The sequence below is a fragment of the Anopheles cruzii genome, chromosome 2 (assembly GCF_943734635.1).
Source record: "Anopheles cruzii chromosome 2, idAnoCruzAS_RS32_06, whole genome shotgun sequence".
Taxonomy (NCBI): domain Eukaryota; kingdom Metazoa; phylum Arthropoda; class Insecta; order Diptera; family Culicidae; genus Anopheles; species Anopheles cruzii.
This window is the reverse complement of record NC_069144.1, coordinates 10206423-10345771: the sequence shown is the minus strand read 5'-3', so window position 1 is coordinate 10345771 and position 139349 is coordinate 10206423. Positions and strand designations below refer to the sequence as shown.

Sequence of the window (139349 nt, the reverse complement as noted above, 5' to 3'; positions counted from 1 at the left end):
AGGATTAGCGAAGGGCGAAGGTCTATAGACACCACTGGACGAGTCCTTTAAACAAGAAGTCACTAAACGAGGTCGTTGGAAGGTTGGATCGACTTCTTATCGCAGAAAAAATGGAGGGTTCCACGAGGAAGGTTTATGTTTCGGCTTGCCATAAGAACCCGACGACCCGACGGCAGGCAGAAGAAAGGCTGTGTGCTGTGACAGCCGACGCCTAGGTGGCTTGTGTCACGTTTTATTAAACGTGAGATGCCCTACCGATGGGTTATCATTTTCTTGCTAACAATGCAACAAAATTGCTGGCTGCGCACATACATCGCTGTATTAATGTTGGTTTTATGTAGGGCTTCATGTATTCAAAATAGGTGTTTTTTTGGCCTGACTAAGCTCGACTTTTCTTTGCATATTAAACAATAATAAACCTTTTGCACGTAGCCGTGGGTTTCGATACGTTTTGTGAAGAAACTATTGCAACAATGAATGATCCCGCCATTCCTTGGAGCCAAGCAGTTCCTCCAGACAAAACAACAACTTTCGAAATTCACAAAAATAATTGCGTCAGAATTCTCGGAATCATCAGAGCATCGAGATCGAGGAGGGCAACAATCTCGGATCGGATCAGATCTCGCCCACCGGAAACCCCCGGGGGCGCATCGATTTCACGGCTCGTTTCCGAAACCCAACTTTCCACCCCGCATCTCCCATCATAACCTGTGACCGTGGCCGTAAGGAAAAGGCGCAACAGGTCGAGGCCCGACGAGAGCGAGATTGGAGCGGTAGCAATAATGTCTGCCGATGGGGTGGTTGCGTTCCGTTGATTTAATTAGCATCGGTTCATTAGGAGCAAAAACAATAGGTGCCGCCGCCGCCGCTTCCCTTTAACCTTTATCGGGCTCTGGCACTCGTGGCCGCCGGGGAAAGTGAAACCAGAGCCAGAGCGAACCCTTCGGAGTAGACCCCAAAACAGAAAAGTGGATGAGAGAATTTTGCGTAATTAGATTTCGGAGGGATTCGAAACGAGTTAAGTGTGGTGAGGTGTTTATGACCCTCGTGGCAGTACGGCCGAGCATCGACCATCATCACCGGCGGGGGGGGCTACCGATAAATAACGAAACCATAGTTTCACTTTCGAAGGTGCCCACCGAAGCGGGACGGGTAAGCAAACCTCCGCCCGGAGGGGGCCACGGAACATCGAGCCTTTGGTGCGCGATCGACGCGGTTCTTCGAAGATAGGGCCCGCGCACGGGCGTTAGGATGGGTTTTGAATGGTTTTTTTGTCCCCTAGCGGGACACAATATCGCGTATCGAGTGGAATCGAATTAAAACTGCGACGCGAGAGGGACGCCGGTTCCACCCGAAGGTTACGAATTATAAGCGATACCAAACTACGAACCAGCGTGCCGCGACCACTCTAATGGCTGCTTGCCCGGGTTGATGATGGTGTGTGCGTGTGTGTTGATAAATAATAATAGATGCACAATGCTACCGACACACGGTGGTGCTTTCTTCCGGGTTCCGGGTGTCCTCTTCCGCAACAAAACTGGTTTTCAACGTTTAAAATACGTTGAACGACGGCAAGAAAGAACTTTATTCGATTACGTAAAAGAAAGTTATGGCCGCCATCAGCGAGGCACTTTTATTGACCGAGACCCACAGAACAGCACGGCCGAAGAGGTGAAGTCTAGCGCCATGTCGTGTCAGAGTGGAGGAACCCGAGACAGACCCGAGACAGGCTTTCTTCGTGACGTGACTCTCGGGGCCGATCGCGTTTTAACTTTTTGCCTTACACGATTAATTACGGCCCGAGAGGGGGCCCAAGGATCCATCATCGTGGGGCACGGAAAGTAGTAATTGGTCCTTGGCATGCCACCCGAATCCCGGGGGTTGATGAACCCAGGACGGGTGGCTTCAATTGCCCGTACCATAACTCATCCACGAGTCGAGTCATTAAGCTAATTAATCGCAGCCAAGCGGTCTAAGGGCGAACGGCCAAAACAGTTTGGCGATGGCTCAAGGATCGATAAGGCGGGTTCAACATAAATTATTGAACGGACTCTGAATCAAGATTTGTAATGGGGAAAAACACAGACACACATTACACACGATCATAAATCGGGCCCGGAAGCGCACCGATCCCTGACGACCTTCGCGCGATCGCGACACAAGTCAACCGTGAACCAAGTTCAACCGTTGTTCTACTATTCGTGGCAATCCGCCATCCGAAAATGCGACGCAAGTTTCTTAACGGGGCCAACCGTTTGGTGGTTTGTGACGAGCGAATTTATGACCCTCGAAAACGTTGTGTCGAGCATGTGATCTATAAAACGAATTCAAACGCAACGATTTACACGGTGCGGTACGAATTTTCCGAGATTCGTATTGACGAGCAGCGCTCATCAGAGAATCCCCAACGGATCCTAATTGGTTGCGCAAAATAATGCGCCACGCCGGGCGCGCTAATGGAATGACGTCAAGAATCAAACGGAACGGGTAGAAAGGCAAATTATCACATCCACTTGCCACAAAACTAGAAAGCTTAAGATCAATAGAGGCGCCCCGGAGTCGGGCGGACAGGTGAATTCGAACGAACGCACTCACACGCCATCAATCATCAAGCAGAAGCGCGGCACCCGGGCGGCGAACGTGATGATCCGCGATTCGCATTTCGATTTTGCCCAGGTCATAATGGCCACGAGGAGCACTGGCCAGAAAGGTCCCGCCCGGTAAAGGCCAAACAGAAACCTAATGGTGCCTTAAAGCACCACCCCGTTTGGGGCGAAGCGGCCGGAAGAAAAGTCTCCGACTCTCCTTCTTCTTTTCCCGCTGGCCGCCGGAGGTTTTTCGTTCACGATTTTTTCACGCACTTTGATGCGCCACCAAATTGCGTTTTTTGCGCGCGCACGCCACTGATAAGGACATAAACGTGGCTAACACGCGGTACGGGTCCACCGTTCGGGCGTTTGTGGATCAATTTCGACTTTCGGCGAGTGAAAGGAGAAAAGCGTGACTTGGGACCCAGAAAATGAGGTCGTCTTTAGGGGGTGTTAGTCGGAAAAAACGGCGGAGGGGGGGGGGGGTAGAGATCGCACCCGGTCACGGTGGGAACTGGGTGAGAACTCGTGATACGGCACTGTGTTGGAGAAACTTTGAATCAACTGATCCGGTGCTTTGACTGGAACAGAGAACCGGGCCGTACTTGGGCCCAATCTCTGGACCAAACAGCGTGTCATCACCTTTCAAACAGTTGGTTACATTTGGTCAAAGTTTATCAGATACCTTGGGGGGAAAGGTTTCAAAGGGAATGTCTGGACAAAATTAATTTTTTGCAACTTTCCATAACATTGATAGAAAGAACTAATTAAGTTTACAGCCTTTTGGATGATCGTTGGGGATGTTGGACGCTTGCCAGCAAGAACCATCTCTAAAAGTAATTGTCCGAAATTCGAATGTCGAACATGGCTTTAAAGTAAAAACAACTATTTTTTAACTATAAATCTTCATCCACCATCGTTACAGAGAAATTTCCAAACACAGCAATTATTTCACGAAGTTAAAGCACCTATTCTGAATGATTTCGGTCTTTGGGGACCCTCAGGCCTTTCATCGTCATCCTAGTCCTCACGATTCTCTTGGAATCGTTTATACCGCACAAAACCGTTTCACCATAGACTTGTGACGAATTGTAGGTCTGAGTGTTTTACCAAGTTTAAAATCACATTTAATATTGACTAAATTGGATGCGTTTGAAAGAGGAAGAACGTACCATTAAAACTATGTTACGAATTAATAGATGGCTGGCTGCATTTACAATACACAGACCGAGTCGACCGATCTTACGCTATTTCGTTCACTTTCGATCGTCTTGCAGCAAACGGTGGCGCATTCGCCGGTGCATTGCAAAAGTGCACACCGGAGGGCGGCACCCCGGTTGGGAAAGCAAAAGAAACACACACATTACGTTTCACTAAATGATAGAGGAGTTAAGCGAAGTTCATTAGCTTGGCCACCAACTTTCTCCTCGCGAGCGCCGGCAACATGCGACCATTGCGGGGCCGCCGCCGCCGCCTCGGTTGACGACGCTCCATTACGCGCCCTGCAAATCCAATAGTCACTTCCGAATTGTTTCTGCAACTTCCTTCCTTCCTGCTGGCCCCTTCCTGCCTCAGCTCGTTTAGCGCATTTCCGTGGCCCTGCCTGACCGCCCTTCACTTCCAACCGGGCCACCCCGGTGGTAGCCACATTCTCCGGAACCGGACACCGAATGATCGTGTACGATCGCCGCTCGTGCTCATTTGTGATTTGTATTTTGCTCCGGTTTCCCAGTTGGCAGCGGTTTGCAGTCTATTTCAAAAAGGTTGTCCACACCTGATGGTCCAGCACCAATTGACCAACTAAATTAAGGTACATTGATTACAAACAGTACGAAAAAAACAAAAGCAAACCACTTCCATCGGAATGCATTTTGAGTGCATCATCCCGCACAATGAAGCGTCCCTGACCGGACCGGAACGGAGCCCCCCTCGGACCAAAGCTCGACATGTGCGAAGTGAAAGTTAGACCCTGGCCCATGAGTATCGGGAAAATCGGGTAGAAGTGAAATCGAAACTTCCGACGAACTCCACCGGGCAAAGAAATGGCTGGCCTCGGGGAGGCCATTTTCAAGGTCGATACCATAAATAAAATTCCAGGGGACGACGCACAGACGAGCACAGGCTCAAACGCCTACCGAATGCCAGCAACCCAACTACCCGTGGCATGCGCAGTACGCAGGCCCGGGCCCGGGGGCACCAGGTGCTGATGGTGCCATATCCCTCCTGACTTCCCCGGCCGGTCGGTATGTTCAATTGTAAAATGGAGAGCTTTCTTTCTACACCGTTTTATGGTTGGCCATCAGTTGATAACGTTAATAAACGTGTGAAAGAATCAATTGAGTTAATAAGCCAATCATTCACGGCTTGTAAAACAGTCCCTTTGCGCAGGGGAATAAACTGAATTCCATAAAGTTTGGTTGGAGAAATTAAAAATCATAGTTTTTCAACCAATTACTTCATGTTACGCCCTGACAGTAATAAAAAAACGAGTTTCTGTACTTGATGTCTGGGAGATTGCTGATTGAACCCAGTGCCCTGTAATTTGGTGATCGTTGCCACGATTACCCATTAACGCGCCCATCGCCGTTACGCAAACAGCAAATCGAGAGAGAGTATTTTTGTAGATATTATCAAACGGGGCTGAAGTACAGAGTGTGAACCGAGAGGGGCAAAAGCTTGTTACTATTTCGAATCAAATTCAAACAAACCGTGGCCGCAAATGGGGGCCGCAACCAAAAAGCAAAGATGTCTCTATTTCACAACATAAATCCATCCAATCCACGAACCGAACCGTAAAAATCCGTAGCAACACCCGGCTTACATCAGACCGGTCGCTGCCAAGATCTCTCTCTCTCATGTTTCGCATTTCTATGAGCAATCGTCCCGACCCAAGGCGTGTGCCGAAGAAATAATGGTGGACCTTCTTTTAACCAAACAACAACATTGTTGCACCATGCAGACAACGCATTACAACGCAATCCAGGTCTTGCTTTTAGCTGCTGCTGTCCGTTGAAGATCTCATCTTTCGGTTCCTGTCGGTACGGTCTCCATGTGAGGCCTGCCAAAAGGCTATTTCGGGAACATCCAGACAGGAAATGTTTCCCAAGGTGCGAGAACCCTTTGGGTTGAATAATGGATGCTTCCGTTGCGTAACTCGCGCACCAGAAGACATACCCAAAATTACACGTCGGGCGGATTGCGCCACCCAGAAAAAGGTGCGTCCGTTTACCCGAAACATCTCGCGTTTCCGATGTCCCATTAACCGAAATTGGTTCACCGCGAAACAACATTATTGTTTGCACTGTTCCTGTTCCTGTTCGGGGTGGCCGCATCGATTAATGCTCCGTTTTTATGGGTACTCCCCAGATTGGGATGTGGCCCCATTGCGAGTTGGAGCCTGTATAATGCAATGCATTAGTAATGGCACTCAGAAGTAGAAGTCTAAGAAGTAAAAAAAATAATGCTAAAAGGTTTTGAAAGCGAGCTTTTTTGTGGACACAGACCCGTACGCAGAAGAGCTCCGTATATTGACAATGTTTCCCACACAGCCCGACACCGCCGAAGCCGTAAAAGTTGTAAAACCAATAGATGGCACGCCGTAGGTCTACCAGACACGGGGTCTTGGGGGGCAATTTTTCAAAACTTTTCCGTCGACACCTTGCGCCTCCAAAAACAACGACCGCGAACCGGCGGGCCGGAGTCAAGCCGGTGAACAATTGCGAGCGAAATCGAGAAGCAAAAAAATCGATATTTGGCACTGGCAGCGTTGGCGAAAGCGTTGTCCCCTAGCAGAGCACCGAGTGGCCATGAGGCCGTGATGAAACCCCGCCATTGGCGCCATTGGGTCTGGTCACCATCGAAACCACATCCACGCCGCCGTGCAGGGCGAAGGATTCGTTCGTTTGGCAACAAAGTACCGGACCGGACCGCAACAGCACGCGGTCACTTCTGAGTTCGGTGAGTCTGCACCAATGCAACGAGCCATACTTTATCCTTATGACGGATATCCTTCGTTGGTCGGTACTTTGTGGGTCCCGGGGCCAGATACCGTTTAGTGATTGCGTAACGAAATTGATTGTAAACCTTTTAAGGGTCCATGAATCAGCTTCATTTCAGGATGGAACCAGAAGTGAAACATTATTCTTTCGAAAGTTGAGTTCTTCAGAAAGAATTCAAAGCCTTAGTTAATAGATTGAGATTCACGAAGCTGCTGCAATCGTTTGAGCGGTCGTTAGCTTATGGGCACGTTGCATCACCTGCTGAGGTTGGGATGATAAGGTCGACGGCACCTCCTCGTAAGACTCCGATTGAATTAAATGTAAATGGCCACCCCACGGAACCATCTTGCACCGCTGATGCTGCTGCAACACCAGTGCCATAAACGTGCACATAACGCAACCGTGATTTTCTCGACCCTTTGTGGCCGCGCTTGGCAAGTGCTTGGCAGAGGCAGCTTCTGTCATTCCCTAAAGTGCAACCAACCGTCACAAATGGCACCATCGCACTTCGTGTAAGCCGGCTGTGCCGTACGACGTGCCGTTACAGGCGAAACCGTATAAGCCCCGGTCGGAGCGGGGCCAGTCAAACCACCGTTTGGCATTTGTTTGGTGTGTTTTCTTCCGTTTTTTTTTTACGCGGAGCATGACTTTCGCCAGCTTCATGTTTTGCGCCGCCCGATGGCAATCGCCGCTTTGCGCTGTTTCACGCCAAACGTCACGATCAATGTGCCGTCAGCGATTGCGCGAGTCAACGATCTCCCCCGACCACACGTTGCTCGTTCATGTCTGGCTGACCCTTGTTGCCCCTCTGTCGGTATGCGATCGTTAAACAACAAGACTAAACAACGTGTTATTGAACAAAGTTCATCAAAAATTAATCTTTCCTTCCGGTGGGTAAAAATAGGAACCGACTGCCGACCCTGGTTGGTGAGAAGAACTAGGCGCCCCACACACGATCCAATGACCCATCAGCCCATTACTTCATCTCGCACAGCACAGCGGGTTCATCGACCACGCCACGCCACGCCAAGGGAGATCGCCGAAAGGGTCGCCGCGCAATCGAGAAAAGCCATCGGCTTGGAGCGATGGCCATGTGGTGGGGCCCATGCACATGTTCTTGGCCGCTGTGGGGCGCCCGTTTGCTGAATGGGTTCTCCGGCATTTGAATAGCGTAAGCGGAGGGAGTTCACGGGTTTCCCACCACGTCACGTGTAATAACACAATCCGTGACGGTCCGTCTGACGGAAACGCATTTGATTAACGAACCTCTCTCCCTCGGGGCCAGTTTGTAGTAGTTGGCAGCAGTTGTTTCGACAAAATATTTAAATTTGTTACGCATGCTTCACGCCAGCCGGGAGAAAGGTCAGCTGGTCAATACTCGGTGAGCGGGACAAAGCAGAAGAACTTACTCTACTTCCTGGACTCTTATTTTGCTGGTTAAATGATTTTCTTTGCATTATTTTAGGATATTCCAGTGTATGAAATAATGTAGTAGTGTACTTCAACAAACATTAGCCTGAAACGATGCCAAACTCTGTTATTCCGTACATTTTCCCCATGACAGCAATCGGAGCGATGCATTCGACGTTAGTAATTCCCCCGGGGGGGAGCTTACGTTTAGCTCAATTGCCACAAGTGATCATCTCCAATGCTGGTCGCCCGTAGCCGCTCAGGACCAGGATGAACATTAAGCACGAAAATCTCAAACACTTCCCTGTGGGCTGATGGCGGTGGTGCGGTAAGTAAGTGTTCCAACCTCTTCACTGGCTTCACGGGGTCATGCGTTCGGTGAAGGAGAACTCTCAATTGGCACTAATTGACTCGGCAATTGATTCGGCCGGGAAGTCGTCGTCGGGCTGATGGGAAAGAGGCCCGTCGCTACACGCTACTTGAGACGCGAGAACTGGAAAGATGGTGGTGGGCCAATTTCGAAGCTAAAAGAAACATGCACATCAGCTTGCTGGTGTCCGCAATGCAGCGGAATATGAAACCAAAGGCACAGGGCACGTACGAAGCGCGGACACACGTTATCTCATTATTTCGTATGCATTTAGCAAACCTCTTCATTCCGGTGAGACACCGTGACCTGGTCGCGGCATCACGAAAAAATGGAAATTTTAGTTATATCATATTGCACCACTCCAACTTGGTGCGCCTTGGACACCTCCTCTACAATATCATAATATAATGTTTAGCAAAATGTACGTGATTTTCACATCTCTGCGGCACTTACCGGCAAACAAGTCGGGCTCGAGTCCGGAGTCCAGGTCCAGTCCGCAGATTACGAAATAATCGGCGAACCGCGTAAACTGCTGCTGTACGCTGTCGTTCTGCCCGAGGCGACCCGTACTGGCCGCGGATGTTTCCGCCGACGACTCGGACGTTGTGCGTCCCTTCCTGTCCTGCCCTTCCGCCGCTGCACCCCCTCTGCCGTGGCCATTCGATTTATCGCTCATCACTGCCCTCGGGGGAATTCCAGATTGCGGCGGTGTGCCGTCGACACTTTTCGATTTTCAACTTCAACCGCAGGCCAACTGCGATGGCCCTTCTCAGGTCGCACCGAAATTCCAACGCCGCCTTGGAATGTTCGCCGATTCGCCCCACGAGTTAATTATGCGATCTTCTGCCACTCTTTATCTCTCTCTTTCTTTCTTTCTTTCTTTCTTACTCACTCGAGCACTGCACGCACACGCGGATTCGCATAAGTGGCTCTCGCTCTCCCTGTGTTTGGCAACCGATTACCCTTTGACCTGCAGCAGGAAGTGCTTTACTTTGCGCGTAAACATTAGCGACCTCCACTCCATCGTCCTGCGGCACATGCCCACTCCCGCAGTACGGAACACGAAAACACCAGACGGTCCCACGGTTTCGACGACGACGCGATCGAGAAATGGCGACGACGTGACCTTCTGGTGGACACCACGATCAAAACATTTGCTCCCACGGGGTGCACACGCTCTCTCTCTATCCTTCGCTCGCTTCCGCTTCTTCCTCGAAGGGTCGCGGACTCGCGTATGCGAAGTTGTTTGTGTTTCACAGCTGAGCGAAATGGTATTGCTCGTACGATGCGTTGTTTACATGCGAGATGCGCGCGCGCTGGCACACACACACTACACCACGAGGCTTGTGTTGGTCCTCAACAGGACATTGTGCACTACGCCGTGCTTGAAACGAAATTCTCTCCTGAGAGCTTTGCGTTGAGATTCCTGAACGAGGGGGGCTCGAGTAATCGATGGTAGATCTTTGCTGCCCTTCTCTGCCTCCTCTGCTTTCACTCACAGCATCCTGCGCGCTTCATCTTCGACCATTCGGTTGGCCTTCACCCTTGGCAACGGTGAGAGCAGCCGACGAAAAGGTCGAATGCGAATGAGAGGGAGAGCGAGTGAGATTGCGAGAGCCAGGAGCGTGAACAAACACGCGCACAACGCCACACACACACGCGCGCGTCGCGTGGGGGCTATCGCAGGGGCAAAAACGGGATTCGTAACCAATCTCTGATTGGTTAACTTTTTTTCCGACTCCTTCACTCAATTACTTCACATCTTATCTAATTATTTAATGCACCTCGCGCACTGCACTTGTATGGCCACCAAATTGATCCCGTACACTTGGGCTGAGATTTTTTGCGCTGCTTCTGTCCCGCCACACACCACAATTAGCACCACCAATTCTTGGGCCACAGTGGCACACGTAAAAAGCACATCGGCCAAACTCTGACCACACACTTTTTTCGCCTCCTCACAGAGTGGACACCCAGGGGTCGAACCCAACAAGAACAAGAACCAGCTAATGAAGCGATATCCCTGGTGCACTGTGCTTCGCAATCCTTTTTGTGTTTGCTTGAAGAAATATCAACGCAACAATCGCGAAAAGCCAATAGGGAGCCCTTCGCACACACCAGCACCGCGCAAACACAAAGCAAAGACTTCTTTCGAGACTTTGGCGTTTTCGATGTACCAACCAAACCGAAAACTGAGAAAGAGAGTGTTTTCGTCGTGTCTCTCCAAGAGAGGCCGAACGTTCCCGAACTAATTTCCCGAAGTTGGGCCGATCGTTCCCGAAAAATTGAACACCGACAGCGTTTATGGGGCATAGCTCAGTTCTTTCGTGTGACGTTGCAGCAGGCGCGTTGATAAATCAATCGTTTTCAACAAACCGAAACGAAAGATAAAGGTCGAATTGGTAATTTGTTATTTGTTTCAAAATTGTTTGATAGTAATGGCTCCATTTATGCCATAGCTTCATGCCCAGAAAATGAATTGGTTCGAGGAGAGAAGTAATGAGACTGCCTGTCCGAGTCCAGCATCTCCTAACTACACTGACGTTTACTTTGACTTTCGCCAATGTCAGATTTGTTTACACAGTTTTGTCCTTCTTCCTTCTAGTGCCTTTTTAAATTTTAATTCTTATTTATATCGTGTTTTAAGTTAGTCGTGAGTAACTTACCAGACGCATAATGAAGGTGTCCGATGTTCAATTTCGTTGCACTTCTTTCCATAGCTTCCCCAGATGTCAAAATACTCCGGAACAAACCTTGCGACTCTGGCACCGGCCGAGGTCAAACAGTGGATCGATTCGTACGACACGGTGCTAACCGACTGTGATGGGGTTATTTGGGTAGAAAACAATCCGCTGCCCGGTGCGACCGACGTAGTCAACCGGTTCATTGCCGATGGCAAAAAGCTTTTCTTCGTCACGAACAACTCCACCAAAACGCGACCAGAGTTTGTGGAGAAAGCGGTCCGACTGGGTTTCAACGTGACCATAGTAAGTGAATCTACTTTTTAGGATGAAGCACCCACATTGATCAATTTCGCCGACGATTCCCCCTCCAGGACAACATCATATCGACGGCGTACCTGGCCGCGCAGTATCTCAAGAATGTAAACTTCACGAAAACCGTCTACGTAATCGGCTCGACCGGAATCACGAAAGAACTCGATGCCGTTGGCATCCGGCATATCGGTGTTGGGCCGGACACGCTCACTGGTACGCTGGCGGACACAGTTTCCCAGTTCGTGCCCGACCCCAACGTTGGTGCCGTGATCGTGGGATTCGATGAGCATTTCAGTTTCGTGAAAATGATGAAAGCGGCCTCCTATTTGAACGATCCGGACGTACTGTACATCGCCACCAACACCGACGAACGGTTCCCGACCCCGAACCGTGTCATTCCCGGCACGGGTAGCATCGTGCAGGCCGTGACAACGTGCTCCGAGCGGCAACCGATCGTGATGGGTAAACCGAATGCCCATATTTGCGACATCATTCGCAAGGAGTACCACGTGGACCCGGCCCGGACGCTCATGATCGGCGATCGGTGCAACACCGACATACTGCTGGGGAAAAACTGCCACTTCCAGACGCTACTGGTCGAAACGGGAATCCACAACGCGGCGGATTTGGCCAAGTTTGCCAGCTCCGACGATCCTGCCACGAAAGCGCTCGTGCCGGATGTGTACCTTGCGAAGCTGGGTGATTTAATGGCTTATTTTTAGAAAATAAAAAACCCTTGCGGTAGAGGCAGCCTTGCATTCGCAAAGCGATACAACAATTGTATGACAATTGTGTACCAAGACAGGCCACCGACATGACTAGAGGAAAAGAATAAAATTTGAAGAACAATAATGCACTATCTTTTATCAGTTTGGTGACTGGCTTGAATCTTGCGTGGGATGCTTAAATGTCTGGAAGGTTACTTATCTTCTTTTACGTGCTGCGGCAATCGTTCGGATGGCAGATACCGACCAGATTTGAATCATTTTGTTTTTATTTGCACTACGCTGGCCGACAGACACATCCAATACCACTTTTTTACGGTTACTGACACTAGCTCGGCCACTTTAAATCTCTTTTAACTAACGGTAACGTTCTTGTTCCTGCTCGTGATACTAACAACTTGCCGCAGGCCCAGTGTGCCCCAGAAATTGACCCCTTAGTTCGCCCTGCTGCAGGTTGCAACCGGGACACCGGCCCACCGGTTGTGTTTCTTTTGTAAGCGTAGGCTGCACAGGACTAGTTCCATTCGCCCCTTCGTCGTAATTAAGCGCATCTGGTCCCAGGCGAATGCTAACCCCGACGATACCCGGTGTTCACGACGGTTCAGTTCAACCCCTACGGTTGGCTTCCTATTATTTAACATTGTTTCATCATGGTAATGGCTTTGGCACATGAAATGTTTAGCTAGTTTTACAATCACACTACGCTACGTAACGTTTGAAATGTGAGTTGAGCTTCTTCACGCTAAAATCTGCGACGTCGTTCGCTCGTCAAATTCCGTTTTCCATTTTATAGTACTACTACTGTTTACTATCGCTTCACTACTGCTACTATGCGATCGACAAATCTCTGTGACGGCCTGGCAGTCGGTGTGTGTGGTGATGCTTGGTGACTCCTCTAGCGATGCCCCTCCTATCCGGTCTTGTGGTGCTGCTGCGGCAGCCGCGCGCTGCGCGACAAGTACAGACACCAATAGAACACGTTGATGGCCAGGAACAGCAGTGGGAAGAAGATGCGCGAGGCACGATCGATTTTGGACACCGAGTTGAACCGTGGCTCCCGTTTCCTTCGCCGGCGGGTCCGGTGCACGTTCGGGGTCCCACCAGCCAGCGTCGTTGGTATCGTTGGATCGATGGTGATGTGCTGAGCACGGTGGTGCTGGGATGTAGTGGGCACCCCTCCACCACCACCACCACCACTGGTTCGCCGCCGGTGCTTACCACCGCTGAAGGAGGTGGTCGCCATTGTTGCCGTCGCCACTGATAGCGGTGGCGTGGCCATCAGCGATGACGAGGCGGGATCATCGTCCCCGGGGCTTCCCCCGAAACAGGACACATCCGTCCAGGACGGTTTGGGACTTTTGGGCACCGTCGGAAAGGAACAGACGGACAGTGGGATTACCTCGACGTAACGGGAATCGGCACCGGTGCCACTGATTGAGGTTATGGTCGAGCAGCGTTTGCCGTTCGGATTGCGTCCCGTCCTGGTGTCCCGGTCGCTATCCTCGTCGTCCGAGCTCGACGTCAGCTCCTCCACGCTGAAGTAGCACTCGCCCGAGCCGTACTTGGTGAAGTAGTGCACGATCGCGAACTGGATGATCGTCGCGAAGATGAACGCGAACGACAGGAACACGAAAAAGTCGAGCGCCGTCGGGTAAGGAACTTTCGGGAGGTCCGTGCGAGCCTCCAGCCCGAGGAACGTCATCGTCAGGACGGTGGTGATGCCGAGTGACACGCTGGGGGGAAACAGGGGGATCAAAATGTAGATGCAATGGTGGGTGGCGACGCCTCTTACCGATCGGCCGTCGCTTCGCGGTTCAACCAGAAGGACACCCAGGATAGGACGACGAGCAGCACGCACGGTCCGTACACTTGTATCAGGAAGTTGCCCATGTGCCGCTGCAGATGGAAGCTCACCAGCAGCATCGAGTATTCCGCTGGAAAGGACACCAAGGACATACCACAATCAACTTCCGCTCTTATCGCGGGCGCCTTCCGCCCGTATGCAAAGGACTCTCGCCGGGGGCCGGGCTATTAATCCTATAACAATATTTACCCCCTTATCACCCGAACTCCCCACTAAAGAACACGGCGGTGGTGGGAGAAAAACATGAATAAGAATATGTCTCCCGTCTGGTGAGCCAGGGGCCAGGGTCTTGCCAGGGCCATGGCAGGGCCAACGGGTTATTGCCTGTTACGTTACAACGGGGGAACCTTATTTGAATAGATGATTCCCTATTTATCAATGTATTAATATTCCGAACGTCAATACCGATGGGGAGCCGACGATAGGGCGCGGCAACAACAGCTCGGCAGACCCGGCAGGACCTGGGCTCCGGGTTTTTGATTACGAGCCGGGAACACAGCGCAGCACAGTGTGTGTGTTGTTGAGGTTAGGGCGACAACGATGGGGGCGCATTTGAATATCAAACGCGTCCGCGGACAAATAGGAACAGTAAATGCCAATTATGAAATTCAAAAAAGCAGAACCCACGCGATTTCGCAAGCGTTCCCACTGATGGTTTTGCAATCGAAGCCAAGTAAACACTATCTAAATGCAGGAGTTAACCACAAACTTCCCCATTCGAGAAACACATTGATCGGAAGAAGCCGCTACGTTTGACAACTTCATTCCCCCAGCTCATGAAATTGATGGCTATCCTCATTCCGATCGCGACGCCATGTGGAGGGATGTCCCAACAAGTGGCCATTGTGTGGGCAGCATTAGCAGCACACATCGCCTCAACAGGATGCACGTAACGGCTATCGAGACTTAAATGAACACGAAAAGCAAACATCCTGTTTGCGACACCAAAATTAAGCGGCAAAGCAAGAAACCGGGAGTCTTCGTCTTTCGAAGGGGCCGCCCTTCCTTCGAAGGATCGAATTTCTTAAAAAGCTTTCTCCGGTTCCGGCCCTGGGCGCGCGCGTGTGTGGGTTTTAATCTCTTCACACCCACTTTTTGGGAATTTGGCAGCTTAGAAGGAAAACACGCTGCCCGGGAGTAGGTTTATTTTGGCGCCGCTTCCGGGCCCCGCTAGCGCGGGTTGTAATTTCAGGTCTGTTTGCTCGCGAATTGATTCGAATTGTTGTCTCGGGTGCCGCATGCAGCGAAAGAATCGAGATTGAAAAGCGTGCCCGAAAATCGTGACGGTTGATGATTCTTGGAAGTCTTTATGGTGCGGCATGCCTTTGTCTGCCTGAGAAGCGTGGCCGGGGTTCGATAAGTGGTGTGATGGATTTCTCAAGTGTCTCAATATGGTCTTATTTAACAATATTTTTTCCTCGAAATCATGAACCATATAAATCACGGAATAAACAGTGCGTATTTAAGGAATCAGGATTTTAAGGAATTCCACAAACTGATCAATCCGTCGCCCCAGCGTACGGTCCAACGATTGGATTGGAAAGTCGACCGTCTGGTCTGGTCCACCGGCTAGAAGTGTGATTGTTGCCAACAACGGTTCGTTCCGTGGTGTGTCTGGCGTTCCGTCCAACCCAACGTCGAAACCGAAAATCAGATGTAATGAATAATCAACAGCAGCGCTGGCCACGAGGACGGGCTTCGTGGGTTGAAGAGATTTGAATCGTGCCTCAATCGGATATGGATCGGTGGACAAGTTCGGTGGGCTTACTTTTTTTCTATTCATTCGCCCTTCGAACTTGCTCACCGTAAATGTCCTTCGCGGTGATGATGAAGGGTCATGTCAGTAGCAGAACCATTGCGATAAACGGGTTAAATGCTTTGGATAGGCTCCGAAACAAATCGGGTCACGGTTCACGGTGTACCGAGTGTCGAGAGGACAATCAGATGCCATGTTGCAAGCAGATTTTTTCATGTTCACATGAAAGGACACAAGCGATTCAAAGGAAGTCTTCTAATCATGTGAATTGCAATGATTTATAATGATCGCGAATGTACAGTTCTGTAAAGGTAAACTTTCGGCATAAGGTGTTTTTCTAAATTTATAAAAACCAACAGGGCTCGAAATAAACGTATTAAGGGCCCGTTTTTTTGTAAACGTAGCGAGTATAGTCCAACGTAAATTTGCTGTCTATCATGATGACTTTTTTAACTGTCTCCAACCAAAGCGTTTTACGGTTGAATATTAAAAATCCCGGATCGCGTACGAGTGGCGAGGCACAAAAAAGCAACGAGCCAACGGGAACAATCTCACCTGGCTCCTGTAGCATTAAAAAACTCTTTTTCTGCATCTGCTGTCCTATCCCACGAATGATCTGCATGTCAAACGCGGAACGGGTTTTACTGTGGGGTAAGAATGCGCGATCCCCACAAAAACGGGATCCAAAAAACGCTTGCTTCTGCTTGAATTAAATAGTCAGGATTTTGCGGAGCTTACGGGAGTGAGTTCGCTAGCGGCGCAAAGAAAATGCAACCATTATTTTATTCCACCTTGTGGTTTTTGTGTTTTGTGATGCAATTTCCGCGCTTTGCTTTCTGTGCCCCGTGATAAGTAGCGGTTCGCTTCCACGGGAGGATCAGCCTGGTATTCTTTCTACCGGAAGCGGTTTCTGATGAAGGAGACTTCAAGACCGAAAGATGTCTAACGCCCAAGCCCGAAACCACGTCGGTATTATCATCGCTCGAAAGGCATCCAAATTGATTCGTAACGAGATTTATCTCTGCTTTGTAGTGGAGAGCCATCCAGATTGATAGACCTTCGCCAGCGTTTACTTCCTCCAGCAGCAGCTTAATACCCTTCTTGGCCGAAACAAACACAAAGCGACTTAAAAACACGAAATGAAAAACAATCGCCTCAAAACAATCCGCTTCAAACGGTGGACGCGGATGCATACCGCCATTCGAGATTGAATTATGGCACGGGCGGAGCCTTCCTTCCGTGAACGCGATGTAATGTACTGGCAATGTTGCGGGGCCGATACTTGAAGCTTAGCCGGATGGCGGCAGAAAATAGTTTTCGACGCTCCTTCCCAACTCCTGGGCAACTTCGTGGTCGATACAAATATGTTGTTGCATTATCGGTCGGTTGGAGATTTGTTTTTGACCGAATCCACACATTACATCATTACAGGGCGGGGGGGACCCTGCTGTGGAACCTACAACGTAGACAAATCGCTTCCATTACGCTGGTACGGTATTTGCAAACGAATGTTATCGCTTCTAATTCCCCGTGGCCGGCATAAAGAACTAAGGCGGATAAACCTGGCGAGTGATCCCCGAACCTATTTGGATTAGAAACGAGCTTTTCCCCCCGTTTTGCCGTCCGACTTCGGTGGCCACTTCGGACCGGCCACGGACCAGTGCAGGCTATGGTTTGGAAAACTGCACACGTGCCCGAGGTGGGACCGAGATTATGCAGCCGCCGCGCGTTTCCCGCTGAGATCAGCGTTTGCTGCAGCAAAGAACCAGCTGTGTGTGTGTGTCGGTCACTAGAATCCCCAGTTCTTCCTGTCCTCTTCGAAGTCCTTAAGCGCCCGGTGGTCGGGGTGTGAGCGGCTTGGTAAGCGGTTTTTATGGGTGCAAACATGATGAATATGAATGAGCTCCGCTGCTGGCCATTTTCTTCCCCTCGAAAGGGGTCTTCCGGGCACAGGACACGCTGTAGGTGCTAGTTTAGAAGGGCGTGAGCACTTTCGACGGTCCGAGACTGTGGTGCTGTTCGTAACTAAATTAATTTTCAAGCACTGCGTGCGCCCTAAAGGTTAACATTTGCTCTATTTTAACCGCAAATTATTAGGTGACCTTTTCGGGCGAGGGTTTTAAAGATCGACCGCTTTTAAATGGCTGTTAAAGTTCTTCGATAAAAAACCCACCCACAGTGTTGACCCACAGTGCTCACTATTTCTAAGAGAAAGTTTAAAAATATTAAATTATTAAAGACAGTACAAAACACCGATAAGATTATCTCCTTTCGTAAACTCCATTCGATTCGAAACCCTTCGATTAAGGGTCACCCAATTGCCGAGCCATTGGTTCGCATAATGAATGGGCCGCGTTTGGGATGCAATTAAAATTCGTAATCCCCCTTTCGGTGCGAAACGGCACACGTGTGGCCGAACGACGGATTGATGAGAGACCCCGGCCGGTCATCCGGTATACTTACAGACGTAAAGCTTCCCGTTGGCATTTCCGCTTCCGCCGGCGGCCGTCGTTCGGCCCGTTCCGCCGTCGAGGACGAGGCCCAGCTCCAGATCGACGTTGCTAGCAGCCCCGTTCAGGACGGTGGCACCGGCGCTGGCCGTGTTGTGCACCACCCGATCGGTCACGTTCCCGGCCGGACAGTCGACCAGATCGAACTGCGACAGCTTCATGTCCTCGGCGATGGCCACCGCCGACCGGCCACTGTTCCAGCGGTACAGGACATCGTTCGTGGTGTAGCCAACTGTGTGACGTGAGGCGTGAAAAAGATGAATAAAATCAACGATAGTAAAGATAAGTAGAGGCCCGGTCGACTAATTAGGTTCACCCCCGACTATGTAGCGAGCCACCATTCCGGTGTAATCGCACCGAAGCTACTCATTAGGCTGCCCATCTTTAATGTAATTAACCAAGATGGCGCAGAAAGTGTCATTTTCATTCCATCTCAGTTTGGTTGTTCCGCAAAGCTTCGCGCGCTTTGCATCGGTGTGTCTGCATAACAATAAGCTCAAGTCTTTCGTATATTCCTCATCTAGTAGGCATGACAGTTTGACACCACGAAATCCTCGGACTACTTGGATTGGCACAACCGATGTTTGATAGTTATGGGAGACAAGAGATCAAGCAAAGGCTTCTCTGATTGTTTCTGGGTCGGTCGGAATTCATCAAAGTACACAAATTGAGCATAATTGGAAACAGATTTAAGAAACAGTAAAATCAAACCTATCAAACATGCCTAAAGGTAGCCGAAAACGGTTGCATTCTAAGAATGCAAATCACGGCTCCGTTTAACCACAGTTTGTGAAACACTCGGTGAAAGGTCCTGCTTACGGTTTATGTCTCCAATCTTTCAACAACAATCAAAACCGGGACAAATGGAAGCCTTAGCACTTAGGTTGGCCATTGCCGTTGCGAAAGCTCCTGCACCGTCTGCGATCGGGAACCACTTGAACCGAAAGTGCAGTCCAGGCCGCTAGGGATTTTTCATCCAGAAAGCCTCCGCTCGACCATCATCGTTGTGGTGTGTTTGAATCGCTCATAAATATTCATGATTTGCGGTGTTCTCTCGTTCACTCGCTCGCTCTCTCTCACTCTCGTTTTCCCAGACCGCGACAGACTTCGCGTGACGCGGTCATCGCGCCCACCGCCCACTTCTTACATGGAACCGACCGGAACTGAGCCATGGAAGTGCATTGCCTGCGCATTGATAAGACTTTTGTCGAAAACTTTGCCGGCCTCGGGAAAATTGGTTGTTTCCTGCCTTGCTTCCTTCACGGCACGAGGATGTGGTGGTCCATACCGCGATCCCGGCGCACTTCGGCTTGTCTCGAATTAATTTCACATTTTCACCAAACTATTCATTTCCATCGGGAGGCTCCGGTTCTTGCTTCCGGCTGGGCGACTTTGTGTCGCTTTCCGGTACAAAACCGAACCCAGCACCAGTGGGCCAGGGCACAAGCGAGGCCCGGTCCGTTGCGATGAATGTAGTGATTAGATGCTTAAGTAGATTTGCATACAAATGAACAGAAACAGCTGATTGGTGTTAGCGCATCATCGTCGACCGATGGCGCAGAGGGCGCTGATGATTAGATTTTCATAAACCGGACCCGGACCCGGATCCGACCGGCCGACGGTTCCGGCCGAAGACGAATTTGTATCCTGGTTTTATCCGTCCCTGCTGGCTGGGGACCAGCTCCGCCGTCTAGTTCTTTAACGCCTACGACGGAATATAATGGAATTAGGTGGCCTTATGTAGCGGAACGATTTCACTTGACGCTCAGTAATGTGATGATAATTAAACGCACGACAACGATTATGAGCGGGTCATTCTCAGCAAGAGACTCTCATCGATCGATTGGAAGAAATTGGAATTCGAGAACCGGCCGTCGTGCAGAATCTTTACTCGTTTCCTAAGAAATCGTCAAAACCATCAGCAGTTCAAAATAAAAAGTTTCCGAAAAGCACAAAATAAACCAGAAAGAGACATGAAGAGACTTCATTCATTGCTGGCCTCATTAATTGATTCATTCCACACACTAGTAGCGGTATGATAAATAATGCTGCTGACACTGCTCAACACCGGAGCTACTTCTACCGTTTCCCGCGGTGAGTGCAAAGTTTACGAAAACCTGCTAATTGAATGCAACGTGCCAGCCAATCCGTGACACGAAGACAAATCGTGCGAAAAGGGGTGTGAACAGCAAACACTAGCACCTAGAGTTTGACGAAGGAGTTTCCGACCGAACCGAGCCGTGCAGATGCACGTGCGCCGTGCGCCATGTGGGCATGTGCTATTTACCGATGCAAAGCCGTAATAAGAAGAACAGAGCGGGCAAAACATTCATCCTCCTGTGCCTCATTCCACCAGTCGTTCCGGTTCCCTGCCCATGTTGACTTCCGTCACGGAGTTTCGGAGATCCTTTCTGCATTCTGCCCGCTTTCGTTCCATTTGTTTTGTTTCGAACCGATCCGGCCGCTTCGAATCAAGAATCTGGAGCTGGGTAGTGCCTCAAAAGTTTACAAACCCGGAAACATCATACCACATCCTGTGCCAACGAGATGAGAGAGATTTATTGCCATCCATTCCGAAACACCACCAGGCAACACGTGAATCCTGTGGATTAAGGACACGGGTATCAACTGTTGGGGTTCCCGTTTCATTTAGATCCAGATCTTCAATTCTCTTATCTTTACCTCATCTTAAATTCTTAAAACATTTATGGTCACTGTCTCGTGCTTTTCCCACTGTGCCAATACACGCACCAAGAGGGCGTTTGGAATTCCAATCGACTTAGCGACAAATTGGAGGAAACGAAGCGTATCGCCCCGGAACACCCACCAACAGATGTTTGCCAACATTACCATACGGCAAGGAATTACTTCACATTTCGTACAGGTTCCGTAAAAAATGGAGAAAATGTTTTGCCATTTTGATCCGATTGCTGGGTACCACTCATCGATCCGATTACTTACACGATCCAAACTTCAGCGGGCAGCGCTGCGTGTCCATCGGGAAGTCCTCCAGGTTCATCGGGCAGCCGGCCTTAATGGTGAGCCTGCGAAAGAGAAACCACAGAGCCGCAATCGTGTTTAGTGCACGGCCGACAGTACAGTGCGGGCTTAATCCCTAACCACACGACAAGCCCACGGCATCGGATGTCCGACCGAGCCAGGACAAAAAGAATGCTAAATATAAGATGCAACGCGCGGGGATTCGAAAGAGAGTAAAAAAAAAGAAATGAGACAGATAGCGACTAATGGTACGATAATTGGCAATTTGCTACAGAAGTGCGCGTCCAGTTTTCGGCCACCGATGGTAACAGTAAACTTCGCTTCCGGGGAACCTGATGCGAGTGCACTGCGAAATGCGATTTTGCGCGAAGATGAAACGAAAAAATTAAAAGTGCGACGACGACAAAGTGATAATCAGGGTATTCTTTTTTTCCATTCCGGCCGAGACACATCTTGTTCCGAGACAGCTGGAATTAATTCGATCAGAACGGCCTTCCTTTGGTCTTTGAAATGTTCGCAAAGCTGTGCTACGCGACACACATTCCTTTGCGAGTTCTTCGCAAGTTCGCAGAAAATTTAGCAGAAAAGCTACGCATGACCGCAACACTGAATTGAAAATATTCACTAATAAGGACGATGATAGTGCTTGAGGAATTAGTTGCCGCAAAACTGCCAAATAACGGGCACGAATCAACAGTTGTGTGATCAACCGCCGATGGGCCGATGGTTGTTGAAATGAAACCATCCGACGACGACGAGGAGGACGCGAGTACACCGGCGAGGAAGAGAACCAGCCCAACCACAGCAAGACTCGCTGCGAACGATCGGAACCTGAACCTGAAAAGCCACAGCATCAAGGAAGCGAAAATGTAATTCCCCTTCCGGTTTCAAATTAATCCCCGGAGCAAAATTAAGCATGATGCGTGCCCGACTACTTCCGCCGCCAGCGACTGGTGGCCGGCGGCACTAACGGCAGAATTATGCGACTGCTGCCGGAACGCTGTTTTAAAGCTACCGCTAAAGTCTTGACGAAAGAAAGGAAGCGTCGAAAGCGTAGTCCAAAAATATAGCTTGAATTTCAGCGGAGGAAATATCTGAAGAGATGAATAATTGATGGTTTTGTAGCTAAATTTTCAAAATATTTGGACGATACGCGATACTTATTTTTGAGTTTAGAAAACATCGGGCTCGATATTGTAGGAACAACCGATTGCCTTCAACCATTAGGTATACCGGAACCTTCCAGTTATGCTAATACCAATTGCACAGTACATTTCCTTCTAATGCCCGACCACCAGACATACGCACCAATGTTAGTATTAAATTTTACCCCGCATTAACTCGCAGGGTACTTCCGATTGGTGCGGTGCCGCTAACGGCTGTGGTGTTAAAGGAGCCACACTCCGACTTTGAACCGATCGCCGCCTATTAAACTGCAATCCATTAAAATGCGAGCCGACTTAAGTTCAGGGCACTAGAACCGGAACCCGGTGCCAGACCGTAATCGGAAGGCTTGCCGCATTGTGTGCCGTGTGCAATAGTCGCTCCACACTTTTAACTGACCCATCATCAAACTTTATGATTATTCATAAACCCGTAAGTGATTTCCGATCCGTTACCTGCGGTGATCCCTTTCAAAGGATTTCATTTCCATACACACACACACACACACACAAACACTGTGTCCGTGTCCGTGCTGTGTTCCGGGCCACCCCCACGAGGGGCGCGCGCGAACGTTTGCGTCGCGGTCATTCCGCGGACGACATCCGGTATCCGGCTGTGATCCGAACACCACGGTGCTGCGGTCACAATTTGTTTAGGGCCGTCGTCGTTTCCGTCCAACAACGACACGGGCCCTCGGGGGCAGCAATCTCGCCGCGTTGGCGTCAATACCAGGCCTCAACCTGCTTCCGCCGTTCGCGCTGTTATTGATGAACTTCGAGCCACACTTCGACAGCGCAAACACAAACGTTGCGCGCGGCGCGCGAGTGAAGCGGCTGATTGGGTTTGGTGCGTTTGTTGCTTTTGTCCGGCTTTTCGTCCTGTTTTTTTTTTTACCGCCATTGGTCACGGATTGCCGTGCCGTGCTTTTCTTGGTCTGTTTTTCTCGCTTCTGTTCTGTCGGCTTCTGTTCTGTCGGCTTCTGTTGTTTGCTGCGAAGGAAGTTTTTATGCTTGGCGTTTCCGACGTCCGGAGGCTCTATCCGGAGCCGGGCATGAAGTGATTGTCGATATGATCGACGCCATTTCCTTCAATGATTGGGGCGGAACAAGGGGGCCAAGCCCGGACCCATAACAGTGCGGACTTCAAGAATTGTTTTTTTGTGGTATATTAATTAATTAGGTAAAAATGAACTAAAATAATCATAACATGATAACATGAGCGGTTAAACATTATAAAGGTGAATTGACACAAAATATAAATAGGTAAAAACATAACCGTTAAACACTTCATATGAACAGCAAATTCTTATCATTATTTCAACATTCCAATTCAAATTTCCTTCATGATCTATACTTTTAGTTAGCATGCGAAAAGGCAACTTCTACAGCGACTCCGAGGCGCGTCCTGCTGAGGCCCGCCTAGGATCGAAAGGATGCTGCCGACGTCCCCGAAGCAAGCACACTTCAGCTGTTCAAATATTGTCTCTCTATTCGGCCTCTATCTGGCTCCGGTGCCCCAAGCCGTGCTATTTCTGGCAGCGCTACAGCGTGGCTACTTGCCATCGGTTCTCCCAATTTCCCGCCACTTCATGATCGCTTCTCAAGCACGGCGTGTGAGACGTCCTTCGAGTGTGTCGGCGGTGCGTTCCGAGCCGATGTCGGTCGAAAACAAATTGGCGTTTCGTTCCTTTTTTTGTGCGGTGCCGGGCCCCCCTTACTGCTAGTGGCCACTTTGCACACCAATTTTCCCGGGTTTTTTTTTGTCCCTTTTCCGAAATGCATTAATAGAAATCCGAACCGGAAAAAGTATGTTCCGATTTCTCCGCTCCCACGTCACGCCAAATGGCCCAAGGGGGGCCCCGAGGCTCAATTAATGGCAAAACTGATGGGTTTCCGTTGACACTCCGGTTGGGCCTGGTCCGGTCCGTCCGGATGGCCGGACGAATCAGGGAAAGGCTCGTGTTTCGGAATCGGCTGATCAACATGCCCGCGTCGCACGAAGTAACTTCGCCAGTGCGGTGGTAAAAATGTAGTTAAACATGAAAGTGAAACGAAGCTTTTTGGTTGAAAGCAGGGCCATCGACTGAAAATTGAGTGGTCCGCCTGGTGTGCACCTCGCGGCCACCGGGAAACCGGGAAAAATTGATTGCCATTAGAGTTTATGGATTTACGGCGCAAATTGAATCAATCAGTGCCGCGCTGTGTAGCGGCATCGGAAGTTAAAAATATAATTTCTTAACACAATTTGATTGGACTGTTATCGGTCTTCTCGGAAGCCGTCCTTTTTCAATCCATATTTGCAACCATCTTTATAATTGTAACAGGAGACCACCGGCAATGCGAATAGCATACCTTCAGGGGTATATGGACAACACACTTTGAAGCATTACTGTGATAGATTGAAGTGCACGTAAGCATCAAACCCTTTTCCCATCCCATCCCTGGTGGACAGGATGATCGACTAAACTACTCTAAAGATTCACGATCTTCAGGTCAGGTAAAGGGAAGAAAAATCTCTTCACTCTATCAATTACTGCAACGCGACCTTAAGTTGGGCTTCCTGGGGGGCGATCAGACATGAAACGTGGGCCGGAATTAATTGCAATTCATTTACTCGCGCAACGACCCCGAAGTCCCCTCGAGGAGCCCGGAGCAAGGAAAGCAATTGTAGCGAATGGTTGTTGTGTGGTTGGAGTCGCTCTCTTTTTCACGGAAAAAACAAAAATGGAATGGCCGCGGGGGGTGGTTACTTACCGGCTGGAGTACAGCACACGGCCGTCCTGGTAGAGGCGCACGAACTTGTTCGGCGTCGTGATGGTGTGCAGGTAGCTCTGCTTGCCGTTGTAGAAGTACGTATCCGGCTTCCAGATGCGCCCGAGCATCGAAATGCTGAGGGCCAGCGTGTCCTGGGCACCGCTGAATTCTAGCCGCCGGTCGACCCACGACTGCCGGAAGTAGCAGTCCATCGAATAGGTCTTCGGCAGGGAGCAGCAGGAACGGGAACGGAACGGAAGATACGGTCAAATTAAATCGCGAGAAGCGGAAACCACTTCACCCTCAGTCTTAAATTTTAGCTCTCCGCCAAGAGCCTGGAAGAGCTGGTCCTCGAACGAAACAGCACCGTGCCGTCATTAGTTATTGGGGAAAGATTCAAAACGGAAACGCGGGACGTTCATCCGAAGGCGGCTCGAAGTGTTCGACTTGTGTGGCTGCCCGCGGGACCTGTTTGCTAATTGTTGGCAATTGTTGCTCACCACACTCGAGGGCCGACCATTAGCACGGAAAGGACTCGGTGGGCAAATGAGCTGCAAGTGTTATTTAATTTACCCACAAAACGGAAGCCGCTTCTCGTTTTGATGGTTGGAGCTCGTGGTTCGAACAGTTTCGAGCAGTTTGTCTTGTTGGCAGAAATACCGAATCCTTTCGAACCGCTTCTAACCGAGTCCAAAGTCTAATCTCTACATATTGCTCGCGCAATGTAGTGGCATTATGCTTCAGAGGTCGTAATAAAAGTACCGCCGACTTCAGCGCCCCATCAATCACGAGGCTTACAATTGCAAAACATCCTCCTGTGTCGGAGCGTCCGGAGCAGCCAGACAGTTCCGACAAAGAGCGCCCGGAAGTGAGCACACGGCACGCGACAAGACCGAAGAAGATAAAACCGAACCTGAAATAGCTAAGACGTATCTAAACATAAATCAATATTGTGTCCTTCCCGTGTGTCCCCGAAAGCTCGCCTTGGAACGTTCCGACAGGAAGTACCCTAACAAACCCCGTTCACCTTTTCGGCGTGTGTCTGCTGTCGATACTGGCCTCGGCGTGCATCAACAAGCACCGGTGTAATAATAATCTTCTCCAGCGTGTGGCCAAGGAGAAGGAAAAAACCTTCCGACAATGGAGCTGTCTCTCTACAGATTCTCTTTCTGGGCGCCACCCTTTCGAAGCCCGCGAAGTAGGTCGTAAAAGATGCCGTAACCTTTCTCGGGGGGTTAGAAGCCGGGCGTTGTTTACCGGGCGGCGGGTTCCGGATCAAGAAGCTACAAAAAAACGGGGCAAAGATCCCCCAGGTTCCCTTGCCGTTTCGCAAGAACTATTTGGGCGAAAGGTGAAAATCCGTGAAACTTTTTACTCTTCTGACTCCTGGAACCCGAACTATGGCGGCAACTATGCGCTGTGGTGGGAATGTGGGCTGTGGAGAGTGTGGAGTGTGGCTTTCATCTTGTTTGCCTCTTTACGTCTTAACGTTTTCCACTCTCCCGGACTCCACAGGGCACGGACATTTTGGGGCGGGTCACAGGCCTTACACCTGATACCGTGACTCGCCCGTTTAGGATCGGTTGGCCGTGGCCGTAAAAAGGCCAATGTCATCGCAGCAATGAGTAACAGAGCGTACCGGAAAAAGTAGACCCTACATGATAAGGGCAAATTGTACGCGCAACGTGTAGGTAATCGAAAACGGACTACAAAACGGCCGAAAAAACAGACAAATCGTCAAATAATGAAACATGACAACAAGCAGAGGGATCAGCAAACATCTATTGAACTGCAATTGTTGAAACGCAATAAACCGCTCTTGAAGTTACCAAAAATTAGATAAAAACCTTCTCAACATGAGCGTTATAAAATTAGGTTCACCACTTATTGAGCGCTCCGTTAAGAAGTAGCGACAAGAAGTATACAACGTTACACAAACCAAAACATAAAATAAGGACCACCAAAAAGGCACCAAACCATTGGCTCGACCTGTCCGACTCGGGGAGCCATTCCGATGGTTGACCGCGCGCGTGGTTTGCGTGCGCCATTTTGCAGGAATTCGCTTCGCTGGTAACTAACTAACTTGGACGTGTTGTGGACCCGTTTCGGGACCAATTCCATTTCATCGGCGCTTTCATGTGGTTTCATTCCGAACCACGCTGGGTTCGCCCGGAAACCCTTCAATCACCTCGTGAGCTACGCCGGCCAAGTATCGGCATGCCTTGGGGCAAAAACAGCGCCATCATCGTTTTCATCATCGACGTCGATTGCTTGGCCCATCAACACCCATTCACCATGTGTCCTCCAACGTTGACAAACACACACGCACACATTTTCTGAGGGGGAAAGTTTCGTCTCGTTTCGCCATCACTTTTGACTTTTCACCTCTGCATGCATCATCCTCGGCATGGGAGTTTGATTTGCTGTTTTTCTCCTGCTCGCCATTAGGCTTGGCCAAGGCCTATGGGTCCTACAGACACCGGAAAGTTTCTGTGCCTCGTACTCGAGCACTCCTGAGGATGCCAAGGAAACGCTGACAACACTTACCATATCCACCTCGGAGATGGGGCCCATGCTGCGTACCATGATATCCACCTCGATCACCGCCGGTGGCCCTATTGGCGGTCACGTCAGCAGCAGCAGCAGCAGCATCCACATCAGAAACATAGAGGACACGGTAATAGAGCAGGAAGTTAATAAGTTGTTGACAGGAACTCCGTCCGCGATGATCCGTTCGCCGTGGACACCTTCTGTATGGGAGTGTGGCGTTCTGGGGTCTCCCCGCCCCCCAGCGGGTTATTGGCTTAAGTTTTTGATACCTCATGTAAGTGGCTCGGGAAGCGTGATTGATTCGATGGATTACGTTGATTGGTTACGTTTTCGGTCGAGACGGACAGAAAAACAAATTAACTACGGTATTAATCAAATTTCGATTAACGCATGCAAAGTGGCCCCCAGCGCTCGGTTCTTCACCAGCACACTCCGGTGCGGTTGTTGCGTTGGAGTGGAAAACAAAAGTTTAAAGAAGGTCCATTCAGGACTTTCCAAAGGACCAAAGAAGGACTTTCATAAATTATGATGGAATAAGAAAAATGCAATAAAAAGATGAAAATTAATGAAGAAGGAAAGTTTACAGTTAAATATGAATAGAACCGTACGTTTTAGAACATTTTAGAACATATGTTAGAGCACACAGACAGCAAAGGCGCCTGAAGGTATGCAATGGGATTTTGAACAATGTCGTCATCATATTTCGTAAATTAAATTAAAAGCACTTCTGGGTAGTAATTCCAGATAGTGCACGTGCGACAATGATTGTTTTTACTAGTGACACCGAGGCTCTCAAGGAACCGAAATAGAAAGGGCTGTACAACTATCCTGCGGTGGAAGATAATCGCTGCAATGTGCGGCGACTGGAAGCATTTGCATTTCAACGGCCAAGCTGCCGAGTTGCGCTTCAGCACACATCCCATCACCGAGATTAAGAACCACGGCATGGCAAATCGGGCAACCGCACGAACCGACCCCGTGTTACGCGTAAAAATGGATCATCAAAGAAGCTGGACCCGTCGGGGATAGCCCCCGTAGTCGGAGCCCGCAGTCAAAAGGCCGCCCAAGGCCACAAACGGGCATGTCAAGTCGGTCACCGAACGACCAACAAACTCATTGTACGGGAGCATCGGCACCATCGGCATCGGCCATCAACTATTAATGAATATTGATGGGCTGCTTCCGCTGGAAACTGGAAATCATCAAATCGGAGGCCTAGAACCGGAACCGAGATTCGAGGATTCGAAAGGGCGCACACGTCCTTCGGCCGGACAGTGGCCCCGGACCTGCGCTTCCAATCACAATCCGGCCCCTTGTGCCGTTTTTGCCATTGGGTCGGGCAACAAACCGGAAACCATTCCCGACCATAAACGCTTTCTTCTGTGGCCTCAATTAACATTTTGATAGCCTTGCGCCGGCGGACCGTTCGGACCTACGAAAGTTCGCTGCTGCCCCCCCTTGTGCTTACCGCCAAAGTCGGGCCGGATGCTGTTGTCGTAGCCGCGGAGCAAATTGTCCAACAGTTCCGAGATGTTGCCATGGTTGTTGCGCTGCGTCAGGCGGATCGCCGCCTGGACTGGGCCGGCCGGGGCGAGAAAGTAGCACGTGCCGATGCCGATCGCGATGTTGCTGAACGAGCCGAGAATGATGCGATTGATGGTGATGAATAGATTCGCTCTCACCAAGCCGACCGCCGTGCGGGCCGCGGCCATCGCGCCCAGCCCGGACTCGGACCGTCCTGTTGGGGTGCCCGGACTGCGGTCCGAAGTTGGTGTTTACTCGCTGCTGCTGCTGCTGCTCGCGCTAGGACCCACCGCTCGTGCTCCGCTGAGCAGCTGGAAGGAACAATAACTGGATGGAGCGATCGAATGGATGGATGGACATTCGCGTTCCGGGGAATACGGTACCATCGTTGGGCCACTTCTGGGCTTCCGGTTGAATTCCTAACACAACGAGCGATCGCCGACTTCAAATACCTCCGTCTGCGTGGTCCATCGAGCCCGGAAACGATCGATAGAGTTCGTTGGTCATATTCGGGTCCCGGAGTGTTTTAATCTGAAATGCGAAAAATCGGACAGTGCCAGTGTCAGAGCCGTGTGTGGGAGCTGCAGCCTGAAGCCTTCGTGTAACAGAAGTGAAAAGGGTTGTCGAGTGGTTTTGTGGCCAACGGTGTTGTTCCCTCTGCCGAACCGCTCCTGATTACGTCGCATCGACGCTCTCTATCGCCCTATCGCTTATGATAATCCCACGCTAACTCCGACTCTGACGTTTCCCCATGAGTTTGGCCGCTGGCGTTTGGTCATTCCCGTTTTTCCCGGTAAAGTTTTGTAACCACGATGGGTTCTCCACTGCCGGGCCGGTCTCCGGTACAACAAATTCCGACCCCGACCACAAAGGGCCCGCGGTGGCCAACCATCTCCGGCGTGGTGTATCCTTTGCCGACGGGAAACAAAAAAAACCCAAGTCGGAACTCGGGCGATTCGCGTGAGAAGAAGAAAGTCACTCATAAGCAACGCGTTAGTTGCGAGATTTATGTCGCTTCCGATACGCCACGCGGTCAATGTTGGGTTCCGCCCGTTTTTGCTCTGCATTTCAGCTCAGCGACGGCGGCAGTGGCCACAGCTCGATGTGGACCAACTTTTACGGCAAGTTGTCTCCTCCGATGGTTTCATTTATATTTATGCCTTTTCCAGATATCGTTGGGGTGTACCGTGGTTCGCTTTTTCCGCCGTTGGGAAGTTCATCAATTGAATTAATTGCGACACGTTTGCTGACTGTTTAGCATTCCATTGAAGGGGCACCGAATTTACATTTTTTAACCGGTTCAGAGCAGTAGCTTCCTGCGCGGAAGTTAGTGACCCCTAAAATATTAGGTTGGGCGATCTAAATTATTACCGAACCATTCCAAATCTCAAGTGGACTACGATCACAGACTCAGAGCGTGGACTACGATCACATCTAACTATCGTTTAGCAGTCGTCTGGGTGTCGGTGTTTCAAACTAAAAGAAAACATGAACGACGATAATCGATCGATAAAGTAAGCGATTGAACAACTTCAAGAGTTCCGTAGGCAACTCTCAGGTCATGAAAGCCGGGCCTGGTCGTTGTTGGCACATTTTCGCGCCGAGCCTGCAGCCACAACCACTTTGCCGCACACACTTACGCGATCCCTTCGGGCTGATGGATTGGAGTTTCGGGTCCGTGAGTAATGTGTAAAGCGGATTAACGGTTTATCGTGCTGCTGCTGCCACTACTCGGGCAGCTAAGCCTCGGGCAAGGACATGGTATTTATGCTGATAATCATTTTATCGCTTCACGCACCCACCGGACCCCGATGTCAGACACCTCATAATTCGGGAAGCAGACCAGACTCGACCATGGCGGCTTCCGGCGGCCATCCTGATTTACAGCGGAACAGCTAGAAAAAGGTGGTAGTTTAGAAGCCGCGAGTTCGTAGACTCAATATTGCCACGTTACCATTAATATTAACTTTACGAAAATGAATCACGACCCTGCCTGATAGCCCTGGGCCCAAACAACGTGGAGCGAGTAAACGTGAGACCACTTCAGGCGTCTAATAACAGACTGGGAACTGGGTCTTTATATGTCGCCTAGTACGTGAGCGCGCTTCATTTCGCCGTTGCTAACCCTCTCGAGTGTCCTTGGGACCCGCAACGCTTCCCTTAGGAGAAAGCAGAAAGAAAACCCACCACAAGAGAAAGAAGTGGGTGAAGTGGCGGAATAATTGAGCACGGTATTAAAAATCACCCACAGCGTCCCCATAAAAATGGTATCCTCGTCGATGCCGGCACCATTTGCATTCGCGTGTGGCGAGAGCCAGCCTCTCCCCCGGGTCCCGGGAAAGGCGGCCCGAAACGAAGAATTCAATTACACTTTTTGTGTGAGCGATCCGTTCGGGCGGCGGGCGATAACGGAGTTATGATCCTCCCTTATTGTTTGCCGCCGGAGACCACTTTCGCCGATCCGCACGAGGACCTGCCTCAAAGCCTCAGAATTTTAATCTCTTTTTTTCGGTCGGTCCACCCGTATTGCTTCCGACACCGGAAATTTAAGCCGCCTTAAAGGTGCCGCAACCCTATCCCCGGTGCAGTCGAGCGGAAGTCGAGCGGTGTTGGATAATTTGGCCAACTCGAAAACAATACAAAGCGAAAGCGAAAGGACATTATGTTGGAGTACTTAAAAATTGGAAAATACTTAACATTTATCTTCCCGTCAATCGGTGTCGTGGGCAGTAAAGTGGAATACAATGGGTTCGGCGGACCCACCCCGAAACCCGAAAACGCCATAAACTTTGCGTCAACACCAGAATTAAGTGCCCGATGAACCCGTCGCGCTCCGGGACCGTTTCATTGGTCTGGCGACAATGGAAAATGCGGCGAAACAGGACGAAACACACGCGTTGATTAGAGTCCTCGTGTGTTTCCTTGCCCCCGAAACCGCGAGCCGGTGATGGTTTCGTACGCTCCAAGCCGGTGATGGTTTCGCTCCTCCACCAGATCGAGCGAGGCGAAATGAACCGGACTGCTGATAGGGTACTGCGCACGAAGGCACGTGCCACGGAGAGGCACGTGCCACGGAGAGGCACGCGAATCGAACGACCAGATGAAGATGTTCTACAAACGACTGGATGCCGTCGTGACGCACTTTCCGGTTCTGCCCGACCGAGCAAAAACTTTCCTTCTCCTTTCGCCTTCACGGAAACTATCCCACCAAGTTGTGCCGGGCCAACGTATTTACGAAAGCCAGCGCCGAAAGGCAGAGCGTCTGCTCGTCTCGGGCACCGGAAACTTCAACATGTACCGAGGAACCGGGGCCACCGGAATGGAATGTCGCTACACGGTTCAGCGAGCTGATGGAAGCGATGGCAACCTTTCGGCCGTAAACTACTTTTCCTAGGCTAGACAAGGGGAGAACATCGGAAAAATCGATACGATGGCCACCAGGTGGGCGGTTCGGGGGCCGGATCACATGTATGTTGTCACATTCTACCAAAAACAAAATCTGCGTCTTGATCCAGCCCTCGCAAAGTGATGCCAATGATGTTAGCTTTAACGGCGCTACCAGGAGGACCGCTATGGGCAACAGGCTGCAGTGGCCTATTAGGGAATCTATGTTGAAGCCGAGTCGGTATTTGGAGCCGGACAGACTAATTCTTCACTGACACTAACGATTCGATCAGTTTCGAGCAGTTCGCCTGGGTCATCTCATCAAAGTTGCCGTTGCGAAGTGTTTGCAATCGCAATCGATGAGTGCGCGAATACTGCTCGAACTTTTAAGGACCATTGGACCTTGCAACCCGATACACCCGTTTTCGGTGCAAAAAGTGCGAAAACAAAGCCTCGTGCTCGATCAATCAAGACACGAATCCGTGTTGAAAGTAAAGTCACTAATAAACTTATCGACTTCCGGTCGTCGCCATCGTCGTCGCCGTCGTCGTCGTCGGGTGGGTTAGAAAGACAGCAATTGGACCATTAGCTCCGCATGCTTCCCATCGGAACATCGGCGGCGGCAAGCATCGGAAATCGATCCGTCTAATCAAGCGTTTCTTGTCGTAATTTCGCTAGCCTTCGGCAAGTGGCTGGCGTACATCCGGTGGGTCCGGCGTTAGAGTTGAAAGGCGCTTAAATTTATCTTGTTATCCATCATTTCCGACGGACAAGTAGATTTCACGTTCGCGTTTTCTGTGTTTTCCCTGCCCTGCAAAAGGAGAACGGATTTAACCTTTTGCTCAACTATTGAGAAGAAGCGAAGCGCTAGCCACGATTTTTAGTACACAGAATCGCGGCGTTTTGGCGGTGGTTCTTTGGCCAAAAACATCACTCGACAGCACTCCGCTTGATAAATTGTCTACTCAAATATTGACTCCGCGGGTGGCTGGCTGACTGAGCTGGTGAAGGATTCAACCCGTCGCCATTCCGGCACAACAACTCGCTTCGCTGCACTTGCCGTATTTATTGCAGCCCGCGTTTCGCGAATGGCACGCCCCAAAGCTACTCGAACGCGACAGCGGAAATCGACTGAAGAGCTCCGACGTGCCGACGACGGAACGACTTACATTGCCGACTCAAACGACACACGACGTCGCGACGGTATGACCCAAATGTGTGGCGCGTGGAAGTTAAATCGCTCGAATCGATTAAATCGGTACCGCTTAGGGCTCCACTCAGCTCCAATTCGACGACAACGGCGAAAATGGGATCCACGGATTGCTGACGGGAGCGATTTGTTCTTCAATGGCTCCGAAGAAGCACGCGAATGTGGGCCGAGCCGGCCCGAGGTGCATCGTGATGCAATTACCGACACGGTTTCTAATCACGCTAATGCGATGAAAGAAACTTTTGGAAGGGCTCGATTCTATTTTGGAGTCGACCTTCAATTCCCGACACTTCATTTTTACATTTTAATTTACATATTCTATATGGATGAATTAGAAAGTGTGCCAAGATGTTCTCGGTACTTTCAAACTAAACTGCCACATTTGGCCGTTACACTTTTGTTTATAAGTTTACTAATTTGTTGTGAAACAGTCCCAGTTCTACATTCGAAGATCATAAAAGGAACTAACCAAAAGCAAACAAAAAGGCAAGAACATCATTTCTGACGTATACTATTGAAGTTTCACTTTTAAATCCATGTGAAATCAGGAGTCGCACCGTTTCAGTTTAATGTTACCGTTTAAGCTTCTATTAGTACCTTGTAAACGAAAACATCAGCATCAGAGAGACCTCAAAAAGGTGACCTCATCAAACAGCGGCATTGCCAGCTTAATCTCAGACCTCCAATCGCTTGCGGCTTGGTAGAAAAAGGAATTCCAATCTTTCCCCGATCGATCCGATCTGCCGGCTCGTCGGTTCATCCGACGCCCTGACAACCTGGCAAATCCCGGTGACACATCCCGGTAACACTTTGCTCTCCTTTTCTGATTGACACTTTTCCATCGCTCTGAAGTGATTTGTAAATAGTGTCGGGAAACCCGGCCCGGTGGTCCACGTCCCGTTCCACGCCGAAGGTTCGCTTATCGCGGGACCAATCGAAGGTTGCAGAACGGCTGAAGCACGCCGTGCGACGCACGAACCCCCGAGGGCAGAGCACCCTTTCGAACAATCCTGTCACCCGGAAGGGTACATCGTCACAAGTTGGCAAAGAATGTGGAGCATTCCCCGGCCTAACTTCAAGCGATTCGTCGACGCTTGTTCGAAGTGCTGCGAACCGTGGCATATCATCTGTCTGTCGTCTGTCCGGAATCTCCGTGAGCTGGCGGGAGGTACGGCAGCTGACGGCGCCCAGAACACCCTCGGGTCTCGTTCATTATCACCTAACCGCCTGATTCAACCCTGAAGCAGACTCCAGAAGATAGGAAGAGAGTGAGACTCGAAGCATCTGTTGCTGGCAAAGGTCCTCCTGCGATAAAACGGTGGAGTCAGCGATCACAGTCCTGGTTCGAGAAAATGGCGATAAAATCGAGAAGTGATTTTCGCGTAAAATGATGCCCCACGGCGTACCGGGCCTTGCGGACCTTGCGGATCGAACGCCATCGATGGGACAGATTAGCCAGTGACTCGAAGGGAGAATAATAATGGATAACAAACGATTCTCTGATTTTCTTTTCGCTGGGAACTTGTCTTCCGACGACAGCATCACGATGGATCGGGTGATAGTGCGATGAGGAACAGTAAGATTGCGGTGGCCTCCCGGGGGTAATTATCAGATCCACTCTCGGGGGCCACAAAATAGAATCCCGCTTTAACCGAGGGCCAGACTTTTGTGGTTTCCTCGTCAGCGGTTGCATTGCTGGAGCTTTTCTTGAAACGCGTGATGGGTTAAAGTTTTAGTAACTCATCCAGCCAGTCTGCAGCTCTACAAGGCACTCCAGCACTCGGGGTGCTCCACTTAATAACCACCCGCAGATACTTTGGCACGAGCAACGAGAGAGAGATGGTGTTAAAATGACCTTCCGTTCCTGGATTCTGGAAGTGGTTTCTGTGGTTCTCCTGGCGAGCGCGCTGAGCGGTTCTCGGGTTACCCGAACACGATCGATCATCGTCCACGGTACACACCACGTGCTTATCGCCTTTTGCAAACGGGTTTAACGGGGGTCAAGCGGTTGAAGTCGAACCCGATGCACACGCAACGACCAATACATCTTATCTACTTCGACACTGCACTTTACTGGTTATTCGATAATATCAAGTTCAGTAACTGTCAGCAACACAATTTAAACATTCTTCGAAATCGTAGCAACTTTTATCTTGCACTTGGCTTGAAGAGTAACCGACAAACTATGGCGTTGGTATGTTGTTTGTTTAACGTTTGCTTGACACTTCAACTTAATGCAATCAGAGGCCACTTTTAGCATTATTTTTATTAGCATTAGGACTTTTAACATAGAAAATGTGATTAAACGTTGAAAAGAATCCCATTTGAAAGACATTATGTTGCAGAATAAAGTCGGAATGAAAAATAAATACAATTTTGAAAAGTTCTTTTGGATTCATTGCCACTCGTGCAACATAAAAGTTGCCGCACTTTGATGGGGGAAATGCACAGAGAGCAACCGTCACCAGTAAGGAGTATTCATGGGCGATTGGGATCGTAAAATCAACACGCTTAGGCATGCAACACGCATTTCTCTGGCAACAGCCTACTAACACTAACAGAGAATCAGACGAAGGCATTTATTTCTAATGAGCTATTAACCTAAACGAACCCTTTGGCTCATATTTATCGGCCTTTCGATCTGCGGAACAGATGGAGGGCAAATTAAAAATCTGGAAAACTTTCCCAACAACCACCGTAAGAAGTTAATCCCTTTGGCGCTGGCGAGAACAGTGGAACAAATTGCAGACATTTGTTTGCCGATTTTACGATTCTGCCAAATCTTCTGTTCGTCCATGAACCACACCGAACGCCACGTGTATAGAAAAGGATCTGTATCATCATTATTAGCGAAGTTCATAAAGTTCCGTTCAAGTTCCGTATCGACACTTATTTTGTTCCGTGAAATACTATCGCAAATCTCATTAAAAACAGTACAAAAAACTTTCGCAGAGTACTCAGCGGCATTAATTACCGATACAGGAGGACGGGTCCCGTCCCGTGTGTATCATACAAATTGGTGTTTAGATTCCTCCCTTTATGTGGAACCAGTGAAAACGGCCTGACTAAAAAATGGATTAAAGCCCCTTTCAGCACCAAGAGACACGGTATGTCAAAAACTCGCTCGTCTGCGTTCGTCATCCACCGTCGACTGAAGCGGTCCAGCCACATTAGCATACCACATAAAAATAGCACTTTTTGAGGGAAAATCCGAAAAAAACGATCCCGAATCTGTGGTGCCCGACTCCGCGACATTGCAAAGTCATTTGGCAGCGGCTTTTCTTTTCTCGGTCACCCCTTTTGATGTCCTGCAGCAGCTAATTCAAGACACGGTGCGCTTGCAGCGGGCGGGAACGGAAATGTTTACATTAATATTTTATGTATTTTGTCACTGTCCCGACCATCCCAACCCGGGGACGGGGTCCCGGGGTCCCACGTCCTGCGCTCCAGAACAAATATGTGCGCATCCGGCGGTGTTTGTTGTGGAGAGTTTGTCCTGATTCCACGAGTGCACGAGGTGAGCCTTTTTATTGTCGCACGGACGGTGGAGGTTGCTTCTTGGGCGTCCTTCCCGATTAGGATTATTTGCATTATGTGCGACACATGTTTGCGACATATGAACCACTGCCTTTAAAGGGCCAGAAAAGTGGCCGAGCACGCAGAAATGCTAAAAAGGCCGTTTGCGGAGCACTTGAAGGGTGCACCACTGAGCCACACATTCTGAGTTACTGAGCATTCATCCACATTATTCAAATAGCTCAATCTAGAATTTTTTAATCGAAAAGGGTACATAAAAACGGCGACGGATGCTGAAGTTGTGATCGGACTCGACTCGAGTTTGGTTCAGAATGCAACAAGCTTGTGGTTTTGGTGCGCTATCCCCAGCAAAAGCCAAATTTCTCCAAATTTTTCTCCAAGTCAGTCTCCCTAAATACTAGGTTGTTCCACTTAAGCCCTCTGTTGCTGTCATTTTTCCAACTTCCCTTTTTCTAGCAAGCATAAAACTTTTAATTTTCCACCATCGATTCATGTTTACTGCTCGATTATGCGTCGTAAACAAGACGATGTTCGATGTTCTCCGCGAGGTTGCTGAAACCTCCTGAAAGCCTCGTTCACATAACCAACCGATTGCGCCAAGAAACCCAATTACCATTCCAATAATGCTCGGGTGACGTGAACCCAAGAATGCGTCTCGTTCGCCGTGGTGAACATGACTCCTGCACCACGACCGACCGACCCCGGCGACTATCACATGCATTTTTCACACGACGATGAACCTCGAGCCTCCGATCGATCGATTCCGCAGCCTCTGTCGCGGATAAGTTGATTTATATGGAGGCTCCAAGATAGCAAACACCTTTAGGGAGCTTTCGGATATCAAAAGGACGAGAGATTACCCCGCGCACTGTGCGGTGAACTCCGGCTCTCAGCGCGGGTACTGTTTGAACACACATCAAATGAGGAAAATCTGTGATTTTATCACCTTTCGCGAAGCTCCTACAGTACGGAGGTACCTGAGAGGAAACGTCTCTCCACCGTGCCTGGCCGGAAATGGTGTGAACTTTTTATGGACTTTTTTCTGTACAGTATTATCGCCGTAAGGCGTAGCCAAGACAACGCTCCAAGGAGGAGCCAAGGATCTCGGTGCCCGATGCACGCGCCAGTCTGGGAAGCCCAGGATCTGGCACCGGGCGAAACAAGGTTCACCGGAGCGCACCGTTCACTGCTCAATGCACTCGCCGGAAGCGTTCGACACCGCGGCTTTACGACCTCCGTAGCACTACAGTGACTGACATTAGCATAGCAGCAACAGCGACGGTGACGGCGAGCGCATAAAAATGTGCGATCAACCGCTCAAAGCGGAGGGTTGCTATCATTAAAATCACCCGACGCAGGTGAAGTGGGTGATTTGTAAGCGGCCACCACTAGAAGGCCCCTAACAAATGGATTCAATTTGTTCGTGCGACGCGAAAAAGTGTTACGCCACATGTTTTATGCTCGGTTGTTGGCCCATATTTGCGCCCGACCATTCGGAAATGCGATTGAAAGACAAGGTGGTACGATCGTAAAATCGAAACGAATCACCATATTCTGGATGCACTGCTCAACATCTAGAAACACCTTGCCGATACGGTTCATTGGGTGGGAAAACAGGCTATTCAGAGCATATCAGAGCCCCAAAGAGTCTCTTGCTGGCTCGAATCGATTCTCGAACCATTCGATCACTACGGACTAATGTTCTTTCAACATTTCATAAGCCAAGTACTTTTTATGTGCTGGTTCAAGTCGCTAAAAGAAATGTTTGAGATGAAGCAACAATTGAGTCATTCGGATGTCTAAATATGTTCTTTTTTGTTCAGTTCCGCGTAACGTAGGCGATTAGAACATTCCACACAATGTGTCCATTGCTTTCATGGACGATTGGGTTTGTTACGTACCGAGGACGAAACTATATACATGTGCGCAATAGAATGCTCTACACATTCATCTTTATCCGAATTTGCAACACCAAGCTGTGGACGGCAAAAAAATCACAGTCGACCATAAGAACCCGAACGAAACCGGCATTGCACGGCGAAGACAGCGTTTTCTTGCGGTTCCTCGTTGCGGATTGCCTTCGAGTTTCTACGCTTTTCGTCCTTCGGAAGGCCGACCGCAACGAACCCAAAGACTGGAGATCTTCGGCACCGAACCCCGTACCGACGAATGCCAAACAGCGAACCGAACCGAGGCCGGAAGTTGAATCTTCTGGAATGAAACCACTACCGACGAGATTCCGGCATCCGGTGGATTATCGGATTATTGCACACACCAAGGAGCACCGCACCGAAACTCCGGCTCGATAGCGGAGCTTTGCGGTGAAAGCCTCCCCATTGTCCCACTGTGCCCCAAGGAAAGGATTTGCCGCGTTAGTTTTTGGTGCCTTTCGGCCAGCGGCCATCATTGTCACTTGGGTGTAATTTATGGTTTTTGAAATTATTCCCCGACAGTTGGCCGTCGGTGGCGGGCCAGCTGCCGTCGCTGCGGTTGAGCGAGCGAATGGTCCCTTCGGCATTTGTCGTCGGCACGGCACGTCGGTAAGATGATTTATTTTTAAAGACACCAATTACCTAAACATCCCTTCGCGCCTTGGGTCGGGCTGTCAATCACGGCGGAGAGATTTCGGCCACCGACAGTTGCAACCGATTGGCGTCTCGATCGCAAAGTAATCAATCAAGGGGTGCTTGAAACATTCATTTTGCCCGGGAGTTCCCGTTGCTGGCAGTAATCCAACGGCACTCCGGGATCCCAGAAGTTATGCCGGTTTATGATGTGAGTCCGATGTGCATTCCGGGTGCTGGTCAGCAGGAAGTGCAGCAAATGAAGCCTCAACGAGCGGTTAGGCCATCCGAAATCCACTCAGGAGAATTAACGAATCGACGGCGGAGATTAATACCGACGTTTGCGTAATGCATCTTGATTTAATTTCTCGACCCGAGCACACCCCGCAAGCTACACGAAATCGATAAAAGATCGATGATTGTTGTAATTCGATCAGAACCACGACGAACAAATGGAAGCAGAATGCTTGGTTTGATTTAAGCTTTTGTAAATAATTATCGCCGTGTCTAGCCGTCATCATCCTTTTCAGCCGATTTCTTCTTAGTGCAAAAATAACGGATTACCCGTTCGGTTAGACCAAGGATTCCGAAGAAAGAACTTGCTACCCGGTAAAGTACAACCCGGGAACTACAACTTTGACCTATTTCCTTGATTGATTCACTCAAAGTTTGGCCAATCAATGAACTTACAGACACACTCGCTCCGACTCGATAGCGTCGTTAACCGCGTTTGGGGCCGGTGGAAAACTTTCCCCCTAAACTGTCAATCAAAGCTCCCCAGGGGGGCGTTCGAGTCTGGCTGGCCGCTCATAACCGATCATCATCAAGGGGCATGTTAAATGGTTGTCCCATAAAACACGGTCCTCGGTAGCAGTGGACCTAAAGAGCATACGCTCGTACTTGGTAGGATCATAAACACCGCCCGTTCCGAGAACGCTCCGAGAATAATCAACCATCACCGGGATGTTGTTGTCCCGCCGGGTTTTTTCCATTCGGTTGTCCTTCTTAAAAGGCCACTTGTAATAAATCACGGATTTATTGAAAAGCATCGCTTGGACGGGAAAAACTCGAGCATTTCGAGCAGTTTCGATATTCCGGGGCATTTGTTGCTCGCCGCGCTTCGCTGCCCGCTCCGGGAGTCGGAGCGTGTCGTCGGCCACCGGCAGCGCCGATCAGGCACCGAATTTATGTTTGGCCACTAGCGTCACAGCATGGAGCGCAACTTTTGGCACCCGGCCGACTAACCGTCCATGAGCCAAAGAAAAAGCGGGCCGACCGGCCCCTCTTCGGCGCATGTGGTCGGTCGGTTTGTTTGTGCAAGTTGACCGCACCGAAACCGGTTGCAGGCGACGGAAACTATGTTGGGGCCACGGAAACAATGCACAGCCAAGATGCAACGGTGTGCGGAAGGGCTGGCCGGACTGTGGCTTCATTTTTCTTGGTTGCGTTTGCAACTTTTTCCCGCACGGCCAGCGGCGGCCAGCGGCGGCCAGAGCGAACGAAGAAGGATCGTTCCGCGGACCGGTTGGTAATTAAAAAGGACGATTGTTTGTGTGTAAACATTTGAGCAGAGAATTGGGAGAAATATTAAAAATCCGGGCTGTGTGTCCCCTGTGACGCAATGGGCTAGGGGAGCTAAGTTTGGCAAAAGACGTCCGCGCCTTCTTGCACGATTAGTGGGGCGAAACATTATCCGTGGAACACAATGTGTGGCCAGCGACAAAATGTCTTTTGATAAATGTACAGTGCGCGGAGCAACGTAGTAGCCTAAGAAATTGTTTGATTGTCACTTTGAAGGCTAGGGTTGGCTCATAGCATGCATGGATTAAGGAACAGCGGTCGTCTGGAAAATTAGACTTTACAATATTATTTCTAACGTTCTATGTTGATTTGGTGAAAGAAATACATTGTTCGTGAAGTTTAAGGGTTTTTTATGGTTTGACAGATTTGACAAAAAACCGGAAACTCGAACCTCCGTAGTATAAGTCTTGTAGGAAGCAATGATGTGATCGGCTCTTCAGCGAAAGTGACTCTTCATCGCCTACTTGGGCCCACATCTTCAATCTATACAAACTGTTGGCAGCAAAGGTACGTTCGCCGTGTATTTACAATTCCATGAATTATCCTGATTTTGTTTATAATTCCTCCATTATTTGATAGTTCAAACACTTGAAAAAACACCAAAAGATACACTTGGAGGGGATCCGCAAGATGTGAGTGAGATCGGCTCACAGTAACGTCGATTGAGGGGGACGCGCTCGGCAGCATCATTAATCGTCCACCCTAATCCGCCCGTGATTGCGGGTGGGCGCATAATAACGACCACATTATCACCACCTTCGCCACCGAGGCGGCGAGGACCTTCCGCTTTTGCTGACCTCCTGATACGAGCTTGAGCTCGAGGCTCCGTTTCCTTTCACAGTAACATTCATTCGCAGCTTATCACGGAAGCTTGCAGGAAACCGACCGAAGACCGAAGCCTTCGTGACCTTCGCGCTCTTTCACCGGAAGTTGGATTGATACGCGAACTGTTAGCCACTCTGTGCCTGTAGCCACCTTCTTCTAAACCCTGAAGCGTCCGTAACGGCGAAAAAACGGAGCAGAATCCAACGCACGGAAGCAACGCAAGCATCCTTCGCCAACGCGGCCTTCGTCAGCGGCAGAGATGGCCATCTAATCGGGACCGGTGCCACACGCTGCCCGGCGGCTATTTGTCGGCCGCATCTTCCACCGTATCCCTCAGGCCAGGTCAAAAGGGGTGCCATTATTTATGAACACATCGCTTCCCAACGACCACACCGACCGATTGACTCCTGGGCTTGCACCGGAGAGCCCTTCGAAGCACTAAATTAACATGCCCTTTTTGTATCGAGCAGTTCACTTATCTCGGGCGCCATCGGGCGTTCCGGGCGTACCCAACAGGATGCAGGCACGTCTCTTGGTCACACACCCCTGGTGTGATGGCGAGGCGAGCAAGTGGTCGTTTCTTGCGCTGGTTCCTGTCATCAGGTGACTCTACACCGAAACCGATCGAAACTAACTAGCACACGCCCCATCACTCTCGGCACACACTCAAACTGCAAGCCAAGCCACCGGCAGCGAGCAGGGAAATGGAATTTTAATATGTCGCTACAATTAAGCGGAAGTTTAATTTCCTCCCAACGCAAGCATCTTTGCATCTTTGAGGCCGCCTTCCAGCTAATGCCGAAAGTATTTAGCACAAATTGTAGTGCCTGCTGCTGCCTGCCTAGTGTGCAGTCTCGGCTTTCGTCACGTGGTCCACGTGACAGACGTTGGCCCCCTTGATCGCTCGGTTTTCTTTATCTCCCATTATTTCCCCCGACGGGAACGAACCGCAAGGACCCGAGAGGCAGCTTCCTTCAGGCCCGGGGAGTACATTAATCAAACGAGAAAACGCGCGACCGGTCGCTCGCCGGGATCGCGGTCTTGGCGGCCGGTTCACGAACGGAATGTCCACAGCCACTGGTCACTGGCGGTGGACATTCTCTGACGAATGGGAAAGAAAACTGTAATGTAATTAAAACCGGCGGGAACCTCAACCCGGCAGCCCGGTGGTGGACGAGAAGAGAATTAAAAATGAATTGTGGTTGTCAAAACGAATTTAATTGGAAGCTGTTTTTTTGTTGTGGGTTGTCATCAGGCTGCCGCCGCAAGAAGCCGCAAACAGCGGGGACACGAAAAAGAAAACAATCCGAAACTGTCACCGAAATCATTAACCGTAACTAATGCAACTTTGTCACTGCCGTTACTCGATTCTTGGCAGGAGGCCCCATTCTAGCGGTAGACTTTAATGTTGCTACCGACATGTTCGAGAACCTTGGTGTCACTTTAAGCCTAAAGGTTCACTGGTAGGACAAGTTGTCGATTCCGATATCCGACGAACTAACTGGTTGTTGGAACGGAACTTGGAATTACATTTTTAATGTATTCTCATCAGCCATCCTACAAAAGTACCATTAATCCTTTAAAATGAGACCCAAACCCTACCTAAAATCAACAAAAAAGAACCCAACATCAACTGAAAACAATAAACGAAAGTTTCCTTAACAATTCGGCTCACTCGTCCCAGTAGAACTGCACAACGCCAGTCATTAGCAAGAGCGACCCGAGCAACGAGCAAATTATAAAATTATGAACCTAACCCCCGAAACGAGAGAGTTCGGCACCGGCTGCGCCCGGGAATCGGATTTGCATCCGTCACATAATTAAAAATCCATCCTCCCGAAATTGCATTATCCGATCCAACCCATTCCACCCGGCGTGGTGGCGTGGCTGGCCTTCGTTTCGCGGCCGATTGTTTCGTGTGTGTTGCAATTATCAACGAAATTACAGGCAGGCAGTCAACTACCTAGTGCCAGCGCCTGCAATCAACGTAATTGGACTGGTCCGTACCTCGTTCTCTTGAATGCACCGGAAGTGTCAATCGATTGACGCTGACGTTCGCCTCGTGAGGCGCAAGTACTAAATTCGCGTGCGCTTCTCTGGAGAATAGGGTCCAACGCTGGCATTCACTTCGGACTTATCCCCTAGAACAAGGAACCAGAATTAGGACAAAAACCTGGTGACCACAAAGAACGAATACGAAACGAGCTGTTATTAACTTATGAACCAAAAAAAAATTAATATTAGTCCTTGCTTCGCAATTTGCTCCAAGGATGGCACCCGAAAGGAGCCCTGACAATTAGATTAGACTAAACTTTTGCGCCACTTTGATCATAATACGCTCCAGGACGCAGACGAAATTTTATCCTCTTTGTCGGACACTCTCACCCTTTTGGTTTTATCGAACCTTAGACGACGGGGTTACGGCGCCCGGAAGTGACCCAAAAACGCTGGCCGGAAGAAGTGCATCATCTCGCCGGGCCCTTCACCATGGACCGAGTGGAAAGAATGTGGCTCCAGAATGTTCCGTTATGTTGTTTCACGTGTCACAATTGGGCGCGCACTTACGCGGTAAAGAATCCCCCGCGGGGGAACGAGCATATTTATTTTACGGACAGCCCCATTGTGGGGTTAACTTTTGACAGAACGGCTTCCAGAGAGCCGGACAACGATCTAACTAGAAAATATAGTAACGTATAATAGCGTATTTATTCCTTTTCTTCCAATTTCTGGTGCTGTCCTGGACAGACTGAAGCCGGACGAAACGGATCAATGTCAGCTGCAGAAACTTGGGGCCCACTTTTTCGAGTCGGACTTGGATCCACTTTCGGAGCATCCGAGGCACATCCGACGTCGTAGTCGTCCTCGCGAGTTGGAAATGATGAGCCAAGGATGAAGCTGAATGCTTTTCCATTCCCTGATCGATCGCTGGGAAGAGTGTGTGTGGCAAGCAACCAAGGGGCAGCAAAAATCTCGGCCAAGAACGGCCCAGCATTGTTCAGCTACAACGTCTCATTACAACGACCGCGGGCGCGCGTTTGCTGCCCTATCGGTGCATCGCAAACCCGGGCTCGGGCCGCACAATTAGTGATTGCCCTCGCCAAACAGCATCCGAAGAATGGCCTGGTCGCCGGATGCGCCTCCTCGGCCCCCCGGAACGCCGCCATTTACCAGTGACATACAGGTTCTGTCTCAACGACAACGACCAGAACGGTCGCCTGTGACTGTGGGCTGCTCTCGAAATGCAATCCACTTTCTTTTGTCATTTTGCTTCCTTTTTTTTGCTTCAGCATTATGGCCTCCGACTGTGTCTTTCTTGCCCTTGGGAGGCGGCAGCCCTCAGGGTGGGCGTAATAATGTGTATGCTGGCGGCCCCATAAACGTGGATGTGAGGATCGGTTATGACATTGCGCACGAATGGTACACGCTATTCTATCGATCCATTTGGGCCAATTTGAACATCGCTTACCTTTAACGCTCCCTTTCCGAATCATCCGGACCCTTCCGAATAGTGGCCTAGCACTCATTCGGTCGGTTTGATGCCCATTCAAAGAAAACTCATAAAGCGACCCCCAAGAGCATCCTAAATCCTCTTAGCATCCTGGCGGCCTAGGGTTAAGTGAGTGCACTTTCTAATCACCATCATACCCACCCAGCGATTTGAGCCTTGTACATTACTAAAACAATCGTCCTGCCGAACGACTAACAACAAATTCGGATTCGGTCCTGCCCAATCGCCCCTCTGTTCGAGAGGAAGGAATCGCAATTCAACTAATTTCTCTGTCAAAAACGACAACACACCCTCGCGTTTGGTCCACCGGCAAACGACAGGTGGAGTACCTTCCGGTAAGTACCGGTAACCCCAGAATGCACCGAGGACGACGCTCGGGGAAAACTTTCTAATTTATTATCGTTCAAGACACAATCGGCCGGCCATGGCCTCGGTGGCGGCGGCGAAAAGAAAGAGGACCCGAATGCGGACCGACAGACCAATGTTTTGGGGTTCGGGCAGCGAGTCGAGATGCCCCGCTTAATTTTGGGCCTCTTCCCTCCGACACGGTTTCTGGTCTTTCTCCGGTTCCCGGTTATGCTGGACGCCTGCCAGGGTGAACGAACGAATTGCTTCGATTGTAAATTAAGCTGACAACCGGGACACCAACCGGCCCTGCCGTGGCGGGTCGGGTACGGAAAAAGAAGTTGTCAAGTAACGCACAGCTACACGATGGCGCTTTCTGCTTTCGGCAGCCTCGGCCGACACAGGCTCCGATTTGTTATCCAACCGGACAGGACCCGTAAATAAGCGCTTCATGGGTGTTAAGCGGAGCGATTACGGACGTTTTAATGCACGATGAATGTTCGAGCCAGACTTTGCTTTGGTGATGTTTATGCGATTGGTACATGCTTCATTGGGAAGTTTTGTGCTTTCGAATGCTTCTCGCAGGAGCAACGTAATCCACTTCAGAGGAAATATTACTTGGAGACCAAATGCTTGCTTGCTGCTTGACATTTGATCTGTTGATTAAAACGTCGATTTTCCTTCTGAACAATTGAAAACTTATATGTCATTAATGATTAATTAATTTAATGAATTAATGTAATTTGAAATTTCAATTTTTAAAAATCAAACAACAACCGACAAAACGAGTTCACTTCGAGTTGAATCGAAATTGCTGGCAAGCTGTCAGAAGATAGCCAATAGTTGTCATATTCAACCGTAGCATGCTTTGAAATCCTTTTAGAAAAAACAGTGATTCGAGTGTCTCATGCATCAAGTCAAAACCCAAACCCAAAAATCAAACTCGAGGTACGTCTACTGTACAGTTAGTACCTTCTGTTGTTTAACCTCCGATTCGAATTATTCACAACCTTTTTTGAGTTCTGTTCCATTCCGAACGATCTTTGCTGACTACAAAACAATTGCCGATCAAAAGCTACGCTTGTTTTCAATCTACCCCAATTGCTGGACCGTGCTGGCTTACCTCGTCGTGTTCGCCGTGCCAATCTGCGGTCCAAGCTGAGTTTCCACCACCTTTTCCCTTGCTTTTTTCACCGCCACAAATCAAATCCCAGCAACCATGTTTTGCAATTCCCGTCGAAAGCTCAGCTCAACAACAGCAAGCGGCACACTTGGATGGTGTTGTTGAAGTAGCTTCCCCAATCGAAATGCACCCAATTAAAATGCATCCACACAAACAATATTACGCACACACACACCCACACGCACTCTCTGGCCGTATCGGGAAAATGGATTTCAACGGGGCAACGCGTGTTTCGAGTGATTTCCTTTCGAGTGGCCGAAGTTTGTGTGTCTTCCTTTCCAGCACTTCACTCCACTTCGAGTGAATCGAGTCGGCCCCGAGTGGCCGAATGCGTTTCCTGCCGGAAACCGGACCACTTTCCGGTGGCACCCGCTCGGCACACGGTACACGGCAGCCACGGCACACTTTACACAAAGTTTCACCTTTGATGAGCAAGCATCCTTCGGCGCGCCTACTGAAAGCCACCAGCACCAGAGCCGTCGCGTGGCTTAAAAGGCCGTCGGGCTATATTAACACTTTTTTTGCCTTGCAGATCCCGAAACGGATGCACACGGTTCGCGTTTCATCTCGTGCGCTCGTCCCGTCTTATCGATAAGGAAATTGCTTCTCTCGCCACGAGCCACGGCCAAGGACGATGAGGGCGATAATCTACACACTCCGGGACCTTACGCAATCTGGTCTAATGTTGGGCGCACTTGAGAGCCTTGTTTGCTTCCACGTTCGCACGCCATCAATTGCGTGAGTTCACGAGCGTTCGAAGAGAGGCGAAAAATTGGGCGAGCGTTCGAAACAGAACTTGAAACAGACGCGGCACAATATCACAACGGGCCGCACCAACACCACCACCGGCTCGGTATGATTGGTTTTAAATTAAATTTTACTTTAACGGCTTCCTTCATTTACCCGATTTTAGCCAGCCGCCCGTAATGGGGTGGATGGTGAACGGAAACGGAAGGAACTTTTCCGTGGGATTCCACGATTTTTTATTTCGACATTCGAGCAAGTGGTCCTCTCAGTGGGCGCTTTTAATTTCAGTTCACACAAACTTCCGTTGGAACACAGCACCACAGCGCTCACGTGAAGATCATCACACGCACGCACACGAACCACCACCACCTCCGGAACGCGTTGCAGGGGAACCGCTGCCGTACCGATGCCGAAGGAATCAGAGCAGCGACTGAAGATGCGAACGCAAACTGAGCGCACGCGGCGCGTTCACAGCACCAGGCGCCTCCTTCTCGAGACCCGAACTACGACGAAGACATGATCACTCTGGTGTGTGTGTGCGCGCGTGTGTGTCGTTTCCGTTGTAAGTGATCCTCGCCACATCGCGAGTTGGGGCCCGAACTCGTTGGCGTTCGGCCACTCGTCGGTCGGTCGGGCTTCGGGTGAAGCTCAACACGTGCTTTCGCCCGAAAGGCCGCCGAAGCACGAATGGCGCGCGTGGTAAGCACCAGCTACCGGTGGAGATGTTGGCCCCGGCGTGGTGTTCTGCTAAAAGTTGGTCTCCGGTTAATGGACGGAAGTGTTGCAGACGTCAAACGCAGTGACCGAACGAGCAGTGTGGCCGGGCGGGAAATAATAACCGGACTGTGGGGCCGAGTAATCGGCCGAGATGTCGGTTAACCGCACTCAACACACGCTGGGGTGTGTCGTAGGTAATGTCGTTTGTTACTGACGGCTTACTGTTGCAGGGCCACATGCTGGATGAGTTACGAACTAATCCTGAGGACACTAAATATACGTTCTACTTCTACTAAATATACGTTCTAAGGTGCGTTACTGGAAGCGCAAAAAAAAAACCGGAAACCCATTAGGAAGTGATTGCAATGGGATCAGGACCACTCCCAAGCGTAGGAAATGTCGAAGATATGACAAGCCGTTGGAAGCCTTTGCGTTGCCGCTTCGGTCCGCTTGGTGGTAATAAGAAATTAGCGCGATTTAATTAATCTGTCAACACAGCGCACGTGGTTGGTTCCCTCTTTAAACGGGCTCTCTCTCTCTGTTCCTAGCTTCGGTTTCCCCCTTAATCCTATGATACCGAACGAACGGGGAGTATGATCGGCCACACCAGGTCACGAGCTTGATACTAACGAACATTGGCGCAGAAATTACAATTCTTATGAACTAGTTCTTCAACTCGACGGAGAAGTAATAGAAAGAAAGACCACTCTCGTACGCGCTACGTCTCTCTAATGGCGATATCTGAACGCAGGATGTGCAGTCTAGAATATAATCCACTGTCAGTTTCGATTACCGCGCGCCGAACGGAAAACCACTCTCCGGAATGTGCGAGTAAAAATCAACGTTCCGAGGAGTTTCGTCCAGATAGACTTGCGCAGTTGTGAACCTTGTGAACCTCTAGTGTATTTACTAGAGTTTGAAGTTTATCTTTTAACCATTACCTTCCATGATTTCGAGTCCCTCCCAGAGCACGATAGAATCCAGTACACCGAACGCACGCCACTAAAACGCAAACTGTCGGCGGGTAAGGCCGGAAACTTCTGAAACGAAACAAACTCGGCCAGCCGGTGGCGCCATCAACAGTTTCACACTCGGTGAGGCACAACACGCCAGAAGCCAGCCGCTCTTTAATTGAATAGAAAAACCCACATCCAGCAGTCAGAAGGACTATCAACCACACGCAACTCGACGGCTGTCCAGGATTAGCATCCATCGAGCACATGGTTGCCCACGGGAAAGCAAAAAAAAGCCCACGGTACACAACCAGAGCATCCAACCGGAGTCTAATGTCGGTCACGGAACACTCTCTACCGGTAACTGTTACAGCTGAGCCGGATCAGCCGCTCGCACGAATCCCGGTTGACGGTTGGCCACGTGGACGAGTCCCAAAAACCTGTGTGCGGTGGCTAGACGCGGCCATATGGTGTACAATCAGCGTTCAGTGAACTTTGCGGTTCGGATTTCACTGATGCCAAAACAAAAATAATCTAAGTCAATGTGAGCTCACCATCCATTTTGCCGGCGTCCTGGATCGCAGCCATTGACAGAGCTGTCCGCCTGAACTGACAATTGAATGCAACATACACGAGTGTTTCCCAGCACACCTCTCCAGCCGCCCAACGTGTGTTTCCCATTGTCCCCGGTTATTAGTGCCAGTCTGTTTGCCCGAGATCCGGGTTGCCCGGACGGTGACCAGAGGCACTGCCTGAGTGAGAGGAGTATCCGGCAGGGAGGCATCCGAGTGGAAGATGGCTAGATAAGGCCTCGGAGCGTTCATCACAGGCCTCCGGAGTGGTTCCAAACATCATCGCGGAAAGATCTGCACAAAGTTGGTGGTGGTGGCTTTTGTGCGGTAATTAAACATGGATAAAATGAACCAGATTTTTTAGAGCATTTCAGTAAACGGTTGTAAAGCATTTGGGATAACAAATAAAATGCCAGCAATGCCCGTGTGTCATCCCGTCGGCCTGGCCGGTCGGGTTAGCTGTGTATTTCTTTTCGAACATTTGACAGGGGACCCCACATTTTGGTTTGGTTATTGCTAAAAAACGCCCCAAAGTATGCAACACGCAATGCACACTGTCATTTCTTTCTTAGCACGTGCTCCGTTCCGCGTGTCATTTGGGAACGAGTGCTTCTAGGAACGGCACCGAGTCCGGATATGATAATGAAACCAGACGAAGGTCACTCAGTCGCGACTAGACGACCATCTACCGAGCTGCGAGCGTGGCAGTGGCCACATTCTCCGGCACCGCGCCCGTTCACCCCGCAATTGCAATTGTTGTTAGGGGGGCGGCGAAGTGTAATGCTGCCGATTACCTTTGGCCCTGCACCAGCTGATTTATAGAGCTCCGAGTGCCGCCGTCACTAATCGGTGACATTGAATCGGGCGCGTGTCACCGCGTCACGATCTGCTCGAAGCCCACCGACGCCGATGCTGCGATGGGATACCAGAAACTGGGCCAACCACTGGCTGGGGCACAACCGGGTTTCCCTTTCATTTATCGGCCTCGGGGCCTGCTCCGGACAGCAGGACCCACCCGCCCATCCCGCGGGGCAGGATGCGGCATTTTTCGTTTTGGGGCAACTGCCGCCCGCTTCGAAAATTCTCGACAATCGAAAGTGCAATCATCTGTGGCGCGTATGATAATGAAGCTTTTTACTGCTTCTCATGCGGCCATATCCTAGTTTTTGCCTGCGTCTGTCACATACCCCCATCCTTAATGGATCCCCTGTCTGCGAGCCAGGGACCCCCTCGCGCTCGCCCCTACATCCAAATTTAGTCCGCAATGGCTTCCGCCGACAATGCGAGATTATGATTCCTATTGGCGGTCGACGGCGACGGCATTCTTCCATCCTTTCTGGTTTCACCCACGGCGTTCATCATCTCCAAACCGGCAACCAGTGCGTCAGTGGTCGGCCACTTGGGCACGTTTCTCGGTTTATGGATTTCGTTTATCCCTTTTTGGGATTTTTTTTTCGTGAGGCGTTTGTTAATCGTATTTTGAGATTCTTGGGCCCGGCGGGGTGAACGATGTACGTGTTCCGGGACCCCGTGCGCGAGGCACGACCACATGAAGTGATGTTCTTCGTACGCACACACGCAGGCACCGGATTTGTCCGGATCGTCAGGATGCGGAGAGATACTTTCGCGCGAAAAGGATTTGGATGCTTTCCGGAAACCGTTCAGATCATTGCGCCAGTGTGCATCAACTCACTCGCTGGTAGACCTCCTGTCCACCTTACTGGCTGGCCTTCGATTTGATATACAACGCGTTCCTTGAACTTAAAATGCACCCCAATCGGCCGACACCAAACCGGCTTCAAACCGACGAAGGTTCTAGGTGCCGGACAGAATCTTATCCTCTCCTGGAGGGACTGTTATACCCCGTACGGAGCCCGAAGTGAGCAATAAAGCTAGATACACGAACTCGGCACACGATCAGTCAGCTGTGAGCCTCGGCCGGAGACTGATCGCGTCGCCGGCGTCTCTGGACCAGAACGTCGCCGTAGTGGACGGCCCTCTCGAAGTGTGTGCTTTAAAGCGTCTGTTTGCCCGCGTCGTCAGCCCTTACACAATCAGTCCAACGTCGATTGTGTGAACGGCGCTAACAGGTTTCACAATTGCATTTTGCGACGTCAACAGCTCAGCTCTGATAGCTCATCACCTTAAGGCGCGTTATGAAACTTGGTGTGGTCTACCAGTGGCTACTCAGCGGCTGCTGGTGGTGGTGTTGTGGAGCTAGTGCTGCCCAGCCCAACATTGTCATCATCGTGGCGGACGATCTGGTAAGTCTAAGGCGGCGACGAATTCGTCACGTGAACTATCAATTATGATTCTCTACGCGGCAGGGCTGGAACGATGTGAGCTTCCACGGCTCGAACCAGATTCCCACACCCAACCTGGACGCCCTGGCGTACGATGGCGTCATCCTGAACCGTCACTACGTGCCACCGCTCTGTACCCCGGCACGGGCTGCCCTGATGACCGGTCGTAATCCGATAAACCTGGGTATGCAGGACGACGTCATCATCTCCGACCAGCCGTGGGGTCTCGGGCTGGATGAGCGGCTACTCCCACAGTACTTCCGCGAAGCCGGCTACCGGACGCATCTGGTCGGCAAGTGGCACCTCGGTTTCTTCCGGCAGGCCTACACACCAACCCGCCGGGGCTTCGAGTCACACTTCGGCTACCTGGGGCCGTACATCGACTACTGGGACCACAGTCTGCAGATGAGTGCGGTAAGTGCAGGCCACCCCCCCGAAATCCAGCACACTACTCTATTCCGCACAACTCTTCCGCACAGTCATCCTCCCGCGGACGGGACCTGCGGCGGAACACTGCCGTCGAGTACGTCGCCAATGGTACCTACGCGACGGATCTGTTTAACGACGAGGCCATTCGTATCATCCGCTCCCACAACACAGCGGAACCACTGCTCCTGGTGCTGACCCACCTCGCGCCACACACCGGCAACGTGGACGATCCGCTGCAGGCACCCGCGGAGGAGATTGCCCGATTTGGACACATCCGCGATGCGCGCCGGCGAACCCTGGCAGCGATGATATCGCGGATCGATGCCGGTGTCGGGCGGCTTCACAGTGCCCTTCGGGAGCGGAACATGGTGGAGAATAGCATCATTCTGTTCTTAGCGGACAACGGTGCCCCGACGGTCGGAATACACGCCAACTCCGGATCGAACTATCCGTTGCGAGGGGTAAATGTACCACGGACTGGGACACGTCCATTAAATCCCAATCTAATCGTCCCCCTTCGTTACAGCAAAAAGCTTCCCCCTGGGAGGGCGCAGTCCGTGGAGTGGCCTTCATCTGGAGTCCACTGTTGACAGCGCGAGGCTACGTTTCCGAACAGTGGATTCACGTCAGCGACTGGTTGCCAACGTTGGGTCGCGCAGCTGGCATCGGCGCGATCCCCAGGACGGACAGTCCCATCGACGGACAGGATCAGTGGAGCGCTCTGCAGTCCGGCAGCGGTTTGGGGCCGCGATCCGTTGTGATGAACAACGTTGAAGATCGGTGTAACTACAGTAGCTACACGAAACGTGGCTGGAAGTACGTCAGTGGATCCTGTGCCGACGGCCAGTACGACGGTTGGTTGGGCGAGTTACCCGATCACGATCAACTACCCGAGCAGCAGTACTTCGATCTGCTAATGGCCCCGGACACTTTGGGTCAAGTCTTGCGACTGCCTCCCCCGGATAAAGTGAGGAGTCTTCGAGCAACATCCACATTGCAGTGCCAGAATGCCGCAGAACCGGATCGGCCGTGCGAACCACTCGTCGCTCCGTGTCTATTCAATCTGCTCGAGGATCCGTGCGAACGGAGAAACATCGCCCAACAGCATCCGGCCATCGTGGACGAGCTATACGCCGATGTTCTGTACTACCGGCGGCACAGTGTCCGGCCACGTAACCAACCACCGGACAGCCGGTCCGATCCTGCCTCGTACAACTACACCTGGACCTGGTGGCAGGACGAACTGGACGCGCGGATGGTTCGCTCCCCAAGCATCCTACCGATGCTGTTGGCGGCAGCAGCGTTAGCCATCGTATTCGCCGTATGCTTAGTGGTGAAACTCGTTTCATGCAGTCGAAACAGTAAGCTGGAAGACTGCGGAGGTCGCGACTGATAAAAACGGGCGATAAGAACACCCTCTACGCGGTCAGATCTGCGTCAGATCTGACCGCATCTTAGCCGAAAGTGACCTACATTCAGTGCTTAACCGAAATTGTTGCCCAACCTGTTGCCAGACTAAGATATAAAACTTTACGATCGCACGACTCGACTCGAACTGCCTAGCCGAGATTGTGCGCCCTTTTTGGGTGGTGTTTAATGATCATGTTTTCCGACTGCAACAACAACCTCTACAGCAAGATTCAGCAAGGGGGTCCCAGTCGTAATCAAGGCGCAACTTTAATTCACTCTCGGAATCAGACGTCAGTTATGGGATGATGAGTGCACGGGGCATAGGGCGCTAGCAATTACAACTACTCTTCGGTTCTAAATTGATGGGTCGCCATAACAATTAAGTTGCCCCCGGCGAGCTGCATCAATCAACAGTGGCTCAATCTGAACACCTGCCAACATCTTGGCGCTCTCCCGATAGCGTCCCGATAAGGGTAAGGTGTTTGTAAAGCGGAACCGATAGACTGCCCCGACATAACGCGGAAATCGTCCTTTTCCAAGTCGTGTTATCTTCGTGGGATGAATTGTTGCCAGATTCGAAGATAGTTCTCTAATTAATTTGTTGTTCCAAGGGCTGGAGTCTATGAAATCCTCCCGTTTGCCGGATTAGATATTAGAAACGCATATTGATATACAAATAAATAAAATGCAGTGTGATTCATAAAGTGTTTGGATTTTAAACTACCGATTACTAGACTTTGAAACGTCTAGGGTTTTGGGGTTCGGAAAACCCCTCATGTCGTGCAAGCCAATGCATCTGCACAACGACCTCGACTGTTCGGTGCTGATGTTGGCTTAGCGTCATCATTGGTCCATATTACTTCGAAAATAAAGAAGGAGCCGCCGAAACTTTCGATGTTCGATTGCAATCAATATTTTACGCCCCATCTTTGCGGAATCCACACGCTGAATCGCCCACCCTATACTAATTACTGCGCGACTCAACTTTGCGTTAAGCGCACAGCGTACCAACGTTCTCTTATTCCGGTGACTCAGCTCTCTGTTGTGGCGCTGGCCCGCAATGTTTCAAGATGCGGCCAGGTACCTATTGTTTCGCCCTCGCCTTTTGCAACGACCGCAAGCGTGCATTGTGAATGCACGCGGAAAGCGTGCGCGGCCAGAACGGCCGTAAATTAACCGCCTCTGTCACACTGTCAGCTGTTCAAACGGTAGCGGTGCAACAACAGAACAGAAAAACAAACAACCGCGACTCATTCCGTGTAGCGCCAAGAATTTCCGCCATCTGTTTCCGCAAGGCGCGAGCTACTGGGAAGCTGTGGGAGCATCTGCGGGCTTTCTTTTAGCGTGGAGATCGCACTCTAAATATTATTTACTCCGGTGCGGTCTGTCCGTGGCGACTTATGTTTATTGATTTGTGAAATTCAGAACGGATAAATTGGGGTTCTGGCTATCGGAGTGCTGGAAACAGCACTGGATTCATTACTAACCCGGTCCTTGCGCCCGAAAACCCAAACCACTCAAAAGTAACAATCGCGCTGTGCCAAAGTGTGGCTCCACCATTTCTACATTAATCGTATCTCTTTTAAAACGGACATTGTACACTTGTGCACTTCCCGACTTGTAAGTACGGGCGCCGTTCGGGGGCCCTCGACAGGGCCACGACATAAATCACAGAGGATCCCACTCCAGAAACAGAGCCCGGAGCCCAGGTCCCGGGTTCACCAAACCTAACCAGTTATCGGACGAGGTTGCACTAAAACGATCCTCTTCCTCCATTCACAGCCAGACATGACAGGGGGCCCAGGCCGTAAGTTTCGCGATAACACGCGGCGCTGTCGCGCACTGTGCGAATGTCTTCCAATTTGGTTAAAGCATTCATCGGGCCAGAGCGAGGCCGTCCACTCAACGCCTGGATCGGCTGTCCCCGAGTGTACCGTCGACGATGCTCAGTCCATCGTCAGACATTCGCGAGTGCGGATCGCAACGGACGGGGCGCGAAGCTATCCGATAGTGACCGGTCTACGTCCGGACCACGTGGGACTGTCATCTGCGCACGCGATGCGCATGTTGTTTGCTGTGCAAAACTAGTGCCACTTAGCCCGTACCGGCCAGCTGGTGAGATAATCCACGGTCAACGCCCCTTGCTAACGGACCGATTGCTTGCCGAGGAAATCGAGCACACGCCGGGACGACCCGGATCTGGACCGTGGCGCTGATCGGTCCAACCGCAACGCACTGCAGCAACTACCGTGATACATCGAGGCACCGAGTAATAGAAACCGCTTCGCACCAAACGCAGCCAGTTCCTGAACGACACTTTGATTGGGATACTACGCGCCTCAGAAGGAGAGGGCCCAACACCAACTTTACACCAACCGGCCGACCGGGTCCCCTCACACTCGGTCTCGGTCCCCTCGTTGCCGTTGCCGCATGCGTGCCTGAAACTGATCTGATAAAATGTAATTGCTTTATTTTGTTCCGTTTTTATCGGTGCAGTGCGGGCGATCGGCGATCTCTGGACTCCACACACACACTTAGTGCGGTGTGCGTCTCTTTCGTATTTCGGACAGACGAAATGTGAATGTTTTGTGTTTTGTTGAGTGCTGCTTGGTGCTGTTTGGTTCTTGAACATTTTGACACCGCGACGTGTTTATCGCGGCCAGATCAAGTGATATTTAATCAGACGCGTGTACGACGCGTTTTTGGCCATCCCGAACGACAGGCCCCCCGTCCCCGTTCGTTGTGAAGGTCACAGCGAATCTGTTGGCAAGAATTGGGCGATCCCCAGACAGTGCGCACGATGGCAGCTGTCAGGCTGCTAGTGTTGGCGGTGTTAATCGTTTCCTGGTGCAACATAGCGATGGCCGAACCGCGGAAGCAATCGGCCCCACCGCCCCATATCGTGCTTATCGTTGCGGACGACATGGGCTGGAACGATGTCGGTTTCCACGGGTCAAACCAGATCGCTACGCCCAACATCGACGCCCTGGCGTACGATGGCATCATCCTTAATCGGCACTACTCGGCCCCGATGTGCACCCCGTCCCGGGCCGCCCTGATGACTGGTCGCCACCCGATCAACCTGGGCATGCACCATTACGTGATCGACATCGACGAACCGTGGGGTCTCGGGCTGGACGAGAAGCTGATGCCGCAATACTTCCGCGAGGCCGGCTACCGGACGCATCTGGTTGGCAAGTGGCACCTGGGCTTCTTTTCCGAGCATTACTGGCCGACGAACCGGGGCTTCGATACCCACATCGGGTACCTGGGGCCCTACATCGACTACTGGAGTTACGTGTCGAAGATGAACAGTGTAAGTATGGTGGCGAAAGTGAGGCATTTGCTTTTCTTTTTAGATTCTAAGAGAACTATCAATTCGGCTCAGGTCCTCTGTGCTGGCCCGGTCTTCGCACAATGTATAGCATTCAAGGGCAAGCTCCAGAGGCCATCGGGTTGTAGCCTCAATCGAACCCGATAAACTTGAATGTTGATTTTGAAAGGCGTACAACAGTTTTTTCCCAGAATTCGAAACTTGTTCTCCCATCGTCGGCCAGAGCGACATCAAACCAGTTCCTTGAAAATAAATTTTTTTAAATGATCTATAAATGTTACCTTCATAATCGAAGAGCCGCTGCTGGCCTCCAACTGCTCGTGCAATAGATTTTTATGGTGTCCTTGAAAGTGCGACACTAGAGAGAGTGAAGTTAGGGCACTCGGAGCACTCTCTCCGTGTTCGTCCGTTAATTTTGTGCAAACCCCGTAAGACCCGTGCTAGGTAAACAACGCGGACACGCTGTGGCCTCGTTATCACCGTTCAAATAATAATGCAAGAGTTCCATAAATCTCAGTCCCGTCTCGTCTCGTGTTCGGCCTTCACAGGGCGCGGCCTTCGAAGGGTACGATCTACGGCAGAATCTCGCCATTAACCGCGCGGCGAACGGGACGTACGCAACGGACTATTTCACCGGCGCTGCCAGCGACATCATCGCATCACACGGGCGTACTGGCGATCCGATGCTGTTGGTGCTCACTCATCTGGCCCCGCATGCCGGTAACGACGATGATCGACTGCAAGCGCCACAGAAAACGATCGATCGGTTCGACTACATCGGCGACATCGACCGCCGCAAGTACGCCGCAATGATGTCCAAGCTTGACGACAGTGTAGGCGAAGTTTACCAGAGCCTGGAGGCCAACGGTATGCTCAACAACTCGATCATCGTCTTTCTGAGCGACAACGGCGGCGTCACGCAGGGAATGCACAGCAACACCGGCTCCAACTATCCGTTCCGTGGGGTGAGTCTCAAAACGAGCACAAGGTAACGTTCGAACCATAATGTTCCTACTTTCTGTTCCACCGTTCCAGCAAAAGCATTCCCCTTGGGAGGGAGCCGTACGAACGGCGGCTCTCATCTGGAGCCCGCTAATTCAACAAGCGCAGCGAGTTTCCAAACAATGGTTCCACATATCCGATTGGCTTCCAACGCTGGCGTCGGCCGCCGGCATCAGCCTTCCGCACGACGAAACCGCCAGTGACATTGACGGTATCGATCAGTGGGAAGCGTTGGCCTACGGTACCGGAAACCCGCGCCAACGGTTGATGAACAACGTGGACGAAATTTTCGGCTACACCAGCTACATGGAGAACGGACTAAAGTACGTGAACGGTACGACGCTCGAGGGAGCCAACGATCGGTGGTACGGCGCGGCGGACTCGCTCGACAAACTCCCCGGGAACGCACAGTACCTGGACACCGTAAAGTCCAGCCCGATCGGACGTGCGCTGCAGCTGGACGCGATCGTGATGGGATACTTGCGGAGGCACGCTCGCGTCAACTGTAGCAACGCGATTGCCACCCGTGACTGCAACCCGCTGCAGAGGCCCTGCCTGTTCGACATCATAAACGATCCGTGCGAGATGCATGACATCGCGGCGGAACACCCGATCAGGATGCGCCAGATACAAGAAAACATTGAAGACTACCGATCGCGCGCGGTGAAACCACGCAATCGTCCACACGATCCGGCAGCGAATCCGGCGAACTTTGGTGGCGTTTGGAACTGGTGGCGAACGGAGCCGACGAGACAGGTCGCCGCCCACGACGAACAGATGCCGCCTCCGTCGCACTCGCTGCCAAAGGACACCCAGCTCTACGTGATCGTGCCGATTGTCGTAGTCGGGATCGTGTTCGTAATTGGCACGTTGCTCTATCTGTCGAACAAAAACGTCATCACACTGTTCCGCAAGACCAAGACGGCGGGTGTCGCCAACATGCCCAGCGAGATACCGACCACGGTTGGTCCGTCCGGCTCGGGCGATAACAAGCCGATCGATTCTGCGTTCAACTCGAAAATCTACGTCATTAGTGATAGGGACCGGTAACCGGGCATGGAAACCAGGGGATGTTTGTTACACTTTTGTTTTGCCATTGTTTTTTTTTGGGCTAAGGGTCATACTTAACGAGCACACTGGACACTTAATGGAAACGATAGTTTGCAACAAAAAACAGCGTTAAGACCATACACTTCTTAAGCACTTTTATTTACAATTAAACTAAGGTAGATCTCCAACGAACCACCAGTACGAAATTCACTATTGTCAAATTTACTTGATAAAAAACGGGAATTCAATCACAAACTTTTGTTTGCCTATTTAATTATGATATCACACTGGGAAGATGGGTAAGGTTAGTGGTACCGTTCGAGAGCTGTTCGGTAGCGATCAATTATGCATGTTGAGTGATAAAATGCCGACTGCTGATAGTAGATAAGCCAGAGTAAAAGAAAGTAAAAGCCAGGGGAACCGGAAACCTTGATCAGTCAACTTCAAACGCGCACGTGACGGTGATCCGTTAGAAACGTGAAACGCGAAATAATTCAGGGATGTCCCTTGAAATATTTCCGTCTTGTAGCGCGCCACAAAAACAATGCGCTGTTCTGTCACCTGTCATTGTTTGATTGCCAAACACGGTGTTCTGTCATTCGCGGTTTCGGGTTGTGCGGAGAAAAACTTTTCAACATGAATTTGTTAATGAAAATTGCCTTTCTAATCTCCGTTTTTGTTTGTTCTACGTTTCACTTTGTGCAAGCGGTAAGTTGGGGCCACTTGTTCATGGGACCGATGATTCAGAGGGCTTTCTTTCACCGTTCCACAGAACTCTCTCGAGTACGACGGATGGCTCAACATAGCCCTTTATCACGCCTTGGACTACGATGAGCCGAACAAATTCACGCTGCGGGGCAATGTTACGGTCACGAATCGTAACACGGGTCTGGTGTCCGTCGCCCAAGAACCGCTATCATTGCAGGATCGGAACAAACTGAAACGCCTTGCCCAGGAGAACCGGCTTTATCGACTTGAGGCCCATGTTTCCGATTCCGACGGGGTTACCACGTTTTTGACCTCCTCCAAAGCGGTACGTACTCGGAGCGATGCGGGATGCGGGTTTCCACGTTTTACCAATCTTTCACGGTTTCGTAGTGCGCTCTGGCAAAATCGCAACTCACCGACGTGCTGTGGGTATCGCTGGACCACTCCGGCACGGTGACGGGCGTTACGCAGTCGGTGAGCAATGGCAACGCGAATCACTGTCACGATCTGTCCAACAGCGACGTGGATGTCCTGGATGAGTTCAACACCGACGTCTATGTGAAGCACACGGAAACAGCTCCCATTCCGGATACGGCCAGCTTCATACAGAAGATGGAACGAGAACGGGAAGCCAGAGAGCGCGGCGAAACGAAGGATAACCGCAGCTTCTTCGCTAAATATGTAAGAAACAAAAGTTTTCCCATCTTTCGACAGAATGTTCAGCATCCGATGCTCCATGCTTTATGTCTTTCAGTGGATGTACCTTGTCCCGGTGGTGATTCTACTGCTCATTTCGGCAACCAACCCCGAGGCTGGACAACGCTAACAAAGCTCTGTGGCAATTATTTTAGTTAATTTAAGCTACACGAAGCCAAAATACAGAACGACAACAGAGACCAATCCGGTTAAAAAGTTCACACTAACAAGGGTGACCAGGTTTAATGAGTTCACTGTTTCTTCCCACTCGCGCCGTCCACCTCGGCGGCTTCCAGTTCCACCGTTTTCTTCTGCAGTTTTTCCATCATTTTGTCCTCCTTTTCCTTGCGCTTCGCATCCTTCACCTTCTTGCGGTCTTCGCGCTCCTTCTGGGCCAGCATCTCCTGGAACCGCTCGTCCCGTGGGTCAACCTTGAACCCAAAGTGTCTTCGAACTTCCTCCACCAGCCGATCTTTGCGCTCCTTGGCCTGGCGTGCCTCCCGTTCCTTCTTCTCGATGCGTGCGTTCAGATCCGCCGTCCATTGGTCGAGTTTTTCCAGCTTGCGCGCAATGTCGGCTTCGCGTGTCTCGATCTCCGCCTGGCGCGCCTTTTTGGCTGTTTCGTTTGCGTCCATCATTTGTCGCAGAGAGAAGGGAAACGCCACCCGATCGTACTCCGCCTTTTCGTGTGCTTCTTTCGCAGTTGGGAAGCACATTCCTACAAAAATTCGGATTGTCAATTATCATTCTGCATTTTTAACCGGATCTGAGGGGGGTCTCGGACTTACTCGGATCCACACGGCTGCCTGCGACACCGTACCGGCCCAGCATCATGCGCTTATACTTGACCGTTTCGTGAATCCACGACTGTGACTGTTCGTAGGGCAGCAGCTCGTGCAGCATGTTCCGGTGCTGTGGCAGTAGGCGCGATTTGTTACGCAGTGCCTCGACCCGTGCCTCCCGGGCTTCGGCGGACTCACGATCATCGTCCACAAACGTAACGGGCAGTTCTGTAGCGTCCGATTCTTCAATCTCCAGCTGCTGTTCGTTTTTCTTTGTCGCTTTGGCCGCACCCAGTGTGATGGTGCGAAGGGGCGTGCCTGGGCCGGCACGCAGCATCCTGAATGGTAGCACTTTTAGTGAAAACATTATGCAAACTTTGTCCAAACACTACCGGGGTCCGTTTTTTGTTGTATAAGCCCGAAAAGGCTCGTGTTTCGGAGATGTGTTTTGGTATCCGCCTGACAGCACGATTTTGACAGCTTCCCCGCGCAAGTGAAGAAATGTCAAAAACCGTGACATCATTAGGCCGTTTTGCGAACAAACAAAAAGACCCCCCAAAAAACAACCGATAAGACGGAATGGACGGAATCATCGGTCAGTGCGTTCCATTTCCCGCACTCCGCCAATTAAACGCGTAGAAAGCACGGTGCGTAGTGTCCGTGCAGTGTGTGTGCCGCTTGTGGTTTAAGTAAACAAACTACCCGGACAACAACAACGCATCATTAAGTTCCCGACACCTCGACGGCGCTGTGCGCCGTGTGACCGGACCGGAGGAGCAGCGTACAGAAAGGTGGTGCAACAATGTCCACGAACAGTGGCTTGCTCTATCCCAGCTTGGTAGAAGTATGCAACTACCACGATATCTACGTTCAACAGGTACGCATCGCTCGAACCGCTTCCGATGGTGGTGCCACGATGGCGCGCCAGTCGGCTCTCGCCTAGCGGCTGCGCCCCGCTCCGATGACGAATTTCGATCGAACTGTGGACACCCCGCCAAAGTCAGTCGAATGTCAATGCCAAAACTGCGCTGGCCGAACGCTTTCGGGCGAGCACGGGAGAGCGACAGACACAAAGGCCGATCGGTGACCGAACGTGCAAAACAAAGAAGCGATTTCGCTTCCTTTTTTTCTGGCCACCCTCGCCCCCGCCGGCGGAGAGGGGGAGGCACAACATATTCAGCAGCGAGCCCCGATAGTCAGTCTATGTACTTTCACTCACAGAATGGTGCGCTTTCTGTACTCCGATATGTTTCAGCAGCCCGCCGGCCAGGAGGAATTAGATAGCGCTAACACTACCACAACCACTGCACCTCCACGTGGCATGGCGCCACCACCACCGACTAGCGGGGCGGCCGCCGTTCCGTCGCCATCCGAAACGCCAGCAGTAACAGCAACAGCAACAGCGGGAAGCGGTCCCCGGAGCGCAGGGTCCCGTAATGCTCCATCGGCACCATCGGCCGGAGCCGTACACAGCGCGCACGGTAGCGGACCGAGCACGTCACGGCGAGGCGAACCACCCACCTACGAGGAGGCGGTCGACATCGAGGGACCGCCACCGTCCTACGATTCGCTGTACGGCCGCGTCCGCGAAGCTCACAAACGATCGCAAGGGGTCCTAGATTTTGTAAAGAACATCGTTATCCTCGTGCTTGGCACCCGTAAGTACACCGCGGGCCCGTTTCCAGTTGAACCCGACTCAAAATCTCGCCTTTTCCACAGTTGGTTGCACCATCATCCTCGGCATCACGATCGTCATCCCGGTGTGTATGCTTGTGTTTGGGATCATCTACCTGTACGATTGCCCGCAGGGCGAGTACATACCGGTGTATCTGCTGGTCGGCGGTGGCTTCGGAGTCCTCAAGCAGCTGTTGCACCTCTCGACGCGTGTCCGCAGCCGCGAGGAGCAAGAGCTCGAGAGGCTGCGCCAAACGCCCACCCAGACGCTGATCAACTGCTTCATGCTCGGGTGGTTCATCATCGGCTCGTTCTGGATCTACCGGATCTACGAGCCCAACTACGACCCGGCGCTCGGCAAGTACTGCAACAAGTCACTGTACCTGTTCACCTTCTGGCTGATCACGTCCGTCTACATTACGCTCGGCGTCGTCACCGTCGTGCTGTGCGGCGTCAGCATCATCAGTCTCATGCTCCACCGGCAAACCTGGCCACAGCAACCCGGCGACCGCGTCCAACGGGGCGGTTGACAGTGCTGATCAATCGCCGCACACCACCTACCGCTAGTTAACGTATTTTCGACAGTTTTCTAATCGCTTCACGTATTTACAGAGCGCGAAAAAAGGGTTTACGACGGGGAACGACTCTCGAACGGACGGACGGAGGGGCAGAAGATGAAATGCACGCACAGTGAAGACGCCGGCCCGCGCTGCGTCTACCCGGAAGCCGGTCCCACCGGTCCGGGGTTAATTTCTATCTAAATTTTAGGCGATCGTACAATCGATGTGAAACGCTTCTGTAACGAAAAATTGGCGAAATCCCCGTTTTCATTCATATGCATGTTGCACGTGACATACGAACGCACACGCCGCGGTGTTGCTTTATGCTTTATGTTTACTCTCTCTCTCTCAATCACTATCTCCTTCTCTCTATTAAAGTGATATTCAGCTGGGTAAGCTTCCAAAATTTAACCAAATAACTTACAGCAGGCTCCATGTGTGCCGGACCTGAAAACATCCGTCTTTAAGAAGAGGACCATTGTTAAGGCGCGACTTTACATTGAACTTGAACTACCCCGAACATGGTAGTAATATTTAGAAATGGTTTTATTTACGACCCACTCTTTAGTGGAAGTTGTTTCTGTGTGGTCACCAGGTTAAAGGTTGTTCACTGCGCTGACTGGGTTTACACAACTTTACGAAAGTTTGAGATAATTTTTCACTCGTTTGTCGACTGTTTGAAACACGCACGAAAGCGTGACCCAAAACCTATGATCCGAATATACTCTTTCGAAACGAAACCATCGTTCGCCCATTTTGGTCGTCACTATTTAGGCTAGGTATTCAAAGGTCGCAGGAGGTCCAGGACGGCACACAGTACCCGCTAGGGGTCGACCGCGGGGGGCTCGTTTTGTGCTTCCAGCGAGACGCACACCGGAATGCAGAAGAATATGCAAGCAACGGAAAGGGCAACTGCAAATGAAAGTGATAACCAACAACAAACCCGTTTGTGGGCGCGCAAAATATATTGCGATGGCTTAGGTTTAAGTGTGGCGCGCGCGTTCAGTTTTTCTACACCTTTCTTCCGGTCGATCTGTGTCTCGTGATATTTCGTTTTCGATGTGTGCGCGCTAGGGAGAAAAGGTTCGCGCGTACCGCTTAGTTCGACAAACACACGCCACTATGATAAATGGTACTGTCTGCATATAATTATTGAAAGCCACTTAATCTCCGAAGCAATGAAGGTTATTTTTATTGGAGAAACACGGGAACAAGCCGCGTCACCGCCAAAAACGAGAGAATCCCTGAACGAGAGGGCGCGCGCAGCATATACTACCCGAAACCCGAAACTATTTACTTGGCACTAAGAGCGAAAGGGAAAAGGGGGACTAGAAACGGTGGCGCATTATTGCCACCACCCTCTCTCTGCATACTCTATATTGCTAACCAACTAAATATTTATAAGAAAAGTTACGGTCCTACAGTACATTTAACCACAGTCTGTAAAAGACGCTGGAAGGTTGAGGGTGAAGACGGCGATCACCAACATAACTCTCAAGTCCACTACCCTACCGCTTAGAAACGTAGCGTTTCGATTCTTAAACTAGAGGGACGAGAGCATGCGGCCAGTGTAATAGCTCGATAAGACACGAAAAGTTTCTCCGTTCTTCTTAAATACCAGAACCAATAAACACCTTCACTTGAGCAGCGAGCGAGACCGAGACCGGTTCTGTTTATTTTGCGCGAAAGATGACATTTTTCCATCGATCAAAGAAGATCAGATCAGACCGTGGTTAGCATATAGTAAGCCATTATCGTCGTCGGCACCATGGCCACCAGGAGCAGCAGAACCGCGGCCCCGAGCAGGGCACCGTTGCGCAGCAGCTCCTGCGTGATCGCCTCGTAGCATCCGGTCCGGTAGATCGTCAGCGAGGTTTGCAGCTGCTGACAGGGTCGCTTCCTCGCACCGTAATCGTCCATGCAGCACGAGTCCGGAATCCGCTCGTTCCAGTCGCCGTAATCCTCGACACCACAGCACCGTAACTCTTCCTGGGTCATGTCCCACGAAACGGTCGTCAGCCGACGGCGGCCGTACAGCGCCATGCTCTCGTACATCCGATCCTGCAATCCGAGGGCGATCCGCTCTCGGAACGTGTAACCGAGCACCGAACCGACGAACAGGACCACCAGTGCCAGAAAGGAGAGCAGGAAGTACTGACCCAAAGAAGGTGGTACGTTGTGTGAAAATGTGCCATTCGTGTGCCGATCCAAACAAAAAAAAGCGTTTCGTTTCTTAGCGCTACACACGCTAGCGCCCTTCGCGTTCGTATTTATTAATATTAAGCACAAACTCCCCGCGTGATCATTTGTGATCCCCTTCTCTCATTTCAGATTCAGAGGGACGTGTGATAAAATCATACCATACGAGATAAAACATAGGATGAAAACGAACACTCGCTTATCGATTAAAATGTGGTGTGCCACGACGAGACATAATGCTACCTCTTAAAAAGTAAGGCTCACAACAGAGAGACACGAAACACGGTGAGTTGGACGGATCTCTTCGACAGATCTTTGCTGCTGTTGGGCGTTGGCGTCGGAGCGCCGGGCAGAAAAAGCACATCAACTACTAGGCAGTACTACACGGAACGAAATGGGCGAAGCTTAACAAACAAGGTGATATATGCTAAAATGTGTGTGGTTCGTGATTGCTTTCAGGCCCCGCTCTACTCGATCATGCGGAACAGTGAGCAGGAGAAGATCATGCCAAAGACGAGCAGCACGGCCACCGCGATTCCGGACCCGCCGATGATGGCCGCATTATCGCGGATGTAGCTGGACGTGATCTCCAGGCACCCGTTGATGTAGATGTTCTCCGGGCTGGGGTTCTCGTTGCACGGTTTGAACCCGTCGAACGTACGCTGGCAGCAGGAGCGCGGAATCTCGCCACGCCAGTCACTGTAGCTCTTCACGCCGCAACACTTCAGCCGCTCCTGCGTCGTGTCCCAGGCCTGCGTGATGGCCCGCCGGCTCCCGTAGAGGCTCATCGACGAGCGCATCTCGTCGCCCATCGTCTGCGAGACCTTCTCCCGGAACACGTACCCCAGGATGCCGCCGATCAGCATCGTCACGAAGATGAGAAACACCAGGATAAAGTACTGCAGCAGCGGCAGGCAGAAGCAGAACCCGTGCGGAAATAAATCGAGAAAGCGCCAAATTAAAAGCCGAAGCAAACATAACGTGGCTCGCTGCGCCACCTACCGTGAGCAGCATACACTTGTACTCCTTGGCCGCTCCCATGCAGCCGAAAAACGACAGCAGACACACAAGGGCGGATGTGGCAATCAGCACGTACACCGCACCGGAGAACAGATTCGTCCCGAGCAGCTCGTTGATGAAGTTCTTATCGACCAGCGTCCAGACGCCGAGACCGAAAACGATCGCACCACCGATCTGGAAGAGCAGAGCAAAAGATGAAATGTATCAGCCATTCAATTGACCCACCGAAGCTACTTACGAAAATAACAAAGTTGGCGACGAACATGCTGTACTTCACGCACTGCCCGCAGCAGTCCATCCGGCCGCCGGAACCCATGGCCAACAGCAGTTAGTAGAGCTGTAGAAGTAGGAGGACGAGAACAAAAGAAGACGGCTCGGATCAGTGAGAGTTGACCGAGGTTATGCCGAATTTTAAATCACCACGACCTTGACGCAAGCCCGTGCCTCGAAGGTATATTGTTATTAAAGTTTTGTGGTTCCGGTTCCAGCCCAGCACTACGCCACAGATCTCAACAACAACCCCGTCTCATCATAAACACCATTAACCACGGCCTTGAGGCCCCTCCTTCGAGAACGAAAACTCCCAACTTGGGCGCTCGGAACATCTTTAACGGTAAATTGTTTTCCCCGGACTCTACGGTGCACCAACACAACCTTTGTGCGACCCGTATGTCTCTCCATAATTTAAGCCTCATGCGCCCCGTTCGTCATCGTGATGACTCAGGTGCTGTTTACACTAAATACCGAGCAGACGCAATGACTGTACGTTCTAACGATCGCGACTACCGCTTTGTTTGTCCGCCCGCGTGCCACAGTGTGACCTTCAGCCGTATTATCTATTGGTTCTGGGTGGCATACGCTCACGCTGCGGCCGCGATCGTTGCCGGCAGCGATGTCAATTGCTTAATTGACTTTAATGAAAATCTCGCCACAGAGGACGGTAAAGGCCACAACGTTGTCACCCCGGTCACGGCGTTGTCAACAACCCGATGACTCCCGATGATCGCAATATGTAATGCGCGGATCAGCATGCGTAACGGCAAGGTCAGCGCGTCGATACCACGTGTTCGATCGCGCGCGCTGGGATTGGTTCGATCGTGGTTGACAGGACCCACACGCACACACATTCCGTCTCGTACACTTGATCCTCACTTGTTGGTTGTTGTTGATGCTCAAGTACCGATGATTTCTATTGGCCAGCGAATCTTCTGATCAACCTTCCAACAGAATGTAGTGCGCCACGGTAGTGTGTAGGAAGCTTGATCCTCCGGATAACGACCGCAGAAAAGTGAGTGGCGGTGCTCTGTGGTCATCGCGCGGAGGGTCAATGCCGAAACCGCTCACTCCACTCGCTTAACCTTCCACGCCGCCGTTCACCGCGGTGCGTCCCTGACCGCGGACTGGTTCCGGTTTGCGGTTCCACAACACCACCACCAGATCGGAACGGTTCGAGTAGATTCCTCTCGCGTACCTGGACTGCCCGGCCGCCGTAGTGTCCATTGCGCAACGACAACGCACCTCGTCTAATGGTGTCCCTTGTCCCCGGCCATTATGTCGTCTACGTTTGCCCTGGGAAAGCATGTTCCACCTCTCACGCGAAGCGTTACGAAACGGCAACAGGAGATCCCCAAAATGGTTCGCCCCCCAAACGGGACGTGTTTTGGGTCGTGCTGTCTGTTTCGGTGGCGACGACCAAAATTGTCCGCGCCCACCTAAACAGCGCCTGGCGAGGTGGTCCAGGAAACCGAAAAAGAGCCTGGCCCTCGGGTGGCGATGGTACGACCAAAAACCACGGTAATTATCCTGTGATTTCCGAAGCAAGAGCCGTTATGCAAGAGCCGTCGTTGTGGTGCTGGCTTCCCCGTTGTTTTTGGCCTTGTCGTCCCGTTCACGTGTTACGGGGTGGTTACTTTTCGAAAACCCGAATCCCTCCGAAGCTTTCGTTTCGTTAAAACCGTTTTGTTCGATCACTTCAATAGATAGATGATGGATGGACGCGCGGTCTCTCGGCCACCGGTTCGACTGCTGGGCATTGGAGTTGGTGTGGCGTTTAGCTACCCTCAGCTAGCTCTCTCCCATCGGGTGAGGAGGTCCACATCGTTTTGATGCTGTTTCAAAAACCTTAGGTTAATTTAAAAGCTGATCGTTATTTAGTTAAACGAATCCGTGAAGGTATTTTGAAGGGACTGCAAAGAAACTCCCCATAACCTCATACGGCTCGTAACGGTTACCGACCGACATCAACCAGGTTTCCGCCACCATCAAACAAACAACCTGACACCCCTTGCGACGGAACCGCGCCGCTCGATCGCTAACGATCCGCGATGTCGGTTCCGCGTGATCAAACTATTTTCGATACAAATTTGAAGCTCCGCGGGATCGACTAATGAGGAGAAATCCACTTCACGCCAGCGTGCGACTCTGAGCCGAACCCCCTCAAAACGGGTCGCCAATCATCACGTCCGATCGGTATGCTAAATACCTCATCAATCGGTGGCCGGCGTAAAATTTGCATTAGATCTTGTCCAAAATTCTGGGGGATTTTTGTTATCGGCACGATGTTGTGACATTTTTAAGTGTCACTAAATTTGATTAGACGAGTTAAAAGGTTCGAGTTCCGTCGCTCACTGTGCGATGATCGGGTATGTAACGGTTGAATCATTCTCCCAGTCACTAGGGTTCCTGCTACCCTCGATAGGCCGATCGTGACATTCTTGAGGCATTAGGTCATGCGTTTGGAATCGGTTGCCTTCACCGCCAGAGGCCTGCTCTGTAGTATGTACAATCGTGACTCGCATGAAATACCTGGTACTCAAACACTGAAGGTGGAAACTAGTTCTCTGAGGAAGATTAATATGATCAATAACTAAGATCAGTGGCAATTTCTATTGCATACATCCAGACCCATTTCAAGAGACTCGATCCCTCGGTGTTGGGTAACATTCATAAAGTGTTTTGCGATCTACGAGGCCGCAATCTGCATCAAAGATCATCAAAGGCAAACAAACACTCGCGACACTCTGGCCCACGCGACAAAACCGTCAACATAAAACCGCAATAAAACAGTCTCTGCTAGCACTCCAGTCAACATTATGCAACTTTCGCGATATGCAGAAAACTCTCTGGCAATCGGCCTCCGGCTCTTGAGGCATATCATTGTGCCTCGGGCACGTAAAACACGATGCCCGACCCGACCCGACCCGAGAGGGTTTGGAAATTCCTTTCCGGAAACCACAAACCCTCCAGTGGCATCGAGAGAGAGAGAGGTAGAGGTAACGATGGAACCTTATGGCCCGGGGCATCCAGTTCTTCAAATTATGTGGCCCTCCTCGGGAGACAACCTGTTATTAATCAACTCTTTGTGGGATCTTTGGCCAATAAAAATGTTCGAACATTCTTGATTTCCAGGAAAGTTCCAGGAAATAAGGCTCAAAACTGGTCCCTTTTTGGGACCACAAGCAACCGGTATTTGGTAGGGCTGAATCGGTTCACTTTCAACGCGCCGCACCACATACCCAAGGAACCCAAAATAGACTCCAAAATCTAATCAACATTCAACGTTCGGGGTCCAGTCACCCAAAATCTCATTAGCATCCCATTAGCATTGGTCACGTACCAGAACACGACAAGAACACCGGTTCCCGTTGTCAGCCCGCAACGGTTAATGTGCGTGGACACTGCAAAAACAAGTTTAAAGCATCGTCTTGACGAATTTGACCCAGGGAGAACTCATTACTCCCGGACTGATAGCGATCCATTAGGTGGCGCGTACGGACCCACGGAGAGACACGCCATAGGTGATTGACCCACCCGGGTTCGCGCGTCAAGCCCGCGGGGACATATTGCAGGACATTAGGAAGTGTAAAACTTCAGTTCACCTGCCTGTCCGAGACCCATCACTCTCCGCGTGAACTTTGTGTTTTCTGTTTCTCTTGCCGGAAGTCGCGACGGGAAAATAAACGGTACGACCCACGAGTCCTACACAGACCCCTTCCTCTGGCAGGTGTCGCACTCGCGCCACCCATTATGCCCGTTGCGCGATTGGCATGTTTGCGCGCCAACCATTAAAGGGGCCACACTACACACGTGTCAACGAACGGCAGGGCGCGGAAGTTCATTGTGCACAGCCGGACACTCATTCTCTATGAGTCATTCTATTTTTATCGACTTTCAATGGTCCGTCCTCGGCTGGTCGGGGGCGCGAGCGTGACTCGGGTACACGATCCAGAGTAATGGTGTGCGGTGGTCATTTAAATTATCTAAAGTAAGATAATTAGCGGTAAATCTTTGCTGTCGCTGTCAATTTATTTACATGCGCATTAGTACACTCCGAAGCTAAAGAAAACGCGTCAGGCTTTTGACGGACAAAGAAGTGGGAAAAAATCTTCTTCAAAGAAGTTCTTGGCTCTCCTAGAAGCTCCGGCTCTTTGTAGTGGATAATCCTCGGCTGATCCCATCCCCAAACCTACCGCAGAATTTTCCGACAAAATCGCTTCATTCGCGAATAGAAGTTTTCATAAAAAAACAAACTTCTTGTACAATTTTACCACACAAATTACCCCAAATAACCGATAGTGATAAGAGAATGCAAACTAAAATTAGTGCCAGGCGAACGTTCCTAAAAGCCGCGCCGTTGCCTACAACAACAAGCCGCACGACGGTTCCCCCTTCAACTTGACCGCATATTTAATTTCCTTAAAACACCTGTTTTCCCCATCGCATGACTCGACGACATATTCCCAACTTTGGAACCACTTTTTGCCCTCTAAAAAAAGAGGGAGAAAGACAGAGAGTCGATTTTAGGCCGGATGGTGTTTTATGTTTCGATTCCTGCCCGAAATGTTTGTGTGGCCTTTCTTTGTTTCTCCCCGACGCGAATGCATGCCTTAATTAATTATTACGTTCCCGCGAGGCACCACGAACCCCGGACACAACAACGGGGCCCTTCTGTTTCCTGTTTTTAACTTCGAGCACATTTATCACACCCGTAGCCCCGGGGTTGATTGACCCTTCCCCCCGGCGTGTTAAGCAAGTCCTGAAGGAAAGGAGCCGGCGCCCGGCATGAGTGACGCAACGTGTGCCAGAGAGACAGAGAACCGGTGCTTCCGAAATTGGACCCCGTTGTTCGGGGTTTTTCCGTCCTAGAACCCCACCGCCCGGACGCGTACACCGGGTTTCCGCGCCCTCGCGGAACGTCGAAAAAAGGGAAAGCAGTTTTTCCGAATGATTTATGCTAATCGGTCACACCCTTGCGAGAACCCGTGCGATCGCGCACCACCGAAGTGAAAGTGTCGAAGTGAAGTGTGTGGAGAAGGTTGCTCAGTGCCTCATATCGGGTGGGTTAAGAGTGAGCAAGTGGTGAAGGCAGCAGTTCGGCCTTCGCGGCTATAAGACACGGAGTCAATATTGACTCCGAGCCGAATTTCACCCCACAGAGCCGTTCCGAGAGCACCAAAACGCGCTAAACAATGTTCTGCAAGAGAGCTCCGTGTGTGTTCGATTGCACAATCGGGATCACCAGCCGGGGTGGAGTGTAGGTCACAGTGCGCCGCAGGGATCGTCAAACCATCGACTGTGGTCGCCCGCGGAAACCTCTGTGCTGGGAATTGAAAATGAGCTGCAAGCCGTTCCCGCGTCCCGCGTTGCGTTAATGATCAACCACGACGACAATCGCCCGGGTTTCGTTGGCCCACGCACCGGCCCGCGATCAGCTAGAGATCTCGTACGACTTTTACCGGCGGTGATAAAAACGCCTTCACGTCCACCACACAAAACAAGACCAACACGTTTCTTATTTTACTGGCTTTACATTTCAAACAGACACACCGCAGAGCAAGCGCCCACGTTTTGGGGTCCGGGCGACATCATTAGCCGCGTAAACAAGCGGCAAGCTGTCAGCTTTATGACCGCACCGGAAGTCGGCAGAGTTCTGTGTCGGAATGTGTCGAGGAAAACAGGGGGAAATTATTCACTGCCAGCCAGTCTGGTGAACAATAGTCGTAAATTGACACGTCAATCGACGGGCGCCCGCCGCGTGGTGGGGAATCGTGTTTCGTTTCCTCTCCAAAACATTATCGCCTCATTTATGGCTCCCGGATCGGGGGCACGAGAAGCCCCAACAGAAGGTGGTAGAAGGTGGCTCAATTAGTGACCAAAACTGCACCAAACGGTGGTGGCAGGGTCAATCTTTAACCTTGTGTTAATTTGTGCACTCATCAGTGCTCGTTTTAGCAACTCCTTTGGTGAAACCGCCGACGGTTCAAATCTTCATACTTGAGCGGCCTTGCTGGAGGAAAGAAGAGTATTGGAAGACATTGGTCACGCTTTCAAAGTCGAAGGGGGTCAATGCCACTGCGTTCTAAGACTCCGGTTCTACCGTTGCTACTTCGGAGATGCGCGCATTTCCGAGTTCTTTCGCACGACGATCATCACCGCAGCGTCGAAACAATCGAAAATGGCGCCCACATTAATTGCTACGGACGCTGCCGACGAGGATCGCGCATCGAAGGACGCCTTTAAAGAGCGATTCAAGCCGGAGAAGAGTGGATCTCGCAAAGGGGGACGGGGTGTGCTTTCAAAATGGTTGCTTTGACCCTCGGATCGGATCGCGCGTCGTCGCCGCCGAGAATCCGTTTCCGTTCGCGCTCGCGAGCCCGCGACCTTCGACCGTTTCTCGTGGCGGAACGCGAGACCATTTGCGCGCGATTTGCGGCGCGACTTGCGGAGTGACTTCACCGCCGGCACAGAAAGGGAACGTCAGTGCGCAAGTTATATTGCGCCGTTCGCTCGCGCAGTGGGTCGCCCGCGCGATAATATGCACAGAGTAACACGGTGGCCAACATTCGCGCGATGGCCGCTGCGCTTTTGGCCGTCGCCGCCGCCGCCGCCGCCGACATGATGGCTCTGGCGGCGCTTGGACTGTTGTGAAAACAAGTTTTGAAACAAGCCACGATCGCACCAACACACTGGTGCGGGGGACCCGCACGATCGCACTCACACCACGTGGCCACAGAGCGCCGCGTCGCTTACCGGCCCAATCTTTAACGGCCGGTTTAATGGGGGAGCCGCCTGGCTTTAAAAAAAGCGTTTGCCGAGCCGCGGCCAATTTTAGCGTTTCTCCAGGAAGGCGTCTGGAGGGAGAGCATTCCAGCGACGCGCACACACGCACACACACATGCACACAAGCAGGCGATCTTATGCAACTGCGGCGGCCGCGCCGGAGAAGGAGCAACACCGGCGCGCGTCACTTGGCGATCGTTGGCCAATTTCGGGGAACTTGTTTCGCGTTTGTCCACTGGACGCCACTGCGTTCTTTCGGTCGAGCCACGTCCTTTCGGTTCGGGAGACTCTTTACGAAAGAACCCGTTTTTTTTTGTTTTTGGAAAAGGGGACCTTTTTCTGGTCTGGCCTTTGCGTCCCTCCGGAGCAGAAGGAGCGCCTCCACACACGCGCACAATCATTTACTGCTTCAGTTTGAGGTTATCCTAATCCTCTAGCACTTTGATCCTTCGGCCATCGCCGTCACACAAACACACGAGAGTGTTTCGCACTATCGCAACGCATATTAAAATTAATCATATTTATCGCACGCTACTCGCAAGGCCAGAAAATTGATCGCAACCGAGATAAATGGAACGTCCTCCAAATTCTTCCCGTAAAAGTCGGACGCTCTGGATGCCACTAAGAATGAGCCACAGCTTCACTTCTCACGCACACGGAGCGGTTAGTAGTTGGCGAAGTTCACACCAAAGATCACCTCCTAGTGTTGTGGGCGCGATTTCAGTACACAACTCGATGTAACCCCACGCTTGACCATCTATTACGCATATAAAACGTGCAGGGGGTTTCGAGTGAGGTTTTCGGGGCCATAGGCCGTAACTTGCACTTGAACAGAACATACGCAAGAAGCCTCGATCACACGCTCCCGATACTAACCTGGAGCACGAAACACGAACAAAAGCACAACTTGCACTCTCAACAGCTAGAGATCAAACAAAGATCGGATCAACCCTTTCTGTGTTTCTGACCAAAGTCAAACCAAACCGAACACTGAGAAAGAGAGCGTTTTCGTCGTGTCTCTCCAAAAGATAGTTCGGAATTGTTCGGCCTAACTCCGAAGTCAGGCCGAACATTTCCCGAAGTTCAAAAAAAAGAGTCAAAACTTATTTTTAGTTTAATTTTTTTACGATAGATGGACGGCAGTGAAACATTTCACCGCAAGCGAGAAACATTTCATTCACGCTTGCAGACGCCAGAACGGCGTTTGAATTCACCGTTACAGTTTGTTTGGTTGAACTTATGCTCGGCAGTTTCATACACTTTCACGTAGCGTGGCCTAGCTCTAGTCCATTTACTCTAAAGAAAATTATTGTCCGCTCAGCCAGCCAGCCATTCGCATTAAAATCTCGTATCACGATAGTGTCCACTGGCCAATTGTGAATCAATATCAGTAGGCCCGACCGATGCAACAGACACTGTCGCGATAGATTATACTTCTGTCTCTCTCTCCCCCCGCCTCTCTCACTCTCCCTTGTTTGATCAAATAAACTTTATTCTGGGCCCGGATGATAAAAGGACGGGGCAGCCCCCACCGGCGTTGTTATCGATTATCAATTTCCGAGAAATTCGATCGATAAGCGATGCTATTGATGCCGGCGGAATCCCCTCTCCTGCTACTGCTTTTCTCTTGCACCCCACACCCCCGGGAACCGGCCCCAAGGCCGGGGCACTCGGTGTGCATCAAATGATGCGATATCTTGGGGGCCACATGTTGGGGCGATCGAAGGGGTTGGATTGCAAAATGCCCAACGCGCGCAAAAGTGTTTGGGTCCTGACCCCATAAAGCCGCGAGGCCACACCATCCCCACCATCGTGATTCTTCGTGACGATTAGTGCGTCCTTTGGTGGCGTGGGAAATGTGTTATTGCGCGCTTCCTGTCACAAGTTGCGAGGCTTCCGAAGACAGTTCGTCTCCTGCGAGCTAATTAATGAGCCGCGAATAGCGCTGACAGCTCAGCGCTAATAATGGCGTCTGGTGATTCTTTTTTATATGACTCAATCGACGACAACCCACCAATCCGTGACGTCGTCGTCGTCGGTGGAGTTTTCCTTCGGCGGGAAACTACACGAGCGGAATGCACACTCAGTTTTTATGCCATCAGCTCTGGTGCACTCAGTGTGCATGATTAATCGCATCAAGATGCACACGGCGGCGGAGCGCGGTCATTGTGCCTGGGAAAAGTAATTATAAATTAATCACAAGATGATTGGACGACGGCTTAGAATAAGAGCGCGTGGAAAAGAAACATTAAATAAAGATGTTAAAAGTCTGCCCCGTCTCGTCGTTTCGCCTTATTCCACGTCGTAGCCGAGCATGTGTTTGATCTGCGAACCGAAGGAGAATTCTTTTCAGTATTGGACGCAACGCAGGAGACACACCTCCGCCAGAGACACGTAGATAAGATTCCGCGATTCGTCGCGCTGCCCGAACGATTGGACTGTGCCACTGTGATCGCTCATTTATCGGCAATGCATCTGACCTTTAGTGTGTTCCTGGGTGACGGGTGGAGCCTTTCGGGTGTCGAGTGACCACCCGGATACATTAAAGGGGGAATAAAAATTTTGGATACTATTTCTATTCTTCACAGTCTTTTTCGCTTCCTCTCTTCGATCGTTCTCCTTCTTTCTCTTCCTGTCTCTCTGCCTCTCTCTCACTCTTTCTATCTCTTTCTCTCTGTCTGTCTCTCCCTTTCTCTCTCTTTCTCTCTCATAACACGTTATATGCGAGTGTCGCGACCAAACAACAAACGGGCGACGGTGATAAGCGGGAATCGAGATTTCTTGGAATGAAATTATATAATACCTGAAAGAAAGGCAAGAGCGCGTTTATAAACGACACAAGTCGTCGATACGATCACGGTGTGTGCAGTCGAAAGGGGGTTGATTGAAAGGCTAATGAGCGCGAGTGTTTCGGGACGATCTCAAGTATAGGACAGACCAGTGCCTTCGGAAGTATTTTTTTCGCAACCAGGCAACACCGACCATAGGGACCGTAAGTAGCACCTCCCTTTGATAGTTTTGTTGATATTCTTAGTCCCGTGCATTTCTGGTCTATCTCTGTGTCTGCGCTTACTAACAGCCATAAAGTCAACAGTCCCAAGTTAATGAATGAAGTGCTTCCTGAATGAACCCGCTGCTACATTACTTAGTGTTGTTGACCACTTCTAGCCTTACATAATCTGGAGGTTATCAACAGGACCTTGGTTGCGAAAGCTTCCCATTGATTTATGGCCACGCGTTTCCGCGTTTCGAAGTCTTTCATAATTTCTCAACGATTGGACAACATTCCAAAACCCCTCGATCCTGATCGTGTCGGTTGATAAAATTCCAAACTACCGAAAATGATTAGTAGGCCACGATTCTTTTGGCCACACAGCAGCAAGTTACTGGATTGTTCTGGTTGGTACCATTCAACCATATGTTCACCGTTGGCCTCTTAGATTCTATCTCGACTCTCGCCGTGTAACCAGGATGTACCCTGGAGGGTTCGCCAAAAATCCCCTTCAAAGAAAGCGCCGTGGATGCCATTGGTTGGATCCATTTCGTCGGCTATCTACCGTAACTAGGTGCCGGCCAAAAGTTCCCCGTCCCTTATCGGAACGACGACGATTACAATCAATCTCTCCCGGGTCTCGGCTTGAATTGGTCCTCTGGGGTAGCCAAGGCAGGAGTTCATTCAGCGAATCCTCAAGGTGCGTGCTGTTCAATGAGTCTTTCTAATCGTTATCTAATCGACACCTGAGGTATCCTGCGCACGCCTATGCTAGGGCAATGTAATCATTATGAATGAATCTTGTGTCAATCTATTCGTCGGAATGGATCGGTTCATTGATAAGTCCAGCCCGGTCGCCCGTGGAGCTATTTGCAAAAACAACAGATACCGTGGGGCCCAAGGGAGCGAAGGCCTAAGGCCCACCTTTGGCGCCGGCAATCTTCGTTTTGGAAGGTATAGACAGGATGTATTTTCGTCCGATTGAAAGCACGGATTTTTTCAATAAAACTAAAACGAAGTCGAAGGTGATCGGTAACCGTACGAAATGCCCGTACGATCAATGTATTTGATAAAGTGCCGGAACATTATGCCATTTCGTGGCACGTCCGTCGGGTGCGTCGTGAAGTGACATGTTTTTTCTTTCTATCGGGACCTGGACCTGAAGGTTATCGTCAGAAACGCTGCTAAATTGAATTGCTTTATTGAACCTGTTCCGAATCCACATGGAACATGGATTAAAGTTATGGTACCAGGGTACCAGGCACCGCAAGCTTTGCCCTGTCGACGTTGGGGCAGTCGTCGATGTCTTCATCAAACGGTTGGCAGCTGGAGCATTTCAATCGTTAGTGTGCCTTTAACAGCATCCAAACAATAGCAAGCGGCTATAGTTAGTCACAACCTAGAGTCACAGGCCATAGAAGAGGAACTCGAATCTACATGCGCAATTCAATCGAGCAGTCGATTAATCAGACACGCGGGAATTACTGCGCGAGAGCGTCACGGCGAGGAAAAGGTTCTGTATTCACGGAAAATTCTCGATCCCCTTCAGCGTCACTTCGCAAGCCGGAACGTTGGGAGACCCCTGCGGGGGTCAGAGTCTCTGGCATTTGACTGACATCGTGACATCGGGACAAGATCATACACTGCCCGAAGGGACAGGGACAGGGCTAAGTAGCTAACTCGACGCGTGGGCTCCCAGATGCAAATGAGGACGCTAGCAAGCGCATGAAATAGTCTGGCCAAATACACCGCAAACGTGGCGCCACTTGCTACCGACGCGATTGTGACGAACTTCCAGCACGAATCTGATTGAAATTCATCCCTTCCCACAGCCAGCTGTTGATCGTCATGAGTAATTTTAGCCATTTTTAGATGCATGACAGCTTTTCGGACCGTGAACCTAGTGCAGGGCTTTCCTTAAGGTGCACCGCCGGTGACTGACAGATAATTTTTGGTATCGATGTCAAATTTTGCGGGGTTCATAAATCAATTGTGATAAGACACCGAGGCTTACCGAGACTCCTGAGACGATCCTACGAACCAAGTGGTTTGGGGTTCAAGCTGTTAAATACATAGATTAAGTTTCTTTGTTCTGCAAACTTCTGCAGCAATCGGCTTTAAAGATCAATTTCACAAAATACTCCCTTACATCGCTCCATCTTTTGTTTGGGAAATTTCCATTTCATTCTTAAATTTTACAACACACAATAGGGTACTTTACAATCTTTACTTCATTACGGTTTTCGTCGGAATTGCTCTGATTGATTGATGGCCAGAGCGGCCCGTTCCTGATAATGGCTTTCCCATTTGACGAGTCGCGTAGAGTTCATTCATGAGCTTGCCCAAAGTTCATTAATGTGCCTACTACGTTCCCATCTCCACGAGCAAAAGGGGGTAAAAGTTGGACAAACTGTCAAAATTCTTATCTGAAATGTGACACACCGCAACTTTGTACGATAATTTTGTTTTAGTCCGCGGCGGGTCGTGCAATTCCCGAACCGCGAATCCGAACCCACGGCACACCCGAACTGGAGCCGAACGGAGGGGACGATTCGAGAGCCGCCGAAAACCGCCGAAATGTCGACAAAGAGGTTTTACCCTTTTTGACTTCCCAAAAGCCGCCCCCCTCCCGGGGGCGAGGAGGTTTTGTGCGCTTTTAATCGGTTTTAATTTATTCGATTCCGAGAAAACAACGCGGTGGAGTAGAAAAAAATACAAAGCAAAATACAAAGCGAAACACCCACCCTCACGGGTCACGTACGCCGTTTCGGGGCGGGTGGTGGGCACAGGTACGCAAATATGGCCGCGAACCGAACGGCAAGATTAACACAAATTATTATATTCCTGATCTGTGTGTGTGTGTCTCTCTCACTCCTAGGGTCCTCGGTGCCCAAATGATCCTCACGATCGTGCGTCCAAAGGTCTCGAGACCAATGTCTTCGAGGCGAGAAAGAGATCGAGAGAGAGACTGAGAGAGTCGCATCCGATTCCTAGAACGCTGCCAAAGCTGCGCGAAGTTGGCCATCGAACGGTTCTCCAGGGTTTTTCTTGGCCTTCCTTGGACGTCTTCTCAATCCACGGGTGACACAGTCCGCCATTCTTTTCATCTCTCGTCGTCGTCGTCGCCTGTGTTGGTTGTTTTTCAAGGAAAAGTAAATATTGTTCCTTCTTATCAAAAAACATGTTTCCATGTTGAATTCGGCGATTGTTTCGCAAGACGGTCGCCGACTGCCGCATGATGTGGGTTATTATTTCTTGTCAGCGACGACGAGCCGCGACAACACAGGCAATTATTGTTGGGCGAAGAGTATCCAGAAGAATGTTGGTTTGACGATTTGTCGATCGATATCGATTAAAACGGGGCATTGTGTCAGTAATGGGACATTTTAACAGCATGACAATTATTAAAAAGTGGACTAAAGTTGAAAAAAGAACATCTTTCATACAATTTTCCAGATCATCTATTTTCCAATCTTCCTTAGTTCGGACCCATATTTGCGCATTCATTAACTCAGGCTTTAGTAATCACGATCACCACCCACCGCAAATGCATATGTTGCTCAGAACGGAGGCACCACCAGAGGAAAACAATAAAAACCAAAAGGCAAAGCGAAAACTGGAAAACAAACAACTTGCGTGATCGCGCGCTGGAGACGAGTAGCATAAGAGCATAGGTCAGAAGGAAACCGCCCGTTATTTATTGAAACAAAAACTGCCAAACATTCCGCAATTCTGGAAGCACACAGTTCGTCCACCGCCAACAAAAAAACCACCGTCTCGGAACTCCGGATAGGAAAAATAAACTTTAAGCAAAAAATAGGCAAACAAGACACGCGCGAGAGCGCGCGCGTGAAGTGTGCGCGAACCCCGAAGTCCTACCCGAGACGATCGCCGCGAAAGCGAGAGACTCGAGGCGTGGAGAGAGAAACAATAAACCAACAACCGCGACTTAACCACTAAAACCCACGCGCTGCGCAGACCTTCGCGATCCAGAGATCGCCAACACTTGCTCCCTCTCTGGAGAGAGAGGGAAAGCGCGCAAACCGCGAGGCGCAGGCGCCACAAGCTAAGAGGGGATTTTCGCACCGCGATCGTTTTATTACCGAGTCGAAGCCCGAACGGAGCAGTTGTGCGTGCGGTTCCAGCAACCAAATCCTGGCGTATCAGCGCACAACGCAAAAGAAATACGCAGTGTACGACCCGTGTTGAGGCCCTTTTCTGATGAGTGAGTGGTGCAGTGAGCGTGCAACGACGTGCTTGGCCGATGCCGACGAATCGTGGTACAAGTTGGTGCAAGTTTCTGGCCATCTGACTAGCCACCCGCAGAGAACTTATACGATGGTCAGCTTAGACACCTGCTGCACCAGTATGTGATTGGGATTGTTTGTCTGTGTGTGTTGAGTACGAGGCGCCAAAATAGAAGAAAATAACGCCCGCTGTGGAAGGTCGAAGATTATCGGACACCAGCACCACCAACACCCGCCAGCGGAGCTGTACTCCCCAGGACCGCGAAAGACCGCAAACCAACCAGCGCGGCGGTGTGTTGTGCCACTCACACTGATAGTCAGTGCCCCGTTTATCAGTGCGCGCCCTTTCGCGCCGAAGGGCGGGCAAAGCTCCACGAACTAATAGACTAATCGCGCCCGGAACGATTACCCACGGGCAGCAGTCGGTCCGCTTTCCCGAATTTTCGCGCACGATCATATTTTGATTGTGAAGAAAGGTGCATCGGCGGCGAAGAAAGACACGCGTGCGCATCGCGCTCACAAATCTTCGCGTTTCGTGTGAACCGGCGGCGTGTGTCGGTGGTTATCAGCTCTGTTTGATAACCCAAGTGCACAAGACTCCCTTCCCAGGGTGAATCTTGCGCCGAGGAACGGCAAACACAAGCCAAACAGGCTACTACGCAACAACAATGGCCTACGAGATGATGCTGTACCCGACGGAGAAGGTAAGTTTCTCTGTGACGCAATTTCAAACCGTGATCGTGTCATTACGCCTTCAAACGCAAAAAAAAGGTTCAACACACACGGGTGCGGGCAACAATGGCCAGAAATGGCGCCCTTTTTCCATAACGGTTTCCATAATGGGGTGCAAAATCATCGACTGCGAAACGATTAACTTAACCGAAGCGGGAACGTATTACTCTTCCTAGTCTCAGTCGATCAGACATCTTTGGGGGTCATTTTCTTGCAAAAAAAAACAAAACAACCGTACAGTGAGAGGGTAGAAATTTTCCATCAACAAACTCCACGCTTCGTCGGCGGAAAATGTATTGTTTACATCAACCCGAAGCCGCACCACCGCTCCGAATGGAAATGAAATACCAAAATCACGCCGAAAACACACTACTCGCCCGTTCCCCGGGCCCAGTTTTCGCGAGAGAGCATTGCGCCATTACTGGCGAACGGTGTCCATAGGTGCTAATTCGCGGATTTGCGTCGTCCAATTATCGTCCGCGAGAAATCCTTATGAAACTCGGTGACGCGCCCCAACTGCGCTGTTTTGACATTTCTTTCGTATTTGTTTGGGTCTTCAATAAGTCAACAAACAAACACGACAAATCTGTAACTTTTCGACTGTGTAAGCCCTTTATAATCGACCATGCGACTCCAATGTCAGGAATTGGCCTTTCGAAAAGTTCACGCCAACCGAAACCCCCGACCGGATCCCTCGGACACCCGATTAATCCGGGCCGTTTCACAATTCGCGAAGGACGCCTTGCAATGACGCCAATGACAAGACACGGACGTCAGACCGGTTCCGATCGGTGCGACGTCACTGTGGAAAGGGTTTCTCCCTCCCAGTCGATCGATTGCAGAAACAACCGGTCAGCGCCTGCTTAGTCAGCTTAGTTGTTGTTGTTGTTGGGGTACTCAGCTCCGTTTTCTAGAAAGCGCTGGTGGGCTTTTTATGTCACCACCGGGGACATTCGGACCATGTTACACCATTTCTCTCCGCCCCCGCCGAGTGGACAAAAACCATTAGCGACCGCCGACCGGAGTGACAGGCAAAAAAGCGATCGTCATTAGTGGCTCCGAGGTTTTGCGCTTCTCCAAGATAAAACCGAGAGCTCTCTATCCGTCCACGGTTTGCAAAAGCTCTCCCCGGATCAGTGATCGTCACACCGTCCCACGAACACACACTCGCCAGCGGTGCCAGCGTTCCAATATGGCGGCGGCGTTGGCGATGACATCATCAGGTTCGCGGTTCGGGCGGTTAAGCTTCGGTCCCTCAGCTTCAACCAATGGACCGGAGGGGCTGAAACTGTTCAAACAAGCGCGGCGCAGCCATAAAACATAACCTGTCCTGCCTGGCGAGGGATGTTTGCGTGTGTGGGTCGTTTGTTTTATTTTTTGCAACCCCTTAGCGGGCTGCCGATCGTTTCTCGGCCTGCTCAGCCTTCGGCCTTCACAGCGCACAGCGCACGGCGCAGCCTCCTCCGCCGCCTCCGTGACCCGTTTCCTGCTCCCGCAAACCGAATGTTTTATGTTTTTCGAGCAAGTCATGCGGCTTACTGTTGCTGCTGCTGCTGGAAGTCGATTGTCGTAAAACGGTCGAAGAGCCAGCCAGGTTTTGCCACAGCTTGTTGTTGTCATCGCCGTGTGCCGTGCTGTGGCCGTTGTCGTCGTCGACTTTCACTTTTATCCATTTGTTCACATTATTGAACACAGATTGCTTTATATCTGACGAGGGGGTGCCGGGCGTGCAAATCAAAATGACGCTGCTGCTGGCGAAGTCCGCTAGCGAAGAATGGCCCCCACGGGAATGGCTCGATGTTCTCGTTCTAGTCCCGTGCCCCTTACCGGCCAGACGGCTTTATCCAATCCCTCGATCTCGTGTGTTGATCGAACAGGAATCTAAAATGCCTGTGATGGCTGCGCCACCAGGAAACGGGTTCACCGACGTTCGTTCGTGACGGCTCAACCCGGATCGGATTTGACAGCAGTAGCTGCTGCGACATTCATATTTTATTGTTGGCGGCCCAACCCGCGATCATAAAATCCGAAGCTGGGTGGCTCCAAGGATTAGCCGAGAACGAGAACCGCTCGAGGCCGGATCGCGATCGATCGGAGAAGGAATTTGCAGAACTAGAAACGGAATCAATCTGTGTAGCTCCCGGAAGCGCATGATCGTCGCTCGACGCCACGAACGCTTCGGACGTACGAATCCACTGGGCACGATGAAGCCGGATCGGGGCGGAGTCCGTACGTTCGTAGCTCGCTCACTGAAGCCTGAAGAACTTTGGGTTTTCCCGCCGACCGCGCGGTGGGCTTCTTGGGCAACTTGTGATGGGACCAAATTACGCGATTCGTTGCCGCCCGCCAGCTTACGTAATGGTGGCGTTGCACAGGTTGCCTTGTGACGATGACGTCCGACGAGAGAGCGCCAACTGCATGCCGGGGTGAGCTGGGATTTTCCGTCGAATTTGGCCATCGATTGCACTGCCCCTGCCCAGCTCTCGAAGGTTAGATTCGCCGTAAGCCCGTCCGACTGACTCATGCGTCTTGTGCAACCCGCTGCAGCCGTGGCGCTTTCAAATGTGTTTGACGTCACTCGGCGGCGGTGGCGTCGTAAAGTCGTAGCGCTAAAGAGTCGGCCGCGGCCTTTCACTTTCACCTTCGCTGCTGCGCGCACCCGCGGTTGGCGTCAACCGTGTGATGACCCAAAACCTAAGTCCCTGCGAGCGTCGCCGGCAATCCCTCTAGACGTTACGCAACGTGTCCAGAAGAGGTCCGCACGGCCCTTTAACGGGGGCGAAGGGGAAGACCGTGTTCCCGGACTGAACAGCCTTGAGCTGGACCAGGAAGTGGACCATGGGCACGCTAAGGCCGGTCCCGGTCCAATTTATCTCCCGGACAGGACACGCGCGCCACGGAGACCTGGCTGACGGAGCGTGACTTGTTCTGAAAATCGAAAGTGCCGAGCGGAAAATGGCCAACCGCCTGCCGGGCTCTTCTATTGTACGCGGCGGTAGAATTGACGCGATCGCGACGCGAAACTAGCACAACACAGCCCCCGAGGGGCGCCGAGCACGGGCACGGGTTGGTAGAAACTCCAGAACGTGTCGCGCCCCGTCAGAACCGGTCGCGCTGGAGAAGAAGAAAAACAACACGAACAAGAGCAAGAGCAGCACCCCGAGAGGGGGGTGCTGTTTCCGCGATCCAACGCGACCAATTCGCACCCCCTGAGGGCCAATTTGAGCAGAGCGCGAGCGGAGAAGTGAACGGGAACGAAAACCGGTCCGGGCGCCGGACTTGTTCGACATTTAGATGACGCGCGCGCGTGAGCCTCGATCGCTCGCGAGAGCTTTACACGGACCCCTGGCCCACCCCTGGTTGTTTTGGTCGTGGTTTTGGCAAGCGAATGCGCATTCGACTGGCTGTGCCGTCGGGGTGCTTGTTTTGGGAAAATTAATCCCAATCCGATTCCGCCTCACAATTCGGCGACGCCAACGACTGGCTTGTGGAGCCGCTTGGCCCCAGCGAGGCCGTAGTTCATTTTGCATAATGTTACCAGATTCCTGCATACTAATGCGCCCGGCCGGTGCTTCGACTGCACACCGGGGCCGAACGTTTGGTGGTGTGAAGCCACGAGTGGCGCGATTGGCCTGCAAAGGAAACTCACTCTAGGAAACAAATCTCCAGGTGTGCCTTGTGGCCACTACCTTGAGATTGTTTCGGGAGTTATCGTCAAAGCAGGCAGGATTGCAGGCGAATGTCGAATGTCGACGTCGATGTCGAAAGAAGACTTTAAAAACGTCAAACTTTATTCTGGAAATGTTAAACACTTTGTAAAAACTTTGACATTTACGAACAACATACGCGGGCAGAAAATTGAGAAAAACTAATTTCCAAAGTGGGGAGTCTTCAACTCACACGGAAGTCGTGCAAGAGAAGCCAATGCATCCGCCGACGAGTGATCGTTCGGTGCGGATTTTGGTCTCAACAAGACGGAGTTGCTACGAATCCAAATACTAGATGGACCACCCTTCTTCCTATATCTCACAAATCGAAGAATGGGACACTTTAAAATACCCTAACTCTAGTTTCTTTATCAATCTCTCACTCTCGTACGCTACTAACTCCGTAGGGCAAGCACTGAGTTCTGATGTTTGCAGCCTCCATACAGGGGCACGCCCTTCATTCCTGCCACTCCATTCCGGCCATTCATCCATTCATCTGCTCCCCATATGGTTCGATGGACGCTTGGCCAAACCTGTCCAAACCTGCGCGATCCAAACCCCCGGTCCAGGGAACCACCGGGAAACGCGGAAAAGGAAAACTGGGACTTGGCAGGCAGTCTAGTTTTAATTGCTCCACATCTCGGCCCGGGCCCGATGCTCGGACTTCGGAAATAGGAGAAGGGAAAGTTGTTCACAAAAACTCCCGGCCCAGCACGGCACTTCCTTACGTGCGCGCGGCCCCGAAGACCTTGAACATTCCCTGGAAGGACTCGCGGATCGGCTCGCGAGGACCGATTCGTCCCCAACACTTTCCAATCCAACCCGCGTCCCGTGGTGCCGGTGCGATGCCTTTTATTGGCAAATCGCCTGCACCGACCCAGGTTCCGCGCGCGACTCCGTAGACCCAGGTGCAGAACATCATTAGATTGCACCACGCACTGCCGGGAGTGTGACATCAATATTTATGGTGACCGACCGACCAGCCCGACTTTTTGCATAAACAGACAACGAACCAGCGGAGGGCTTTTCTCCCGTTTTCGAAAGAAAGACGTGCGCTCGGTGCTGATGCATCACCCCCGTTTGGCCGCTTTCATGCAAACGGTGCTTAGGCCAACCAGACAACGACACCACCATGTGAGTGGCCGAGCTGAACCTGGGTTTCGTGGAAACAGGGTGTAGGCCAGGCCATTTCTAGGCGCACCCTGTATGCATATTGATTGGCCATTGTTGATTTGCAGTTCGAAACCTTGTGTAGTTCTTGATAACCCATTGAGAGCCCACGGTGAAGCGTTCCGAGTCTTCGGTATTTCTCGGGGATCTCCTCCGGGGGATCTTTGCCAAAAAGAAATACGGAGCCTCAGAGTTGTGGGCTAGATGAGCCAGACGAGTTCGACACTCGATCGCGTGCTTCCCAATCTCCGACCAGGCGGAAAACCATGTTCGAAACAAACAATTAGCAGCAACACCAGCAGTTGGACTGCGTTTTCCAAGAATTGACAGCCAGCCAGTCAGGCCAACAATGGCCGGTGAATGAGTTCCCGCTAATCGCTACCATACGATCACCACACAGCATCATCTGTGCCCGGCAACGTCATCGACGTTGCTCCACCCCAGCGATCATTAGCGAGACGCGCAGCTGCGTAAAGCGTTTAACGCTGACGTCAACGCGCTGACGTGTGCGCGCCAAAGGAAATGGCCATTTTCGCAACTCAATCGAGAGCCCCCCGCGTGTTCGCTTCCAGGTGGGAAATTCAAATCGAATCGTGCTGAGTCGCGGTGCGATGATTGTGCGATTCTTCTCGGGGCCCGTTTGACGGAGCTAAATTTAGCGCGTTACGTTAGAGCGTTCCGATCGAGACACCACCGTTTCCTGCTGCCCCATCACGGCGGCGGGTGCTGCGACACTTACCTTGTTCGCGGCGAACGCGCCTTCGGCGGCCGTAATTCTCGAGAGTCGTCGATGGCGCTAGATGGCGCTGCACGACGGTGGTCGTGCCATTCTGCGAATACTAATGTGCCACATTCGTTACCTGGGTCCCCCGCGCCCGTGGACGTGAATGGATGACGCGCGCGCAGTCATCAGCTCAGCAGTCGTCTCGGGTCAGCTTTTGGCAAACACACAGACACCGACGGGTAGAGAGGTACATGAGAACCAATCCCCTGAGCCCCGCCGAGAGACAATGGGGAAAAGGATGGAGAGAACGTGTTTCGGAGGGAGGGCGGTCGGCGGCAGGCGCACTTTACTGGTGTCGACGCAAGCGAGCGATTCTTGTTTGCGCGCGTTCTGACGTTCTCAGCCGACGTCAACCGATCGAGCGAGAGCAAGAACTGTACCTGGAACTCCGGCTGTTCCAGCCTGTTGGTCTCTGGTCTAGGCGTTTAGCGGCGGCGGGGATGGCTAGAGCATCCCAGCCCAACACCTTGCGCGATCGCGATCGCCACTCCTGTCAGTCAGTCAGTGATATGTTGCGGAAGGCTCGATACACGATCGTGCCCACGACGCGTGCGTCCACCATCTAGTTGTACGAAGTAAAAAGTCCAGGAACCCCATGCGTCAGTCAGCCTCTCTAATGTCCCAATCCGCCTTCCGCAGACTCCGCAAACCGTGCCGGCGGCCGGTAGCAGCTACACGTCGTCGGACCTGTACGCCTCGTACGCAGAGCTGTTCGATCTGTCGCTGGTGCCGAACGACGGCGAGGTACCGCTCAGCCCGCAACAGCAAAGTCTGCCGCTCGGCCCCAGCCCAGCCGGTAGCAGCAGCCCCGAGTACATCCCGGCTACGATCTTCCACGACGTGCCGGCCGGCGGACCGATGCATCAGCTGAAACAGGAGCACCTGGGGACGACGCCGTCGAGTTGGTCGGACACTTGGAGCGTCAGCAGTGGCTACCTCAGCTGCGGCAGTGTCAGCAATCCGGGCTCCCCCGAATCTCCGGCCTCATCGTACGGGCTGCTGGACCATCCGCACCACCAGCAGTGGTCTGCGGCCACTACTCTGCAGCCGCCGCCGCCGCCACCGTACGAGCAGCAGCAGACGATTAAAAGCGAGTACGAGTCGGGCCCGGAGACCAGCATCGATCTGGAGTCGCTGCTCGGTGACGCACCGTCACCGTATCCACCGGTCCCAGCCACCATCGTGAAGCTGGAACCCGGTGCTGGTCACCCGTACTCGTCGTTCCAGAGCGCCGGGCCGTCGCCACCGCCGCCGCAGGACACCGGCAAAGGCTTCCAGATACTGCGGGAGCACCTGCAGGACACGAGCTTCCAGCGGCGGCACAACCTGAAACCGTTAGAGCTGGATTCGCTGATCGGCGGTCTCACGACGCATGCCGACATCAGGCCTGTGTTCGAGTTCGCCCTGCAGGAGGTGAAGGCGACGATGCAGGCGATCTGCACCGAACTCGGCATCTCTTCCGGTATGTATCGCGTACTCAGGACCCGCGTCCGACCCCGCCCAGACTAACCGTGCCCGTTTCAGATCCCAAGCAGTGGTCAACCGTCACGGTACACCAGTGGCTGAACCTGGCCATGGGCAAGTACTCGCTCCCGCGGCTCGACAACCTGGGCCGCCTGTTTCCGGAGAATGGCGCCCAGCTGGCCGCCCTACCGCTGGAGGAGTTCGTACGCCGCATTCCGCAGGTAAGTGTGTTGGTTGGTCGCCTAGCCGCCGCCTCAGTGTTACCGAACGTCAGTCGGCGGACGGATGACGTCACCCTTACGCGAATCGCGCGCTCCCGCGTGATCGCGGGCGCCCGGCCGATGATGATCTCTCCCCGGCCGGCCACAAGCAACTTTTGTGATTTGGTTTGGGGTTGGAGCCTTCGGCGGGGTGGGGCGACGCAGAACCTGTTTCGCGTGTGCGGCTCAAGAGTCACCCTCGCCACGCACGATCAGTTTCAGCCCGCTGGCCAGCCGTTTCGATCCGAAACCGGCGCGCGCTGTGTTCGTGGTGGTGGTGCTCGTGGCGCTGTTTCTGTGGCGTGCTTTTACTTTTCACTTTCACCGCCGTCCCCGTCGCCGCTGCCGCCGCCAACTTGATGTATTTGTAACACGATCGGCAACGCACTCTGAACGCGAATCTTTCTGCCATCTTCACAGGGGGGCCACCAGCTGCACGGATACCTCGAGCTGTGGCTGATGGAGGCCGACAGTATGACCAGTGCGATGATGATGGTCGGCGAGGGTATCACTGGCCATGGCAGCACCCTCCAGGCTCCAGGTCTCCAGGGCGTGGCGCACTTCCCCGGCACATCGGGCAGTGGTGCCGCCGCCACCATCGCCGCCACAGCCACCAGCCCAGCGATGATGGTCGAGAACTTCGACAGTGACTCCGCGAGCGGCGATGCCAGCGACGGTAAGTCCTTTGGTCGATCGACCCTCTCTAGCCTAAGCGGGGTGGGGGGCGCCACCCCAGGTACACACGGAAAGGACCACCACGACCAGACGCAGACATTTGCGACGTCGGTTCCCCGCAGAGGCGCAACGATGATCGGCGCTGAAGACTTTCTCTGGTGGTGAAATTGATTTCACGTGTGCGCGTGCAGAGAGCGAAAGAGAGCGAGAGAAGGCGAAAGCGAAATAGAGACGCGTGGATGGCCGTTTCCTTGGAACGACCTTCGGAATCCACGTCACACGCTGGACGGGACAGGGCGTATGGTGCGAAACACAGAGACGGACGAGGGAGAGCTCCTTTTTTTGCGAAAGTTTTGCTGTTTTTTGTTTGTTTGCTTTTTCCCGGAGAAGAGAGCGGGTCCTCAAACGCAGACCCAGATACCCTTAGGGGTGGTTGGTTCCGATTCGATCTCCGACCTTCGATCGATGGTGATGCTGTTTGTCGGCCACCGGCGGAGGAAAAATGATTCATTGGCCAGCTTCGTTTCACGCAGTTCCGGCGATGCGCCCTCCAGCGACACGCTCAAGCGTCGCTTTTGCCTTTGCCTAGACCGTTGGGAGTGTGGCGGACCAGTATTTCTGGTCCGCACGGGGGCGCCCTGACCACCACAGGCGCCGTGCATAACTCGTCCCAAACGTCCTTGAGTCTCCGATACCAATGGCCAATGAAAGGTGAAAGGGGGCCGATGGCCGACGAAACGAAAGCCAGACGAAAGACCCCGAGCCGAAGCGCCAAGCGCGAGAAAGGGGTCCAAAAGGGTTACGCGACGCAACCGACCGCTCCTCCGGCAAACCAAATCGGACCAGACAGACACACACACGTCGGGGTCAGCGTGGGCTTGCTTTCTCCGTCAGTGTCCCGCCCGCGGAACAACTGACTCACGCTCACCAAGGGTCTCTCTCTCTCTCTCTGACTGCTACTCTCTACCAAAACCTGAAGTGGCCTCACCAATCGCGTAATGGCTCCGAACTAAACTCTGTACGTTGTGTGCCCTTCGTTTCAGATGACGACGAAGACATGCCGCTTGAAAGTCCTGGAAGTTCGTCCTCTGCCGGTGGCGGTGGACGGTCGGGCACGGTAACGACGGTGACCACCAGCGGACCGACCGGGGCATTGGCCGGCCCGAAGCCACGTCAGAGCGGCTCGCACATCCATCTGTGGCAGTTCCTGAAGGAGCTGCTGGCCAAGCCGGAGCAGAACCAGAACGCCATCCGTTGGATTGATCGCCAGAAGGGAGTGTTCAAGATCGAGGACTCGGTGCGCGTGGCCCGACTGTGGGGCCTCCGCAAGAACCGCCCGGCGATGAACTACGATAAGCTGTCGCGCTCGATACGGCAGTACTACAAGAAGGGTATCATGCAGAAAACCGAACGCTCTCAGCGGCTGGTGTACCAGTTCTGCGCCCCGTACGCTCTCTAGAGTGCCGCGGATCCGAATCTAGGTTTAAGTTTTATTTATTATGCCTAACTTATTTCCCGTCCGCCGTCCGTCCCCCTGGGATGGGATGATCACTCTTTCGTATTATCGAACGTTCCTGAGCGCCAGCGATCGTGTGGTCGGTGCGGTAGTATTAACCCAACGACTGCGAAGCAGAGGCGCGACCTGGCGACCTGACGGAACAGGATAATATCTGCTGGAAACGAGGTGATCCCCATCAGCCACCCGGGGAACAGCGGACGGACGAAACAGAATTTACAAACTCATTCAACTTCAAACTAGCGTGTCAATGATGGCTACGCTATGATTTGTGTCACAACGCCGGTCAGGGCTGTATAGAGTCTCGCTTCACGAGGGAACATCCCGGAAGCGAGAACCCAGCGACTGGTTGAAAGCGGACGGATAACAGAAACTTTCCTCGAAGCACAGCAAGTCGAGCTCCGTCACGGTCCAAGATTTCTGGATGCGATGACGGCACAGCGACGACAGCAGCTTCGGTACAAGGATCGCTTTCGGGCGAGGTCAGGTGTTTCCCGAATTTCTAACGATAAGCGCGGAACAGTGGCGGGTAGCAGATAGATATATCACGCCCGTCGTTGTTCGTCGAAGTTTTGTCGCATGAAGACAACGGAGTTACACTTTTGTTATTCGTTCCATGTATTGCTTACCGCTCTGTGGTGACGCTGGTTTCCGGGCGTACCCGGGTATTACGGGCGCCCGGCTGCGTTGCAGAGTCGGTAATTTCGGTCCCATATATCTATGATATATTTTTACTGTAAGTTCTATGAACATTACAAGCTAGTTAGCGATCGTTAGATGTAGAGAGAGAGCGCGCGCGCTGGAAGGAGATCCGTACGGTTAGGTTAAGCACTTAGGTGGTACACATTGCTCAGCGAAGACGATTTTCAAATCACTGCGAGTGACTAGAGTGAGCAGTTTGTTGCCTGTTTATCGACGTATTTGTTTTAAATTTGTCTCAAACGAAGGACAGGACTTTCTCCGTGAACAGAAGTGACTCTCCGTTCGTTTGTTATCACTTTATTTAAATTAAGGCATATTTGTGCTCCATCGAACATGTCGTTCGTTCCCAGCACACCTACACTAGGTTTGGCAATATTGCGCATAGAAAGAGGTACAGAATTAGTTAAGATTTATTAGTGTAATGAGTAACCGACGGTACAGAAAGCGAGATTAACGCCACGAACGACGCATGGACCAGTTCCCAGTCAACCGATCAACAGTTGTCGATGAGAAGCCTTTGAGCTCACCTTCTCATCGTAGACTTTTCGCCGGTTACTGGTAAGATAGACACACGGACAAGCGGCGTGCAGCGAAGTCGATTGTTCGCGCGATATGGAATCTTCACCTTACTGTGGCAACACATTAATAGAATCAAGTGAGCATACGATTGTGCTTCACTTTGCAGTTGGGCAGCTTTCGTTGGACAACTTAATGTTATCGTAGCTCGTAAGCGCACTAAACTACGCATACGGCCCTCTAGTGGCCTTTATTCCGCCTAATCGATTTACATTTCACTATGGGTGTTTGGGTAGCTTCCCGCGTTGGTAGCATAGTTGGTAGAATCGATAAGTCCCCAGCGTACACGTAACGTTACAATTAGCTCCATGTGATTTTAAGTGCCTTTTGTAATTTTAAATAATAACCGCCACAGGGGCAAACTAATAACGGTGGGTACAAGTGTTCCGAGAAGATCTTTGCATTCGATCGATCGGTTCACTCGGAGGATAGCAGCAGACACACAGCTCGCCAGAGATCTTACCGTGCTGTTGCGCGCATTATTTCTTGTAGAACACTTAACACTTAGAATCAGACCGACAAACGTAACAACACAACGGCATCGCCGATGCACTCCATGTTGATGTTCGAAATAAATTGAACCTAAAAAATAAGCGACAATTATTGACAGTGAACATTTGTTTTTGTTCTACTGAAAACTGTGGTTAAACGAAATCGAAATCGAGACCCAGCGACCATTTTAGAACATTAACCGAAACGTTGTGAAATGATCGATTCAATTAAAACGTCAGAAACGTCAATATCATTTGACACTCATTCTGACAGCGCGGTTTTTAATACTGTTTTGATCTAGCCGGCTTTGCTTGATCGTCTACGATACAAATTTGTTTTTGCGCAGTGAATATTCGTAGAAAACATGAACCTAAACGATTTGCCCGATGAAGTAAGTGATTACAACACCAAACAAATGTAACTGACTAACAAGTGTTTGTTTTGGCAGGTTTTATGCCAGATTTTCGATCACCTCGATCTGTACGAGTTGAAGTTAGCGTCCTCGTGTGCCGTCGGTGGGCGGAACTGACTTTTTCTGGCCAAAGGATGGACCGTGTTTGGTTGGTGCAGCCTGATGGCGGATGGGAACTTGTGCTAAACACCCGCAGGAGTTATCGCAACATTAATCACAAGGGTTTTACACGTCCCAAAGGTCCGTTTGAACGCTTATCACGGTTTCTGCAAACGTTGAAGCTTCCTGTTCGAAGGTTGAAAGTTGATTATGGATTAACTTTCGAAGAATTACGGTTGATCCTGCTAGAAGCTCCTGAAGTACAACATTTATCCATTAAACTACATTGACGCCAACTGCAAAACGAACGAACCATTCCCGGTTTTAACGAAGCTAAAATGCCTCGAGCTGTATGGATATGAAAAAATCAATTTGATTGCTTCCGAATGAATGTCGCAAATTTGCAGAGTCTTTACATGAGCTGCGAGACAGATCGTGAACTGGAAGCATGGAGACACCTGAGTGGGCAGTTAAAACTCGTTTACGTCGATCAGTTCAATTCAACCTATATCTCCCAATTTCTCGAGCTAACGTTCCCACATCTAGAAGATTTTACCATAGAAGAATTTTGGTGGGACGACTGAAGAGGAAGATATAGTTTCAAGCAGAGGGAATGATTTTTTTCGAAGACACTCCTTGCTTCGAAGACTTTCTGTCCCCGTGCCTATTTCAGTAGAATGGATTCGAAGTATTACTAGCCACTGCCCTGAGCTGACGTATCTGTCCCTTGTTTTGAAGAATCCGGAAGAAGGTACTTTAGAATCGCTGGACGCAACTAACTAAACTACGGGTAAGCAAATGAAATGAAAGAAAAACAATATTTTACTCAATATGTTATTTTTGCAGCATCTTTCATTTTCAGACTCAAAAGAGTATTTCTATCTGAATAGAAGTCAATACACAAAACTGGACACAAAACTGTTTCGTGGAGCTATCAAATCACTCGAATCAGTTGAATTGGAAATGTATCCCACTCGCGTTTTTCTCGAGAACCTTTTCGAAGCTGCGCCGCAATTGAACAGTCTGGAGATCAGACCATATATGATGATTCTGATCAAATTCAATTGGATTTTGAGTTCATCTGCGAGAAATTTTCGTGTCTTCGACGCTTAGAATTTGACATATATAAACAGGTAAGTTGAATCGGCGTTGAAGATGTTTGGTGCTACGCGCCATTTCAATCGCTTTGATTTCTTTCGCAGACACCAGCCGACAATTCTGTTAGAATTGACAGATTGGAACATTTAGAGGAACTTAAAATACGTAACGCTGAGAGCATTAGCTTCATTCATCGCAATAACGTTCGGTGCTTGACACTAAGTTTTGCTAGGTAAGCATCAGGGACAGTAACTAAGGCTTATAATCGTGATGTTCAATTAACCCAACTTTTTCATCGCCAACCGCTACATCGTCGACGCTTGAAGTTAAGGAACAAGGATCTTGACAGATACCGGAAAAGTTCCCTCGGCTCAACAGATTAACCATTGATCCTGCGATTCGGTGTCTGAGTCCGGGATCATAAGGCTACATAAATTGATGCCCTCATGTAGAATCGACTTCGGTTCGCAACGTTTCTATCCATAAGTGCGTCGTTCGGTTCGTATAAAAGCCCGTAAGTCTTAAAGCACGCAAAACCTCGTACTGTAAAGGCAACACTTTCAATAAATAAACTTGTATCGTTACCATTGTGTTGCTTATTTCCTGCGGACCGTAATACGAATCGTTGAGACAAACCTTCTATCACACATCCAAAGCAGAGTCTCACTTATTATTTCTATCTCTATTACTCCGTCCGTCGTCGGTAGTCAGTAATGTTTCCATTCGTCTCATCTTGTGTGGCTGATGTCTGAGGCTCAGAACGCATGCGTCACGTGTTCAATCTCCATCAGATCGGCGCAGATCTCCTCGATGCGGGTGCCAATCTTTCTCGCCACCTCCTGCTTTTCGTTCGCGGGCAGCTCGAGAAACGACCAGACCAGGTCGCCGTCGACCACGCACCGGCTCGGGTTGATCGGCAGTGCGCGCGACTGCTTGAGCACAGGGACACGCGCAGATCAATCGGCTCACTCGGGGACACACAGCTCGTCAGAGATCATGCCATTGCGCGCATTATTTCTTGTAGAGCGCTTAACTTAGTACCAGTCCGACAAATGTAACAACGGCATCGCCGATGCACTCCATGTTATGTTCGAAATAAATTGAACCTAAAAAATAAGCGACAAGTTATTGACAGTGATCATTTAGTTTTACTGCAGATAACTGAGACAAAACCGAAATCGAAACCGTGGGACCACTTTAGAATATTAACCGAAACGGGTTTGAAATGATCGATGATCGATTCAATTGAAACGTCAAACACGTCCGTATCTTTTGACACTCATTCTGACAGCGTGGTTTTTAATACTCTTTTGATCTAGCCGGCTTTGCTTCCGATCGTCTACGATACAAATTTGTTTTTGCGCAGTGAACATTCGTGAAAAACATGAACCTAAACGATTTGCCTGATGAAGTAAGTGATTCACAACATCAAACAAATGTAACTAATTAACAAATGTTTGTTTATGGCAGGTTTTAGAGCAGATTTTTGATCACCTCGATCTGTACGAGTTGAAGTTAGCGTCGCTAGTTGCAGTCGGTGGGCGAAGTTACTTTTTCCGGCCGAAGGATGGACCGTGTGTGGTTCATACTTTCTGATGCATTGGGGAACCTTTGCTCGACATCAAAAGGCCCTATCGCAATATTCATCAGCTGGGTTTACGCAGCAAAGTCCGTTTGAACGCTTATCACGGTTTCTGCAAACGATGAAGCTTCCTGTTCGAAGGGTTGAAATGGATTATGATTAACTTTCGAAGAATTACGATTGATTCTTCTGGAAGTTCCTGAAGCTACAACATTTGTCCATTGAAACATTGACCCCAAGCGCAAAACGAATGGACCATTCCCGGTTTTAACGAAGCTAAAATGCCTCGACCTGAACCAATTACGATTCACTCTAATTGATTGCTTCCGAATGAATGTCCAAATTTGCAGAGTCTTTACATGCGCTGCGGTCAAATCGTGACCTGGAAGCATGGAGATACATGAACATGAGTGGGCAGTTGAAACTCGTTCACGTGTATCTTTTAAATTCAACCTATTTCTCTCAATTTTTCGAGCTAACGTTCCCACATCTAGAGGATTTTACCATAGGAGGAGAGTTATGGGACGCCTGAAGATAGCTTCAAGCCATGATTTTTTTCGAAGACACTCCTTGCTTCGAAGACTCTTGTCGACTTTACTATTTCAGTAGAATGGATTCGAAGTATTACTAGCCACTGCCCTGAGCTGACGTATCTGTCCCTTTTTTTGATGAATATGGAAGAAGGTATTTTAGAATCGCTGACACAGCTGACTAAATTACGGGTAAGCAAATGAAACGCAAAAACCATAGTTTACTCAATATTTATTTTTGCAGCATCTTCAATTAAACGGAGCAAGATAAACCTGGATACAAAACTGTTTCGTGGAGCTTCGTTCGCGGGCAGCTCGAGAAACGACCAGACCAGGTCGCCGTCGACCACGCACCGGCTCGGGTTGATCGGCAGTGCGCGCGACTGCTTGATCGTCCGGAACGCCTTCGGGTTGAGGCCGGCGATGTGCGGTGAGTGTGTGAGCAGCACGTTCTGCAGCATAAACAGTCGCCGGTACGTTTTCTCCGGCAGTGGCAACACGAACCCGAAGCCTCCGTCGAGCGTCGCGAAGAACGTCGTGTGCTTGTTGTCGTAGTTGGGTGCGCGCCGCGCCGCATCCGGCTCGTGAAAGTCACACTGCACCCGGAACATGGCGTTCACGCGCTGCCCCAGGTGGTAGTCGCCCTTCCGCAGCAGACGCTGCCCACCGAACGATTCGCGCGACTCCGGCTGGTACATGTAGGTGATCAGATTCGCCTGATCGTCCGCCACCAGGAAGCCCAGGTTGGCGTTGTCGACCACGTACTCGACCTGGTACACGCTCAGCGGGTGATAGTCCCGCGACACGAGCGACAGCGTACGGAACTCCTCCTGGAAGCGCAGCAAGCTGACCGACTTGTACACGTCCGCCACCAGGATGAGCGACTTGATCGACACCATCTGGTGCACGAAGATGTGCGTGTCGATGAACGCCACGCCGACCAGATCGTCGTCCTTCATCTGCCACAGGTACACCTTCTGGCCGACGGCGCCCACCAGGAAGCCGCACACGTGCGAGATGGCCGACACCGGGCCCTTCTGGTCCTTCACCATCACCTCCTTGAACTTGTGCTTCGTGAGCGGCTTGCCCGGCTCCGGCACCACCTCGATGATGTCGTACAGCAGCAGCCGGCCGCGGGACGTGATGTCCTCGCTGTAGTTGAAGTTTGTGCCCACCGCTATGTACTCCTTCAGGCCCGACCGGGCCCCCTCGTACGCGAGACTCACGTTCTTGAGCGCCACCACGTGTTCCCACTCCTCGAGACCGATCGACGTGTCCGGCACGATCTCCCAGGCGGCGGGCGTGACCAGCACCACGGAGAAGCGGTGGCCCATCGGGTACAGGAACCGCTCGCCCTTGTTCTCCTCCGTCAGCTCCTTGTCCTCGCCATTGAAGCGATAGTACTTGTTGCAGATCTCCTCCGCGTCCATCACCACGCAGTACACCCGGTTCTCCCGGTGGTACACGATCTGCTTCGGGGAGCTGCGCAGCGGGATCTTGCGCACCGGCCACACACTGTCGTACGACAGGTAGGTGGGCAGGATCGAGATCTTCAGCTCGTACTGCTCGTCGAAGTACAGGAACCCGTTCGGGCAGTTGACGTTGTTAAACGGCGCGAACGCTTTCATCACCGTGCGCCCGTACAGCCGGTGCGACCGCAGCTCGCCGTGGGCGGTCAGAAAGAGGACGTGCGGTTTCTCCCCGCAAACGGCCACCCCGGCGTACCCGGCCACGTTGCCAAAGTACCGTATCATGGAAATGTTCTCGTACAGAACCTTCGCCGCGAGCAGCTCGCCACTCGCGTTCGGTGCTTCCGGTTCCTTGTCGTCGCTAGCCTTGTGCCGGCTCGGCACGGTGCGGAAGTTTGGACACGCGACGCTGGTCGAAAGTCGCTTGAAGCGCAACTTCAGATGACCCTTGGCGTAGCGGAACACGCGGTAGATCAGCAGATCGTGCTCGAGCCGGATGAAGAGGAGCGGCCGCGAACCGTGCGCCCCAAGCGCCACCATCAGGATTTCGCGCGGCAACAGGGCCGCCGGTAACGCACCACCGGCGAACGAGCTCCCGAAGGAGGCGGCACCGGACGCTTCATCCTGGGCCGCTCCGCCCGTGCCGGGTGCCACCTTCGGCACGAGCGGTAGTGGCACGAACTCCATCGAGTCGGACAGCACCTTCGCGCCGTTGCCCACGTTCGTGATGAGGTAGGCCAGCTTGAGGTCGGGCATGGAGTACAGCTCGAGCGTCCCATTGTCCCGGGCCGCCAGCAGCCAGTACGTGGGCTTGACCGGCTGCATGTACTTCTGCCAGAAGTCACCATGCGCACCGCCCTTGCCGGCGAGCGCCATATCGGCCATGGACGTCACCTTGAACGAGCGGCCCGACTCACCGTACAGCAGGTCTTCCTCGTCCTCGATCTTCATAGCCGGTTCCGGCTTCATCGAGCCGAACCCGCTCGAGTACGCGGACGTGGCGCCGACTCGCCCGCCCAGCTCGTACACGTCTTCCAGCTTGCGCGTGAACAGTCCGGACACGTCACGGTACGCCCCGATCGCTACGACCGCCGGCGAAGGGCTGATCGTGTTCTTATTCACCGCCAGCCGCGGCGTTCCCTTGCCTTCGCGCAGCGCCAGCGTGATGACGCGGCCCTCGGACGAACGGACGCACACGTACGGGTCCACGATCGACACCGAGGCCAGCGGGCACCCGAGGTCGATCGGGATGTTCTGCAGCAGCCGCGTGCCCTGCAGCAGGCGGATCGATTTCGTCGTCACCTGCACGATGAACCGGTTCGATCCGATGTTGCCGACGTGGATGGTCGGCACCGTGGTCGCGAAACCGGTGTTCTCGATCTCGTTGATCTCGTCGCCCGTCTGCAGCACCATCGTGCCCGCTTCCTGCGAAAGGATCATGAACGCGTGGTTCGGAGCGGGTACGGCACTGCCGTCAGCACTCGCCGAGCCGGCCGCTTCATCGAACACGGTCCACACGTCCAGGCAGCCGGACAAACCGAAGCTCGTGATCACCTGCGGTTTGATCGAGCTCTGCAGCACGCACAGGGCCCCGTTCTTGCCGTGACCGCTCGCCGTCACCACCTCGACGTCGAGCTTGTTCGGCACGAACTGTACGTCCGCCCCGTCCTCCATCGTTTCCTCGCACACCCGCTCGCCGACGGCCATGTGCGCGATCGGGCCCACGTTCAGCACGCTGTCGCACACCTCGAAAATGTAGCTCGTCAGCTGCACCGACGTCTTGTACCCGCTACCGTACACCTCCAGCTCCTCTTCCTCCAGCCGCAACCGCTTCGGTTCCTTCTCCACCGTCCCCCCGTCGTCGATCGTGATCACCAGGCTTTCGTCCTGCTCCTTGAACCGCAGCAACAGCGAGTTGCCCAACCGGGACCCGAGGAACAGATACTCGTCCTCACACACACATATCTGGAGCACGAGAGCAACGGAAGGAAGGAACTAAGCTTAGTGGTCCGCAACGTGCCAAGTCGAACAGAACAGAAACTTACGCAACTCGTGAGCACGCTGGCCGCGGCCTTGCTGAAGTGGAAGCTCCTTACGCTTCGCATCGAATCGGCACACAGTGTCAGCACGTACAGCTCGCCTCCCTTCAGCGACAGCACAAGCTTCTCCGTCTCGATGAAGCACACCTGCGCCGCGTCCAAGCTGATCCGCACACCATCCTGGGGTTCTGCCGTGGCATGAGAGAGAGAGGACAAAGTAGTGAAGTGACTGAAATGACAGTTTCCGCGGCATCCGGCGCCATGCTTACTTAGCGGGAAGCTGGTACTATGGTCGGCGCTGCTGTTTAAACTGACCCCGTACGGTGGCACGCTCTGGTTGAGGTAGATCAGCGAGTTGGCGCACATCACCAGGCAGCCCCCGATCGGTTTGTTGATCGGTATCGCCTGTATGCAGTCGAACGGGAGACTGTTGACGGTCCAGATCACCGGGTGGACCCGCTGCTGGATGTTGAGCGACAAGGCGACCATCGTGCAGGTATCCGACCGGACCGCGACTCGACTACGGAGAGGGGGAAACGGACGGTAATCAACCTCCGCGACAGTGCGGTGCCCGGGGTGTGCCACTTACCCGGGGAACGTTCGAACCGGTTCATAGAGGATCAGTAGCGTCGGCTCGTAGTAGCCGTGGAGGAACTGCACATCGATCACGTTGTCGATCTTTTCGTCCAAATCCTTCAGCTCGATGATGTACGACGCCAGGATGGGTGTCTTGGCGATGAGCAGCGTCGGGGCCTTCTTGATCGGTTTCACGTCCTGCATCTCAATCTCGTCGAGCGAACTGTCCTTGCGGAACGGCAACACGACCAGCTTCCGACCGTAGACCAGCATCACCGCACACCGGTTGTCCGGGTCGACGCGCACCATCGGAATGTGGTAGTGGCCCGTCCAGCCGCCCCGTATGTCCTCGTCCTCGAAGTAGTGCAGCGAGAGCGTTTTGAGGTCGAAGTTGTCCGGATCGAACTGTACCACCGACAGTTTGGCATCGGAAAAGCTGATCAGCAGGGCATCGCGCTGCGCGCCGGCCAGCGAGACCGACTGCATGGACATGATGTTGCCGAACAGCCGGTACGAGGTCATACACTCGAGCTTCATGTTCGGTGGCCGGGAACCTGGTCCAAAAAAGTACAGAAGTAAATGTACCACAACTCAATCGCAGCAAACGCAACCGTTGCCGAGCCTACCGGTGTACTTGTCGCGCGCGGCCGGATCCGCATCGGGGATGATGCGGTACACCTTGAGCACGTTGGCACCGCCGGTGATGAGCGACTTTTCGCCATGATTAAAGAAGTGACACGTTAGGGAAAACTCCACCGCCGTCGCCTCGTGCGGCTGCTTGCACAGTGAAAACATCGTTGCCGCCTGATGACCGGCTTGCTGTGTTTGCTCTCTCGATTTTCGTCCACTTCGGCGTTGCTGCGCCGTTTATACCATCACAAAGCGGCCCAAGGAAATACTGTCGTGGCGTTGTGCCCAATCGTGGTCCAACTGTGCCGTGTAACTCGGTACGAAACGCTTATTGTTTACCGGCGTGTGGATGTATTTTCGGGAGCGATTGTTTGTAGCGAAAACGTCGCCTTTCTCGGCGGTTTGACAACAAGGGGCAATACTGACAGTTGCCCTTCGGGAGCGTACGATTTGTACGCTTCACGCCGGTTACCGGCCATAACCGATCGCACGGATGACAAATGTGTTCCAACCCCGCACGTATATTAACCGGTACATTCAAATCAATTAATTTCTGTTCTTTCCATTTCGTAAATCCGTCATGGTTTAGCCATTCCCATGCGGCAATAAACATTCGGTTTCTGTGGCCGCACATTTAATTTGATTCAACAGGAATACAACATTACTATCGTTAAAACACGGAAATTGGATCTCATCAATCCGCGTTCCGCTGTATACCATGAGGCTTTGCAGCATCTTCCAAATATGCTCGGCAACCCGACGATTGTGGCCGATTAAGAAAGCAGACACCGTCGAGTTTCCAGCCCATTTACGTCACGCAGCTTCCGTCAATGGGTTGGTTGATGACGACCGCAGCTCGCACATTCCGCAAACATTGTGTATGCAAATCACGGAAAAAAAGGTTTTTTCGTTTATTCATTCCAAATTTCCCACCCGCGGCCAGCGAGCGTTATTGGATACGACGATCGTATCGACGATTGTGTGGCTGTGGTGGACTACCGATCGGCATCGCAAAAGAAAGGGCGGAAACGAGCAAATAAAACCGGTTTCGAATCGATTAGCAGCAGCCGTAGCAGCAGCACCAGCAATTTGGCTACCATCGACAAAGTTTATCAAAACATTCTCCTGGCGTGAAGGAGCGGCATAGAAGGGTCCCTCGCTGGACACATAAGCCTTTTGTAAGCCCCTTACGTTTACAAACGGCAGCGTGTAGCGTGCCGCTAATAATGAACCATCGAAGCCATCGAAGACTCCTTTCGTAACGACTCGTCGGACAGAAAGCTGTTGATGTGATCATGTTTGAGGATAGTTCTAATGGGGCAAACAGTGAAACATCCTAGAACAACACCCAACCTCGACGTGGATCATCGAGATCGAGTATGACCGAGGCGGCAATCAAACATTCGCCCCGTCGCCTGGTTGATCGCGCGATGGGTTTTTCGTTTTCCCGCGTTCAACAACGCGTCCCGCGTCGGAGTGTTGCATAAGCGCAGTCACCACTCCTGAACACCCAACACCTCTCAGAGGTTACTCGAGTGCGAGTCCGCCGAACGAGGAAAACGACGAACCGGAGCGGAGCGTCTGTTGCGCAATAAAGAGCAGTACCAAGTTTCAGTCTCGGCCGCCCGCCTCCGGTTATCACACGCCGCGGGTGCGCGTGTGGGAGGTCGGGGAGTTTGGATTTCGCCAAACCACCCTCTCCGCGTCCAGGTTACGGGATAGAGTGTAGAGTGCGCCCGGTCCCCGCCCGGGCATTTGTCGAGAGAACACTACTGATTGTGTGGCGTACTGTCGATGATGACGAAACCATGGATGATCGGGGGATCGCGGGGGGGGCTCTTGGTGGTCAGATTTATGTAAACTTTCACTTTTCATATTCGCCAGCACCGGCGGCCATCGGTGAGCACCGCATTAAAAGGCGCTCCGACGTGGCGCTGCTGCTGCGAGGGCTGCAAAAATCTGTGTCCCCGCCCCACCAAGCGCGGCACCTGCGCCGCCAGGGTTCATTGACACGCCGATGATCGATGGCCACCACTCCGACGACGACGCACACTTCCAACGGTTCGGACGAAAAGCAGCCGCCCCGCGGCATTCGAATGATATGATGGGGATCGCGTAAACCGATCGAGCGGCCCGAGCGGGGATCGCGTCCGCGCCGGGGGTGTCGTTATGACATGACATCGAATGATCCACCAGAAAGCTACGAAAAGAAAAGGGCAACAGCAGGGTGTTCTCCGTCGTTTGGTTTTTGTTAATTCCGTGTCCACAAGGTGGCGAACGTTTTAGGGTTTATTTCTCTCGTTTGTTGCTTCGCGCTTCCTATCACAATAAATATGTGTGTTGTATGTGTGTGTATGTAAGTTGTTCCGTGTTCTGTTAATGCTAATCCGCATCTTCTTCGCGCGCGCGCTATACATAGTTTGTAGAACACAATGAGTACCGAGCTATACAGAAACGAGAACGACCTGCTCCGGCTGGCTGGTCGGTCAGTTGACATACTGATAAAACGAATGTAGTTAATCCGTAACGTACGCAGGGCGGGGGGGGGCACTGGGAATCGGGAAGCCAAACCGAAGGCCGTCGCCACGCCCGCCCCTCCTCTCGTTTGTCGCTCGCATCGTTCGGGAAGCTTACATTAATAGATTCGTATACACTTTCCTGTGATCGCGCGCAAAGCTCCGTGAAGTGATCCGGTGATCGAAACAAAGGATCGCAGCAGCACCGAAACATAACTTTCCAATCGGCTCTACCCATCCACACACACATACACACAGACACACAGCTTTGCATCGCGATCATCTGTCGCAATCGCGCGCGCGTGCGAGATCGCGAATGCGCACGCGACACAACGGCAGCGCCGCGCACTTTCGGACCGCAGCAGTGCAGCAAATGCACCACCATCGCGTTATGCATGTGTGTGTGTGTGTTTCAGAGGTCTTCGCCTTTGACACTCCGCCGCTGCCGCCACCGCGGGGCTACACTTTTCTTGGCCAATTACTGTTCGCGCCACTTCAACTTCTCCCTGCTGTCTCTCTCTGTGATGTCTTGTTGTTGGCCAAACGGACTGCTTTGTTTTCTCTTCGATGCACCTCTAATATGCTCCCCGCTTGAGCGCGCCTTGTCTCGATCACTCTCTTTCTCTCGCGGCGGCCACTTCTTATGTTAATTTGCTTCCCCTTTTGCTTGCTATTATGGGCGGGCAGCCCTCGCTCCCTCTCTGTATGCCCTTTCTGCGTGCGTGTGTCGCATAATAAATATTCAATCTTCTCTTCATTTGGCCGCGGCCCTAGGCGTGTGTCCGCCGGAGGGGGAGGCTCCCCATTAGCCAAGGCCGGACACAACAGGAACAGCATTTATTGTTCTGCTTAAACGTCTAACTCTAACCCTACATTTTGATTCTTTTCCTCTGTCGTGGTGGTCCTCTATCTCTCTCTTTCTAGCGCTCCGACCCTGTCTCTCGCGCGCTGATCATCGACTCAGGCTCTGTAGTGAAAGTACCGTTTTGTTCCTAACTAGTTCATCGTTTACTATCTCTCTCTCTGTTTCGCACATTCCGCAGCAGCAGAGTTACTACACCGTCATCGTCAGGTAGCCGCGCTGGCCGTGATGCTGCAGCGCAGCACCACCGACCACCACCACCCCGTCCGGGCGGGACGCTGAGCCACGGCCATCCTTCTGCGCTTGGGCCGAACAGAAATCGGGCGTCGACACGGAGCGCGACAGATTGCCGAAGCTGAAGATCGACACCAGCGACGTTATCCGATCGATACTTTCGACCGACGGTGACGGCGGTGAAGCTGGCGCCGCCGCCGTCTCCGGTACATCACTGGTCCGCTGCTGCTGCTGCTGCTGGTGGTGGTAATGACCAGGGCCGGTGGTGGTCAGGTTTTCCGCTTCCAGCTGTTGACCGGACGACGACGACGACGACGATGAGGATGAGGTCGGCGAGATGCGCGACTCCCCGTCACTACTCCGCGTCGGCGGCGACGGACAGAGAGCAGGCGAGGCGTAGAACTGTGGCGTGCACGAGGTACTGGGCCGGGTGTCCGTATCCGGCTTCAACCGCTTGGCAGCGAGTAGCGCCATCGGAAGCTCGTCGTCCCGAACGGCCTCCGCGTCAGCAGAAGCCGCAGCACCATCACGTCCGCTTCCACTGTCGTCATCGCTATCGCGGACGACGGCGATCGAGTCGTTCGACTTTCGTTTACTGGCCGCCACCGTCGCCGTCATCACACGATCACTTTCCGGCTCCTCACCACTTCGACACCGCCGCCGTCGCAGCAAGCGCTTCCTCACGTTCCGTCGATCATCGAGATCGAAGTACAGCATCGCAGAAGGTGTTGCCGTTGTTGTTGTTGGTGCTGGTGCCGGTGCCGTTCGCTGATGGCAAGACAAATCCTGGCACCGGCTCTCCTCCTCGTCGCCACCCTCATCGTCCTCATCGTCCTCATCATCGTCATCGTCGGCCACGAACGGTGTCGACAGGAACGAACGAGCGGAGCGATCATCCGCTTCCGCCCCGTCGTCATCCTCCGATCCCGTTCCGCCAATCCACGGTGCGAGTGCCGGCAACAGAAACAGATGCGACATATCGTGGTGGTGCCGCTCCGACTCCTGCTCCGTCTCGTCGCTGCTCCCACTCCGACACATGTTGAGTGGTTCCGCCGCCACCGGTTCGAGCGGAAGTGACTCGATCGTCGTCGGCAGCATCACGCCGCCGTCGTCGCCATCCTCTTCGTCCTCCTCATCGTCCGCGAACGGGTCGCTCGGGGCGGGCGTCTTGGACACGGTGGTCGATGCGGCAGCTACCGCTGCAGCGGCGGCCGCCGTTGCCGCGGCCGTTGCAGCGGCTGCTGCGGCGGCAGCGGCCGCCATTGCCATACTGCTACGTTGCTGCTGCTGCTGCTGTGCGTTGTCGCACTTGTCCCCTTCCTCGTCCTCCGATGCCGTCACGGGGCTGACCATCGTTTGCGCGAGGTAAGCATTGTGCTGCTGCTGTTGCTGTTGCTGCTGAAGATAGTGACCGTGGACGATATGGTACGCTTCCTCCATGAAGATGTAGCGCGCCTTCTGCAGGACCGTCGCGACCAGCAGGTTCTTGTGGAGGGACACCCCACCACGGCAGACGCGCGCCTGGGCGATCTTCGCCAGCGAAATCCCGATCAACCGCTGCGCTTCGGCCATCGTTTCGAGTTTGGCCGTCGCCGTCACCGGACCGCTGAAGCCTTCCGTTTTGCTTGATAGTAGCGATAGTCGTGCGCCAACACACACACACACACGATCACGCGGCAACACGCGTCGTTGCCATTCAATATTGGCCGCCCTTAAAAGGCGGGGGGAGGGGTCGCACACACTACACACACAATTGGCCCTCCGTTAATAGGCAGCTGGCGCGCCGCTCCGCTCGAAGAACACACAAAGCCACACGCACACTCGCTCGCCACGGGCGATTGATTAGCATCGACCAAGGCACGGCGCCCAAGGTCACGACACGCCACGAGAGACAAAAGGCCAAACACACAGCCCGTCGATCGTCGTCGATCGGGTCTCGCTCTCGAAAAAGCAATATCGAGCGCGCGGCGCGACAATTAATATCACACACGATCACTCTCTCTCTCGGATCGGATCGGACCGGAACGGACCGGACTCAGCACACTCGGACTCGGAGAGTCTTGACCGCTCGGTTCGGCTTCTGCACGCAAACTGTTCGAATATTGGCCTGCGGGTGCGCACCTAATTATGATTTCTGCTGCTCTCCCGCGCGCCACCCGATCTGCCGCCGCTGTCTGCCTAATCCACTCGCTCACCCTCTCTCGCTCTGTCTCTCTCTTTCCGGCAACCGGTTCTATCGGGCGACACGCTGCACTACGTTTTGGGTTTTTTTGTTGTTGTTTTGTGGCCCGTCTGTCACTCACTCAGTCATTGCACGGTCTCGCTCTCGCAACGATCATCCGTCAACAGAGCGTCGAGAAGATACGACTTCGCGTGGTGGTGAAGGGGATCAATCGCGACCCACACACACACGCACGCAGAGGCGGGTCAAGAGGGCGCCACGCCGTCCGTCGATCGGATCGGTTAATGGACGGAAATCCGAACGGAACAAGCGATCCGATAAATCACACACAACACCACCGTCTCGCTCTAGCGCTCTCTCTCTCGCTCGCACACAAACTCCCACGGTAATCTGACGCGCGCCTTCGATGACGTCGAAGAAGAAGGCTACGTAGCAGCAGCTGCACAGGGGGCACGTGCTCTCGATGCGCGCGTGCGGACGGTTCTGCGGAACGACTGCTCCGCGGCGGACACTGTTGATCCGTTTATCGCGCGGCGAATGGCCCTCGCGCGAGAGTGTGTGTGTCTATCCTCTCTTATTCCGCATTCCGCGGCGACACAATCACGCCGCCGCCGCACCGAAAGACGCGAAACTCGCGGACGATGACGATGATGATGAGTTGTGAGAGCGCGGCGTTGAGTCACCCGAACGGCGATTGCAATCGTGTCAAAAACGAGACTCTTCGTCTCGCGGGAAGAGTGTCTCTCGTCCTCGTCGGTGGTTTGTTTACGTCGTGCTAAAGCGCTCTCTCTCTCACTCAGTAGGCGCGCGGCACGAGACACTCACTCGCGCTTGACGCTAACCTTTCCCAAGCACACCAGTGGCGCCGCCGCTCCCTTATGGCGGCGAACAGAAGCGAAGCAGACGTCGGCGGCGGCGACGCTCTCGTCATTGATAGATTATGTTGTGGTGTGCACTCACCGCTGCCTGACGCGCGTAAAGGGTGTCGTTTACGCGTGTTTCCGAATGCACACACCACCACTTGATTACGAGACGTCAGCCGCTCGCTCTCTCGCACGTGGCGCGGTCTCTCTCTCGGGTGTTGCACCGCAAGGCTGCTGTTTGTTTACCCCCCCCCCGTCGGCGGCTTATGTGTCGGGCTCTTTTTGTCTCCCTCCGTCTCTCGGTTGCACTTTGGATGCGGGGTCTTCCCGTTTATTAATAATCGAATCTCCCGTGAATACCGCAAACGACACACACACGGGGGCACACAGAGCGACTCAGAGGCTCTCTCGCTCGCTCACCTTTACTGGAGTTTAAGTGGCCGGCGATAGACACACGAGAGTTCGTTGTTTTCGGGTCGCTTCGTGTGATCGGGGTTTGGTGTCTTTGTTTATTACTTCTTGTTCTTTCGCTTTCCTTTTTTCCCACCACTCGCTCTCGCTCACTCTCCGGCTCTCTCTCGCTCACGCTTGCACTGTCGTATTCGATCCGCACCGGTCGGGAGTCGCAACGGAATTGAAAGTGTTGACCGCGCGCGCCCTTGCATATATTTATAAACTTCCTTAACACGGCTCTACCAACTACTCTTCGGAGAGCCCGCGAGGTGACGTCACGGCCTACATTTCCCCCGCGCCGCGGTCGTGTGCGATTTATGTGCCCCTCGTATTCGGCCCATGCTCGTTATCGATTTAATCGCAACGTCGTCTTCGGTGACGCTTTGAATCTTTTTTTTTCGGCTGTGGCATAAAAATTGAATCAGGAGTCGTCAGCGCGAATGGACAAATAATCCGCGTGCGCAGACATTGATTTTGCTTCCTGCTCCCTGAAAAGAATGTGGCTTTTGGGGTTTTGTGGCTTTTCCCGGGGGCCACGGACCGGGGTGGCTTTTCCGCTTCCAGCAAACCGTTACCTTCGTCGGCCTTCAGCGGGTGCGACACGAGCAAAGAAACAGCGTGGTAAGTAGGCAACGAAAACAAACAAACTTCCCCATTGACACAGAGCGAGAGAGGGAGCGAAAGAACGAGAGCGAGATAGTGGCAGTGGGCAGGTCAGGAATGCCGTAAATGCCGTTTTTGCCTTCTCTTTGGCGGAAAAATGAACCACGCGTGTGTGTGTGTGTGTACCACACGTTTGTACGTTTTGGGTTTTCTTTGCAGAACTCGCTTTGGTCAGCACACAACAATATAAGAGAGCAGCGCCGCGCCGCGAAGAGCGCGAGCTTCTTCTTCCGAGCGAGCGTGACACATTTCCGGACCCCGTTCGGGGACAACCCCACCCGGGATCGGACCCACGTAAATCCCGTCCGGGTCGCGGGGAAAAACAATCGCCTCCGAACAATGCCTGTCCGCGAGAGGTGAAACCCCAAACCGTTAACGGGGTTAAAACGGTTAGGAAAGGCAACGCAATTGGCGACAGGTTAGGTGTCAGCAATCGATTTTTGGGTTCGATCGGGTCACGACTTTATTAAGTCAAAAACGGCAAAACTCCCAAAAGGGCTCACCGAGCGCGTGAGTTTAAAGTTTAAAAACTGGAACCAAATACATTGTACATCAGGCTGTTCAATAAATTTTGCGGTTTGTTAAGAAAAACACAATTTTCCATGCATGCAATTTTTTATGTCTGGAAACAGATGGAAGTCGCCAGTGGCCAACTCAGATGGCATGGTCTTTTTGTACGATTTCAGCTGGTCCAAAAGGTTACAATAATATTAAGTTTTTATTGTTTTACCAGTACGGAAAAGTAATCCACAAACCAAATTCCTTTCGCCAATTCCTTTCGCCAAACCCAAAAAGCGGATGCCTTCTTGGGCGATTTCTGGACACGGACTCGTTTCGGAGCCCAAGAGCCAGGGCTTCACACCACTTTTTGGCTTCTTGTTTTGATTCAGGACCATGGCAGATAGACCAAAGTCTCATCCACCGTGATAAGTCGACGCACAAAATCCACCTTGTTCTTTCGAAAACGACCGAATTGACATCTTATTGAACCGCAAAGCTTCCTGAACAACCCCCAGCACACGCTTCATCTGTTCCGACATATCCGCGTCCGCGGCTTCTCGCTTTCACCCCAAACCCTCAGCTCAGCCGCCTCTCGCCGTTGGCGGCGCGGCGTGAAGATGATAATTCGCTTCCCGCCGCACGTGGCCAATGGGCGGGCTGGCGACGCGTCCGCCGCAGCCGCTAAGTGCCCCCGTGTGTGTTTGTATGTGTGTTTGCGACATTGAGATGTGCGTGAGTTGTTGCAGTGAAAATTTGCCTCTATTTTTTCGCTCCGTCTTTCGTCATTTGCCGTTGCTCTCGGCGCACATTATACGGCGGGGCGCGGGGTCCGTAATGATGTGGCCTCGTTTGCGTTCCCTCTGCGTTGCCAACAAACGATTACCGACCGACCGACGGATGGACGGTGGGCTGCTCTCGCTCTCTCTCTCTCTAACCGTTCTGGCCCTTCCGGTCGGTCTGTGGCGATCTGGGGAGGGTCGATGATTAATTTCATGCCCACCGCGTACCGTAAAGTGCGCGTAAAATGGGCGATAACAACGGCCGAGGAGGAGACGGGATACAGTGCCACGTAGAGTTGCGCCAAGGATGCGCCAACACGAACACACGCATTTTCCTCTTCTTTTCGTACGCTGTCCACACAACTTGTGTGACTCATGTTGTCGCGCTGTGTGACGGATGAGCTGTGCCTAATCACGACGCCGAGGTACCAGAAACTTTCCACCGGATTCCCATTATCTCGGCTCGCCTAAAAATATCGATATTACTAACCAGGAACCTAGCCAGCCATCTTGCTGGCTAACCTCGGTAAATGATTCACCCGCTCACGCGGCACGGCAATCTTATGCAAAGCAGTAGGGCTGCGGTGGGAAGAATTCTTGTTAGTGACGGCCATGGCCATCTGCCGGGCCGCAGCACCAGCAGAACAGAGCTCTATTACTTGGAGAACCGTCGGAGAACCTGTTTCTCCGTGGCAGAGTCGGAGGGGTCATAAAGAACAAATCGAACCGTAAAAGTCGCCCCGAGTCGAAGGAGTACGATTAAATCTACAAACACACGCACACACACATACATGATCGCGCGCGCCAAGAAACGGCATCGATTCCGCCATCCCGAATTGCCCGAAGACGAGCAGGCAAAAACGGACGGATCAAACCCAGGTCAATCGGGACCGGAGAGTCCGGAAGGTGCCGAAACGAGGCCGGTAGTAGGCCTGGCGAAGTGCGAAGACAAGAAACAGAACACCCTGAGGATGGGACACAAAGAGAGAGAGAGAGAGCGAGAAAAGGAGCCGAGAAAAATGACGGTCCGTCCGTGCGGCGGGCCGGAGAAGCTGGAACATTCCAAACATCAATCATTTCACCTTTTCGGTGGGTGTAAATGGAACACTGCCGAGCGGAGGCTGGTCGACGGGGGGAGCCAGGGATGATACCACAGCACACCCCCCGGCCTCGCGGTGGGATATCTGTGGTGACAATCGAGGCAACCACCGGCCGCGCGCGGCCCGAACAACCTTCTTCGTGGTTCGGGTCGACAGTGAGTCTCCAATTTTGGTTCTGGTCCACCCGGTTTCCACCGATTCGTTGACAGTTGGCTGTGGAGCAGTTTCTTTAGAAGTTGATTTGAGCGATGGAGCACGTCCGTGGTGACAGCGATGGGATGCTTCGATTTCCCCAAAACGCTACCAGATGCAAATAAATTATTAAAATTGGATTAACGACTGGTTGTGATGGTACCGAAAATGGCCCACCACTGTGGGCGGCCAGTAGCAGCGAACGCAGCGGAGGGATAAGCTGTCATAACATAGCGGGGCCGCTGCCGCCATCCGCCGAAAGGGGACAAAAAGGCGAAAAAGAACCCCCCGACACCGACATGGATGGGACATGGATACACACTTTCAGGTGGCTCGCGACCACCCCATCGTGACACACACACACACAGACCCTTGGGGTTCGGTTGCAACACGCAATCCACTTGCCGCCGCGCGATTTCAGGCGGCCTCGGGCGGTGGGGGGACGTGTATTTAGTGGAACATCTCTTCGATCTCTCGGCGGATGAGGAGGTTCTCTCTCTCTCTCTCTCTCACACACACACACACACAGACTCACTCGCAATGTGTTATTTTAAGTAAAATCGCCTCCACGATGTTGTGTTGTGTCCCGTAACACTCAAGTGGTGCTCATTGCTTATGCTTATGGTGCAGTGTGCGCGTTTAATCGGAGAAATTGGAAAATTCGTAGCGTGAGAGCGAGAAAGAGCGAGAGGGGCGCCCCGTACGGGAGCATAAGTTGGACACGGGCAGGAAGCAAATTGGGGCCGAGCCGAACTGTGAGACTCGACTTCAGAAATTTGCTCTAGACGCTGCGACAAATTTTCATTGAATTTCGCCCGAACTTTGGACGATCGATTTGTTTGACAAATTTAAGCCACAGTACCAACACACGCACACACACGCGGGTACATGCGCTCTTTGGTGTCGCGCGAATGTCGTGAGCGGACCGGATTTGACATAAAAGATTGATCACTCCGTCCCATCGGGTTGCCGGAGCGAGTGGGGAGCAGTGAGCCCCAACATAAGGAATGCCACCGTACCGTACCGAGCGCGTGAGAGAAAGAGATGGGCGGCTGGTACATAATAATTTCTCGCTCAAACGAACGCGAGTACGATGGCCAACCTGTCGGCGATGCGACGCGCGTTACAGCAAAAAGTGTTCGTATGTTTTATGTTATGGAACCAGAGGGGGTGGGTGGGTGGCGCAGGGTGGCGGTGGGCAGTTTGGATCGGTGGTCTGTTCGGGTTTATTTGAATTCCTTGTGGCGCTCACACCGAGATGCTTTTCTTTATCTTGGCTCTTTTCGCGCTCGCCGCCGCCGTGGCTCGTGGTTTTGGCGAAGCATCTACTAGCTTTTTTTTCTTCCTTTTCGGTTCCCCACCACCACCGTTTTCTAATGCACCGTTCGGAGGGCCGCAGAAGGCCTGGCTGATTGCCCAGGGAGAGCGAGCGAACGAGCGGTTGGTGGTGCGTTCCCTTGCGCTCGAGAGTGTAGTGTATCGGGTGACCTTCTTCCGCAAGTTTTGCGCTGCGCGAGAGTTAAATAAACTTCGCGGATCTCGCGGTTTTTTTACGCGCCCGTGGACCCCGTGGACCTGCAAGCGGATATTCGGGCGGTCTCGTTCCTTTACGCGCGCTCGTGGCCATTCCGTTCTTTGCATGCACACGCTACAACACACTGCTGTGTGTCTGTGTCTAATGTGTTATTTATCTGTTCGGGTTCGCGGTTGTTAGATCCTTTTTCGCTCCCGCACGCCCGCTCGCTCGGTCTCTTTCCTATTAAATGCACTAATAGATAGAGTGCGGGATGCGCAAAAAGAAAAGTCTTCGTCGAGTCGGGTTCGGTTGGGACGATTGGGAGGAAACATTTGCTTGACGTGCGAGAGAGCGGCGCCCACACACACCGGAGACCGAGAGAGAGACACAAGAGCGATGATTATTTTAATTCGATCGGAAAAACCTTCGCTCGCCGATTGCGTTCCCTTTTGGCCTGGCCACCGACGGACTGCCACGTTGCTACCCGTGGCCATCGATAAAAGTTGACTCATTATTGAAGGTAGCCGAAGATGGCCGCCACTAGGTGGTTGGTTTACAATCATCTATATATATAAAAGAGTACCGCGTTATTGTTATTCCCTTTATAACTCAAGAACGGCTGAACCGATTTGGCTGAAAATTGGTGTGGAGGTAGCTTAGATCCAAGGGCCCCAGATAGGATACTTTTTATAATCCGATCGCGTCACAATGAAGCCACAATACGCACAATGTGTTTTTTTCATATACTGCAACGGGACAGACAGAGCGAGCAACAGAAAACAATTGTTGGCTTCTCTTTCTCACTAATGCAGCGTTCACTAGCTCACTAATGACGTATATAATCGAGATGTTTGGCGCATGTTGCGAGATTTTTTGGAGGGGCAATGATTTTACTGTCCTGAAATTTCCGCCAAACACTGCCAGTAATTCCAAGATCAGCTGACGAAATGAAGTGCTTCTCTTCTTATTGGACAACGACCGCTGAACGGTTTTAGCCTGCACCAACCAGCGACAATGTTAATCTCTGATACTCTTTCTAAACGTTCGTTTTTACGGGCCGGGTTGTTAGTCCCGCGCCAACCCCCCTGGAACGCCGGAATCGGGAATCGAACCCATGGCCAGCTGCGATACAGGGACGAGCGTTACCGACTGCTCCTATCACCGGGGGCCATTGCCTCTGGGGCGAAACAGAGTTCGCCGGGCCTGCTAGTAGTAAAATAAACGAATACCTTACCGGTTTGGGGTGTTATGTACCGAAAAGCCATCTTGGATTGCGTAGTTTGTTTTCATTTTGTCGTTTGACAAGCAGCGTTCATGCTCCGTTTGACACATTCATGACAGCAATAAACCATCGATCGATCAAAACAATTGAATTAATTTATTTTCTTACAATCAGGATGTTTGAGAGATGCGATAAAGTAGTTATAACTTCGAACATTCTGGCAAACATTATCGCTTTATTCAATGTGTACTAAAATCAATTGCAACAATCTTCCGTTTCGTAGGGCCTGTCCAAAAACCGATAAAACCCAACCCCGGCCGACCGGCCGGCGGAAAATCAGAGGCGAACAGGAAACACACACAAAAAAACCCACCAAATCGCGGACCGGAGTCACTTTTCCCCCGGGGGTGCCCAAATTTTGGGGTGGACCCTTTGCGTGCCGTACATTCCCATTAATTTACCGAAAAACAAATCCCTTTAAGCACACACACCCGCACACCGCGCCGCGGTGTGAATTTCCGCCACGAAGGGGGAAATTTTCTGGTATTTTTTCAACCTCTCACTCTCTCTCGAGGCCAGCCAAAATGTGGCATTTCGAAGGCTGATCACTTTTATTGCCACTTACCCATCGCCATCCGGCGCGAAAGAGACAGTGGGCGGGAGAGTGAGGGAGAGAGCGAGAGGAAGATGGCTCATTTAGCACCCTGGCGCCAGGCGGTGATGGCGGCGGTGTGGGAAAAGTATCGCGGGGAAACCCCCGGCCACCCGCACGAAAGCAACCGAAAACCCATGGCCCGGAATATCCTGGTCTGCGGCGCCCTCTCCTCGGCTGCTGTCAATGGGCTGTCTGGGGGGAAAGTCCCGGACGGGCGTCCGGACGAACCACTCGAAGGTTGGTGGTGGTGGTGCGGTGCCATATTGATTGTTGGCTGACGCGAAACGAATTGCGACCCGTGTTGCCGTCCCGACGGGCGCTGGTGTGCGTGCGTGCGGGTGTTCTCAGTTTTAATTTTATGCCCGCCGGAAATTCCGTTGTTCCCCGTGGTTCCTCCAAGGTCCTGTTACCGATATGTGTTACCGATTCTAGGGCGGGCACGGGAGGTCCGTGTCGTCGTGTATCGATCTCCGAGGTCGGCGGCAGAGATTTGCCAGACGTATGTCCTGATCCTTCGTGTGTACTTCTGTGTTTCTTTAAAGGCCAGCTCGAGAGCCAAAGGATAATTGGGTTTGAAGGGCCCATTTTTTATTTATTTACTTGTTTTTGCCCTTTTTTTATTTGTTTATTTGCTCATTTCAAGTTTATGGTATTCATTTTGTAGCTTTGCTCCTGCTTTACAGTCGTGGTTTGAGTAGTCTTTCCGGAGAGCAGTCCGCAGCTGACCTTTCAGCCAGAGGGGGGCAATTTTCCCACGCCCGGAAAGTAATGGTTCTAGATTAGAATTCGCAGAATCTTTCGATCCCACGTAACACATAGATCTTAAGCTAGCTTTGACACTACTCTTGTTATTTTCAACCCAATGGATCACAAACAATTTCTCGCATTAACTTTACATTGTCTATTGATGGGGAAATATACCCTAAATGGCTTGAAAAGTGTTCTAAGGACTCCGCTTCATCAGATCCACCATTAAATCGTTAGTTTGTCGACTTCAAACGGGGTCGTAGAAAAGAATGGGGGAAAACGATCGTCATCGGAGTGGAAAGGTTATGGCCTCGGTACTTTGGGATGTGCGTGATGTAATATTCATCGACTATCTTTAGAAGGGAAATACCATCAACTTAAAATTTCGCTCGAACGAAGACGTCATCGCAGAGACTGACGTCTAATTTTGAGGCAAAAGATAAAAGTGGTATCGAATTGTTAGAGCGGCGCCGGAATGACTCTTGTGTGGCTTTTGATGGCGATTACGTTGATGAGTAAAGCCAATATTGAAGCCCAAAAAACGCGTCTTTTCAGCCCACGTGCAGGCGTCGTGTGCATCGTGCCTTCGCCAGTTGCCACGGCGTTGGACGCTAATTTCGAACGCCAATAACGAATGGCTCTGAATGCCAAACATGGCGAAGCAAATCAATTCGATAAATCGGCGATGACATCATCCGGGGCCAGGTGAAACATTCGAAAATTCTTATCCCAACACGCTCTCCGAGCGATCGACGATGCTGGGGTTGGGATTTACATCATCATCGACCACCATTATTATCTTGGGTGGGGTGAACCACCCCGGGCGCCCTACCTCTCCGGTCCATCGGTAATGGGACACGGCGGGAGGAGTGTCTAATGGCCGCCGCCTCATTTCGGCGCCGTAATTTGATGAACTCGAAATGAACTGTGAACGGACGGAAAGAAAGGCGTCCGTATCCGACGGACGCCCGCGGTCCGAGTTTATTTAAATTCTCTATTTTATTTCGTATTTTTTCGCCCCGAACAGTGTTGGCCATCAGTGCGCTCGGCTATGCGGGTTTTATGCTCTCTCGCGCGCGCGCCCCCCGAAGAAAAAGGGATGATTTTAAACACACACGGAAATGAAACACGGTTGCTAAGATGCGTCAGAGAGCGCCAACAGCAAGCATGCGAATGAGAGAGAAAGAGCAAGAGAGCGAGAGAGAGCGAGAGTGCAAGAAGGCAAAGTCCGGAACCGTCCGTGTGTAATCGAAGTAGCCCTGCCGAACGGGAGTAAGACATTGATTAAACGGCTCTAATGTGTGTGTGTGTGTGCGTGCGTGAGAGAAGGGGTGATGAATTTGCATCTCCACATCCCACACACATACACACGTACGGACGGACGGACACACGAAACATAAAACACAAATTAGAGTTGGAAGCCCTATGCCATCCGTCCGCCGTCCTGACTGCAATCGACTTCCTTTAACTCTAATCCGCTTCCCCGCTGTCCACCTCATGACCCACCCTGCGGCGATGCTGAATGCTTTATGCTCGTGTGCTCGCGAGAGAGAGAGAGCCCCGAGTTGGAAACAAAAAATGAAGGCGTACAAATAAAACAATTCAAACAACTCCTGGCGGCAATCAGGTTTTGTGCCATTCCTCCCACCAGCAGGGTGGTGGAGTAAGGGGGTTCGCGGGAAGGGCCACCCGAGGGAGGGAAGATTGCACACGGAGAGCGGAACATTAAATCCAAACCCATCCAATATACATATTGCACTAAAAAGAGCGCCACCAGCGAGAGAGAGAGAGAGCGCTTGCAAGTGACAGAGGAAATGACACCATAGCCGAGAAGAGAGCTGACGTTGTGGTATAAACCTTGACAATACATATACACAACACACTGCTAAGTAGGCGATGGATTTTGCGCCACCGAAACGGTTGGCCACGTGGCCGGGGTCGGGTTGAAGCGAGGGGGGGCTGGTCAACAGCTACGGGTGCCTCTCTGTGTGTGTGTGCCGCGAGTAATGAGCAACTCCCGAAGTGGAGCGCGCGACTCGCCCCCGAAGATGGGCCGCCACACGATTTGAAAGTCATGCTTTCAATGCGGGTTATGCTCCTTATTTTACGTTGTTGTTGTTTTCTCCGATCCCTGTCGGTCGGATGAGAGAGAGGGCGAGTTGATTTGGTGGAAAAGCACCGCGCCTCCCCGTGCGAACCCTTTTGGAGGCGGCCACCGTAATCGGAGGCCGAGCGGAGGTCCCGATTCCGATTGTTTTCAATAGAGGGAACCCCCGCGTGTGCTCGCGCGTGAGTGTGTGTGTGTTATCACCCACCAGGCACCCGCCCGCATTGCATCGTCGAGTCGAGAGTTTTTATTTATCCCGAAATAAGAACCGTGTCGTCACGAATGTGGAACCCACCGCTGATGACAGTTGAAAGTGTTTGAAACGCACTTATTTTAAATCTACGTCTACCCGGCACATGGTTGCTTCGATCTGGAAGGCTAGAAGAAGCAAACATGACGCACTCGATCGATCGATTATAATTAGAAACGAGCGCTTGAGGCTTGCGGTGACCTTCTCCACCGTTAATTAATTGTCCGTTCCGAGAAGTCGTTTCGCACTCGAAGACTCGTTTCACGTTCACGTCACGTCTATATTAGCTCATTTAATTGGGCAAAAACCCACCTCACCATACGTCGACTGACTGACTGATTGATTCCCCTCCTCTGCCATCTCTACGCTTTGTGGCGCTTCAAGACGAGAGCGTTAAAAGTATGGTTTTTGGATCTCCGAGTGTAGAAATGTCCTTCGGATCTACTGACTGATGCCTGTTAGTATGTCTAACTAGGAGCAGTTATTTGGGCCCTGTCGATAAAGCAGTCGGTAACGCTCGTCGATGTCATGGCAGCTGGTACGCCGTTACAGAAAGCAACAAAGAGATTGACCCACCCTGTAGTTTAAGGTTCATTTTTTCATTTGGTTATTACAAAAATTGCAAAAATTCGATTCTTGAACATTTATTTGAAAGTTTGATTCATAATTGTTTTTAATGAAAAACAAACATCTCGGAAATTGCAATTTGAATTTCGGTCTTGAGGTCGTCAATAGTTGCTGGTTTGTTCGCGTAACATTTATGATTTTACCGCAGCCCAAAGATAATAGTCGAATGGTGTCAAATCGTCGCTTCTTGGAGGTCAATTCACAACACCATTTCTGCTGATTATTCGATTTCCGAAGATGGGGTGCAAAATATCGATTGTGGCTGTCTCTGTATGGCACGTAGCGCGCCGTCCTGTTGCAAGCAAATGTCATCCAAGCTTCAATTTCATTTCAGCATCGGTAGTTTAAAAAGGGAACGCTAGATTGGTACCATCCTAATTATTAAGGTTGGCAACTAAGCTAGACGCCAATTGCGTTATAAAATAAAAGGTCCAAACAAGGCTTAGGCCAGTTTGAGTATCAAAATATCGTACAGCTCGAACGCCACTGTCTATGCGTGTGTGCTTAACACTCGTGTAGTTCGAATGGCGGACATGTTCCACGTGCCGTAGACACCCTCAACCGGTGGGCCCAAGATAACCCAGGCCTAGTGAAGAAAGTGTTCAATGTTCAAGTGTTCAAACCTCTACTCAACCCGCGGTGCGTCAACCGTTTGCCGTGCCGCGATAAGCGCGATTTGTGTGGCACGCAAGTGACACGTGACACACGCGATACATCTTGCAACTCCAAAAAGGAGAACCCGCGGAGGCCACTTGACCGTACTCCGTTTCGCTTTAAAAATCGATTCCACGCTCGCTCGCTAAAATCTCGCTACCATCGGAAATGGTCACACACCGTGTATTGGTGTGTGTCAGTTCAACGAATTATGCTGCCAACAAAGCAGCATTGCAACAACTACAAATCATCCACCACTCTCGGGGGGGTTTCGGTATGTAGTCGACGGTGGACCCCCCCCCCAGAAAGCACCAAACGGGGGAACTAGAAAAATACACACAGAGCCGACCGAAGGGCCCCAGGACAGATAGGGACAGAAGGTAGTCTTGGACCCGTGTGTTGCAGTTGCACATTTGGTGCGCCACTCTTGGGGTGCGCGTGCATCACGTGAATATGCATGATCGGCCGCTGCCCACTCCCACTCCAGTCCAGGGTGCTCCCACACGTAGCGGCATAAATCATCATCAGCATCATCGTCATCATCGCACGCGCATTCGGTCTCGACTTCTCGGACCTCGGCGAATCTCTAAACAACACGGCATCCGATCTCCGCTGCTGCATCCAAAGTTAACGAACGGATCCGACTCGCTCTCGCTCTCTCGCTCACCCGGGGGCGCGAGGTCATCGTGTGAAGCGCAAGAAAAGAAGGGCAAAAATGGACGGACCCCCCCCGCCGAGAATTGCGCCGTCCCGAACAACGGACTATGGGGACGGGATTCGCACAAAGAGAAAGGCCACCTGAGAGCACACACACACCTGAGGGTCGTGTGAGTGCCGGGCGGGAAGGAAGTGGGGTTTCTTGCAGGTGGGACTCGCGGTCGGTCGCGCCGTGGCATCTATCGCCGCCCGTCTAGCGCTGAAGGTGGAACACTTTGAGCCAATCGGGTTTCGGTCGGCGGGAGGCGTTGGGATCATTGGACCATAGGTGGCGGCAACCCGTGTGAGCGGGAGAGAGGGAAACGGGACCTCCCGAGGGGTGGCATGCAAATTCGGGAGGCGCATATGTGGAGCCCATCCGTTTCTGGGTCACGTGCGGTGGGCAGCAGCACCCCCCGTCGGGAACGGCATCGTAAATCTTCAAACGAATTAACGCCGCCATCTTGGATGATTAAAATAGGCAACACCTTCTCCTCCTCGAGCTCGGGCAGCGGGTTCTTTTATGTAACGTTTGGGCTCGCGTTCCCCAATGTCCGCGAAACGAACAACATTAAATTCCGCCACAAGGACGACGGGCGGCAGGAGGGCAGTGTGTTGATTCGGGTGGTCGAGGTGGTGCAGCAGCAAACAATGGAAGCAAACGACGGGGCCTAACATTAAAATCGAGCGCAAACAGAACGTGACCATTACTCGGCACGTAAGCGCAGCTGCAGCGCCCCGTCGCAGTGTGCGTGGCCTGTGTCGTCGTTAAGGAAATCGTTGCCCGCCGTCTTTTGAATAGCAATTTGCGGAAATCGGGAAAACGCCATCAGTGGGCGAAGACCACAACAAAAAAGGAAACCTTTAAATTTTCATCTCTGGCCATTTTTAAAATAGAAACACGACGCACGACGACGCGTAAAGCATTTTTCTGCAATGGGTTGGTTGTGCAATTTAATTGCAAGAAGGCCCCCCGCCCCGCGCACTGGAGCGCGGTTACGGGTGTGTGTGTGTGGCGCATGTTTTTCTTTATTATTATTAGAGGTGGCCCGTGCTGTCAATCCGTCTCGAAGTGTTTTTTACGCGCGCCATCATCAATCGGAGGCGGCGGCGACGGCGTGACACGACACACACCGGGCAAAACTTTACCAACACATAGCCGCGAAGGACGCCATATTTGCGGACGCAAATGGCGCGGGGTGCCCGTGGCCGCGCCGCGCCGCAGCACCGTTCGTTTGTCGCCTTTGATTGTTATTAATTTTGTTTCGTGCGCCCCAAACGCACGTACGCCGTCGCCTTCAGGGACGTGCCGCGTCCCTCTCTCTCTCAGCCACACGCCCTTTCTCTCTCTCTCTCGGTCCATTCGCTCCCATTATTTGCGTGTGAGCATTTATGCTTTTATAAAGTGTTTCACCTTTTTTTCTCTTCTTCTTCGGGTCGGTTCGGGTTTGCCTTTTCTTTCGTCTCGGCTGCTGCTTCGTGTCCGGCTTAACGGCTTCCCGTTTTCTTGGCGTCGGGACGGGGCAGTTTGAAAAAAATGGAAAAATGGGATGTCAATAACTCTGACGAATGGCATGATGCGACTTTTTAGCTGCGATAAGTGCGTGAAGATGGAGGGTACACCCGTATAATCAATCGAACCGTAAGCAATTGTTATTACAACAGATAATAACCCAAGAAAGGCCGTCGCCTCTCGCAACGACAACTGGCCACTTTGCTTACGTGTGTTTGTGTGCAAGAGACCTTTGTACGGAGTGTTCGCGCCCGTCTAATTTATCTTTACCCCGTCGGGGGTTTAAGGGGTATCACGGTGCGGAATGCTGCCACCGAGAGCGAGCGAGAGAACAATAATAAGACACCGCGGCGGGCGCATTAAAACCGAATAACTGCCCATTTCCGATCCGGGGTGGCCTCGGAACCGCGCCAAGTATCGAACACACACACCAGTGCGCGTTAGATTCGTGTTTTGCCTTCGTCTGCTTCTTTTTTCCCATGCCGCGCAAAACGGACACCGCAGTGAGCTGATTAGACACCCGACCACCGACTCTCGCACGATACAACATACAACACAAATAATACATAAAAAACGGCGTTCGGCGAGCGAGCGAGATAGCCGAGACACGATGACAGTAGGGAGGACGAGCATAAAAAAGGCATAAAACATAGCTCGCGGTGCGCTAACGGGTTAAAAGTCGATCGTTTCTCACGGCGTCTCACTGACGACAGTACGTCAGATTCGCAATTATTACTCTTTTATTAACATTCATCAACCGAAGCACCGAAAATGTGATAAAAGATATTCACTTAAGCGTTCACTTGTTGTGTGTTGGTCACACAATTGGGCCCTAATCTGTAACAATAATAATGTTCCGCCGTCTCGGTCACTCACGCTTCTCGCACGTGCACGCGAATATAGCGAAGCGAGAGCGCGCGCCTTCTCTCTCTCGTGAGTACCGTCTCGACTGATTGTTCGGCTATCTTTCTCTTTCGCACGCACGCACTGCCTCGGAGGGCTTCTGCTTGCATTATTGTGTTGCATCCTCTCGATGACTGTTTTCTGTGTAAAGTGTGTCGCTCGTCGGATTTCCTATGTTTCTCACGAGTCGCCATTTTAATGATCGGGTTTCGGGCCACGAAACTCTCTCCCATTCAGCTTATCAAAACGCGCGTGTGGCGCGCTCTCGCTCGATGGCGAGAGATGTAAACAAACTCACTCTCTCGGTTTGACGTTTCGCGCGTGGTGAGAGCGAGAGAGCGAGAGCGAGCGCTAATCGTGAGAAAAGAATTCCCATACACCAATTACCGTTGCAACTTCCGGTGGTCGGCAAGAAAAAGAAAAAGAAAAGCGCTGCCAGCAAAAAAAAAGAGGAATCAGCCCTCAGAATCGATCAAACAAAATGGGAACAATAATGGCGCCCAATCATCGGCATCTTCGCAATGCGCAACGACGAACGGGCGAAAGCTCTAATACGCCACCCCGTTATAAAATTATACCTCCAGCAGAGCAGAGATCGGCGCGCAACTTCTGTGTAACGGAATGTCCGCGAGCACACACACACACACACAAGCGAAGAGAGACCGCGCGCCACCGCCACCGCCGTTTTGCATGCTGCGCCGTCGTCCGCGGTTTGGTGGCGGATCTCGCTCAAATGGCCATCAGCGGCGCGCGTCAGCCCCGCAGTGTTTTCCCCTTGTTTCGTGTGTCGCTTCCGTTACCTTCACGGCACGGCTCTCCGGCTCGTGCTCCTCCTCGTCGTCCTGCGTCTTTAATTAGCCCTCTCTCTCACTCGCTCTCGAGATTAGGAGAAGAGGGCAGCATAAAAGGAGGTTAGAGCATTCGGGGTGTGTGTGCATCGAGCGAGACGGGAGGGAGGGAGCATAGTGTGGCCACGTCGCACCCGCCCCGCCCGTCCCGCCGTAGCACGAGGTTCGATATTTGGAATGTCGCTCGGCGCGGCGGTGTGTTCCATTTTCCTTTTTCTCTCTAGCTTTACATTATTGATTCATTTATTTCGTGTGCTCACTCTACATGTGCACGCAACGACGACGACGACGAAGAGGAAGAAGATGCGCCACCGTCCACCCGTCCGTTCCATACGTCCCTCCTTGCGCTGACTTATGCTTATTTGCGCGGTGCGACAAGGTGCGAGATTTATCGTTTGAATCGCTCGGTCTCTATCGTTCGTTCGTTCGCCCGCCGGTGGAAAGTAATTTTAGGGTATTTTTTCTTCCTCGGACGTCGTCGTTTTTTGCACATCGTTTCACCGTGGGGACAACAACACAAGGGGTAGCCCTCCTTCCGTCCCGGCAGCCGCACATCCTGCCGCGCGGTTTAGGGCGAAAAATCGATTCGAAAGTTTGCCGTTCGCCGCCGCGCCGCTAGTGGTGCAGAGTGCAGCAGGTTTCTATATTTATTTCTGATGCCTTCTGCTGCACCGCCTGCTGGCCACCTAATTAACGGAGGTGTCTCGGACGCAAAACTCGGTCGATCGATGAATAAGTAAATTTGCGCGTAATGAATAAAGCATTAAAGCATAGCCGTTTAGAGACAGCATAATAATAATGTGACCAGATGCATGGCCAGCGAGCTGAAAACGAGCAGAAAAGAAGGGTGTCGCGCCCTACCACCGGACTATTTTAATTTCCGTCCACTTCCCTTTAAGGGGCAAGGAAAAAGAAAACAGGGCGGCCGATTCCATATATACGCGCGCTCTCCACGCTCGAAAAGCCGAACCTCTCGGAGCTCTCGAACTCTAATCTCGGGCTCTCGGGGTGTAAAGCGGGGCCCACCACGAACACAACATCCGCTCGCATGCATACATCAACAACAGGAGCAGCATAAAAAGACACAACATCATCGATGGCCGCCAGCTCGAGAGACAAGGAATGACAAAACAAACCGCACGCTCTCGTTCCTTTCATCGCCCGACTCTCTTTTTCTCTCTCTAGGTCTCGGTGCAGGCGATGGTAATTGGAATCGATGGCGGCTCACGCTTCGCATTATTGTCGCTTGGCGCATTTCGGGGTCCGCCTGCGAGATGCGAGAGATAATTAGCTTCGGCTGCGGGTCGAAGGTTGCCACGACGCCACGAGATGATGGCCATACTCGATCCATCATCATCATCATCATCGTCATCGTCGCCGCCTGCCAAGATTGGGTTTCAAATGCTCTCGAGGTCCGAGTGTGTGTGATGTTTTGCAGGAATTAAAACAACAACACGAGTAGCCAACACGTCATCAGAAAGAAAACAACAACGCGCCGCCGTCGTCGTGCGTGTAACCTTTGCGCTCGCGCTGCATGCGTGTGTGTGTGCGGCTTATGGCGTGCGTCGTGGCAAGTTATTACAATTCCGCTAACCAGCGAGGCGTAACGATGAGTGTGGCTAGAAATCAATCCAATCCCTCTCTCTCTCCTTCTGTCTATTCAATTTGCTCCTGCTTAACACTAGATATACCACACCAGTCATTTTGACTGGTCGGGCAGTTTGAATGGCAAATTTCCACTACATGTAATTTTTTTTTCCCCAAATGATGTTATGACTTTTAATAGCTCTAAGCATAGAATACATTTCACAAATAAACTTTTTTTTATATATGTTGGAAAAAAAATTTTTTTTTTTTTGGAGATTTATACCATGACCAGTCAAAATGACTGGTCCCTTATTCCATGAACAAATTTAGGCCAAAAAGGGCAATTGTTGCTCAGAATATGATTGGGCAGTAGATTGGGCACTCCAGACCATTGATGTGTGCAATTATTTTGGAATATATACGAATTTGTACAGAGTTAGAAGACTCTAGAATTTTGGGGAAAAAGTGGAAGCAAACTTGAAGGCATTCTTATGTAGCTCGGCAACGTAGCAGGCAACGTTCTTATGTAGAAATAGTGTCCAACAAAGTGATAAAAATTAAATGTTTTCTGTTATATAAAAATGTATGCAAATCTATTTATCGTTTACAATTAACATTACTAAACTTGTTTTAATTTTTTTATAGATTTTTTTTTAACACTTGAAGTCATAAAAAGCAATTTTTCACATGACCAGTCATTTTGACTGGTCTGGTATAAATAGGTATATTGAAAACGGTGGTATATCTAGTGTTAAAGATGGAACGCCACATTAGCACTTATGCGACAGTCAGTAACTAATCTTTTGCCGATAATTTGCTCATCTTTGGAACCTTCCCAATACGGGTCAAGCCGGAAAGCCGTGTCAATGATGTGGATTGCGAATGGTTAGGGAGATAATAATTTCCCCATGTACGACGTGTCGATAACGAAACAAAATCGTGTTTACGATGGAAGCCACCACCATGGGGTGTGCCAAAAAAATGGGGCCACCCCGATCGAGTGCGTGTTCCGCGGAACGCAACCAACCGGACGGTCGGTCGCGTGACAAACGCAAATGTTTGATTTATTGCGTACGGGCGGCGGTGCGCATCAAGTAGTGACACTCACACACACGCACCGTGACCTGTATGCGGCTGCATAGCAACCGCCAAGGGCACACCGCTGCTGCTTCTTTGTTTCCCCCTTTTCCTTCCATGCGTTCCATATCAGCAATCCCAGGGCCGGGAGTCTAGAGGGAGAAGGGCCCAGAATGTGGTGATTAATTTTTTCGGGGATGAATCACTCCCGAAAGTCCCCTGTACTGGATTGATTACCCTCGAAGAGGTCCTCGGAGGTGCACACGGTAATGTGATTGGTGTGACTTCTGGGAAGGGACACTTCACGCGTGTGTGTGTTGGTGACCAACAAATGACCAAGAATAGGACTGCGGAAGTCACATTTCTGCGATGCACCTTTTCGGTACACGCACACCGACATCCGGAACGACCGCACACACTCCGGCCTCTGTGTCTTGACGGGTGCACCCGCCGAGTCCTGAAAGTCACCCTATCGCTCCGTCTCGCTCTGCGTATCGGACCGGAGGCGGAAAGACACTTAACACGGACCACATCCCGCGGCGGCGGCGGCCCCGGATGTCGCCGGACGCCGAAACAAACACTAACGTGCGCAATTATTATTGTTGTATTGCGGCCGATTCCCGTTCTCGGTTCCGTTTCGGGCGGGTTTTAATTTTCTCACCCCATCGGAAAACAGAGGACAGCGCCAGAGCAAGAGCAAGTCCTGTCGGGGGGTGCCAGCGTTTGGATTGATTTTTTATTACGACTCCGACTCGGTGCCGACGCATCCAAAGAGGTCCGCTTATCTTTTGCATCTATCTCTCGCGATGACGCACTGTTTATCGTTTAAAATTGTGCAATGCAACGGCTGTTGCGTCAGTTGGTCACTTGAACACGCGTTACTGGTTGATGAATATTTTACAAACGGCTTCTCGTGTGATTCATGGCGCTCCGCGCATGTGACCGATTGACGCAAGGGTCTCGCGGGGTTCTTCGAGGGCTCTGTATTTCGCAATTAACGGTCTTGGTCTTTCCCGGTGGCGACCGGGTGTTCCATTATCCGGTCTCGGCACAAAGGCAATCGGTGGCGAGACGGAGAAGATGCTGACTCAACGAGTCTCTTCGCCGATAAGAAGTTTGCCAAAAAGGTGTTTGAAATGTTTAGAAACGACGAAACGATGAGTAGGCGCATCTTATCATTTTCTAGTGTTCGGCCGATTTGTGGCTCATTTTTATTGGGTCTAATTTAAATGCCTTGTAGCTGATCGCAATACCAAAAAGATACTTTGTAAACGTAACGCAAACTTGTTTAGGTGAACCGCTTTCAAAACCATAGAGAAACACAGTTTTGAATACCATTACCGAGAACTTTTATTTGAAAGAAATAAGAATATTTGTTCGCATCAATTGAACCCTGTTTCGAGTTTAAATTGCTGGTGAAAGAAAGTGTATTTGGAACGCCGTTTATTGGCGATACCAAATCCTTGTGAGCACTTCTGGTTCCACCTAAATCGATCCCAAAGATTGCGTGCAACTTGTGTTTGGCCGTACGGTGCCTTAGGGAATGCTACTTTCTTGTGCTTTTCTAGGTTCCTTTGTCCAACAACCACAAAACAGCCGGTAAAAGAACCCTGTTTTAGATAATTTTGTTTCATTAAATTCCTTTTCTAAATCACCCCATCTTGCACGCAAGCTTAGATGCGGGAATGTAAACAACGGCACCTTGCCCAGTGTTGTTCACGCTCACTAGGCACCTCTGACAGCTGCGTGCTGTCAAAGCCGTTTCTCCTCCAGTGCATCGGTGCGAATGTGTATCTATCGAAACCCCTCCGAACGCCAGAGCAGCTCGCGGGCGAGCCCGATAAACGCTTTGAAAGTGGTGCTCCTTCTGTTGGCGTTCGCAAATCCGCTTTTTCGACCAACCACCGGGTCTCCGGGACACGCGGCGTACGACGTAGCGTGTGGTGGTTCGCGCGGGGTCGATAGTTTTTGTTGTCATTCTCCGTGCGCTGGGTGGTGGGCCCGAAAGCAGTCGTCGGGCTAGAAAGCGCACGGGTCGTGTTTGTTTGGTTTCCGGCATCGTAAGCATCTTTTTCGGCAGCGGCCCCCGAGGCTGGCCACCGTGGCCTAACAAAGGGCCACGCCACCGAATGGGAAGCAGCGTCCCTTGGCGTGCAAAGTAGTGAACAAGGATCCCCCGGTCGGTAAAAAGGACCCCTTCGGAAGAGAGGCACAAGAAGAATCCCTGCCTCTCTCTCTCTCTCGCGGGTGTGTGCGTTCGTTGTTTGGCCGTGAGCTGTGTTTTGACGAGTGATTTCTTGTCCACTTTGTGGGGCCCCTAATGCGCAGTGCACGGTGAAAGTGGCCGGTCCTGTGAAAATTCCCCCAAATCCGGTGCCGTTCTGCTGGTGCGTATTCCGGCGGTAGTGGCCCCCAGCGGCAGGATACGCTTCTTCTCTCGCAGAGGTGGCCACTCTCTCTCTGGCTCCCGGTGGCCTGTGAAGTAAGGTGGGTGTCAACATGCGCCAAGCGCGCGGTGACTGCGTTATCAAATTGAATCAATTTTCTGTTTATTTTAGTTTGCACCGTCCGCCGGATGTTCGCGGCGAGGGACCGTTCCGCTTTCAAACAATGACCCTCGCACGGGAGCAGCCAGAAACGAGGGAGAGCGAATGGAGCTGGGAGCAAAAAGCTTCCCCACACGCAACAACAATGCGCAGATTCGCCTGCCTTTTCTGTCTGACAGCCAAAGTGACAGGGTTCCCGCAGGGGGCCACCACCAGGCAGGATGAACGGTCCCACACCCTCCAGGAGGGATGATGCCGCATCGATTCTCTGTGATTCACTTTTTCACTTACGACATCTCGGGTTGGCCGTGAATTTTTACATCATCGCCATGGTTACTCTGTGTGCCGGTGGGGAATGTAAATGGTTTGTGCAAACGTTGTCGTGGCGCGCGTCATTTGTTTGCTCACCGAAACTTGACCCATCGGTAAACATGGGCGTTTTGGGTTTGGGCCATTGGGAACGCAAAGCTCATTTTGGTGCGTTGTTCGAAGTGAGCAATGCGCTGCGTAATTCCATCCCAGGCTACGGGGTCCGTAGAATTCGTTCACAACGATAACAGTGTTAGTTTGTAATGATTAGACTAAAGTTATGTTAAATCGATCTTAAATGGCTTTAAATAGCATAACGGAGAAGCTTCGGAACGTAATGCGCATTACGCACGGCTCCCCGGCCGGCACAGCTCGGGTTAGGAGCGACCATTGGCACTAAACTGTTGCCCACGAGCCGGATGCCGGCCCAGTTTTTGCCATTCTTCTCACACGCCCACTCGGCCATCCGAAGTGGCGCGAACTGACGACTACTTTGCATATTTAATTTTTCTCCAAACGCGACATAATCGCCGACGGCGCTGCCGTTGGTTATTAATTATGGGCAAGAAATCGTCCCATTGCGATAAGATTAGCGCAGGAAACTATAAAACTGAAGCGGGGCGACTCGATGCGATGGCGGCGGTGGCGTTGGTGCCGTTAGTTTTATGTCTTTCCATAAGGAGGACCGTGTGGGCGTGTGAATTATTCCGTCTGCTGCCGAGGAATTTCAAACGGCTGCGAATTTGTAAGACTCTTAAAGCGCGCCCGGTCGGGACTCAGATGGGAAACGGATTAGGGTCGCCGGGAGTGCGCGGACGGGGTGCCGCTTGACACAAACGAAGCGATCCCATTTTTATGGCTCTACGCGTTTTGACTGTGATTGCTTTTACCGATTTGAGAGGACGGAGACCGCATTGGGTTAGGTCATGGTTACGCCAAGCCCCCGCCGCCGGCGTGTGCGTGTCCGTCGTCTGGTCAAACGATAATTTCATCAAGTTGGCTTGCTACGATCAAATTGAACCTCGTCTAGACGTCGGGTTCTCGTGTGCAAAGGCGGTCCTCTCGGAGGGCAGTGGTTCTTAAGCTTTCGGAGAAGGAATAAATTGATGAAGAACATTTCGAAATCGTTGAAGGAACATTTAATAGTAAACATAACACATTGTTGCTTAAGCCGCTTGATGGAATGGGAATTGGTGTCGAAAGGCACCCAAGCGACCGAGCTAAGAACCGCTGTGAGCCAATCGAACGGCTTCCGTGTGAATGATTCATCTCCTGTTGCATGTCTGCGATCGTTGCATACGGCGGTCCGGCATGCCTGGCACGTCCGCCAACATCGTTTATGCATTCGCACGTCGCCAATGTGAAAGCAAACTCTAAGCAAATATTGGAAAGCCAACAGCAAACCAAACTTCCTTTTCTCTTCGTAGCAAGAACTTGATCCGCGGAACGGGTGCTTATTGATCGCACACCTCCTCCTGGGCCTGTGCGGAAATGATCACGCTGCCCCCGATACACAATGTGACGCATTGTAAGACTTGTTGATTGAGATGCAAAAACGCATTCGCATGTTAGTGTTAAACACAAAATTTGAAACGCAAATCGGTCGATCGTTCGATGCTGGAGCTGGACAATTGAACGGACGACCGATCGGTACTAAAGCACCAGGAAAGGGTTTTTAATATTGCTTATTGATCGTGTGTAGATCTTCAAAGACTCAAAGACCAATTGATCTAATGTAGGAGGATTAATATATTCGATTAATTATCTGTGGACCTTACGGACTGGAAACCTAGAGCTGGAAACGACTCAGTTGTTTCGGTGTCGCCCTCCTAAAAAACACGGGGCAAAATCATGTCAATCGTCAATTCCTGCAGATTCGGACTTTCAAGAGAAATTTTCGAAGCATTGGCCTCTGTTTACGTTCAAATCCGACTTGATTCGCAAACTAGTAATCGATAACATTCGAACTTGTGCAAAATCTTCTCTGGCATTCCTTCGGCAAATATCGGTGCAGTGGAGTCGAAAAATTGTAAGTAAATGTGGCGATAGCTTCGTCTCTGCTATCCATCAAAACAGAGCATTCATCAGGCTTGGGTCGTAGCTTCCTCTTTTGCGCCCTGAAACTACCAAACGATTTTCCCATGATTTTACTGTTTATTGCGCAATGCCCTTTTTCTACGTCAGCGCCACGTGAACTTTAACGGCCACACTGTTATGTGCTGTTGCTGGTCGGTGGGCGAGTCGAAGTCGCATTAATCGGTTTCGCGCTCGTCTATGCTTTGTGCGAATCGATCGCCGGCCGCTGAGGTCACCACCGCCACCAGTGCTCCATCATGCCCATGGGAATGTCTCGTAGTTTGGCTTTGTCGAACGATGTGATTTACGAAACCGAGAGAAAGAATTATAGCTGAAGTGTGCGCCGCACCGGACACGAACCGGGCCCGAGTGTTCTGACCGGAAGGACATCCTGTCGTCGTCGTCGTCGTTGCCTGTGCCAGACAAGATAATGACGTTACGCCAGTGCCACTGACATGCGTTATCGGGAGAAGGAACGCCGAGCGCCGATTTGATGGCCGGCAGATTGGACTTTCGCTTGTTGGATCAGTCGATTTTTATTGCGATTACATTCACGACAATTGAGTCGCTCTTCGAATGGAGCTTGTCTGACAGTTCATTATCGTGCTCTCTGTGTTTCCCTTTGCTTACAGATTCCGGACCGGACCGGACGGAGCCCGAGCGCGACACTGGTGTGAATTAGTTGCAAGAAGTCCCCAGGGTAAGTTAAGACAACTTTTTAATCCTCTCCTCTGTCTGTCTCACAAATCATGGCATAATTAACCGAAGAAGAACCGGAGTAAACACCAGAAAACGGTCACTTTAATGATCTAATTACATTACAAACGGTGTTTGATGGCCGCCACCGGACGGCGTCGTCGCCTGGGTAAGTAAAACCCCAATCCCTTCCCAGGAGGCAATCTAATTTACCGTTCACGAAAGAAGGAACGGCGCCACGATCTGGGCCTGGGCCCCGATTGGTGCTGCACCCTCTTGTTTGCCGAGAAGGAGCGCGAGACTATCGATTCGTCCGTCCTGTCACATACCAAAGACCGGGTGTTTGACCACCCGACCCGGCTCCGGATTAACTCATGGATCGATGGAAGAAATATGAAGCACTTATTACTTCGCCGGGAGCCATGCCGAAGCGTAATTTTATTACTCGCTTACGCACCCGATTACAGATTGCTGTTTGGACACTTTTAGTGGTCCATTTATCGGTTGAGGTGCCCGGGCTCGTCGAAGGATTATTAAAGAGCAGAAAGTTGGTGTATGCTGTGTTCGCTTAGAAGTACCCCTGCGTTTGTGTTCGATTCCCTGTCATCTAGTCACGGTAAACCTACGTACGGCGTGTACGGGTCGTTTATTAAATTTTATTCGTTTCGCTTCGTCCGGGACGCGCAGAACATGTTCAAACAGAGGCCGCCGCCTCCCGTGGGATGCATCCGCCGGCGTCGAAGGGCGTCGAAGCGTGCAATATGTTGCTTCCTGTATGTTGTCTGCGGGGACCCCTCCTGTTGCGGCTGACTAAACGAAGGTTGGTGCAATCGCACCCTCGAGTGTGAACTTCGAGCCGAGGCCCCGAGGTACTGGGATGTAATTTTGGCCCTAAAAGACTAGAGCTGGAGCTGGAAAACCGATATCCCACCGGTCGGTCATCGATCGATGGTTAGCTTTTAATCGGCTCAGGTATTGAGTGTGTGTTAAGATCCGTTTAGTGGTTTCACTATTTTGCGGTCGATCGGATGACACTACACTAAGCGACGCAATTGCCCCGTAGTGTGGTTGGTTTGTGGTTAAGCGGCGCGGAACGCACGCCTAGACTCTCTGTTCTAATTGTTCGCTTTAATTGACTTCCACAGTTTACGGTTTTTAATCGTTTTATTGAAATGCGTTATTCGTTTCGTTGCAGTTTTATTTCATGCTAAACATTGTTTTGGCTAATTTGCGTCCCACACTCATTGCATGCCTAGTGTTTGCTTCCGGCATTCAGTTTGTCAGCACCTCCGCCAGGCAATTACTTTTATTGGGGACTTGTTGAGTGTTCCCTGACCACACGACGCCGTGCGCTGCAACCGATGATGAGTCACGGGTTAAGTTGCCACCAGTTGCCGTCGGTCTTCATCGTTGGCGCAGTACATTAGCATCGGGCGAAACTCGTGCTGCACTTGCACACATGCATTAGAGATGCACCACCGGCCGACCAACCGACGATGATGATGCTCGACGCGACGCTGGGCTGGGCACCCGGTAGTTGTGTGTACATTGACCTAGCCCCAGCCCGGCCTCCCGTTAGTCCACGGGGGCCCCCGCTATTTTTATGTACTCCACACACGAGAGCGCCGTCGATGGCCAGGGCTGAGGATGTTACGGTTGTTCTCCGTGTTTTGACGGCCTACGCGCGCGGCGTTCTCTCTCCGCGGATTGACAGCCCGATCGGTGGACGAAGATTACGCTGAGTGCGCTGGGTGTGTTGGTTTAGCCTTGGCCAAGGTTTTTCTTCTGGTTCCGGTCCGTTGTGTGTCCGACGGATTGGGCCGGCCGGTGTACGATTCATCGACCAGGGTGTTTATAATTTATTGTCTTTATTCTAATTTTAGTCTAATTGCGACACAAAGAGTTTGCAAAGCATCCTAAATCCTTGACAATCCGTGTGACCGGGAGATCCTTGTGAGGCGTCCATTCGTTCAACGGAAGGTTACTGTCGGAAGTTATTTTGTGACACCGACACACTGGAAGCAACAAAGAAATGGTTCTAATGTCTACAAAGGACGAATCTAAATTATTGAGAGACGGAAAATCTAGCAAGAGTTATAAAATAACGAATGAACAAAAGGATCAAATCGAAAGGCAGGCATGTAAATGGGAAGAATGTATGGCCCAAGTGAGTGATGCAGATGCTGCAGGTTCCTTCGTCAAAACGGCCTTCGACCTTTTCCCTGCAGCTGGCCGAGGCGCTGGCCTGAAACGCTTGTCATCATGCCGCGGGCACGTGAATCTTGTTCAAGTTTATCGAAAAAAAGGAAAACAAATCCCCCACAAGAAAGCATAAGCGCATAATAAGGAAGAGGATACCCCACAAGAGAGCGAGAAAGAGAGTCACCGGCGAAGGCCTGTCCTTCTGTCGCAGTGCAATCAACATCGGCGTCATCGTTTGGTAGTTTTGTTTTGATCTCCGGCGGAGCTGAGTGTCATTGCGTCATCTTGCTGGCCGGTCGCCTTCGTGGCCGGTGAGCGCCTCTCTCTCGCACTTCGCGTGATGTGCTGCTGCAGCGTGAGTGGCCCCCGTCCCAGTGAACAATTTTGAGTGACCGAGGTACCCCTCCGCCTGAGGAGGGGACGAGGAAGGCTGAAACGAGTGAGCTCGAACGCCCCTCTGCCTGCGGCAAAGACGAGAGGGGGCGGGCGCGACGCTCGCTGCAGTGAGCAGGCCGGCTCATGAGGGTCCGCTCGTGGGCAGCGGCGGAAAAGAGCGGAGGAAACCACGAGAGGAGGGAGTTTCACGCGCGAGCTTGTGGGTTTAAATTACCTGGAGAGGGAAGGGCGGAAGGGCCGAGACGCGAAGCGACCGCGAGCAAGTGGAAGACGAACGAATGAAAGAAAGGAAAAGGAATAGAAAAAAAGGGACAGAGCGACACACAGTCCCGAGCGGCTCGCGAAGCACACCGGCAGTCGCATAAAGCATTCCGTCGGGGACTTAACCGAATTTTCGAGTCGCGGCAAAGTCGAACTCTGTCTATTTTGTATAGTGTGTGTAGGTGCGTTGATCAAGTTGCAAGTTTCTACCAAGTTCAAGTGCATTCCATCATGTGTGATCCTGATTGAAATAATACAGGTAAGTTTATTGGACAGTGTTCAGTAGTGTTCAAATAATGTTGACAAGTTTTCACTCTGCTCGTTTCAGATCTCTACCTCAAGCTGGTCAAACTAAGTAGCGATCGACTGGAATTAACACGGCGGCACCGGCATTTACAGCGTCATAGGCGTTTACACCACGGCGTTTACACCACGGCGTTTACATCAATGCACTGAAGCAGGACGGCGAACGGTAGAGTGAACGAAAAAGCGAACACACAAAAGCGAGAAATAAATGGCACTGCGCATGTCCAAACCGACACGAAGCATTTTCACTTCGGGAACCGACAGGGGATACGAGAGAAAGAAAGAGGGAGAGGGCACATATGAGAGACGGAGACGACAAGGGGCACGCTCGAGAAAAAAATCGGGTTACCAATTTCTGCCATCGGGGTTTTTGGGCCATCTCACAAGGGAGTTCTAATGGAGAAATTACATTGGTAACCCGATGGTAACCCGTCGGTAACCCGATGGTAACCGGATGGTACCTCGATTTTCCATAGTGAGAAGAGCGTCGGTCACTCAATTTTGCTCACTGGGGTGTACCCTGAACCGGAAAATCCGTTTTCCCCGAATCATTTTCCACTCCAAGGATTTACGTTAATGTTTGCAACTCCAAAAGTTAGCTGGGGTTGTGGGGTTGCTTTATATTGAAATATTTCATCGTGATACTTTTCCCGTGGCACTTTTCACGCCAAACGTTGCAAAAGTGCGAAGAAAATCGCATCTTAGCACGACATTAGTGTCCGGGGGTCCCCATGGGGCCAAAGCCGGGGAGTTTGTTGAATGCGTTTTCGTTTGTGTCGCTCTTTCTCTCGCGCCGCATACGAAACGCCACTCACTATGCTGCCCCGGCTGGCCTTCGTTCGGCTTTCGTTGAGTTTCGAACTCGCGGCGCGGCGTGAACCGGCCATTTGCGGCAGTTCTTTGCGAGCTTCCGACGAGTCAGCATATTGCAGACGCGCGCGCGTGTTCGGTTCCGTGTGGCGCTCTACGCAGCGAAAACGCGAACGAGCGAAGTGTGTGCTTGTGTCCAGTTGTGTGTGCGCGCTCAGTGCCGGGAAAATTCGCCAGGAGCGCCGAAACCGGTGCACCGAAACAATCGCCAGTGTTCCGTGTGCGAACAGGGAAAAAGGCTGTTTTCCACCCAAAGTGCCCGCATTGTTTTTGTGACCCTTTTTTGCTTGTTATGCTGAGTCCGCGCGCCTCAAATAGGGGGTGAATTTTTGGCACCCGGCCACCCGGCGAGGCAAAGAGTGTGCGAAATTAATTAGCGAGGCCATTTTTGATGTGATCCAGTGCGAAGCAGCAAAACAAAGAGGTTAAATAGTGAGCTGCGTGAGAATCGAAACACGAATAATTGGCGAGTGACGATGGTCTGGGCTGCCCACAGCAAGAGGTGCCACAATAAAATGGAGCCGAAGGTGCACAGCTTCTGATATAAGAGCGCCACCACCCGGCACAGGTATTTATCGGCCCGGAGCCGCTAGTGGAAAATGCGCATTCGTTTGCAATCGTCGTCCCAAAGTCACTCACTTCTGGTGGAAAATGGAGCGTCTTTTCACGGTAAATAAAGCAAGCGGCGGCCGGCGGCCGGATTAAATCATCACAAAAACGGATAAGTGCGCCCGGCTCGCTTATGATTTCGAGGCGCATCAATCATTGTCGGAGTCGCTGAGAAAATGGAAAACAAAGCGGCGTGGGGCCGTTATAAAAATAGTACGCTAGTGGAGGTGTTGTCACGGTCGTGAAAGGCGTGAAAGTTACGATGCCAGCGGCACGTGAATCTTGCCGACGAACCGGGTTTTGCTTATCTTACACCATCTGCCCAACAATGGTGGATTGTGTTTGGATTGGAGCGTCTTGGGCGAAGGTGCTGTGTCAAGCGACATCCCAGCTACCCATTGCTTCGGGAGAAGGGATTCGAAACGTCAAAGTGAATTTTTAGCCATTAAAAAGATGTCACGCGCCATGAGAAGCCGCATAGTGAGAGAAATTTGATGCAATTTGCGACTGCAAAGACGTCGGTGCAGTGCTTTCGGTGGAGCAGGAGCGAAAGAGAGCCGAGTTCAATTTAATTAACCACGTAGCACGCCCGCAGGGAACACGTATCTAATCATCGCAACGACGCCACTAGGCCGGTCGCGAGTCTCCATATCCCAGGGCACCGGGTCACAGAAACAGGGCGCCGCCGCGGACATGCTACTGCGGCAAGAGAAAATTGGATTAAGGTTGCCCCGCCAGTGGCCACTGATTTCTGCTGGTCGTCGCTGGTTCACTGCGCGAACTGCAGCAGCGAATGGCGGGATGCATCGTCCTGCGATTGATTTTGGCTAGCCGCTGCACCACGCACCTAATCGAATTAAGCGATAGTTGGGACGACTCCGGGAGGTCCGGGGATCGAAATAGGATCCTGCACCGAAGGGAGTGCCCAACACACGGGGTGCCAAAGTGTAAACAGACAACCCGTATGTGGGCCTTCTTGAGCCTCTGGCGGATATGAGGAAGCCGTTTTTCGATTGGGCACGCAACCGACGTTTTTGGAGGCGGATGTCCGTGCCATGCTGGGGGTGCTCGATGTGTAATGATGGTGATGGTGGTGTGGTTGATTGGAAAATAATATGGCCTCGATCGAAGGTGGCGGGGGCGCTCCCGATAATCATCGGCCGGGGTCGGCACGCCCGGAAGTTTGCGAGTTGCGGAAGGATGTTTCGACTATTTATCAGCTTTCATGAAATTAGATTGATGATAATCTTTTTTATTACGCGTTGGCTACCATGAGTATTTAGGCTTCGTCGACTCACGAACAGTCTTCTTCGATATTCATGTTTTCCTATGAGGCATCCCTTTAGCAACCTTTGCATCGTAGCAATCATTGAACGGTAGTGAATGAGCAAAGTTTGGTTTACATAATTTACTCGGTTTTTCTGGTTTGGTTCTGGTGATAGTTTTAATCGGGAACGATCAAAGAAATGGTTTCAAATCCAGTTTTGGGGTAAGTTTGTTGTAATTTTTTATGAAGAACTTCAATATGATGTTCACTTTGGTGCAATATGGCACTGGTCGCCATAGATTGCATCACACGAAGTAGTGTATCGTCCTTGCAACAGGATATCCACTGTTTGTCCCCCATTGGTTCCGACGGAGTAATCTTTTCTCTGTTTCCAGCTCCCTGGCACTGGCCACATCAACTCTATGAATTTAATAAAAGCACAACCACAACCAACATGGAGCAACACACATACGCACACGCCGACCAAAGGGCAAAAAACGCATTTCGGAGCGATTATCGTGTGAACGAGATATCCAATTACGGTTAATTGAACGTTGTCATCGTTTTCGATATTGCTGCGCCCGCCGGTGCCACTCCGTTGTTGTTTGTCGGCTTGGCTTGCCGAAGGTTGGGCCATCTCGGGCACCATGGCGTTCTAGTGTTTTTCTCACTCTCTGCCGTCTTTCCACAACATAGCCTGTCCGCCCGTCAATCCTTGAGTCGGATTCCGGTTCGCGGCGGGCAACTGCTGC

General features: G+C 51.6%; 13 protein-coding genes across 14 annotated transcripts in view; 6 read left to right on the top strand and 7 right to left on the bottom strand.

The window, feature by feature from the left end:
- The window catches only part of LOC128268904 (DENN domain-containing protein 5A), a 20682-nt gene extending 11551 nt beyond the window's left edge, over positions 1 to 9131 (bottom strand). Inside the window, exon 1 of the mRNA XM_053006200.1 lies at positions 8820 to 9131. Within this exon, the coding sequence (XP_052862160.1) occupies positions 8820 to 9042 (223 nt within the window). The 5' untranslated portion in view covers positions 9043 to 9131. The remainder of the gene's footprint in view (positions 1 to 8819) is intronic.
- A 1809-nt stretch (positions 9132 to 10940) lies between these two features.
- On the top strand, positions 10941 to 12182 carry LOC128278233 (glycerol-3-phosphate phosphatase-like). Its single transcript, XM_053016912.1, has 3 exons — positions 10941 to 11019; positions 11087 to 11353; positions 11422 to 12182. The coding sequence occupies exons 2-3, from the start codon at positions 11096 to 11098 to the stop codon at positions 12082 to 12084; spliced, it is 921 nt and encodes a 306-aa protein (XP_052872872.1). The 5' UTR covers positions 10941 to 11019; positions 11087 to 11095; the 3' UTR covers positions 12085 to 12182.
- Positions 12183 to 12997: 815 nt separating this feature from the next.
- Positions 12998 to 29405, bottom strand: LOC128277482 (gamma-aminobutyric acid receptor alpha-like). Its single transcript, XM_053015942.1, has 7 exons — positions 29153 to 29405; positions 27682 to 27749; positions 25135 to 25355; positions 21179 to 21261; positions 18171 to 18449; positions 13880 to 14021; positions 12998 to 13820 (listed from the first exon to the last, which is right to left on the bottom strand). The coding sequence occupies exons 1-7, from the start codon at positions 29394 to 29396 to the stop codon at positions 12998 to 13000; spliced, it is 1860 nt and encodes a 619-aa protein (XP_052871902.1). The 5' UTR covers positions 29397 to 29405.
- Positions 29406 to 52490: 23085 nt separating this feature from the next.
- LOC128278398 (arylsulfatase B-like) lies at positions 52491 to 54459 on the top strand. Its single transcript, XM_053017127.1, has 4 exons — positions 52491 to 52598; positions 52662 to 53051; positions 53117 to 53527; positions 53593 to 54459. Exons 1-4 carry the CDS (start codon positions 52491 to 52493, stop codon positions 54457 to 54459), a joined length of 1776 nt encoding a protein of 591 aa, XP_052873087.1.
- A 2817-nt stretch (positions 54460 to 57276) lies between these two features.
- Positions 57277 to 60050, top strand: LOC128277509 (arylsulfatase B-like). Its single transcript, XM_053015978.1, has 3 exons — positions 57277 to 57792; positions 58359 to 58775; positions 58846 to 60050. Exons 1-3 carry the CDS (start codon positions 57277 to 57279, stop codon positions 59860 to 59862), a joined length of 1950 nt encoding a protein of 649 aa, XP_052871938.1. The 3' UTR covers positions 59863 to 60050.
- A 395-nt stretch (positions 60051 to 60445) lies between these two features.
- Positions 60446 to 61484, top strand: LOC128269273 (ER membrane protein complex subunit 10). The gene is made up of 4 exons (XM_053006686.1): positions 60446 to 60570; positions 60635 to 60895; positions 60961 to 61251; positions 61325 to 61484. The coding sequence occupies exons 1-4, from the start codon at positions 60499 to 60501 to the stop codon at positions 61394 to 61396; spliced, it is 696 nt and encodes a 231-aa protein (XP_052862646.1). The 5' UTR covers positions 60446 to 60498; the 3' UTR covers positions 61397 to 61484.
- Positions 61384 to 62500, bottom strand: LOC128269272 (growth arrest and DNA damage-inducible proteins-interacting protein 1). Its single transcript, XM_053006685.1, has 2 exons — positions 62055 to 62500; positions 61384 to 61984 (listed from the first exon to the last, which is right to left on the bottom strand). The coding sequence occupies exons 1-2, from the start codon at positions 62413 to 62415 to the stop codon at positions 61518 to 61520; spliced, it is 828 nt and encodes a 275-aa protein (XP_052862645.1). The 5' UTR covers positions 62416 to 62500; the 3' UTR covers positions 61384 to 61517.
- Positions 62501 to 62592: 92 nt separating this feature from the next.
- LOC128269271 (uncharacterized) lies at positions 62593 to 65929 on the top strand. Its single transcript, XM_053006684.1, has 3 exons — positions 62593 to 62925; positions 63307 to 63706; positions 63768 to 65929. Exons 1-3 carry the CDS (start codon positions 62851 to 62853, stop codon positions 64250 to 64252), a joined length of 960 nt encoding a protein of 319 aa, XP_052862644.1. The 5' UTR covers positions 62593 to 62850; the 3' UTR covers positions 64253 to 65929.
- A 75-nt stretch (positions 65930 to 66004) lies between these two features.
- Positions 66005 to 66588, bottom strand: LOC128278397 (tetraspanin-9-like). The gene is made up of 2 exons (XM_053017126.1): positions 66574 to 66588; positions 66005 to 66436 (listed from the first exon to the last, which is right to left on the bottom strand). Exons 1-2 carry the CDS (start codon positions 66586 to 66588, stop codon positions 66005 to 66007), a joined length of 447 nt encoding a protein of 148 aa, XP_052873086.1.
- LOC128278248 (tetraspanin-11-like) lies at positions 66523 to 75574 on the bottom strand. 2 transcript variants are annotated; one of them, XM_053016930.1, is made up of 4 exons: positions 67925 to 67944; positions 67740 to 67838; positions 67484 to 67675; positions 66523 to 67380 (listed from the first exon to the last, which is right to left on the bottom strand). In XM_053016930.1, exons 2-4 carry the CDS (start codon positions 67815 to 67817, stop codon positions 66949 to 66951), a joined length of 702 nt encoding a protein of 233 aa, XP_052872890.1. In that variant the 5' UTR covers positions 67818 to 67838; positions 67925 to 67944; the 3' UTR covers positions 66523 to 66948. The 2 variants fall into 2 exon arrangements, with proteins under 2 accessions (XP_052872890.1, XP_052872889.1); XM_053016929.1 differs by lacking the exon at positions 67925 to 67944 and adding an exon at positions 75437 to 75574 and having other exon boundaries at positions 66524 to 67380.
- A 6249-nt stretch (positions 75575 to 81823) lies between these two features.
- On the top strand, positions 81824 to 92987 carry LOC128277813 (DNA-binding protein D-ETS-4). The gene is made up of 5 exons (XM_053016342.1): positions 81824 to 82503; positions 88832 to 89654; positions 89717 to 89877; positions 90337 to 90592; positions 91635 to 92987. The coding sequence occupies exons 1-5, from the start codon at positions 82468 to 82470 to the stop codon at positions 92048 to 92050; spliced, it is 1692 nt and encodes a 563-aa protein (XP_052872302.1). The 5' UTR covers positions 81824 to 82467; the 3' UTR covers positions 92051 to 92987.
- A 3254-nt stretch (positions 92988 to 96241) lies between these two features.
- On the bottom strand, positions 96242 to 102477 carry LOC128278219 (cleavage and polyadenylation specificity factor subunit 1). The gene is made up of 6 exons (XM_053016895.1): positions 102309 to 102477; positions 101696 to 102236; positions 101376 to 101626; positions 101113 to 101294; positions 97953 to 101032; positions 96242 to 96389 (listed from the first exon to the last, which is right to left on the bottom strand). The coding sequence occupies exons 1-6, from the start codon at positions 102475 to 102477 to the stop codon at positions 96242 to 96244; spliced, it is 4371 nt and encodes a 1456-aa protein (XP_052872855.1).
- Positions 102478 to 104925: 2448 nt separating this feature from the next.
- Positions 104926 to 108055, bottom strand: LOC128277586 (uncharacterized). Its single transcript, XM_053016067.1, has one exon. The coding sequence runs from the start codon at positions 107494 to 107496 to the stop codon at positions 105883 to 105885; it is 1614 nt and encodes a 537-aa protein (XP_052872027.1). The 5' UTR covers positions 107497 to 108055; the 3' UTR covers positions 104926 to 105882.
- Between the last annotated feature and the right edge of the window lie 31294 nt (positions 108056 to 139349).

Bases quoted from the DNA above. Each gene is read 5' to 3' on its own strand.
- LOC128278233 (XM_053016912.1), top strand. From the start codon at position 11,096: ATGTCAAAATACTCCGGAACAAACCTTGCGACTCTGGCACCGGCCGAG. The intron at 11,354-11,421 runs GTAAGTGAATCT...TTCCCCCTCCAG, and splicing joins TGGGTTTCAACGTGACCATA to GACAACATCATATCGACGGC.
- LOC128277482 (XM_053015942.1), bottom strand. From the start codon at position 29,396: ATGGCCGCGGCCCGCACGGCGGTCGGCTTGGTGAGAGCGAATCTATTC. The intron at 27,750-29,152 runs GTAAGCACAAGG...GACCGCCAATAG, and splicing joins CATCCGGCCCGACTTTGGCG to GGCCACCGGCGGTGATCGAG. The intron at 25,356-27,681 runs GTAAGTGTTGTC...TCCCTGCCGAAG, and splicing joins CCATCTCCGAGGTGGATATG to ACCTATTCGATGGACTGCTA.
- LOC128278398 (XM_053017127.1), top strand. From the start codon at position 52,491: ATGAAACTTGGTGTGGTCTACCAGTGGCTACTCAGCGGCTGCTGGTGG. The intron at 53,052-53,116 runs GTAAGTGCAGGC...TCTTCCGCACAG, and splicing joins ACAGTCTGCAGATGAGTGCG to TCATCCTCCCGCGGACGGGA. The intron at 53,528-53,592 runs GTAAATGTACCA...CCTTCGTTACAG, and splicing joins CGAACTATCCGTTGCGAGGG to CAAAAAGCTTCCCCCTGGGA.
- LOC128277509 (XM_053015978.1), top strand. From the start codon at position 57,277: ATGGCAGCTGTCAGGCTGCTAGTGTTGGCGGTGTTAATCGTTTCCTGG. The intron at 57,793-58,358 runs GTAAGTATGGTG...CGGCCTTCACAG, and splicing joins ACGTGTCGAAGATGAACAGT to GGCGCGGCCTTCGAAGGGTA. The intron at 58,776-58,845 runs GTGAGTCTCAAA...CCACCGTTCCAG, and splicing joins CCAACTATCCGTTCCGTGGG to CAAAAGCATTCCCCTTGGGA.
- LOC128269273 (XM_053006686.1), top strand. From the start codon at position 60,499: ATGAATTTGTTAATGAAAATTGCCTTTCTAATCTCCGTTTTTGTTTGT. The intron at 60,571-60,634 runs GTAAGTTGGGGC...ACCGTTCCACAG, and splicing joins CGTTTCACTTTGTGCAAGCG to AACTCTCTCGAGTACGACGG. The intron at 61,252-61,324 runs GTAAGAAACAAA...TATGTCTTTCAG, and splicing joins GCAGCTTCTTCGCTAAATAT to TGGATGTACCTTGTCCCGGT.
- LOC128269272 (XM_053006685.1), bottom strand. From the start codon at position 62,415: ATGTTTTCACTAAAAGTGCTACCATTCAGGATGCTGCGTGCCGGCCCA. The intron at 61,985-62,054 runs GTAAGTCCGAGA...GAATTTTTGTAG, and splicing joins AGGCAGCCGTGTGGATCCGA to GAATGTGCTTCCCAACTGCG.
- LOC128269271 (XM_053006684.1), top strand. From the start codon at position 62,851: ATGTCCACGAACAGTGGCTTGCTCTATCCCAGCTTGGTAGAAGTATGC. The intron at 62,926-63,306 runs GTACGCATCGCT...ATGTTTCAGCAG, and splicing joins ACGATATCTACGTTCAACAG to CCCGCCGGCCAGGAGGAATT. The intron at 63,707-63,767 runs GTAAGTACACCG...CCTTTTCCACAG, and splicing joins TATCCTCGTGCTTGGCACCC to TTGGTTGCACCATCATCCTC.
- LOC128278248 (XM_053016929.1), bottom strand. From the start codon at position 67,817: ATGGGTTCCGGCGGCCGGATGGACTGCTGCGGGCAGTGCGTGAAGTAC. The intron at 67,676-67,739 runs GTAAGTAGCTTC...CTGCTCTTCCAG, and splicing joins TCGCCAACTTTGTTATTTTC to ATCGGTGGTGCGATCGTTTT. The intron at 67,381-67,483 runs GTAGGTGGCGCA...CCGCTGCTGCAG, and splicing joins ACAAGTGTATGCTGCTCACG to TACTTTATCCTGGTGTTTCT.
- LOC128277813 (XM_053016342.1), top strand. From the start codon at position 82,468: ATGGCCTACGAGATGATGCTGTACCCGACGGAGAAG. The intron at 89,655-89,716 runs GTATGTATCGCG...TGCCCGTTTCAG, and splicing joins CGAACTCGGCATCTCTTCCG to ATCCCAAGCAGTGGTCAACC. The intron at 90,593-91,634 runs GTAAGTCCTTTG...CCTTCGTTTCAG, and splicing joins GAGCGGCGATGCCAGCGACG to ATGACGACGAAGACATGCCG.
- LOC128278219 (XM_053016895.1), bottom strand. From the start codon at position 102,477: ATGTTTTCACTGTGCAAGCAGCCGCACGAGGCGACGGCGGTGGAGTTT. The intron at 101,627-101,695 runs GTAAGTGGCACA...CCCTCTCCGTAG, and splicing joins CCGGTTCGAACGTTCCCCGG to TCGAGTCGCGGTCCGGTCGG. The intron at 101,033-101,112 runs GTAAGTTTCTGT...CTCGTGCTCCAG, and splicing joins CCAGCGTGCTCACGAGTTGC to ATATGTGTGTGTGAGGACGA.
- LOC128277586 (XM_053016067.1), bottom strand. From the start codon at position 107,496: ATGGCCGAAGCGCAGCGGTTGATCGGGATTTCGCTGGCGAAGATCGCC.